Here is a 121896-nt window from a genome sequence, read left to right on the forward strand (position 1 = left end):
CATTGGGGAGAGATTTCAAAGTGCTGGAAGGCTTCCAATGAAGGGAGAAAGGAAAAAAAAGTGTCAGTGAAAACTTGTTGATCCAATCGGGCTTCCCTGGCAGAGGGACAGGGCTGGGCAGGTCCCCTCTCTGCCATGGTCCTTCCCCTGTGCCAGGCTGGCAGGCACAGGCAGGGCATGGAGCTGGCAGCAGCAGAGCTGTGGGATCAGTGTTCCAAGCTGCTGGAACAGGGAGGGATCCAGGGCTCTGCCTGGCTCTGCTGCAGGCTGCAAGGGCTTTCCAGACCTCAGCATCCTCCCAGCAGCAAAGGAGCAAGGAGCCTGCATCCCTGCATCCCTGCATCCCTGCATCCCTGCATCCCCAGTCCATCCTCCCTGCACTGCCTGCCATGGGGCTGCCATGCCTGTCCCCTGCTCAGCCCAAGGGACACCACACACCACAGACCCAGCTGGATGCCCAGCACCACACACCATCACACCATGCCCTGACCCTGGCTGCAGGACTGACCCTTCCCTCGGGACAAGGTTCTGCACCCAGGGGTGACACCGCAGAGCAAGAGCCCCAAGGATGCCTCCAGCTCCCTCTGTGCTTCTCCGTGGGGCTGCTGGGACCTGGATTGAAATCCTTCCCTCAACCACCACGGGATGGGAATGACAGGAGCTGCTGGGGCTTCTTCCATGCGGGACCCACCAGGATTTTCCTTTTTTGGTGGAGAATCTCCCGAGTGTCACCACGTGGAGGATGGACACCACATCCCAGCAGTGCTCCTACAGAAGGTGCTCAGAAGCATTCTGAGGTCTGGAAAAGCACCAGTGCTTTTGTAGCCCAACACACAGCTCAGGTTTTGTTCTGATAACTTCAAGCCACGCTTCCTTCCCAAATGTTTCACCCAGCAGGTCCCCCCTGCTAAAAAATGCCACCACCTTTGCTGGTAAAAGCACCAGCAGCTCTCCTGGAGTCCCCACTCCCTGCTCCCAGCAGCTTTCCTGCTTTGCTCCAGGATTCCCTCAGCATGTGAAACTGTCAGCAAGGAGACCTTTCCTGCAGAGGAGCACAGAGCAGCCCCAGCCCGGGCACTGGTCCAGGCAGACCCCAAACCAACCCGACAGATGGGCTGGGATGAAGGCAGCCAAGAGGCCATGTACATCCATGTCGTGTTTGGAGGACAGGGCTCCCAGCAGTGAGGATCTGGCAGGGTGGCTGCACGGGGTTTGGAGGCAGGGGAACCCTGGGCTGCTAATCCCTGTAATCCTGCTCTAGGCTGGATTCGTTTAAAAAAATAAATAAGTGGCTGAGAGCAGCTTTTGGTCCATCTGACTCAAGTGCTGGGCTCTGACAGGGAGAGGCAGAACCACAGGAGTCTTATTTACATTGATTTTCACTAAATATGCTGCTTGGATCAAGGAATTAAAGGACTACAAGGAAAGAGAAACCTGCAAATCAGGCGAGGACATCCCAGCTGGCACAGAGGGTGTAAAGATCTGATTAGCCACTTGCCTGTACCTTAACCCCCATTTAATGCACCATTTTCATATTCAAACCCAGTGTCCAGACATGCATACAAATGAAACAGGCTGCTGGAAAAATTCTGGTCAGAGAGTGAAGCACCAGTGGCATCAACCATCAGCCCCTCTGCCAGGGAGCAGAAGGAAAAACCCTCCCTTGGGTTCTCTGCCCTGTGATTATGGGGGTGCAGCCCTGGGGGCTCTGGAGGGTGTTGGGGGGGGTTCCCCTCAGCCCAGCAGCTGCAGGACAGGCAGGGCAGTGACCTGGGTATCAGCTCAGAGGCATCAGCTGGGGCAGAACCTGCTTTTGTGTCACAGGGACCACAGGCTGGATGGTGACACAGCTCTGGCCAACCTTCCCCCCACCCCAGGAAAGCCTCAGGGAGGGCAGCAGCTGCTCTGGCATTAAAGGAACCAAAGCACTGGCTCCTAAGCAGCTTTGGCTCTGCTCCTGGGACAGGGGCAGCCACGACCTTCAGAGGAGCTCCAGGAGGAGCCAGGACCTGAAGAAACTTGCACCCACTCTTCACCAGGCACCTTCAGCTCAGAGCCAAGTTTCTGTGATGATCTCAGGGCCAGGTTCTCAACTGGGGCTGCTCAGACACACACCCCAGCCTGCTCCAGCTCCCAGGAACCAGCAGCCAAAGGGCCCTCTGCAGAAATCCACCCGTGGTTGTCCCTGCCAGAGACAATCTGGTTGCTGTGCCTCCTGGCTCTGGGTTCCCTGGTTAGGGTGCTGGTGCCTACGTCCACCCATCCGCAGTGTGGGAAATGCCTGACCCAGATTCCGGGCTCATTAGCAAGTCAAGTTCCTCATGAAAAGCAGGTTCCCAATGCTGCATCTGACCATGAGTAACACACAGCACATGGTTGCACAACACCTGCTTGTGCCATCTCGCTTCCCTTTCCATCCTGATGAAACCTGGAGCTCAGACATCACCCCTGCTGGGTGCTGGTGGGTGCTGGTGGGTCCCCATGGCACCTGGGTAGTGCTGCACTCAGGACACCTGCAGGACTGTGGCCATCAGGCCAGGAAAACTTGTTTTCCAGGTGAAAAATCCTTAGCTTGGAAGGCAGGAGGACCTAACCCTAAATATTTTCAGGCTCCAGCTAGGAACAAACTTAGCAGCCCTTGCTTGGTGTTTGCTCACAGGGTGACTTCTCGGAGCTGCTTTGCTGCAGGATGGTCCTGAGCCCCCCTGATGAAGGACAAGGGGGTGTCAGGATGCACAGGGGTGTCTGGCACATGGAAAAAAGGCACTAGGGATGGGGGAGAAGGGGTGAAAAAGGATGGAGAATCTGCTGCTTTGGGAGTTTCCCCTGAATCCCGGCCAAATCAAAGCCCACAGGAATCAGCCACAGCTGTGCCAGAGGTGAGAACATCTGTGCTAGCTCAGGACTGTCCTGCAAAGCTAAGACCCAGCAGGAACAAGCTGTCCTGAGCCTGGGCACACCCTGGGGGGGCTGGAAGCAGGGACAGGGATATGCAGAAGGACAGGGAGGTGCAGGGGGACAGGGAGGTGTTTGCTCTCCTCCTCCCTGCTGGGGTGTGGGGACATCTACATGTCCCAGGCTGTCGATCCAATGCCTCCTGTTTGTCAGGCTGGCACCAGCTGCTGGGTTCCCCTCCCCTCACTCACGAAGCCTTCCCTGTCACACCCCCAGGTCACTCATTTGCATCTTTACCCCCAGTCACTCTGATGACACAAGGAAGCTGTGCCCTGAGCCAGCAACCTGCACCCACCCCACTGACAGCCCTGGGTGCACCCACAGGTGTGGCTGCCACCCACCCACCCACACTGGGACCTGGGTGCCCCAGTTGTGGCTGTGCTCCTGGGAGCATCCTGCAGATCTCTTTGGGCTCCTGGGGTTCAGGTCTCCTGAAGGCAATGGAAAACTCTGAGTATGTTCCCAGGGCCTTGGGTCACCTCTAAATGTGTAATGAACAACCAGGGTGATGGTTGTGCTGGGACACAGGGTTTGGAACTACCATGAGCATCCCACCTAAGTCCTCACTGGATGCTGGGAAGTGAGGAGAGTTTGCAGGAGACCCCAGGAAAAAGCTTTGAGTTCCATCTCCCAGGAGAAGCTTCACAGAAGTGTTTTGCTTCAGGTCTTGCAGCAGATGAGCAGCCAAGCACAGCATCTTCCTTCACCTTGTCTGTGCTGGCAGTGGAGCTGAGTCCTCCCTGTCCCTGGTGGGGTCAGACCCTGCACCCATGGGAGCACAAGGCAATATTCCCAGCTCAGGCAGAACCACCTCACCACACACTCCTGGAAAACACCCAGCACCCAGCCTGGGGATGCTGGAGCAGTCTCAGAGCAGTTCTCACTCCAGGGCCCCCAAAGGGCTGCAGGAGGTGGTTCCTCCCCACTCAACCCCATCACCAGGGGAAGGAACCCCAGAATCACCAACAGGCAGAAATCTGTTCTCCTGCAAAGCTTTCCCTGCCTCCTGACTTCACTTCCCTTCTGCTGGGAATTAAGGAAGGGAAAGCAAAAGTTGGAATGCAATGGAAGTCAGAGCACTGGCCTTGCAAGCTGTTAAAATTTAAAAAGGCAACAATAAATCTGCTGAGCTGAGAAGAGCTCCAACCGAAAAAAAAGTGATAGATTTGTTTTCTCTTTATTCACTTCCAGGTGATTTTCAAGGCTCACTGGTATTTTATCTCCTGTCACCTCCCAGAGCCTGAGCCAGGCAGGAGCCCCTGGCAGGGCAAGGGAAGGGTTAATGCCAGCACTGCCTTCCCAGGGGATGCTCACCCTGCTGCAGGTTCAGGTGCTTTTCCTTGCCTCTTCCTTTCCCCAGATGAAATCAAAATGTTCAAGGTCATGTGTCCTTTAGCAGGCAGATCCTCCTCTCCCAGGAATGCAGATTTCCAGGTGGTTACCAGCAGCTGACCTGAGCCCTGACCTTTGCTGCTGCTGTGGAGCCCTGGAGGATGGCACAGCTCAGCTCTGCCTTTCCAGGAGGCTCCGTGGAGCTGAGCACATCTGGACAGAGCTGGGCACATCTGGACAGAGCTGGGCACCTCAGACCCTGCAGGCAGTGGGTGCTGCTGCCAGGCTCAGCCTGGATGGGAGCTGGGAAGCTGTGAGCAGGTGCCCTGCTGTGGATGAGGTTTCCCTGGATCCTGCCTCCCATCTCCCCACCCCACTGCTTCCTCTTCTGCCTCCCCGTGTGGTGGTTTCCCAGGAACCAGGGAAGGGGAGAGAGGGGACTTTCATGTCCTTTATTCCAACTGGTTTTGGGTACAGCAGTGGTTTTCACAACTCTGCCCAGAGCCATCAGCTCCCACTGGAGTGGACTGAGGGAAAACCTTCATCCTCCTGGGGTCACTCCTGTGCACCCCTGACAAGCACTTAAATAACATCACAAAGAATGGATGACAACCCCCAGGGATTCACAAGTGGAGCTTTAAGAAAAACAGCGAATGTTGCAAGAAAATGAGAAGGTTTTATCCATGCTTTGTTCTCTGGGAATGCAGGAGGCCACAGGACACAGGGGGGTGACAGGTACCAGGGGCTGGCTAGCTGTGGCCCCCAGCATGTGCAGAATGGAGTGGCACAAAGGCAAGAGAGCTAAAAATTAAACCCTGGCAGCTCAAGCCAGGAAAGCCTTGGAGGAGCAGCTTGCTAATGGTGTAAAAGCTGGTAATAAAAGCTTTTTCAAATACATCAGAAGCAAAGAGCCTGCCAAAAAGTCTGCAGGGCCAAGAGATGGTGAAGATGTAAGAGAAACACTCTGTGAGGAAAAGGTCACCCAGATGAATTCTCTGCATCATGAGGTCCCTGTGCCAGAGCCAGTCTGTGGGGAGGGGGGATCTGGGAGGCATTTCAAACTGAACCATCCATCAGAAAGAAGAGTAAAGCACCAGGAGCAGGTGGATTTCACTTGGGAGATCTGAGGAACCTGGAGGTGAAACCTCTGAACCATGGAGCTCCCATTCCCCTTGGTACCAAAGGAGCAGAGGGGCAGGGAAGGGCTCAGGGGTGATGGAGGAGGAGAGACCAGGGGGGGTGCAAGGTTTTTGGGGAGGTACAAGCTCAGGTCTTTGGACTGAAGGGTAAAACCAAATGAGATTTCAGCACAAGAAACTGAAAATCTTCTCTCAGCCACTGCTCCCATCACTTTCTCTGCTTTTCACACCTTGCTCACAGACCCCTGCGACTCTGCTCCCAGCCCAGCTCTCAGCCAGAACACTTCTCCCCAAGCTGGGAATCACCCTCCAGATTTCTGCCCCTTGCCAGGGATGAGCTGTGCCAGAGGTGCTGCTCCCACTCCCCTGGCAGTGTTAGGTTTAAGGTTGGACCCTAAAATCATAGAATGCTAGAACTGGCTGGGTTGGAAGGGACCTCAGAGATCATCAAGTCCAACCCTTGATCCACTCCCCCCGTGGTTCCCAGCCCATGGCACTCAGTGCCACATCCAGGCTCTTTGGAAAGATCTCCAGACACGGAGAATCCACTACTTCCCTGGGCAGCCCATTCCAATGCCTGATCACCCTCTCCAGAAAGAAATTCTAATTCTAAAGCTCTTTTATTCCAACATAAATGGTTCTGTGAGTCCCTCTTAGGGAACACGGGGTGTCCAGGTGTCACAGAGGCAGCAACACTTTGGACAGATGAATCCAAAAATGAGTAGTGGGAAATAAAACTCCATGGGCAAGAAGCAGGCTGCAGACACGTGTACAGGGATGGACTGCAAATGAACTCATGTTGCCAAGGGGAGGAGGCAGAGAAATGCTTCAGAGTGGAACAAAAACCTCACTTCACCAAGCTGGGATGGTCCAAAAGGAAACCTGAAGAAGGAGAGATCAAAATGCACACCACCTCATTTTGTAACTGGCACAGACAATGCAACCCTGGCATCAAAAGGGAAAATGCAAAGCTGGGGGTCCCATCCCTCCCTTCTCCTGGCCACCTGAACCCCACACCTACAGTCACAGGAAAATGATGGAACTTGCAATAAAATCAAACCCTGTGTCCTGTGCTTGAGCCAGCATTGCTGCAGCCACCAGGCTGAGGATGGCTTCACAGCAGCCAGGAGCACACAGACAGCAGAAAAGTAAAACTGGGGGCAGGAGAGGGCCTTGAGTATGGCTGAATCTCTGCAGAGCCAGGTGGAAGGGTGAGAAAGAGGTGAAAAGGGTGAGAAAGGGGTGAGAAGGGTGAGAAGAGCAGCAGGGCTGTTGCTCTGGGCAGCCCAGGGAGATCCCAGCAGGCTGGGAGCAGAGCCCAGAGCTGAGCCCAGGGCTGCAGTGGGGTCACCCCCAACCTGAGCTCTCTGCCAGGAGCTGAGCTGAAGGACAGCAAGAGCCTGAGCTGAGGCGCCAGCACAAACCACAAGAAAGCCAGGCTGGGAGCTGGGTAGCACTCCAAGCTTGACAATTAATGCATGCAAGCCACTGAATTATAGGCTGGAGACACTGGGAGCCCAAATGGCAGCTAAGGAGTGCTGTTGATTGGCTTTCCGGAGGCCGTGGAGACACAGGCACTTATTCTTAGAGACATGGGTCCCAGAGGGACCCCCGTGGTCACAGTCTCTCCTTGCAGCACTCACATCCTCCCTGTCCCCCCTCTCATGTCTCTCTCCATCAGATGGGGTGCAGGGAAAAGGTGGCACTCAGCCCTCAGCCCAGCAGTCTGCTCATCCCCAAACCTCCCAGCTAACCTTACCTCCTCTTTTGAGCCATTTCCCATCACTCTGCAGGGCCCAGCTTGCCCCTCTGAGGTCCCAGTCCCCAAGAGCTGGGATAGAGCTGAGAGGAAGCTCTGGAAGCTCAGGTGGAGGAGGCACAGTGGGACAGCTGGGGGGTCCTTAAGAGTGAAAAAACAACCACAGCAGCAAGAAATCATCTGCAAGCAACAGCTCAGCAGTGCCAGGCAGATGCTCGTGCAGAGATTTGACTCAACATGGGGACACTTCTACATGATCCCTGTCACACCACCAAGGCATTGCTGGAAGTGTGGGAATCATAGAATCAGTCACAGAACAATCATAGAATAATCATGTCAGGTTGGAAGGGACCTCAAGGATCACCTGCTCCAACCCTTCTCATCTTATTGTTGACCCGAGATGTCCCAGCACCCATTGAGCTGAGACTCCAAACCTTCCCAAGTGGGGGAATCCAGCCCTGCCCCTGGGAGACCATTCCAAGGTCTGACTGTCCTCAGAGTGAAAAGTTTTCCTCTGGTGTCCAATGGGAATCTCCCCATGAGCACCTTGTGCCCATTGCCCCTTGTCTTGTCCATGGGACTCCTTGGAAATCAGGAGAGGTAGAAATCAGAGGAAATCAGATCCTCTCCTGCTGGAGAGGCTGAGTCCTGGTGTAGCAGGAGGAGCCATTCTTGCTCCTGAAGCTTGATGAGCTGCTGGTCTCTTCCAGGACTCCAGCCACCACACAGCGCTTCCAGGGTAGAAGTGTAGCAGGAAGAGCCTTTCTTGCTCCAGAGGCTCGATGAGCTGCTGGCCTCTCCATGCCTCGCACCAGAGTGAGCTGAGGTGCCTTCTGTGGGTGTCAGTTCCACCTTTATTGGCCCCCTGGTCTTGCTCATGCCCAATAGGGGCCTGTCCTAATCAGGCACAGGTGGACTCACACCCACTCATTGGCAACTCGAGGCACCTGGTTGACAATGTCTCTCTACATCCTGGGGCTGCCACCAGCTCTGTGGACAAGGAGGATGTCTGTGCCATCCAGGAGGACAATCTGTCCCTGTGCCCTTTGTCCCCATGTCCCTTGTTACCCTCAGCCCCCTGTCCTTTGTGCCCCTCACCCCTGCTCAGGCTCTGGTGGAACTTTGGGGGCTCAGACCCAGGCTCTGTGTGACACTGATGTCCCTGCCTGGTTCTGGCCCACTGTTTTTGGGTGGCCAAATTTTTGCAGTTGGCATTAAAAAACACTTGGAAACATGGGAAAGGGCAGTGAGATTTTTTTTTTTTAATTACCATTATTATTTTTAAGTTTCCTGGAAATTCACGGAATTTTCCATGGAAGGGACCTTAAAGCTCCCCCAGTGCCAGGGACACCTCCCCCAGCCCAGGGTGCTCCAAGCCCCATCCAACCTTGGACACTGCCAGGGATGGGGCAGCCACAGCTTCTGGGGGAACCTGGGGCTCAGCACCCTCACCCCAAAGAATTTCTTCCTGATTTTCCAACCTCCATCTCCCTTTCTCCAGTTTAAATCCATCCCCCCTCATCCCATCCCTCCAGGCCCTTGTCCCAAGTCCCTCCCCAGCTTTCCTGGAGCCCCTTCAGGCACTGGAAGGTGCTCTAAGGTCTCCTTGGCTCCTTCTCTTCTCCAGGCTGAACACCCCCAACTCTCAGCCTGACTCCAGAGCTGCTCCAGCCCTCCCAGCATCTCCGGGACCTCTGGACTCACTCCAAGAGCAATTCACACCCATGCACTTTGCTGTGCTGGAAATCAGCTGGTGGAAACTCCAAAGGAGGATTTGCAGCTCACACACACACACGTGTTTGTGCTCTCTTGCATCAGCAGAGACCCAGGAGAGCTGTAGCTTCCAAAGCAAGAAGTTTATTTGCTATCAAATGATTAGCTTCCTGAGGGGTGAGTGATGGCCCTGCTGCCTCCATGGTCCCAGTGGGAAGTTGCCTCCCTGGTTTTTGCTGCCAGCTCCATGCGGTGCCACCAGCAAGAAACTGTGCATCAGTTGTGCTCTCTCCAACTCCCTGAAAGGAGGTTGGAGCCAGGGGGGCGTTGGGCTCTTTTCCCAGGCAACTCTCAGCAAGACAAGAGGGCAGGGTCTCAAGTTGTGCCAGGGGAGGTTTAGGTTGGAGATGAGAAAGAATTTCTTTCTGGAGAGGGTGATCAGGCATTGGAATGGGCTGCCCAGGGAAGTAGTGGATTCTCCGTGTCTGGAGATCTTTCCAAAGAGCCTGGATGTGGCACTGAGTGCCATGGGCTGGGAACTGCAGCAGGAGTGGATCAAGGGTTGGACTTGATGAGCTCTGAGGTCCCTTCCAACCCAGCCCATTCTAGGATTCTCTGATTCTAAGGTAGAGGTGAGAGCCAGGGATGTCCTGGGGGGGGATCCCTGGGGCTCCAAAGGTAAAAGCTGGGGCTGCTGACAGGGAAGGAGCTCTGGGAAGCCCATTTGGACAAATCCAAGGATTCTCTTGGGGATGCTCATCACCACTCCTCTGGGAAGGTGCAGCCTGGAAAAGGTGCAAACTTCACCCAAGGGAAGAGAGGAATACCTGGAGTATCTGAGCTGGGAAAGTGATTTAAGGTCCCCTCCAACCCAAACCCATCCGAGGTTCTGTGATCTCTGCCCCTGTGCAGTGATTCCCTGCAGGGCAAGGAGGGCACAAACCCATCCCACAGCCCTGGGGGACAAAGGGAAAAGCACAACCCATGGAGGGCAGGTTTGAATCCTTCCCAGTGAGTGCTGCAGAGCCCTGGTTGGTGTCAGCCCAGGCACACACTGAGCTCTGAATGAGGAGCAGCAGTGGCCATGGACACACAGAGCCCAGGGAATCCCATCCTCTCCAGAGGGAGATGCCCTGGGATGAGCCTCACCTGGATGGCAAGGGGTCCTGAGGACAAGGATCCCTTTTTCTAAGTGTGGTCAGATCCATGGAATAAAGAACTTCATCCTCGTTTTCATAATGAGAGAGAGGTTGTTCCCCACCTCCTCCTGGGAACATCCCAGGACAAACAGCATCTTGGATATTCAGGGATTAGAAACCTCTTTTTGTCAGAAGCAATCACCTCAAAAGCAGAGTTCCCAAAGACTCTGAGGTAACAATTACATTATCTTGGCAGGACAGTTCCAGGGAGAGTTCACTGGCACTTGGTCAAAGCTAAAAAGCAGTGGGTTCAGCAACAGGGATGAAGGAGAAGGATCCCAGCTAGGATGTATAAATCAGCCAGGACATTTATTTCTAAGAAGGTGTAATTCAGACAGCCTGACATTACAGTATTTCTTGGGATAGGCTGACTGAAAGGAGTTCAGGAATCTGAGGTATGGGTGATGAGAAATTATCCTGGAAGCAGCATATTCACTTTATTGAGAATACTGGTAAGGTGCCCATAAATCTTTCTAAGAGCATTTCAGGTACTTTTATGACTCTTGCATGGGATTTATTGCATATTTTCAGAAAAAAAAAAATAATTTAAAAAGACATTGTCAAGCACTTTTTATAGCTTTTATTTATTTTTTAATCTCCATTGTTTGCAAAGCCCTCCTCAGAGCTGGAAAATGCAATTGTGCCCTGTTACATCTAGCAGGGAATGGAAGTGTCTTTGTCTCTGTATGGTGAGCAGAGCCTCAGGTGCTCACCCAGTGTTCCCAACCCTGGGCCATGAGGGGCTGGATTGGAGCTCCAGCACTGGGGGTGCTGGGTTCCTGGGGGAAGAGGCAGAGAGATTTCCAGCTGGATTTCAAAGCTCCTTTTTTCAGCAGTGCTGAAAGCCCCTGTGCAGCCCTTGCAGGGCTTTTTACAAGGGCAGGGAGTTATAGGTTGAAGGGGGGTGGTTTAATCTGTAAGAAGGAAGATTGAGGTTGGACATAAAGAAGGATGCTGAGCCCCAGGTTGCCCCCAGAAGCTGTGGCTGCCCCATCCCTGGCAGTGTTGAAGGTTGGATGGGGCTTGGAGCACCCTGGGCTGGTGGGAGGTGTTCTGAGTGATCTTTAAGGTCCCTTCCAACCCAAACCATTCAATGATTCTATAGCCCAAAGGCCACCTTGGAAAAGTGAGCAGATAAGGATTGGTGCTGCCAGGGGGTGTCCTCAGTTCTGGGCACAGCACTTTGGGAGGGGAGGGTATGATTTTTCTGGGATTCCACCAGGACCACCTCTCACCCATGCTGAAACCAGACCCAAATCACACCCGGGATGGATGTTCCCCAGCTCCAAAGGAGATGTTTTCCAAACCTGCAGCACCTCTGGCCAGAAACACAACCCTGGAGTTTTGGCTCCCGCAGTCCTGGTTGGAAAGCCTGAGTTTATTTATCCTTCCCTGGCCTTCCTGTTATTAATTGAGATGCTGCTCTTGAGGTTGGTCACGTTGTGCTGGTTTCTCCTCTGCCTGCCACAGGCTGAGCCCAGCCCCAGGGTTCCAGTGCCCCATTCCTGGCAGGGAAGGGATGGGGAAGGAGCTCCCAGCCAGGGCTCGGTGCTCCAGGCAAGGAGGAGATGCTGGGGCTGGGGGATGGAGGGGGTTTGGAGCTTTTGCAGCACTTTTTAGTGCTTTTTAACAGCACTTTTTAGTGCTCTTTAGCAGCACTTGAGCCTGGCTCCTTCCCTGACCTGGCCAGCCCCTTCCAGCAACCCCGTCCCAGGAACACTCCCTGGAGACTCTGAAAGGAGGAACAAGTTAAACACATTAATCAGGAGAGTCTGGCTCTCTTCCCCTTTCTGTGTCATCATCACTGACCCTCCAGTTCTGTGGGTTTTTTTTTTCCCTCCTTCTCTCTCCCATAAAATGCTTTTCAGGCAGTGGCTGCTGTTCCTTTAAATACTTCAAGAAAACTCATAAAACTGTGTAGGAAAATAGCAGCAGTTTTCTTCTTAGAGAGAAGCTTATGCCAGCAAAGCAGAAAAAAAAATCTTGCTTGAGTGATGGAGAGAAAAGAGAGGAATAAAGGAAGCAAGAGAGCGAGCAGGGAAGCAAGCAAAGGAGGTTGATTTTCCTCTGTGCAGAACATTTGCTTTGCCAGGCACAGTGTGACCGTGACCATCAGCATTTTCCAGGCCTGTTCCAGAGGGCCCGTGAAATCTAAAGGACAAAAAATGGGCTCCTCCATCTCCAGCCACCGATTCCCAAAGCTGCTGAGTGCTCTGAGCAGAAGAGTGAAGCACGGAGCACATCCTGCTGGGGCTGGGATGCTTTTCCAGAGGGATGGGGATGGAGGAGGAAGAGGGGGGGAAGCTGTAGGGGCAGCTCCCCTCCTGCTGCCAGACTTCTGCCCCTGGTTTGAATGCCCCAGCTTTGCCTCCAGCCCCTCTGGAAAGGAGGATGCTTTGGGCAGGGAGTTTATTTTCAGCTCCACAGACATTTATTGGGCCACTTTATCTTCTTGCTGGAGGGAGGGCTTGACCACCCCACAGCCCCTGAGGACTCTGTATCAAAGAAAGAAATTGCACTAAGGAAATATTCAGATTTACCCCTCGGGTTCCTCTCTCCCAGGGTCCCAGCAGCTCCTCGGAGGGGGCACCCTGATGGGTTCTGGGCTGCTCTGGTGGTCAGGCCCTGGTGCTGGGCTGCAGATCTGGCACTGATGCATTTTTTCACATGAAATGGGAGTTCCTCAGCTTGCTCTTGCCCAAACCCTCCTGACAGATGAGCCCAGGAGCTCTTAGCATAAGTTTCCCAAGCAAGGGAAGTCTCTCCTTGGAGTAAAATCACAGCAGCTAAAAAGCTTCCTCTGCAGGTTCATGAGTTTGTTTATTTCTGTTGCCTTTTATCTGGTAACTGATCTATTTTCTTGCTGTTTCTACAGTGTCATTGGAAGCTGAAGCTCACAGTGGGCTCAGCAATTAGTGGTAGCACAGAAATATAAGGCAAAAACAAGTATTGCTAATGAGCTGACACATTAAACAATGAGTCACACTTCCATAAGGAGCCCAAATCGAGTTATAACCCTAAATAAACAAGCTGTGAGAAACAGTTTACAAAATATGAATGTGTTACTTACTTAACTGCTGTTGAGAAGCTGTGATCTGAACCCTGAGATGTATTTAAATATGGGAAACAGACACTCAGAGTGCTTTATCAGAGGGATGTGGTGGAGGCTGAATGCACCCTGCAGCCAGGTATGGACAGCACCGGGAGCTTTGGGTCCCTGTCCTCCCCCATGTCTCCATCCCCACCTCCTCTGGACAAGGAGAGGTCTGTGCTGCACCTGGGGAGGGGGGGACAAGGCCAAGAGCCAGGAGATGCTGAGAAGGGAGAGGAATTTCCCTCCCTACAGAGGCAACACCAGAACCCAGGGGATCTCAGGGTTCTGCAGACACTCATGCAGAGCCCCAGGATGGTACATCTGGGGACCAAAAGGCAGAATGAAAGTTTATTAATAGAATTATTGACTGGTTTGGGTTGGAAGAGACTGTGATGTTCCCCCAGTGCCCCCCCTGCCATGGTCAGGGACACCTCCCCCAACCCAGGGTGCTCCAAGCCCCATCCAACCTTGGACACTGCCAGGGATGGGGCAGCCACAGCTTCTGGGGGAACCTGGGGCTCAGCACCCTCACCCCAAAGAATTTCTTCCTAATATCCAACTTCCATCTCCCTTTTTCCAGTTTAAATCCCTCCTCCCCTCATCCCATCCTCCCTGCCCTTGTTCCAGGTCCCTCCCCAGCTTTCCTGGAGCCCCTTCAGGCACTGGAAGGTGCTCTAAGGTCTCCCTGGATCCTTCTCTTCTCCAGGTTGAACACCCCCAACTCTCCCAGCCTGGCTCCAGTCTTCACCTCATCTTTGTGGCCTCCTCTGGACTCTCTCTAGCACCAATGGTTACTCCTAAATAAAACGAGACCTTTCCTGTTGTTTTCCCTAGTGATGCCACAATAAGACCTTCTGAGTTCACCTGAAACAACTTTTTCCACCCATCCCACCCCTCTTTCCAGCCTCTCACACCTCTCCACTCTTGCTCCCCTGGCCAGAGAGTGACAATCCTCAGCTCACAGGTGGCAAAAGGATTGGCACAATCTCCTGGGCTGAAGAGATTTTAGAAACACGTTAGGAATAAAAGAAATCCCAGTGATGGCAAAGGGTGCTGCTACATGGAGATGGTAAAATTGCTCCTAACAGAGAGAAGAGGCAGACATCACCAATGAGCAGCCCTGTTCTGTGTGTTTGGAGGGAAGCACTTGCAGCACACAAGGACAATGAAGTGCTCTTCAGCCTCTTTGTAGCTACAGGGAATGTAAAACAACATCTACATGGGACAAACATTTCCAAATCACCCTAAAAATAATAGTAATCCCAATATGCAGTCGGAGTTCACATATCAGGAGTCTGTAAGGGGCTTCTGCTGATCAGGAATGATTTGGTGACCGGAGAAGGGAGGAACCTCAGCTTGGGCAGGTCCAGAGCTCAGCTCCCTCCTGTCCCCCAAATGCATCAGAGGGGCACAGAGAGGGCTCAGCAGCTGTGGTGAGTGACTGGAACTCACACCTGCAAGGATGAACTTCCCTTTGTGGATCTCTGCCTCCCCGGGAGGTCTGTGATGCCTCCACAGGTACCTTCAGATGGGGGGTGATGCTGGCTAGAGGCAGTGGCTCAAGACCAAGAAACAACCCCAAAGGCTCTCTGGGGAAGAGCCAGACCATGGGGGGCTGGAGGAGCTCAGCAGCCCCAGTCTGGGTCTGGCAGGGCTGACCATGGCCCCTGTGGGGGGGGCAGCCACCCCCCCAGGCTGTGCTGGGACCAACCCTTCCCCATCCCTGAGCAAACAGCACAAAACTCTCCCCCCTGGACATCCCCTGACTGAGAACTGCTCCAGCAAACACCTTGGGTCCTCAGGTTGTCCTGAGACATCTCCTGAGCATCCCCTGGGAATCACTGCTACCCAGGGGTCCTGCTTTCCCAGGCAAAGATGATTTACTCTGATCTGCACTATTGATTTTATTGTGGGAAATGTGGTGATACCTAGAGAGAGACAGAGAGACAGAGATCTGAGTTATGGGAGCGTGCAAGGAAGACTCCAGTGCCCAGCCCTGTGCCTGCCTCCTCTGCATCTGCACCAGAATTATTGGTGGTGTTTTATGCACCCATCTGCTCCCTGCGTGCTCTCCATAAATCTCCCTGGCTCTCTCACACACACACATGTTTGCTTTCCATGTAGATTACTTATGATGAGAGTCTAATTAGACCCGGGGAAGCCTGCCTACAGAGTGAGCCTGGGGAGAGCTTAATTAAAGTCAATGGAGAAAATTATAGGTGAAAAAAAAAATAAAATAAAATAAAAAAAATTAGGGCATCAAGGAAAAATGATCAAGAAAGAAACTGTGGGGGAAAAAAAAAAAGAGCAGAGAAGTCACAGCATCAGTGAGGGATCTGCCAGGCTCCCCAGAGCAGCTGCCCCAAGGACCCAGCTCTGGATGTCTTTCTTCTCCTTGTGTGCCTGAAACTCTCCTGGTGTCATCACCCCAGGCAGGCAGGAGCTGGGCAAACAGGGATGCAGAGGGATGCAGGTCTGGCTCCTCACTCTCCCAGTTCAGGGTGGGAAGGAGGGACCCTCTCTCATCTGGGAATCTGTGGTCCCTCTGCACATGGGGATCTGTCCAGTGGGGACTTTGGAGGTCACCAAGGATACCCCCATGTCCCCAGCACTGCAGGACCCTGTTCTTTGCCCCAGCAATGCCATGATTGGACCCGGTGCCTTCTGGCTGAGGGGAGCATCACTTTTAGAAAGCTTTGATTTAAAGACCCCAGATGATGAAGAACCCGCCACATCTCTTGGCAAATTGCTCCAATGGTTAATTATACTCCCTGTTTAAAAGATGCATCTTATTTCCAATTTAGGTTTTTCTAGCTTCAGCTTCCAGCCATTGAATCTCATTACATTTTTTATCTGCTAGATTAAAAACCCCTCCATTATCAGAAATCTCCTCCCTCCGTAAGTATTTATAGACCATGATCAAGTTGCCTTTTAACCTTCTTTTGATAAACTCAAGGGGCTGAGTGTCAGTCTCCCTGAGGCTGCCAGCTCTGGTACAGATCCCCCCCTTCTTTCTGCTCCTCTCTGAGCCACTCCTGTTCCTGCACCCATGGGGTGGGCAGTCCCAGGGCCAGGACAGAGGAGGAGAGGGTGTCCTGAGGGATGCCACGTCCTGATGCAGCCCCAGGGCTGCTGGCTGTGCCACTGGGATGCTGCAGGGGGTCCTGGAGTGGGCTGGGAGCTCCCTGGGGTGAGGAGGGTGTGAAGGGCAGGACAGTTTGGTTTGGGGAATGGAGAGATTGTGATGGATGTGAGAGCAAAGGGAAGGCAGCAGGAGGGAGGTGTGAGGCAGGGAGAGCACTGCCCGGGCTCAGCAACAAAAACTGGGAGGAAATTCCCAACTGAGAGGGTGCTGAGCCCCAAGTTGCCCCCAGAAGCTGTGGCTGCCCCATCCCTGGCAGTGTCCACGGTTGGATGGGGCTTGGAGCACCCTGGGCTGGGGGAGGTGTCCCTGACCATGGCAGGGGGGGCACTGGGTGAGCTTTAAGGTCCCTTCCAACCCAGACTCTGCTGTGATTCTAGGATTTTGGGTGGCTGGGGTTGTGAGATTCCACTGCAGAGCTGGCCAGGGCGATGCTGCTGTAACAAAACTGCTCAGTGGGGAGAAGCGGGCAAGGGGGGTTGGGGCTGCTGGCAGGGAAGGAGCTCTGGGAAGCCCACTTGGAGAAGTCCAAGGGTTCTCTTGGGGATGGTCATCACCACTCCTCTGGGAAGGTGCAGACTTCACCCAGGGGAAGAGAGGAATACCTGGAGCATCTGAGCTGGGAAAGGGATTTCTGTTCCAGGTCTGTGCTTCTGGCAGGGCTGTGATGAGCTCCCCCAGGACTGTCCTGTCTGGAACAGCTTGGCACCAGCAGTGCAGACATCTGTCCTCAGCCAGCTGACTGTCCTGCAGAGCCCTGCTGATAAATCAGTGTCTGAGTTACTCCAGACCAAAGCAAAGAGAAAGTTCCTTGGGTGGAGCACTCAGTCTCCTGCTGCTTAACCCCTGGCTGGAGCATGATCAGAAGAGGATGGGGCAGGGACTGCTTCTGGCATCCTTACCATGGAGCCCCAGACTGACAGATGCCCCCCACAAGATCATTTTGACAGCGCTATCACTTCTCCCACCCTTGTAGGCATCTGCTTCTGGATCAGCACTGAGCTGTTGGGATGGTCTGCAGGTGGCTGGAGAGGTACCCAAAATGCTGACATCTGATGGGAACATTGCAGCTTCTGTGCAGTGCTGTCCAGAGGCTCTGAACCATCCCCCTCCCATGGCCTGGCAGCCCTTGGTGATTCCCCCCATGAAGTCCCCTGCCCCATATCCCATTAAATCCCCTGTGGATTGGTGTAGGACAGAACCCCCCAGCAAGAGTTTGTGCTACAGGGAATGGAGGGTCCCAGGGGGCTCCTCCCCCTTCTCTGTTACAAACTGTTAAATCCTCTCAATTTGGGCTGAAAAGAGGCTTTCCTGGAAAGCAGTGACACAGATGTGCTTCTGCTCACAGCAGCCAGCTGTGGATTCCTGTCTCACTTTAACCTCCTCCTCCCCACCTTGCAGCTGGAGCATCTTCCCCAAAGCCACCTGGGGAACCTGGGGTCCCACCAGGCTCTGGGATTTGTGCTCTTCAGGGCAGGGAAATCCAAACCCTGGCATCTGCAGAGCCAGCACATGGTGGGGAAGGTGCCTGAGCCCCTGGGAAGCCTCCTGCCCCTCCAGCCCCTGGCTCCTCTTCCCTCCTGTCAGATGCAATCAGGGAGATGAGCTCCCCCAGCACTCACTCTCTGCTCTCCTCCTGGCTTTAGCCTCCCAGAATTTCTTCTTCTCTCTGAGCCATGTCAGGCTTAATAAAACTAAATAGATCCTGATGGAGGAAAACTGCAGTTAAGTGGGTTGGCTGACTGCTTGCCTTCTTTTTATTTTGCTTTCTGACTTGTCACAGACAGAAAAGCACCAGGGAAATGTCCTGGCAGGCCCTGGGTTGTGGTCTCTGGCTCTTCCAGGTGGTTTTCCCTGGAGCACAGAGATCTCTCCCTGCTCCCCACTCCAGGCCCATGGGGAGGCTCAGCACCTGACAGCTGTGAAATGAAACCTGTGTCACCTTGTGGCTGGAAGATGAGGGATGGGTCACCCATCACCCATCATCATTCTTATCCCTTTTGCCTGCCTCTTTTCCAGGACATGGTTTTGGCACCATTTTTTGCTGATCCAATGTGTGATTTTTCACCCATCTTTAATCAAAGCAAATTTCAGACCCAGCTTCTCAGATATCTGAAGGAGTCCAGATCCGAGCCTGGGATTTTCTGGGGTCACATCACTGATCCCACCATGGGCATGGGTATGAACAGGGCAAATGATGGCCCCTGGGATGTGTCCTCAGCAGGGGGACAGAAAGCTCAGTTTGCTTTTCCTTTACCACCGAGGGACAGGGGTTGGTGGTGAGCTTGGCACTGCTGGGATAACAGGTAGGACCTGAGGATTTTAAATGTTTTTTTCCAACCAAACCTCTTGGATGATTCCATGACCCGGGATGTGGCTTAACAAGCTCAGTTTGGTTTCTGCTGTCACAAGGGCATTAGAAAACTTCAGGCTGGGGACTCACTTTGTGTCTGACATCTCCCCAGGAGGAACACTCTGCCCATTGCTCATGGTCTGGGGCTCTCCTTACCCACCCCTTTGTAACCTGGTCCCACCAGGAGGGCTCTGCTGCTGCTCTTTGGTCCTGATTTTTGCATGAGAAATGAACCGTGGAGATAAGTGGGACATCTCTGAGCAGCTTGAGAATCAGAGTGAGTGCTGGAAATCAAGCCCTGGGTGTCTGCAGGGCTGTGGGCAGCTCGGGCAGCAGGGGCTCATCAGTGCTGATTAAACCAAAGCTGGATTTTTCCTAGAGAGGTTTTAAAAACCTAAATGTCAAGTTGCAGCCCCCATCATCCCCCCTCAACCTAAACCTCCACAGGCTCCAGACCTCTCCAGGGCTGAGCTGCTCTTCCCTCCCACCCTTCAGACACCTCTGGAACATTTTGTCCCAGTGAGAGGGGGCTGGAGATGCCTTCTCCAGAGTGGGGAAGGGGCCTCAGCCCCTGTGGAAAGAGGGGAGGACCCTGCAGATGCTGGGGCTTTGCTGGTAGAGAGCCCCAGAGATGTGCTGGGCTTGGTCTCTGATTTATCAGCAGGGCTGGGAGGTGTTGCATGAGGTTAAGTATTAACAGATCTCAGGAGCCTCATTAGCTGTCCCTTTTCCACTCTCCAGCTGAAGAGTTACTGCTCCAAAATCCATAGCTCCTTGGCAGCTGCCTGGCTGCTTCCCAGCTTAACTCTCCCTGCACACACCAATGGCCAAACCCATCCCTGCTCAGCACCCAGCCAGGAGGCCTCTTGCACCCTCTTCATGTGCCTCTGTCCCTGCCCTCCACCAAAGTGCCATCCTGCCAACCAGCCCCAGCTCTCCCAGTTCAGCAGAGGCTCCCGGGCACTGGGAATCACCCTGCTCTCTGCTGGGAACAGCCCACAGGACCCTTCCTTGGGCTCCCCAGGTGCCTCAGGGTGGGATTTCCGCCCCCAGCCCCTCCAGGGACCTCCAAGAGGACCAGGAGGGAGCTGCTGGGAAATCATTCATCTGGGAAAGTCTGCTGGTTGGAAGTATCCAACCTGGCATCTCCCAGGCAGCTGCTGAGGCTCTGGCAGTAAATAGGTCAAGCACCAACACTTGGCAAGAGGAGGAATGGGTGCTGGTGGGGTCAGCTGCTCTGCACCCATGGGTGTGGAGGGGGAAGGTGCCTCAGACCCAGCTCCACTTTCCCTGCTCCCCAAATCTGCTCCTCCCTTGGAGCTGCCTCTTTCTGGCAGGGCAGGATGGAGCTGGACTGCCCGTGCCAGGAGGATTTTGCAGGCATGGGATGAGGATCTCCATCCACCCTGGGTGATGGAGGCAGCACCCAGCTCCACAGGGCTGCTCTGGGTGGTTACAAGATGAGTCAGAGTGATGGGGAGGTGTCTGGAAACTGGGCTACCAAAGGCCAATGACCTGACCCCCAAACCCTGCTCCTTCCCATGCTGTAGGCAAAGCAACCCTTCTGTAAACCCCATGGAGCCCCAAATGCTCTGCCCTTTGGTGAGGTCAGCAAGGAGGGCACAGACACAGAGGGCTTAAACACCCATCCCAGAGCCCCAGAGGACACTGAGGTCCCTAAGCCCCCATGCTGGAACCCACTGTCCCTGCTGTCCCCAGGGTCTCTCACAGCCCAGGGTCAGCCCTGCTCAGCATCACCTCCAACAGCCCAGGAAATGTGGGTTTGCTTTTAGAAAAGAAATTCCAGAGCATGCTCCTGGACCAAGGGAGAAGTTTCAGTGCCAGGACCTGGCAGAGCTCCCTTCCCATCACCAGATCCCCCCCTGCTCCCAGTAGGTCCTCTTCTCTTTCCCTCACTGGTTGCAGTTTCCTGAGATCTTTGGTCATAGAACCACTGAGTGGTTTGGGTTGGAAGGGACCTTTAAAGCTCCTCTGGTGTCATACCCTGCAGTGAGCAGGGACACCTTCAACTGGATCCAGGTGCTCTGAGCCCCATCCAACCCATCCTTGGATGTTACCAGGGATGGGGCATCTCCCACCTCTCTGGGCCAGGGTCTCACCACCCTCACTGTATCAGATTTCTTCCTTATCCCTATCTAATGTCAATATCCTCTTTCAGTTTGCAGCCATCACTGTCACTACAGTCCCAGCTAGAAATCTCTGTCCCCATCTTCCTCACAGTTCAAGTACTGAAAGGCCACGACGAGGTCTCCCCAGAGTCTTCTCCAGGCTGAACACCCCCAACCCTCCCAGTCTGTCCCACAGCAGAGCTGCTCAGCCCTTGGGTCACCTTTGTGGCTTCCTCTGGCCTCTCTCCAACAGCTCTGTGTCCTTCTTGTGTTGGGGAACCCAAAACTGGACCCAGCACTACAGGAAAATCCCCCCAGAGCAGGGGGGGACAATCCCCTCCCTCACTCCCTCCCCCTGATGGTCCCAGGGGTGCTGGGGATGCAGCCCAGGACACAGGGGGGTTCTGCCCAGATGTGACTGGTTTGCCTCCCAGGACTCTCCCATCCTGTATCCACATCCCAGAGGGGTTTTGCCCTCTGAAATCCCAGGAGTGCTGGATATGGACACAAATTTTTAGGGGGAGGAACCTCAGGTTAGGAGGGAAGGTGAAGAAGAAGAAAAGCAAAGGAGGAGGAGGAGGAGCTCCAGGGATCCACTGCCCTGCAGTAAATGGCACAGGTGGCTCAGGTGCAGATGCCACCACTGCTGTTCCCACTCTGTCACCACCAGCTCCTCCTGTGTCACCAGGGGAAGTTTGAATCCCTGCTCTTCCTCGAGAAAGCTCCTGGCAGGGATCCCCAGAGCCTGGCTGCCAGGAGGAGATGTGCCCAGATCCAGGAATGCTGAATCCAGCAGGACCAGAGCCCTCCTGCCCTCTGCCCCTGGGGGGGGTCTGACATCCCTCTGAAAATAATTATGGGAGGAAAAAACCTGTCGGGATGAACAGGAGCCTCTGGTTCAAGATGAACCACAACAAATGTGCTGCATGCAGGAAGTTTATTTAACAATGCTCCCATTGTAGCAGCCGGGCCCCTGTTTGTCTTCATTAGTGCAGTAATTCATTATATGGCCTCTCTAACATTCAAATCAGAAGGAAGAATATTAAAAAAGTAATTATACTTTTCAAAGTAAAGCTTTATGGGTAAATTGTATGCAAATGGCTGTCTAAATCAGGGCAGCATATCTTAAGCAGATCTCGGAGCTGCAAAGGCTTCCACAGCATCATTGATATGTAATCAGCCCAGATGTAGGATTCTGCTCCTTACTTAGGCAAATGGGAATGGCAATACTCAAGTAGGTAATTGGTATTTATCACAATGGCTGATGTGGAGAAGCTATAATCTTGTTACGGGTGGGACCAGCCTGTCATAAATCAAGCTGCTCGGAGGTTACTGCAAGACTCTGTCACATTTTGGTTTCCAGATGCTTTTAATCACCTTTTTTAACCTTCACCTCATTTGTAAGATGGGCAAATAACCTTCAGGTCTTGGAAGGCCTCTTCTGCAGGTGTCTGTGTGTTCAGGGAAATAGCTGAGTGCCCTCACACCATTTGTCCACCCAACGATGACAGCTCCTTTTCTCTAATCAAGATAGTTTAATGAGATTTTTTTTTTTTTTCTTTTCTAAAATAGCGCTAGGAATAAAACATGAAATTGATCATTTATGTGCACCGGGGAAATCATGTCATTCGGAAAATAATTTAACAGGATTGGATGGTTCAGATGTACAGCCCAAACTGCAATCACCAGCCCTGGGGAACAAGGAGGGGAGAGAAGAGGGGATCCCATGGGTGCTGTGGAAGTGTGGGTGGGTGGGTGGGGGCCACCCATTCACAGGTCCCTGGGGGACAAATGCTAACCCTCAGTGTCCTTTACAGACCCAGGCTGCTGTCCTCAGGCATGAGGGATCTGTCATGTGTGATGTGGGTGCTCAGATCCCTGGGGTGCCAGACCCCAGACCCCAGATCCTGGGGGTGCAGCTGGGGCTGGGTCCCTGCACTGCAGAGCCACAGGGAGCAGGGATGGAGTGATGGGATGAGCAGGATTATACAGCTCCCTTTCCCCAGCTTCATCCCCCCAGGTGTCCCCAGGGTCACACCAGGGGCATCACCACCTCTGGGGTGTCAGGGATTCCCAAATATGCAGCAGTCTTGGGCTGAGAGGTCAGAGCACCCCCAAACACCCCCTACACCCCCCAGGGCAGTCAGATGCTCTTGGAATAAGTGGAGCTGCATCTTCCAGGCAAACGTGTTCTGTGCCATGAGCATCTGCAGCCAGAATGCACCAAAAGACAGAGAAGCAACCTGGGAGCATTCGAGAAGGCTGAGGGGGAATGGTGGGAGGAAAACATTAAAAAAAAAAAAAAAAAAAAAAGATTCAAAACGTCCAAAGTGACTTGAAGAGGATTCACAGCTGGAAACAGGGGTGAAATGATCTCTGGTGGTTATTAATGCCATGCTATTTGTTCCATGGTATTAGCAAGTGATAATGTGCTGTGCAGAGGTGAAAAGCAGATACAGAAAAGCAGGGTGGAAATTCATCTCCTCCTGCAAAAGGCAGTTGTGGAGCTGAAGCAGGGCACCACTGAGCAGTGCAGACTGCAGGAGAGACCTGAGTTTTAGGCACTGGAAAAATGAACTTTTTTTCCTCCCCTTTCTTTTATTTTTTTTTCTTTCTTTTTTTGTTTTGGAAGGGGGGGAGAGAGGCTCCATTTTTCTGTGTCAGAAACACGCCGTGACAAGAGAGAATCCATCAAATGCCACTGCGTGTCAGGTCGTGTCACAACATCATTAAAACATTATAATCTTGTTGATGAGGCTCTTGCCATCAATTCAGAGAGTGACTGATTTGATCTGAAAAAAAAAAAAAAAAAGAGTAGAAGTTTCTCTGCCCTGTTTGCAAGGCAGCTGGCAGATCTGTGAGGGGAAGCACTATTTCCTACTCTCTCTTTAGGGCATTAAGCCTTAATCCCATTAGCACAACCAGGCTCAGATAGAGAGATGCTCCTAGGGTTGGATGGGTTTCTCCTGTGACACCTGCACTGCATGCTGCATGAAGTCATTTGGAAAGAAAGAAAACAAGCCTCCTGTCTTCCCAGCCCCTCTCTGAGAGCTTCTCCCTCTTCCTAACACAGTTTAGTGCCAGGTTTTATGGACTGCTCGTGCTGTGGGGAATGTTTGCTGGTATTCTGTTAACTTGATGCTTGGCTGTTGCAGCACTATTCATTTAAGGGAAGCATCTGGCATGTAGCAACAAGATGGCTGATGGAATAGAATTAGGCAAGTTTATGTGATTAACCATAGCTAGGAGCCAGCATCAGCCTCAGTTTATAAAAGGTTGTAAGATGTCCTGGAGGTTATTTATTGAATGGAGTAAAGCTGCATTCACAGGTTGGCAGCACCTGGGGAAACACCTTTGGGTGCTCCTGGGAGGGCACTGGCAGCCCCGAGGCTGGAGAAGGGAAATGTGAGGATGTTTCAGAGCAGGGGGGGTCACAAGGCAGCTCCCCCCAACCCTGAGGATGGGGAAGGGGCTGCCCCATCCCTGGCAGTGTCTCAGCCCAGGTTGGATGGGGTTGGAGCACCCTGGGCTGCGGGACGGGTCCCTGATGTCCCATGGCAGGAGGGTGGGCATGGATGGTCAAACCCAAACCATTCCATGATTCTGTGATTCTATGATCCTGGCAACCAAACACAGGCTCTATGTCAGCTCAGGTTGCCTCCTCCCCTCCTTCCCTTCTCACTCCTTGGTGCCAGGACTAACCCCAGCCATCCTTCTCCCCTGCCCAGCAGGAGAGACTGAGGTTGCCCTGATTTTCTTTAGATCAGAGGATGCTAAATCTGGGGTACCCTAAGCCTTCTCTGCATGAAAGCTCCCCGGGGCTCACAGGGCAGGACACAGCCCCAGCCTGAGGAGAGACAAACCCTGGGCTGTAGGGACACTCTCTACAACTCTCTCAATCTCTACAACTCCCTGAAAGGAGGTTGGAGCCAGGGGGGGGTTGGGCTCTTTTCCCAGGCAACTCTCAGCAAGACAAGAGGGCAGGGTCTCAAGTTGTGCCAGGGGAGGTTTAGGTTGGAGATGAGAAAGAATTTCTTTCTGGAGAGGGTGATCAGGCATTGGAATGGGCTGCCCAGGGAAGTAGTGGATTCTCCGTGTCTGGAGATCTTTCCAAAGAGCCTGGATGTGGCACTGAGTGCCATGGGCTGGGAACTGCAGCAGGAGTGGATCAAGGGTTGGACTTGATGAGCTCTGAGGTCCCTTCCAACCCAGCCCATTCTATGATTCTATGATTCTATGACATGATGCAGGGTTTGCTCCTGGTATCTCCTAGCAGCACCATAGTGGGGTCCCTGCTCATCCCCCCCATCCCTCTGGGGCCACCACAGTCCCTGGTCAGAGGGTCCTGAGCTGTGGGAAGCTCTGGGCAGCTGAGGATCTGATCTGGTCCCTGCCTGCTCAGCACCCTCGGTACCCTGGTGTCCCTGGATGCTTTGCTGAGGAGGGGTCAATGTGGCCATACCCCCCAGGCAGCCCCCCTGTATCTTGGGGATCATTCAGGGGGGGGGTGGGGAAGATGCTCTCTGCAGGCACACAGCAGGGAAATGGGTTTCCAAAATGTTAGAAATTGAGAAAGAAGGAAAATGCCCACTTGCAGCTGAACTGCTCAGTTCTGCCAGTGTCAGGCTGCTTAATTTTGCTTTCATGCCATTGCATTTCTTACCACAGTTCAACAAAATCTGAAATAAAAAGTCCTCCTGAGCTGAGGAAAAAAAGCACTTGCACTGTTATTAAACTATAATTCCAATTTATTCCTTTCTTGGAAAAAAAAAAAAGAAAAAAGTTTTCGTTTTGAGGCAGAGTCATTTACTGGAGAGAAAAAAAAGGAAGAAAAATCTCACTGCCTGATCTCAGCTCTGGGTCTTTCCTGGGCCTGTCTCAGTATTGCACTCCTCAAGGATTCCAGCCCTGCTCTGTCATGCAGCAGAGCACTGATTGATAACTCTGTAATAACCCCGACCCAGAAAACCACACCTGGAATCCTCCCCTGCTGAGCTCTGCCTCCAGGAGTCCCAGCCCAGTGTTCAGCTGCCTCCCTGCTCCTTACAACTGACCCACAGCTGAAATGGTGCTGCTGGGGATGCTCAGGAGGGCTCTGGTCCATGCTGTGGTCACAGAATCATGGAATTATTTTGATTGGAAAAAACCTTCAGGATCATTGATTCCAACCATGAACCCAACTCTACTGAGTCCACCCCATGTCCCTCATCCCCACATCTCCAGGGCTCTGAAACCCCTCCAGGGATGATGGGGACTCCAGCCCTGCCCTGGGCAGCCTGGGCCAGGCCCTGACAACCCTTTCCAGGCAGAAATTCTTCCCCAGCTCCAACCTAAACCTCCCCTCTTGTCCCAAAAGTTCCTCTTGTCCCATCCCTTGTTCCTTGGGAGCAGAGCCCGACCCCCCCTGGCTCCAACCTCCTCTCAGGGGGTTGCAGAGAGCCACAAGGTCTCCCCTCAGCCTCCTCTGCTCCAGGACCAGCACCCCCAGTCACCCCAGTTGCTGTCACCTCAGGTCCTGTGGGTTTTGCTGAGGTTTCCAGCTCAGCTCCCAGCTCCACACGTGCAGTTCCTCATCTCCCTGTCCCACTCCTCTCCCCTTCCCTGTCCCCCCATGGTGACCCCACTCCTGGGCCACAGAAACCTTTCCCCATCTCCAGTGTGTGGCCCACCCATCAGCCTGGAGGTGGGAGGCTGGGGACCAGGAAACAAGGGTTTTCCAAGTGAGACCAAATGGTGGCCAAGAACATTGAAGTAAAGGCTGAGAGCAGCTCTGTCCTCATCTATTATAGAGGAGGTAACTCTGTGCTGAGCTCTCTGCCAGGGTCTCTCTGTCTGTCTCCATCTCCTGCAGCCCTCCAACTAAGTTATCTATTTACCTATCTATTTACATGTATTTCTTTTCCCAGTGAATTATGTCAGGGAGGCAGTAAAGTGTTATGTATTTGCAAGCCCCATAATCTTTAAAAGCACAGTGATGCATGCTCCAGATGAGAAAAGAGCCTCCATCCAGTATGTTAATAGATAGCATTAGGGCAATAATGAAAAGCACTTGAGACAAGTAAGCCCCTATCAAAAGCTGAGTAATAGAGATGTACAGAATGAATCACAAGGCACCTCCTCTGCAAAAGATATTAAGACGTCTGCTTTAGTGCAGGGTCTATTCACTCCAACAGCTGCTTCATTTCTCTGATTAAAGTGGGAGTGGGGAGAGCGTTTCCAGCCATTGCCACTCACACCCTGCACACTGCACACCCCTCCCAGCCCCACAGACACAGAGCAGCACACGGGTGGGTGCCCCCAGGCAGGGTGGGTGCTCCTTGCACACCAGGACATGAGCAGAATGGGCACCTTCTTACACACACACAGACACAGACAGACACATACACACAGGTACACACATAACACACAGACACACAGACACACACAGACACACACAGACACACACAGACACACAGACACACACACACAGACACACACACAGACACACACACACACAGATACACACATAACACACACAGACACAGATACACAGACACACAGACACACAGACACAGACACACACAGACACACACACACAGACACAAACACACACACACACAGATACACACATAACACACACACACACAGATACACAGACACACAGACACACAGACACAGACACACACAGACACACACACACACAGACACAAACACACACACACACAGATACACACATAACACACACACACAGATACACACACAGATACACACACACACAGACACACAGACACAGACACAGACACAGACACACACAGACACACACAGACACACACACACAGACAGACACACACACACACAGACACATGCACACACAGACACACAGACACACACACAGACACACAGACACACACACACACAGACACATGCACACACAGACACACAGACACACACAGACACACACACACACACACACAGACACACACACACACACAGACACAGACACACACACACACACACACACACACACCTTCAGACCTTCTTCTGGCTGTGGGTCCAGCCCCCCAGGAGCAGCCCTGGGCACATGTCCCATGCTGTATGGGTTCTGTGACTGTCCCCCCCCTCCCATGTGTCCTGTATGACCACCACAGCCCCTCTGAGACTGCTCAGAGCTCCCCTGGCTCCCTGCTGCCTCCAGCCCAGGTCTGGGGGCCAACCCATAAAGGTCTTCTCCAACCCAAAAGTTTGGGTGATTTCTCCCTTCTCTGCTGGGGGGCAAGGGCTGTTGACACAGAAAAGGGTTTTCCCCTCTTGTCAGCTTTTGCAGTGCTCAGGACAACCAATGTTCACTGTGTGGCTGCACAAAAGCTCACAGGGACTTTTCCTGGGAAGTCCCCTGGGCAGGGAGAAGGGGGACACATGCCCCATGTGGGATGGGCACCCTCAGACCCCCTGCTTCACCAACACTGAAGGCTGCAAAGCAGCATCCTGGGGACACCGCTGAGGCCCATGGCTCAGCTCCAGAGGATGGTGCTCCAGGACCAGTTTAGTTGCTGAGTTCAGTTTTGGGAGCTGGACAAGCCTCATAGAAGCTTAATTTTGGGTACAAGCCTGTACCAAAGCTCTTTATCAAGAAGTCCTCTTCAAAGCTGAGAGCCCTGCCAGAGGCAAAGTGGTGAGGGACACCAAGGAGATGGGCATGGAGCAGACATGGAGCAGAACTCTCCAGTTCCAGGTACCAACCTCTGCCCCAAAGCTGTGCCTGCTGATCTTCACCTTGCACAGGGAGATCGTCCCCATGGTCCCTGCTGAGCAGCACTCTGTATTAGGGGGAATCTGGAATCATCTGAGGTCAGAGGGGAGCCAGAGAAGGGAGGACCCCAAAGAGGAGGAGGCAGCAGATCACTGAGGAGAACCCAGCAGAGGAAGCAGCTGTGGGGATCGTGCAGCTCCTGAAGAGTTCTGGGGGTCATGGAGGGTCCCCCCGAGGTGCTGAGCAGCTGCAGTGACATTGAATCTCTGGTCACTTGGTAGCCCAGTGGCTGCAGCCCACGAGCATCCCAGCATCAGCCATGGCACAAGGCAGGAAAATCCTGAGCAGGGGAGAAAAGATCTGGCAGGTCCTGAAAGGGCTGCAGCTGGAGAGCAAAACGTGAGCAGAGGGGTTGGGAGTTTGGTACAGCCTGGTGCAGGGCATCAAACCTTGTGCCTTCCTCCTGTGTGCACAACCAGCACCCAGCACACACACTGCCAGGCCCTGTGCCAGTTTCAGAAGTCACCACTGTGCAGAAAAGCCCCAAGAAGCAGAGGAGGGGACTGCCACGTCCACTGTCACCTCTGAGCACGTGTCCAGGTGCCCAGGACAAGGACTCAGTGGGGAGCTTCAGCACCAGGGCTGCTGCTGGCTGCCAACATTAACATCACTGACAAAAGGCATCATCCTGCAATTGCTCCACCAAGCAGATGGATTGCTGGAGCATGGGAGGCCTCGTAATGGAAAAGATGAGTAATTCAAGGAGAGAGCCCAGTGCCAGCTATCCGAGTGCTTGGCTGCTGCAGCAGGCTGGGAACCTGGAGTTCTGCCTGGCGCAGGGCTGGATTCCTCCAGCTCTCCAGCAAAAACCTTCTGGGATGGTGGGAGTGGGTTCCTGTGGGCTGCTGGTGGGGCTGAGGATCAGCAGGCACCGTCTGGAGTGTGGTGCAGTGCCCATGCAGGAGGGGTCTGCCCTGGCTGCCCCCCACAGCCCTGCCCTCCCTGACCTGTGCATCCTGGAGTGGTGAACATGGCCTTGGAGCTGTGACCATGTCCCTGGATTGGTGACCACGTCCTTGAAGCCATAACCATGTCCTTGAAGCCATAACCATGTCCTTGGGGTGGTGACCACGTCCTTGGAGCTGCTCTGCTGCAAGGACACCGTGCTTGTGCTCACTCTCAGCCATTTCCTTCTGCAGAAAACCAGGAATATTCAGAATATCCATCCATTTTCTGTCCCACAGGGGAAAGGGGGGGGGTCACAGGGGGAACAGGGATGCCTTCGTGTTGCTGCACTTCAAACACCCCAATGGAATGCCCCCCAAAAACAACCATCAGCCACCGACTGCCTCTTTGAACACCTTTTTCTCAGCAAAACCCTCAGCCAGAGACCCGTGGGAGCTGGTTCAGCCCTTTGTTCTGAAGTTCCTGAGGAGCAGATCAGAGCCGTGGGTCTGTCCCCTGGCACTGCCCAGTGAGGGACCAGGAGGATGCCAGGAGGGACCTGTGACCACCCCTGTCCTTGTGGTCCAGGAGCATCCTCATTGCATCCCGGGGGCTTCTGCATGAGGAGAAGGGGCTGGGGTCCAGCACAGGGTCCAGCACCAATCCTGCCAGCACAGCTACACTGATTTTACAGTCAGAGCAGAAAGACAGAAGCGTGGAATATGCTGAGTTGGACAGCCACAACCCTGTGTCCCCTCTAAAGCAAGCAGGACTTAACCCCTACGCCCACCCCCAGCTCACCCTGCCTTGCCTTTAAACCTGGCATAATATATTTTTTCTCTTTTAAAGCACAAGTGAACTGAAATAATCAATTTTTTAGCTCTGTGACTGTAGGTACATGAGTGTCACGTGGCATGTTTATATATGATGGGGAAAAAACGTGTTTTCTGGGGTTTTGGCAGAACATTTGGACTGTTCTGTCAGTCAGTCCTGGAGGTCCCTGAGGTCAGAATCTCCTCCGGGAGAAACCTGCTGTTCTCTAGTGTCCTGAGGCCACATTGTGGTGCATGGGGATGTCAGGACCAGAGCACAATTCTGCTCTTCTGAGGCCAGCAAGGTGGGCACAGAATCACCTGGCAGCAAATGCTGCTGGGGCCCTGCCCTGCTCAGCTCCCCCTGAGAGCCTCAGTGAGATGCTGGAGGAGGTCAGAAGGTTTGACATTCAGGCTTGGACACTCCACCCTTTTAAAACTCATAGGGGAAAAAAAAAAAGCCAAAAGAAAAAAGGCAGGGAAGAAAGGGAGGTACAAATCAGGCACTAGCATATGGCCCCTTATCTCAGAAGGAGTAATGGACAACACATCCTTGGGCACCCATCCCACTGCACACACCACACCTCCTGATGGGATGTCTGGGGGGGTCCAGGCAGCCCTGGGCTTTTGGGTGGCTGTCTGGGGACACGGGGACCTGCCTGCTCCTTCCTCCTGTGTGTGAGCAGACACTGAGCTGAGGAAAAGCCATCTCACAGGGGACAGCAAGTGGGTGCTGCGGGAGGCTGAGCCCAGCAGCACGGGGGAGCTGCAGCCCCTCACCTGCCAGAGCATCCTCAGGGCTGGGGGAGCCCCTGGGGGAGGCAAAAAGCTTCAGGGTTGGCATCAGCTGGCTCTGGGCTGCACTCAAGGACTGCCATGCCATCAGTAATGTGACATTTAATGTGGTTATTTACTGTAATTGCTTGGTTTGGGTAAGGCTGTGAAGGTGCTGGGGCTCTGCTGGGGTCCCCTGCACCCTTTGGGCTCTGGCCAATGAACCCCCAGCAGGTGGGGAGCAGGAGTTGGGGTCCCTGGGGGGTCCCAGGGGGTAAGAAGAGAGTGGAGGTGAGCAGGAGCTGAGTGTGAACACGTGTGGGAGCTGAGCACCCCGGGGCTGCCAGCACCCCAGGGTGTCCCTGCCAGGGGACAGGGACCACAGCTGCCCTACCCCCCAGCTCTGTGACAGAAAGGTGAGTGAGGTGCTGGACCAGTGAGCAAAAACGAGACCTGTGTGTTTGAACTGGCAAGTTCTCTGTTTGTCATCGAGCTGCAAGATGATATCCTAACAGATGAGGACAGGAACTTCTTGGAATGCTTGAGCACAGACAGCAGGAGTGGGGGAATAGCATTTTCTTGATTTCTTTACATGCAATCCAAGGTTTTGGGGTTTTTTTTTGTTTTGTTTTTTTCTTTGTTGGGTTTTTTTTTTTCCTTTTTTTTTTCTTGCAGTGTGGTATTTTTCTATCCAAAAATGGTTATGAGGCTGCCAGCTCTCAGAGGCCAGAGCTGCCATTCCATCTGAGGGTTTGTACAGTGCCTGACACAACAGGGCTGGGGTCTCTGGCTGGGATACAGGAATAATAAACCCTGAGCTTGAAGGGCAATGCAGATCACAATGGGAACTGGAAGTGGTGTGAATGTGTGTGTCAGTGTGTGCAGGGCCATCAGCAAAGAGCTCACATCCCAGATGAGCAGGGAGCACCAGCTCCTTCCAGCTGAGACATTGCAGCCCTGCAGCTGGAGCTGAGCAGCAGCCTTGGTTTGTGCTGCACTGGAGAAGAAGAGGAGCTTAAACTACCAAAGCAGCTCCTGTTTATCACTAGGATATAGCACCTCTTTTAGTGGGTGGATAATTTTAGGTGAATGAGAAAATGCTGCTTTTCTTTGGGTTAATGCTGCAGCAGTGGCTTCCATCAGGTGCTGCGTGGTAGGGAGGCAGCTGCTTCACTGCCTGAGTCCTCCCCAGTTATTTCTCACTCTGAGGTGGTCCCTGAGCTGGGTGGGTACAGATCTTGTGTCAGGTTATTGATGTGTTTGGGGGGTGGCAGAAAGCAAATGTCGACTTTGTGCCTGCAGTGCTGTGAGTGTCAGGGGATGGAGTGTGGGGAGGGCTGAGATGTGTGTGAGCTACCTCTGGTATTAAGGATGTTCTTTTTTTAGCTGAAATTAAGGGAAAATCCTTAACAAAATCCTTAACAAAACCCAGAAGATTTGTTCTCCAGTCCACCTGTGAGACCCCAGCCAGAACCAGAGGTTGGGCCAGGCGAGTTGGTTTCCATGCAGGACAGAGCTGCTGGGACAGAGGGGATGGGGACACCAGCCCCCCCAGACCTCTCCATCCCACTTCTCACCCTCCCTTCACAACCCATCAGAGGGGCTGGGAGGAGCAGAACAGCAGCAGCCAGTTCAGGACATCCCTGCCTGAGCATCACCTGCAGTGGGCACTGCTTAGGGGCAGGGGGTTAAGTTAGAGGAGAGTTAGACTGGATGTTGGAAAAAAGGTTTTTCCCATGAGGGGAGGGGAAATATGGAGTGGGCTGCCCAGGGAGGGGGTTGAGGCCTCATCCCTGAAGATGTTCAAGGTGATGCTTGAGGAGGTTGGACCTTTAGAGCTCCCTTCCAACCCAGATGATGCTGTGACTCTCTGAGTCCATAAAACCCACATCCTGCCCTCACCTGACCCAGGGAGCTGCAGGGGTCACCCACCCGTGTCCAGGGCCTGGCACTCAAGCACCAGCAGCTGAATTCAGATCCTGATGTAAAACTTCAAATCCCAGGGTTTAAAAAGCCCCCGGGCAGCTGAAGGGCACAATTAAAAACGTGTCCCTGAGAGCAGCACAAAGCACAGGGCAGGGACAGGAGAACTCAGCTCCTGTCACCTCACTGCCCAGAGCTCCCTGCCAGGACTGGGAGGGACCCCTGGGGGTGGCTGGGACCCCCCCATGTGTGTGAGGGGAGATGTCTGGAGTGGAGGTGTCCCTGTCCCTGTGTCTCTGTGTCCCGTGCCAAGGTGAGGGACATCTGAGGATATTGCTCTGGTTCAGCACAGAGCCCTGTGTGCTAACCAAAAACAGATGCATAAAAATAAACAGAAATACTCGAGATGTGATTACCAAGGAAACGCATTTACATACAGGGAAACGTCCAAAATGACTGTCACTGACTTCCTTTATTTGTTCTCATTTATAGAAATGCTCCCACCCCAGGCTCTGGGCTTGTTCATGCTTCAATCACAAGACACAGACCCTCGAGACCCCTGCCCCATCACCCACCACCCACCCACAGCTCACTCTGCCCCACAGACCCCCCCATCCACTCCCCCTCTGCTGGTGCTCAGTGTGGGCAGGGATGGAAATTGGGTCCCTTCCCACCTATGGACAAAGGGATCAAAGGAATCCCCCCCCCCCAGCTTCCCTGGGACCCCCTGGAAGGGTTTTCTGGGCTCCTGGGGGGGCAGACCCTGCCTGCACCCATCCCGGGGGCTGCCAGGGGAATGGGGCACTGGGAGCTGTCAGGGTGGAGCAATGGGGACGTTCCTGGGGCAGGGAAATGGGGGAATTTCTCAGTCCATCTCCCAGCAGAGAACCTGCAGGGGAGGGATCTGGGCTGAGGCAAAGGGAATGAGAAGCGTTTTAACTTGCAAGAAATGGAAATCAGAAGAGTGAATTTAGGTCATGCCAAAACATTTGTTCTACAGGAAATGAAATGGTTTACAAGCCTTTCCTTTTGTCCTTTTCTTTCTCCTTTGATTCCTTTTTCTTTTCTTTTCTTTTCTTTTCTTTTCTTTTCTTTTCTTTTTTTTCTTTTCTTTTTTTTTTTTTATTTTATTTTTTTGAGGGGGGGGACTTCTCCAGTAAAAAAAGCTTCTTTATTATTCTTTATTCTTTATTATAAAATGCACAAAGAAAATAAGAAAACATTTTAGCTGTCCTTTTTCCTTTTTTCCCCTGCAATTGTGCACTGAATGCAGCCCTCACATCCAGCTCCAGCCCAATCCAAATGGCTTTTGGGGCTCATTTACCAACCACTGCCAACAAAGCCCTGTGTTATTTTGGCTGGAATTGGCTCGTGCTGTAATTGTCACCCAAACCATCCCTGACAGCCACAAGGACCCAGGAGCTGAGCAGTGACCCAAGGGGCTGCCATGAGGATCAGACCCCTCTGGAGCTCCACAGAACCCCCAGGAGATGTTGGGGTGCAGGGAGATGAGGGAAACTCCGGGTTCAGGATGCTCTGGGGATGGCTGCAGGGGGATGTTTGGTGAGCAGCTCTCTGCAGGGTTTAATTTGGGGAGAAAACTGAGGAGCAGCTTTGCCTGATGCAGGAATATCAGGTCAGGAGATGCTCTGCCTGGGGGGCAGCAAGGACGGGGGAAGCTCTGGGGGGACGGGGACCTGCAGAGCATCCCCAGTGAGCATGGCCAAGAGGAGAGAGACAGAGGCACTGGGACCACTCTGCCAGTGCTAAAGGGAAATTCAAGGTTTCACGTTGAATCCTGGGGTCATTTGGGGACCCTCCATGTCCAGAGGGACATTGAGGGGCTGGAGGGTGTCCAGAGAAGGGGAATGGAGCTGGGGAAGGGTCTGGAGCCCAAGGAGGAGCTGGGGGTGCTGATCCTGGAGCAGAGGAGGCTGAGGGGAGACCTTGTGGCTCTCTGCAACCCCCTGAGAGGAGGTTGGAGCCAGGGGGGTCGGGCTCTGCTCCCAAGGAACAAGGGATGGGACAAGAGGAACTTTGGGCACAACTCAAGTGGTGCCAGGGGAGGTTTAGGTTGGAGCTGGGGAAGAATTTCTCCCTGGAAAGGGTTGTCAGGGCCTGGCCCAGGCTGCCCAGGGCAGGGCTGGAGTCCCCATCATCCCTGGAGGGGTTTCAGAGAAACCCCTGGAGATGTGGGGATGAGGGACATGGGGTGGGGGTGGCCCGGGCAGTGCTGGGGGAAGGGTTGGACTGGGTGATCCTCAAGGTCTTTTCCAACCAAAACAAGTCTGTGATTCCATGATCTGGTGCTGTGAACTCATCCATGCTGGGTCCATCAAACCTCCTGTGTGAAGACCCTGCAGGGCTGGGATGGTGGCAGGGATGGTGCCAGGGATGGTGCCATGGTCCCCAGGTGCAGATGATGGAGATGCCCAGCAGTGCCCACTGCCTGGCACACTGCTGAAAGGTGACACAGTTTGCAGCTCTGCTCCTGCATTGCCTCTGCCTGGTAATTAGAGCTCTCAGGGTGTGTGTGGAGTCACCAGGTAATTGCCCACACCTTGGGTGTGGTGGAAGCTGGGAGGTGAAGCACAATCTGGGGGCTGATCTGGATGCTGAGGTGGTGCCCAGCAGCAGGAGGGGGAGGCTCTGGACAGAGCTGGAGTTTTGTCCCTGCTCACCCTGGGCTCCAGCCCTACTCATGTCCACACACCAGACCAAGGCCCAGCAGGTCAAGCTGAGCTTACCCTCAGGACTGAATTATCTTTCTCTGCTTGTTAGCAAAACAAACTCCAAACTCACCTCCCCTGTCTCTATCTAGCAGAGTGCTCTGAGTGTGATCAAGGATATCTGAAGCATTTGTTCTCCCATCTCAGGAGACAAGTTCTCCCGTATCCACAGTTCCCAGGATTACTCATTCCTCCTGGATGAGGCCTTCTAATTCTTCCATTTTATTGCTCATGTTCCTGGCAGCAGCACAGAGATACTTGAGCTGTTTCTGCCTGGTCTTATCTGAGCTCTCAAGCCGAGGAGGTGCCGTCCCTTTGCTGGCTGCAAGTCCTGCCTGACGTGGGGTTCTGGCAAGGGAAGAGCTCTCCTGTTCCTCCCTGCTCTTTGCTCTTCCTTTCTTGGTTTCCCTGCTCCTTCTGACATGGTTTTCCTCCAGCTCCCTGTGTTCCAGGCAGGGTGCAGCCAAGGCCAGGAAAGGAAACACTGGGAGAGCCCCAGGAGCCGTCCACAGGGAACATCATTACTTGTTTTTCTTCCTCCTGATAACCTCCTTTTCACATTACCCACTGCAGGATCAACCTTCACAAGTTCCTTCCCCACTTGAACTCTGTGATCCCATCTCCTCTAGGTTAGCCAATGATTTCCCATGGGATTTCCCCATCCAACAGCTCTCCAGGCAGACGTGGGCAATGCCTTCCTGCTGCTCGGGCTCTGCTTCCTTTGGAGAACCCACTTTGCATTTTGTTCTGCTTTTTCCATTCATCTCAATGACTTGAACTGTCCTCCCATTTCACATAAGCTCAAAAATGCTAGACACACAGGAGAGCTGATTATCTACCCTCCATTTCCAGTTCAGATCTCTGGGTTACAGTCTCCAGTCTGGGGGCAGTGCCTTGGAATGACTCCTTGGAATGACTCTACCACCTCTACTCCTGAACCATTTCTTCCAGGATTCTGAGGCAGAGGTAGACTGGTTGCCCATAATTTCAGTGCATTAACTGTGCATTCCACTCACTGGAGCTCTCTTCCCAAGAAGGCAGTGGTCACTTCCATTTCCATCCCCTCATCCCTATGTTCAACAAGGGCTCACTCACTGCAGCACAGTGCTCAGGAGATGTGGCAGCATCTTCCCCTCTCCCATACTCCTTCCAGAGTTCTCTTGTCTCAAAGCCCACTGACTGGCTGTGCCAGATTCAGCCCCAGAAGACCAGCTCCCAAAGTCCTCAGGGAAATATCCCATGTGTAAGAACAACCCTTTTCCCCTGAAGAATTCCAGTGGCAAAGCCTTCTTCACAAACTCAGATCACTTACCCACCTCCGTTGCCTTCACTCCTTCCCCTTCTCCAAAGGGCAAGCACAGAAGTTCTATGAAGTCTTTCTTCTCTTTTTTTATCTTCTCCACATTGCCCTGGACACTCTGGATGTGTGAAAGCAGCAACCTGGACACCACTTCTCCCTCCTCTCAGCCTTCTCTCCATGCCCCTTCATCCTCACCTCTGCTTCCTGACAACACTGGCACTTCCATCTTTCAGTGTTAGGGCTAGCTGCTCTTTTATCTTTCATGACCCACCTTCTGGCATTCCTCCTTGACCTCTGGTGCACCAAATCTACATCTCCACCACACTTTGTGTTGCAATCCATGCCCTGGCTTTCTAACCCTCTTTCTGAAGGTGTCAGTCCTTGTTCACACTGCCCTTTCAGGTCTTTCCACCCAGCAGGTGTTTGCAGTTCTTCAGCTTTCTTATAGTTCATCTTTTTCTGCATTATTTTAGATTTCCATTTCACTCCACTGCAGGATTCAGCCATTTCTCTACTTTTGGGTCTCCCTCCCACGATGCTCTCTGGCCACAGCCCCACTCCACTTGCAAGCATCAGAAGGATGAGGAGCAGAATAAGGGTGACCTCTTCCAGCTTATTTCAGCCTCATTCCCTCTGCCTCCTCACCTCTGCTCATCCTTTTCTGTGTGGCTGCAAGTGAGAGGGCACCTCCCAGCCAGGGCTACAGCACCCTGACCCTCTGCCCCAAGGAGCCCACTTAGGAGAGAAAGAAACCACAGAACACATTCAGCCCCCAGCAGCTGGGACAGTGAAGGACAAGAGAATCCATCCCATTAAAAAGCTCAGAGATAAAAACCCTCCTCCAGCGCCTTTGTTGTTTTCAGGAACACCTCAACAACACTTGGATTTTTCATTCTGTGTGTCCTTGTGACACAAAAGCAGCACAACAGCTCTCCACACAAGCACCATTAGCTACTTCACACATCAGGGTCGAAAGAAATAAAACCTGGGTTTGTGGCTTTTCCTTGGGCCCCACTCAGACACCCAAAACCAGGTGATGCAGCCCCATAACAGTGCCCACAGAGGGGCCTTATCAGCCAGAAGCACCACGATCACTGATCTGATTCCATCCTTCTCCTGGGCAATCCAGAGCACCCCAAGTGCAGCTCCCAGCTCCTCACAGACAGGGATCAGCAAGGCCAGGACACCACACAGGGATTTGCTCTCTCCTGTGGGAAACATCCACAAGGAGCCCCTTCCAGAGCAGATCAGATGAAGGGATTGGTCACCTATAGACAAACCCATCAAACCCGGGGGGAGCCAAACCCAAACATTGGACCCAAACATACAGCACAAGGCATTATTTCCAAAGAGCCTGGATGTGGCACTCAGTGCCATGGTCTAGCAACCACAACGGTGGTTCAAGGGTTGGACTTGATGATCTATGAGGTCCCTTCCAACCCAGCCCATTCTATGATTCTATGATTCTATGATTCTACTTCCCATTGGTCTCTCATGTTCCCATTTTCCCATTCCTTGTCTCCTCGGGCTGCTTTGTAAAGAAGTTCCCTGGTGGAAGCAGCCAGAGTTGAGAATTTCCAAGAGATGTGAAAATAGCAGGATGCAAATTTTGTGGAGGTTTGAAATTTCGAGTGATTTACTGGTGTCAGACCCGGAAAATCAATTTTGCAGGTGCTCAGTGGGTAAAATTAGTTTTACCTGCAGGCTGGAGGCATTGCTGGGGGTGTCTCTGGGCATTGTTTGGGATGCAGGAGGCAGGGATGTGGGGTGTGCAGGGTAACCCCGCTCTGCCTGCTCAGCTCGGGGTGCAGCAGGGTCAGAGCTCAGGTGCTGAGGGGTCCCTCAGGTGGTGACTGTCACCCTGTCCCCCTGTCCCCCTGTCACCCTGCATGTCCAGGGCTTGCTGGAATTCCAAAATCCCTGCCTGGCTCTGCTCCTTGGATGATGGGCTCAGGTCCTGCTGCCTCTGGGTTTGCTCCTGAGATGACCTCAGTGAGGGTGAGAGATTCCTGGTGAACTTGTGGCACATCAAGGCAAAACAGGTTCTGTTCCCCTGGCCCAGGCAGTGCCAGGTTCTGCTGTGCCCAGCCCTGGGTCACTGGAGGAGGGAATGATTCCCTCTTCTCCTGCCTCACATCCTGATGGTTCCCCTCCTGCCCCTGCCTTTCCCAGGCACTTTGCTTGCAAGGTTCACACTGCACTGAACGTTTTGGGCATCTCTGGAGGGGTGGAGGATTTTTTGTGAGAGGATGGAGAGGGGCACTCTGCCTGATGCAGCAGCAGCATCTCACCCCGAGCCTCCTCACTCACCCCTTGGCTTACACTTGGAAAGAAATCTCTTCCCAGCTCTCCCCATGCTGAGCCATGGGGCTGGAGCTGCAGGACACCCTGAACTCTGTCCACACACCATTCCCTCAGGCAAGCTGGTTTCTGGGACTCCTTTTGGGGGTTTCCAGGGTCTTTTGCTCAGCCAGGCCACTTTCATGCTGGCTTAGGCTCCCCAAGTCCCTGAGCAGCCTGTACTCCTCCAGATGGACATCCAGTCTCCTCCAGTCCTCTCCAAACACAACATCCCTGCCCAGCTTCCCATCCTGCTGGGGCTCCTCTTCTGCCATCACCCAGCTTCCAGGCAGGACCCATTCCTAAATGCTTCCCAGGGATCAGGAGCTGCTCCAGGACACGTGGGAGAGGAGTGTGCAGAGCAATTTATGCCCAGGCCTGGGCTGGCTCTTCAGCAAGCAGGGCTGGACCAGCATCATCCTCATCCTCATCCTTGCTCTGGGGTCAGCATCAAGCCCAGAGGGCACGGCAGGGAGCCCTTTATCTCCCACTTGGAAATTAAAAAAGGAAGCAGAATGAGTTTTATTTTCATTAATATTTTTCTTCAGAAGTTTTCTGGCTTCCCTTCCCCATCTCCTGCCAATATTTCTCCGAGGAGGCGGGTGAGTGAGGAGCAGGGAACGTCTGGCAGGTTTTTGTTTTCAATTCGCACAAACCGATTTTTTCTGTGTGTGCTTTTTCTCTTTCTGGAAATTCACTGCAGACAGGCACTTCCTGCAGAAATCCTCATTTTCAAGGGAAAAATATCTCACAAACACGTTTGGTTCCTTTCAGTTTGCCCTGGGTCCACAAAACCCCGGGCTGGGCTGCTCCATGGCCCTGCTGGTACCACCCCCCCTGCCCAGCACCCCCTTTGAATGGCTCCTGTGAAATTCAAAATATGGAAGGAAGCTCCAAGCTGAGCGATGGTTGGGACGTGGTTTGCCCAGGAGAAGTCACTGTGGTACTGCTGCACCAATGGGTCCTGTCCTGATGGGTCAGGGACTGTCCTGGTGGATCAGGGAGGGCTCTGGTGGATCAGGGATGGTCCTGATGGATCAGGGAGAGTCCTGCTGGAGCAGGGATGATCCTGATGGATCAGGGAGGGTCCTGGTGGAGCAGGGAGGGTCCTGATGGAGCAAGGATGGTCCTGGTGGATCAGGGAGGGTCCTGATGGAGCAGGGATGATCCTGGTGGATCAGGGATGTCCTGCCCTAACAGAGGCCACCCCAGATGTTTTCCAGTTGTTCACCCCTGGTTTTCTTCTTGCCTGCTTTGGCCCCACCTGCCTCCACAGTGCTTTCCAGGGATCTGCTGCTCATAGCCCTGGCACCAGCTTTGCCCTCTCCCCTCTGGGTCCCCAGGGAGCCCCATGCCACATGCCAGGGTAGCATCCAGCACCCCCTGGCCCATTTGGACCTGGGCTTCCTTAGGCAAAGTTCTGCAGTCCTGGAGTCTCTGCTGGCAAGCAGGCAGAGGGGCAGCCAGGAGTGTGAGGTTAAATAATTCATTCCTCATAAATCTTTCCTAGAAACAATTTTTTTCATCCCAAGGAGACACATTACAACCTGGCACATACAAACCTGACCAGGAATTATAAGAGTGGGTTTCTGCAGTGGCAAACAGGGCAGGGAGAAGGGAGAGGAAGGAAGGAATAAAATATAGATTCTTGAACTCAGACCTGGGAAGCAGCAAAGCATCAATCTTGTTAAAGGACTGGTGTGGACTCTCCAGCCAGCCCACTTCATCCTGACTCCTGACAGGCCCTGATGATTTGTGCCTGCTCAGCAGAGGAGAAGTCCCATAACTCACTGGCGTGGGATGGACATGGGACCAGGAGAGCAGGGAATGACTCAGAGCATCCTGCAGCACCACAGCTCCCCACACCCACTGCCCCCAGGACACCCCTGGGGTCCCTCCCCACCCCACACCTCCAGCCTGGCACCTCCTTGCAGAGCACCACAGGATTTCCTCCAGGATTTATGAGGCTTCTGGAGTTTTCAGCCATTGCACGGTCCAGGCCTGAGGTGTGGGGAGGCTGAAATTCCTGGGTTTGTCCCAGTGTAATGTGAAGCTCTATGGTGCTCACCAGGAAAACAGCGTTCTGGTGAGACCCCCCTGTAGGGCCCAGTTCTGGGGTCCTCAACATAAGAGGGACAGGGACCTGTTGGGGTGAGTCCAGAGGAGGCCACGGGGATGATGCTGGAGCAGCTCTGGAGCCAGACTGGGAGATCTGGGGGTGTTCAGCCTGGAGAAGAGAAGGATCCAGGGAGACCTTAGAGCACCTTCCAGTGCCTGAAGGGGCTCCAGGAAAGCTGGGGAGGGACTTGGGACAAGGGCCTGGAGGGATGGGATGAGGGGAGAACCATTTTCAAACTGAAAGACTGGAGATTTAGACCAGGTGTTAGGAGGAAATTCTTTGCTGTGATGGTGGTGGGACCCTGGCCCAGGTTGCCCAGAGAGGTGGGAGATGCCCCATCCCTGGAAACAGCCAAGGTCAGGTTGGGTGGAGCTCAGAGCATCCTGACCCAGCTGAAGATGTTCCTGCTCACTGCCAGAGGCTTTAAAGGTCCCTTCCATCCTGAAGCATCCAGTGATTCTGGGGGCTGTGCCCCATCTTGTAAGCCAGAAGGGTTTTCTCTTTACACCCTGATCCTGCTGAGCTGGAGGAATCCTGCCAAGGCTTCTGGCAGTGGCTGGCCAAGCCCCCAGGGCTCTGAGGGGCTGTGCTGAGCATGGTGATCATTTCTGAGCTGGACACTACCTCTGCTCTGAGCCACCAGGACTGAATTCTTGATGAGTGCAGAATCCTCAGCAAGGAGAAGAAGTTCTCCCTGGAGCCCTGCCAGGCCAAGTCCACATCCAGAAATCCATCCTGCTTGGAGCCCAAAGGTTTTTGGAAGGGAGGCTGCAGCTTCTTTCCCTATAAAAAACAACAGCAGCCCCGAGACCCCTGCATCCTTATGAGCAGCACTGGAGTCACTTTCAAACCCCAGCACTTGTTCCAAAAGAGAGATGGGAAGAAGAAAAAGAGAAAGCCACACAGGCACTGCCAGGGATCTGGCAGGCAAACACAGCTCCAGGGCTTCTGTTTGCCCATCACAGGAAGATTTACTGGGGGAAAATATAGGCTGATTAATTATGCAGCCAGTTTGGTCCATTATATCATAAAACCCAGCTGTGTAGGACAACCTTGGAGATGTTACCTCTCCGGCATTATCTCAGCCCGGAACCAGGCGCCTGGAGCCGTCTCGGCACCGCCTCCCGCCCCGCAGGATAACATCTCCCGATCCCACCTTTCCCACCGGGAATGAGGAGTGCGGCGAACTTTGATATGGTACCAGTGCTGATTTCAGCTGGCAGAGCCCTCATCGGTGTCACCGGAGGCCTCGGGTTCATCCAGAGAGCTGCGGCAGCTCGGGAGGGGAGGAGGGAAACCAGCCCAAGACTCCCCTTGAATATTAATGAAGCATCAAAGCTTTTAGCTGCATGGCCGTGTCTGAGCGCGACTGCTCTCCAGGGCTCTGCTATGCTTGGCACAATAAAGCCTGGGTAATTATTTCCAATAACTAATTTAGATTATCATTAGCCCCACATTGGAGGCACAGAGAATGCTGCCCTTTCAAACACTTGAACCGCCGAGCCTCAAAAATAAAACGCTCGCTCTCTGCGCAGAGATCTTTGCCAGCTCTAATAAATTAGAATATATTTGTGTGTGTTAGCGCCTGTGGTGGCTCCGGATAATGAGAGCAGGTTGTGTCTGGGAAGGGAGGAGGAGGAGGCGGCACTTCCTCTGCCCTCCCCCCTCCCCCGGCTCCCTTCCCTGCACATTCCTTCGGGCCCCAATTTGTCCCCATTACCCTCCCGTGCCCCTCGACCCCAAACTGCCCGGGCCTGGCAGCCCAGCCCCTCACAGCTGGTAATAAACCCTAAATCATTCCATTGCCCTAAAAAAAATATTTCCATGTGGTGTTGATAGGTCCTGCACCCCAGCCCCGTGCCCAGCTGGGCTCTGCACCCCACAGCAGATGCCCTGCACCCACAGCAGATGCCCTGAACCCCACAGCAGATGCTCTGAACCCCACAGCAGATGCTCTGCCCTGACCCTGCTGCCCTCATAGCTGGGGGGGCTTTGGCAGCTCTGTCCCCACCTCCCCCGTGCTGGTCCCCTCCCTGTGCTGCCCTCACATCCAGCCCTGGGCACCCCCAGGATTGTCCCCTCCTGTGGTCCCCATCACTGTAGGGTTCCTGCAGCTGCCACCCATCCCACCTCCGTGGGGTGATCCCCAGGGAGGAGGCAGGGGTGCAGCACACCTCCCACCCAGCACACCTCCAGCATCTCCGGAGGGAAGGTGAAGCTCTGGGTGCCCCCCCTGCACCCAGCCTGTATCTCCTGCCTCCTGCAGAGGGGCCTGGGGACCTTGGGTGAATCACTCCAGCTTTCACAGCCTCTGTTTCATCAACCGTGTCATTAGGCTAATGATAATTAATGCCTGCAAAGGGCTTTATGCTCTTCAGCTGGAAGGTGATAGTGAAGGGTAAATTATTGTTATTACCATAAACACAGGGTACCTACCACTTAGGTGGGGTGGGACCTGCTTTCTGACTTGCCTCAGCTCCTCTGGGATTAGAACCAGGGTCAGGTGAGAGCTTTGCTTCCTCCAGCATTTCCCAGTGAATCTGAGGCAGGCACAGCTGGGGACTGATCCCTGCTCATCCAGAGGCTCAGAAGTCAGGGTTGAGCTCCCATCCCAGGAGTGTGTGTGCTGCAGAGCTCCTCCAACCCTCTCCATGCCCCTTCTCCCAGGGGGTGGTCACCTTCCTCTCCTGGGATTTGATACCCACCCCTCCAGTGGTAAAACCAGCTGGGCCACCCTCTCTGGGCTCCATCAGCATCTGTTTGTGCATGGATTGCACCAGGGGTGCTGGGGATGCCTCCTGCCACCTGTGTTTTGGGCGAGGATGCAGCTGGCAGGGGGCAGGAAACCCAAGCTGAGACCCAACACGGGCACTGTCCCCAAGCTGTCACCATCCAGCATCCCAGGTGCCACTCGCAGCCAGTGATGGATGTCAGCAAATCCTTCATCCCACAGGAGCATCCTGTGTGATCCCCATCTTTCTGACTGCCCTTTCCCCGTCGTGGCCACACGTCCCAAGATCATTGTCACACCACTTCTTTCCACTTCCTTGCTAAACTTTTTTGTGGCTCAGATTTGGCTTGGTGGTTGTCTGACTTTATGAGCCTTTAGCCTTTTTTTTCTTCTTCTTTTTAAGCTTCTATTCCCTGTGGACAGTTTCAGTTTTCATTAAAAATATTTCAAAAAATATTATTCAATTCTGGGTTTATTTTTTGATTAAAAGCTGAAATCCACAGAGGAAAAAAAAAATCTTAAATATTTCCCTCCACCTCCACTTCCCACACCTCATCTCCATTTTTATTGAGACCCTCCCTACAGAAAATTCCCATTGCTGATCCACAGGATTGTGGGACACATGGAATTGAGCAGGGGCTGATTTCTCCCAGGCACAGAGACCAAGAGCATCCTTCACCAGCTCCTCACCAACCCCACAAGTGCTGCTGAAGGCCAAGGGCAGCCCAAGGACACAGTTCCTGCTGCCACCCTTGTCTGGAGTCACCCAGAGGGGACAGGGCAGGAGCAGGGTGATGGCAGCTGGGTGTCCCCACTCCTGGAGGCTCCCCAGGGCTATGTCCAGCTGCTCCATCCATCCATCCATCCATCCACCCATCCATCCATCCATCCAACCACTCCTGGGTACATCAGGGGGTCCCAATCCCTCCCCTCAGCCAGAGCAGGAGTGGTGGCAGCTCAAGGGGAGCTGTGGCTTTGCTCAGCCAGGTGTCACCAAGGCAGGAGATGCCCAGGTCCCTGTGAACCTTCCCAGGGCTGCACCACCCTTCTGGGGAAAAGGATTTCCCTCATCTCCAACCTGAACCAACCAAGATGCAATCTTGGTATTGGAGTGAGTCCAGAGGAGGCCATGGAGATGATCCAAAGGCTGGAGCCAGGCTGGGAGAGTTGGGGGTGTTCAGCCTGGAGAAGAGAAGGATCCAGGGAGACCTTAGAGCACCTTCCAGTGCCTGAAGGGGCTCCAGGAAAGCTGGGGAGGGACTTGGAACAAGGGATGGGATGAGAGGGGATGGTTTCAAGCTGAAAGAGGGGAGATTTCGATAAGAGAGTAAGAAATTCTGTTCTCTGAAGGTGATGAGAGGAGTTTGGCTTCATCACCTCCACGTCCACAGTTCAGGTAGCTGCAGGCTGTCACCAGCTCCTGCCTCCCAGGACTGACCCAGCCCAGCTCCCTCCTGCTCTCTCTCGAGGTCCTGTGCCCCAGACCCACCACCATCTCTTCTCTCCAGTTTTCCCACATCCCCTTTGAACTGGGGGCCTGGCAGCAGACACAGCACTGCAGACAGAGCCTCAGCCATGGGGGAGAGGAGAGGAAAACTGCCCCTGATCTGCTGGCTGAGTTGTGCCCCTGTAGCAGTCGCAGAACTCTCCATCAGCTCTGACACTTGGTCCCATAACCTCTCAGCCCCCCACAACCTGCTGCTCAGCCACTCACATCCCAGTCTGAACCAGTGCTAAATGGCCCTGGGTGCCCAGCTCTGGACTCCTCATTGCCCTCAGGAGAAATCAAACAGCTCCAGTGGAACTGCTCTTCACCAGCAGCTGGAGCTGCCAGCTGGTGTGCACCAGAGCCTGCAGCTCTTCATTTCCTCCTGCACTTGACCTGGAGCTGCCCCTCAGAATAACCAAATGCACCACTCCCATCTCTGCTGCAAATGCTCCTGTGGCACCATAAGGTGGGACCTTCAAAGACCTTCATAACCCCACCATTCCCAGGCTTGCCCTCCTGTGCAGCTCAGAGAGATGCCCTGCAACCCCCTGCTGCCCCCAACCACAGCACCAGGGCTGATGATCTTGGTTTATGACACCTAAACTGTTATCTATAAAATGTACTTACCACCCCTCCCACCCCAGTTCCTCTCTCTCAGTCCCAAAGTGCTTTCTTCTCGTCCATGTAAATGTTCTTGGAGGAAATGGGTTCTCTTCCCTCTCTTTCCATATGTGCAAATTGCAGCTCCTACCCCCCTGGCTCAGCACTGCATATTAATAGGGAGGAGGCTGAGATTGAAATGTATCAAAACCCAGCTTTGCTTTTTTGCATCCTCAGAAGCCTTATTTTGCTTTTTGGGCCAAACATATTGTGTGTCTTCTGTAACAATGAACCTATCACACTTATTATGATAAACTGAGAACTGCTTTCCACAGTAGACTAAAACCCTACAGATTGACTTCAACTCTAAAATATTTTTTGGATACACGTACGTTTTTCCAGGGCCCTTCTGAGGAGGGGAGTCTCCTGCCTGCAGCCAGGCTGTGGCTGAGCACAGAACCCAAGCCCTGGGACCTCTCACACTCCTCTGTGCCCTGGCAGTGGGCAGTGATGCTGTGTCCTTGCTCCCTGGGCAGTGCCAGGGCATTTGCTGTCCTGCTTAGGGCTCATCCAGAAGTACTGGGAAATGGTTATTTTGCCACTCTTGGATAAGTCCAGTCCCAACACCTTGACCACCTGAAGCAGAGGGGTTTGCAGCCCCTCACCTGCCAGCACATCCCCCTCACTGAACTGCCCAGCAGGAACCATTCCCCAGCTCCCCACAGCAGGAGGCATGGGACAGCCTTTGGAAAACTGAGCCTGGCAGATCTCTGCTCTCTTGCTGAGCAAGATGAGACAAAATTCCCATCCACCTGATGACCCCTCATAGCTAAGCCACCACTCCAAAACCCCAAGCTAAGAAAACATCTGGCAATGGCTGGAGCATTTCCCTGGGTGACAGTCAATGGGGACAGCAAACACACAAACACATCCCCTGCTATCCCCCCCCTGGGCAGCTGCATCCCAAGGCCTCTCCATCTCCTTGTGCCCTTCCAGAGCCACCTCAGCCTTTCACAGACACTTGGTTGCACAGAGGTCCCCCATCACCTGAACCCATCATATCCCCACCAACCACCTGTCTCCAGGCTCCAGGAGCACAGATTATGCTTCAAGACAGACCAGGTATCTTGAAAAGGTGTTTTCCTTCTTCCCACTGGATGACCAAAGCCAAGAGGATGCTGCGTGGGGATAAATCCCCAGGATGTGGCACCTCGTGGTGCAGAGAATCCCACAGCCAGCCTGCCAGACGGTGCCTTTAAGCACATTTGGTGATCTGGGGAAATAACCACCCTGCAAGGCTCTCTGGAGTTAATTCCTGGGAAACGAGAGTGCCACTCCGTGGCCAGCAGGCAGCTGGCACCCAGCTCACCCCACGCAGCCCCAGGGCTGGGGTAGAGCTGGGCCAGGGGCAAAGTGCCTTTTGGCACATCCCCTCCAGCCTTCACCTTCAGAAATGAGGCATGCAGGAAATGAGAGCAGAGATGCTTTTGCTGACAGGTTTGAATTAAGAGATTCCAGCTTTTTATAAAGAGTCTTTGGATTTCCTGAAAGTTCCAGTGCCGGGCATCATTGGTATGCAGGATGTATCCTGGCTCAAAGGTACCAGAACTAATGCTGTCCTGTTAATGAACTGAGTGAGTAATAGCCATGGGTATAGAAAGCTTATGTCTGAAACTAATCCTAGTTAATGAATCTATTGTTACAGGTATTAAATGGTGACAGGGGGTTTCATCCATCAGCCCTCCATTAATCACAGCGTCCCCGCCTCTGCTTATTATTTAGAAGCCAGCAAAGGGATCTTAATGATATTAGTAATAGCCCAGTTGTGGTACGTGACCTGGGACAAGCTGGGGATTTCAGGTGATAAGTGTCTGATCACATAAGGCATTTTAGAGGTGATCCAAGCAGCTTTGCTCCCCGTGGCACGTTCCCTGCCTGCTTGCTCTGCTCAGGCAACAGCAGCTCCCGTGCTGCCAGGAGCCTCAGCACCTCTGGGAGGGGGACACTGCCCATATTCCTCAGAACCCCTCCCTGCAGACAAGCACCAGGTGTCCAAGCACCTGGGGACACAATGTAGGGGCCTGGGTATGCCCAGAGTGTGCACAGAGAGGCACGGAATGAGTTTTTCTGCACAAGCAGCCAGGTGCAAGCCCACGTGTGTGAGCACAAATACCCACACACCCACGCAGCCTCCCAGCAAATGACTCAAAGATTTCTCTGGAAAGAAGTGAGGAGCATCTGATGTTCTACGTGAGTTCTCCATCTGGATGCTTTTGGCATGGATGTTGGGACAGGATTCATCTCACCTACTCTGGTCATCTCAGAGAGATTCCAGCCCAGCAAAGGGACCACAGCATCTCTGGGGCAAGGCAGGTTCTGGGGGGCGGTCTGGGTGAGGGTCTGAGGCAAAACAAGGGTCTCCTCCTGCAGGGATGGCCCTTTGCTCCCTGCCTGCATGCTTGGCTTCAGCAGCACCCATCTTTTGGGCTGGCTGATGGCAAGGATGAGTCCTGGCTCTTGGCCCCAAGCTGGTGAGGTCGTGAGCTGGGAGGGCTGCCAGGGGGGCACAGACAGGGAGGTTTGAGAGAGGTCTTGGGCTGGTTAGGTGGGTGCCATAACTGCAGAAATCCTGGTGATCTGCTCCAGCTGATGGAAGCAGGGGGATGCCCAGACACCACATGGACACCCCCAGTGCTGGAGGAGCAGTGGTCCCAGAGCCCAATGCTCGGGTCCTCAGTTACTCCATGGAGCTCACAGGGGGCATCTCCCTGCTGGACAAAGCTGTAGGGGACAGGATGAGTTGAGTCAATCACCAAGTGCAATGACTTCAGAGGTGACCTCTGAGCCATCTACTCAGGGAAGGCCATGGACCACTGAAGAGTGTTCCAGGTCTGGAAGAGAGCTGGGGATGGGCCCATTCTTCCCTCCCAGCAGATGGAAAAGAATAGGTGGAAGCTCATCACCTGCACCATGGAAAGCTCTTGGAGTGCTGTGCTCTCAAACATCTTGGGGCCATTAAGGTCATTGGAGGTCAAAATAAATGTTCCAGCAGCCCTGGAAATCAGTGACCATCCCCTCTTTTGTGGGAAGCCAGAAACCCAGAGGGTCTGCACAACAGAAGGGGCTGGGAACCCCCCAGGGCTCCTTCTGTCTGCAGAGGGGAACCTGCTGTGGCAGCTGGTGTGGGAGACCTGTGTGACACCCAGCACCCTGTTCTGGGCTGTGATGAACACTCCTCATGGCATCCTCAGGGTTTCTTCCCCCCACACTGGGTCACCCCGTGCTGCACTGGCACAGAGAGGCTGGGCACAGGTCAGCTCTGGAGACCTGCAGGGTTGATCAGCCCTTTCTATTCTCTTCAAGGACTCAGAACCCTGGATTTCCATTAAGAAACAAGGCAGGTAATCTGCCACTTGGTTATATTTTTAGGTTATTAACAGACGTGTAAACATACGTGTGCCTCATCTTCACAGGTATTCAGAGCCAGCAGCTCACCACTTGCCAGTGCTTAGAACAAGCCCAGCTCTGACCAGAGCAGCTCAGTGTAAACCCAGCTCTAACCTGACCCAGCTCTAACCCTGCCAGCCCCAGAACCAGCACCCTAGGGTGCTGCCATGTGCACAACACAGGGAGCCCTGGAACCTCTGCTCCCCCCAACCAGCCCTGCCAGCTCCTCTGCTGCCCAGCCCAAGGCTGCAGAGCTTTCCCAACACCCAAATGTCCCACGAACAGGAGTGTGACCCCCAGCTGCACACCCACCACAGGAATGATGTGGTTTGGGGGTTGTGTTTTCTCACAGGGTTAAGAAACCATCCTCACATCCCTGCCTGCTCCAGAGGAGGATGAGTGATGGGTCTGAGGGATGTATTACCATGGTCAGGCCCCCCCAAAAAAACCAGAGGGCTGCCTGGAAATCCTGTAAAAGCATAAGCAGCATTCATGCCTTTGCTTTGTCAATCTGTACTCACAGGTTCCTTTCCCATCAAGAAGGGAACTGCCTTTATCCAGCACAAAAAGCTGAGACTCTCCCATTACCTGCCCCAAGAGCTGGGGGTTTTAGCAAAATGCCCAGGACTGCAGGGTCTGGCAAGCAAGACTGAGCCCTGGCCAGGAAAAAGGAGCAGGGTTGGGTGTCCCCATGCTGCTGAGCCCTGGCACTGAGCAGGTGAATACCTGGTCTCCTGCAGTGCCATGAAGGACTAGGACAGCAGCCAGCAGAGGAGGCAAAAGGAAGAGGAGAGATAATTATTAGTGATTGAAACTGATTGCATGAAAGAAGGACAGATGTTTCTTGTTGTGCTTGTGTGCCTGAGGCTACAGAGCCATGCAAGGGACTGGGGAAAACTCCTTCTCAGCCTGGGAATGCTGTGGTGCTGAGCTGTGTTCAAACAAGGACTGAAATCTGCACACACTTTCCCTCTGACTCTGGCAAATTCTGGCTGAAATGCCAAACTCTCCTGGTTTCTCCCATGCAGGTGGGTGATGCCCATAAAGCCCCTCCCTGCCATGGGCCACAGGGTGCTGCAGAGTTCTCCCAGCTTCCCTCCACAGCCCCAGACACACAACCATCCCAGTGGAGCCAAGGCACTGGGAGGTGATGGGACTGGAGACAGCTCAGCCAGGTCTGGCAAGGCAGGCAGGGAGTGGAAGTTTTGAGCACAGCATCCCATAAAGCCAGAGGACATCTCCCAAGGAAACCTCCTGGTCATCCTGCTGCTACACCAACCCAAACTGGCCTTTCTCTGAGAGCAGGAGGGTTAACAGGCCCTCGCCCTCCCTTGTGGCACCTGGGATGGGGGATCCTGATGGTGCTTTCCTTTGGGAAGGATGGGTCACCCAGGGGGAGAGCCAGCTGGGATCCTCACCAAGCAGACTTGTTCTGAGGGGGCACAAGGCCCCTGTGGGGTGGTGGTGGGGCTGCAGTGAACGTTTAATGGTAGAGAAAATGTAAATAGAGGGCTTGTCCCCAAGGTGTTACTGGTGGTGGTGGTGATGTCCTTTTGGCACCACTTCAGGTGGCTTCAGGCAGGATGGAGCTGCAGGTGGGTTAAGGGAGCAGAGAAGAGGTCTCACCCCACCACAAGAATCATGGCCTGGCTCCAGGGGGATGGTCTGAGCCTGTTGGAGGGACCCTCCAGACAAGGATCTGCAGCCAGCCCTGTCACCTGCAGTCACTGCTCGGGTCCCTCGGTGTAACCAGGAGAGTCCCCAGCAGGGCTGGGGCAGCGTGGGTCTGAGCTCAGCAGGAGAAAAAGGCAGATTAAATGAGGGGCCGGTACAGTGACCCGGGGGGAAGGTGTCGGCTCAGCCCTGGAGGTGCCAACGGGACCCAGACCCGGCAGGATGGGGCCCTTCCAGGAGCAGATCCATGGCCCCGCGCTGTTCGCTGCGGTGGGAACCCCCGGGATGAGGGGTGCCGGATCCCAGCTCTGCAGCCCCTTCCCCAAAGGTCCAAAGGGCTGACGCCCGGCGTTGCCCCCGGCATGGTCCCGGTCCTGGTCCCGCTGCCCCCCTCCCATCCCCCGGCCCGGCCATGGGCGGGCGGGCACTGCCCTCTGCTGGGCACCGGTTCCGGTGGGTGCCATGGGAACGGGCCGGGCTGGGCTGCTCTGGGGCTGGTGCCGGTCCCGTGCGGAGGGATGGGGACCCGGAGGGGGCCGGGAAGGGCAGGGGGGTGGGCAGGGGGTGCGGGAAAGGCAGAGAGAGGGGACGGTGCTGCCCATCACTGATCCCACCGGGAGCCCCCCAACACCGGGACCCCCCCAACAAACACCGCGACCCCCCAACAAACACCGGGACCCCCCAACAAACACCGGGCCCCCCCCCAACAAACACCGGGACCCCCCCAACAGCGCCGTCTGGGGCTCTTCCCACTCAGGACATCGGTCCTGGGTGTCCCAGTTTCTCTCCAGCCCTTCCCTGAACTGGCACTGGTCTGAGGGTTTCAGTCTCTGCTCAGCTCGGGAACAGCCCCCTACGCGTGGCCCTCGGACAGACCCCTGGTCCCCCGATGGCAGACAGGGACCAAATCACCTTCTTCCAGGCACGGAGGAATGGTTTGTTCCCTCCACACTGCAGTTATCCCTCGGGTATCCCATGTCAGACTCCCAGGCTGGGCTGGTGGCTCCATGCACTAAGGTGCAAACCCCCAAAGTCTCCCCAGCTCTCCCCTGCCCTGCAGGAAGATTTCCCCAGGACAACTTCCCAGGACAAACTCCCCAGGGCTCCTCTCCATCCCCTCCGAGCAGGTCGGGCTTGGGAGGACCAGAGCAGCCCGACTGGAGCCAGCAGCTACTGAGTTCTCCTGGAGCTTGGACAGCACCAGGGAAGGCCCTGGAGAAAGAGGAATTCTGTTTCCATTACCTTCCCTGCGTCTTAATGTGAAGAGTAAATTGATAAATTGATACAAGGTAGAAATTCTTTGGGGTGAGGGTGCTGAGGCCCAGGTTCCCCCCAGAAGCACCCAGCAGACAGTGCACCCAGTGCTGGGGAGGGATGGGTGTGGGGGTCCCCTGTGCTGGGCTGGAAGGGGAAGCACTGCAGTCCCCCACCTGCCTTCTCTCCTCTCACCCCCGACTTGTTGTGCTGCTCCAGGTAGCTGGTTGGGCTGCTCCTGCCTCTGCAGCTCATCCTATCCCATCCCATCCCATCCCATCCCATCCCATCCCATCCCATCCCATCCCATCCCATCCCATCCCATCCCATCTCCCTGCAGCCAGAGGGAGGGAGCTGGGGCTGTGTGTGGTTCGTCGTCTCTCCACATTTTCTGCAAAGGATAAAAAAATTCCCAAAGACTGAGGCTGGAAGGGACCCCCCCGAGAGGCTCTGCCCCGAGCCCCTGCACATTTGTGTGTCACCAAGTGCACCCCTGACCACACGTGTGTAACACGGTGTGCGTGTCTGTGGGAGCATCTCTCCCCCTGCAGCTCCCTGCCTGGGATTGCAGCTCTCAGCACAACGCAGAGAAGTTCTGTGATCAGACTCCTAGAACTGGCTGGGTTGGAAATGACCTCAGAGCTCATCAAGTCCAACCCTTGATCCACTCCTGCTGCAGTTCCCAGCCCATGGCACTCAGTGCCACATCCAGGCTCTTTGGAAAGCTCTCCAGACACGGAGAATCCACTCCTTCCCTGGGCAGCCCATTCCAATGCCTGAGCACCCTCTCCAGAAAGAAGCGAGGGTCGGGTCGGGTCGGGTCGGGTCCGGTCCGGTCCCCGCTGCCCCGGTGCCGGTTCTGTCCCTGCGGGTCTGCCCAGCTCTCGGCACTGCCCTACCCGGGGGGTTCCCGCTGATGGACCCGCCCGGCAGGCAGCGGCCCCGCCCCCCCCGCGCCTGCTGCCCATGGATCAGTCCGAGGCGGTTGGAAGGAGGCGCCCCCTGGCGGCTCGGAGGGCTCCGTGCGGCGGAGGTTGGGTCCGGGCAGGAGATGGGGACCGGGATCGGGATCGGGATCGGGACCGGGATCGGGGATCTGATGGAAAAGATGAAGAAGCACCAGCCGGGAAACTGCTCCCGCTGTTACCTCAATACTGCTCCAAAATTCCACACAAACGGGGCTGGCAAACAGCGGACCGCTGGCAACTCCCTGGCCCTCACCCTCCCGTGGAACCCAGAGCATCAGCAACCAGCGGGCTGCGGTTTGCGTTAGTACCAAACCCCTCGAATAAACCCTCCCCTCGGGTTTTTTTATGATTTATCTCGACTTCCCCAGGTATCAGTTTGGATTGCACTCGGTGGTGAGAGCTGCAGACGCTGTGCTTGTCCCTGGGCAGATCATAGAATCACAGAATGGGCTGGGTTGGAAGGGACCTCAGAGCTCATCAAGTCCAACCCTTGATCCACTCCCCCCGTGGTTCCCAGCCCATGGCACTCAGTGCCACATCCAGGCTCTTTGGAAAGATCTCCAGACACGGAGAATCCACTACTTCCCTGGGCAGCCCATTCCAATGCCTGAGCACCCTCTCCAGAAAGAAATGCTTTCTCATCTCCAACCTAAACCTCCCCTGGCACAACTTGAGACCCTTTGTGCCCTCTTGTCTTGCTGAGAGTTGCCTGGGAAAAGAGCCCAACCCCCCCCTGGCTCCAACCTCCTTTCAGGGAGTTGCAGAGAGTGATGAGGTCTCCCCTGAGCCTCCTCTTCTCCAGCCTCAACACCCCCAGCTCCCTCAGCCCTTCCTCACAGCAATTCTGCTGGATCCCTTCACAGCCTCCTTGCTCTTCTCTGGACCTGCTCCAGCACCTCAATCTCCTTCCTGAGCTGAGGGGCCCAGAACTGGACACAGGACTCAAGCTGTGGCCTCCCCAGGGCTGAGCACAGGGGCAGAATCCCTTCCCTGGACCTGCTGGCCACGCTGTTCCTGAGCCAGCCCAGGATGCCATTGGACTTCTTGGCTACCTGGGCACACTGCTGGCTCCTGTTCAGCTTCCTGGCAATCCAGACTCCCAGGTCCCTCTCTGTCTGGCTGCTCTCCAACCACTCTGTCCCCAGCCTGTAGTGCTGCATGGGGTGACAAGTGCTGCATCCCCAGTTGTCCCAGGGGGGCAGGTGGCAGCTGTAACCCTAGAGCTCAGCATTGCCCTCTGTCCTCAGCCAAATCTGGGAGCTGACACTTGCCCACTGCCCGTGCCAGCAGCCCCGCTGCTCCTCTCCCAGGATCCTTGCATAGGATGAATATATTAATATATTGCTGCAGACCAAGGCTCACATTCTCCCTCCTTATTTGCTCTTTATTTGTTTTGGCATTGACAGGTGCCCTGCTTGAAGACTGCAATAAATCACTGGTGATTTTTAACAAGCCAAGATTTATTTTTTTTTTTCCTTTGAGGAAAATCTTACTCGAGGGCAAATTAAAAGCTCTGAATGCTGGAGACAGAATGAATCCGAACTGAGGGATCTGAAGGAATGAGGGATCTGATAAAAGTGCACTTTATATCTGAGTGGTGTGACAGTGCTGCTGTCAGTGGTGCAGCAGAACTGCAGCTGCATCCCAGTGCTGAGCAGTGGCCCTGCATCTGCTGGTTCTGAGGATTTAACATGTCCATGTCAATATTCTTTCTTCTCAGACTGAGATGAGCGCTGTGAGACACGATTCTAAGATACTTCTGTAAGAAAAAGGTGATAAAAGTGATCAGCATCCAGTGTAAGTTAATGACAAAGCTGAATTCTCCTTGTGGCTCTAGAGCTGATCCTGCTGGAGTTCAGCTTGGTTTTATCCTGATGGTGAAGCTCACAAGAATTCTTAGACATGGATCCCCCTGATATGGGCATGGGGACTCAGACTGTGCCCCGTCTGCTGGTGGAGTTCATTTCCACAAGGCCCTGAGGAGGCCAAAATCTGAGAGTTCAAACAGAAAACAAGTGATTTAACAAGGATGGGATTATTATTATCGACACTAAAGACTGGTGTTCAGCTCAGGATAAGCTCCAGAGCACTCTGAAGAGACAGGGCATGGGCTGGAAGAGATCTTCAGTTTATTTTATGTCCTTACATACCCTCTACATAGACTTCTGGTAGCTCTGAGGAGCTTACTGCAGATGTGCTGCCTCCTCAGCTAATAAAGTCTTAAAGTCATAGAATTATCAAGGCTGGAAAAGACCTCCAAGATCACCCAGTCCAACCATCCACCCGACAGCCTTTTCCTCATCTTTTGTCACCACGCATCTCCCTGCATCTGGTTAGGTGATGGAGGAGCTCCATGGTCTTTCTTTTGTTGTGAATATATTCATAAAACTTCCACATATCCTAAAAACATGCAGGCCAGATTCATTTCTAGTTGGGCATTGGACTTCCTAATTCCCTCCTTACATCACCTCACAGCATTTTGGTTGTCTTCATGAGTGGCCTGCCCCTTCCTCCAAAGGAATTCTCCTTTTTTCCTTGTGAGCAGAACAGAGCTGCTCACCCAGGCTGCTCTCCTGTCCTGCTGGCTGGCGGGGAAAATGTAGCTGGGAAACCTCTGGCTCCCAAACTGGGACTGCAGCCTCAGAGCTTCAGTGCTTCTTTCAAACCTTCCTTTTCCTCCTGGCACCACAGGAAACATCTCCCACTTCTCTCGTTGCTGGGAGGGCTTTATCCTGAACACTGAAGCTGCAAACCTGCCCCAAATGGGTGGCAAACCAGCAGCCTGTGCTTTTACCCCACCTCAGACCCCCCCAGGGGCTGCTGGGTTTATAAACTCACCCTCAGCATTTGCCTGTAACGAGGAAAGTGTCCTGGTGCAGCCAAACAAAACCCAAGAGCTGCTGTTAGCTCCTGATCTAATTATACACTGCCAGAATCTGGCGTTCATTACGGAGATGTCAGAGGAAATGGTTTCCCTCTGTAGTGCAGCAATGGCAACGCTGGCCCCGGGGAAATTCCTGGAGGAGATGAAAATATTCATCATTCATTTCAGATGCTTTGTGAAGCTTCTGTCCTGAGGAGCAGAGGATAATCCATCGATATTCTGATGCCTGCAGTTTGGAGGCACCTGTCTCTCTCCCTGTATCATTTGGCCAAGGCAATAATTTGTCTCTGGGGCAGGGTTTGGGTCTGGGTGTTGGTGTAATAAACAGCTCCAAGTGTGCAAGCCCTGCTTGGGTCTCCCCATTGTCCCTGGGCTGGCAGGGCAGGCTGCTATATTCTATATTTAAGGCTCCAGGATGGGCACTGAAACATGGGGAACATTCTTTTGGGGAGAGTCATTCCCAGTGTCATCACCAGGGAGAGGGAAAGGCTCCTTTGTCCTTTCTCTTGCATGAGGACTGGCACCACGGGGTGAGTTTGGTTTATCTGTGAATAAACTCCTGTTTCTAGCAAGATTTGTTTAAGTTCCTCCTAGCAGCATCAGTTATTTTGTGTGATTGCTTTTATTTGAATTGCTCTTCATTATTCTGTCTGCTTTGAAGTGTCATGACTCATTTTACAGTGTTGTTCTAAGGAAAATACTGGTTTGCTTTGTGTTTTCTCCCAGGAATCTATTCTGCTTTACTGGTCTGTTTAGAAAAAAATATATATTTGTATTTAAAAGTCTAGGTTTCTGCAGATCAGAGCTCTCAGGCTTTAAAAATAAAACCAATGGGTTATAAAGCACTGAAACTTTTCCCGGGAAAAATCAAAATTATTGCATAGCAAAGATTAATCTGGGTTGATAACTAGTCATGAAAATGGAAACAAAGTGCCCAGTTGTCAGTCTGCAGCTGAAACAGTGCTGGAGAGAGCATTATTCCATGAAATTACAAGGATATTTTCTCCATAAAAGCCTGGTTTATTTACTCTTTCTTGTACCTGCCAACATTTCTTTGTTTCTTCCCAAATGAAACGTCTTCTGAGGAAATAATATCATGATAATCCTGTAGTTTGGGATAGTTTGCCTTTATCACAACACCTCTGCTTTTCCATATAACTCTGCTTTTCCATGGATCATTCCTTAAGGAATTTGCCAGAAAGCTGTGCTATTAGTAAAAGCTGAGGAATTGGTATTTTTTGTATCAGTTTAGGATTAGAAAGCAGTAAAACTCAAATCCAGCTGCAAAAGCTGCCAAGGGAAAATTGCAGTAATGGAACATGAGCCGGGGAAAGATTTACAAGTATGTTTGAACAAGAACCATTCAGCAACAATCCCATTTTCCAAGCTGCTTTTTTAAAGTAACCTGAGCTCTTTGAACTTGAAAACCTGAACAGTTTAAGGGTTGTCCTGTGAGGTTCTGACCCGACTGCAGCACAGCGTGGGGTGCAGAGGGATAAACCTCTAAAACTTGCTTTTGTTTAATGCCCTCTCGTTAGTCAGTCCCCAAAGCAGTGACACTGCTAATAAACACTGCTCATTCCCAGAGAGTTCCCAGATTTTCAGCAGCTAACGCAGGAGCTGGAAGGGAGCCAGGAGCACTCCATGGGTTTTCCCTGGAGGAGAGGGATTTCCCTGGGAAAACTCCTCTGGCCACTCTGAGGAAAATCCTGCTGTTTTCTGAGCAGCTCCTTTAAGGTAACATGGTGAAGGATGCTGTGTTTTCTCCATGATTTATCAACCTTTTTTTCTTAAAACCTAAGAAGAAACCCCTGGTCTCTCAGGATGTCCTCAAGGGACAGGAAAAGCATTATCCAGGTACTGAACTGGAACTGTTCTTGTCAGGAGCCTGGCTATGCTGATGGGAATTGATGGTGGTTTGGCAACAGCAACTGGAATTGGTTTAGTTCCAGAAAATCCAATTGGGTTTTCCAACAACCACAGACACCAGGTGATTTCTGCACAGCAGCTATTTGGCATCACAGCTACCCCTGAAATTAATTAAAAAAAAAATCAGCTTATTTTCTAAGCATTTCTTCCCTACCTCACTAGCTGATATTCCCTATTTTATCCCTTGATCTCCCTTTTCATGCTGCTCCTCACTTGGCTGCATCCTGGGGCTCTGATCTAAAGGAGCTCCCTGGAAGAATATCCACCAGATTTAGAGCAGTTCCAGGAAAACAAATCTACCCACAAAACCACTGCCTTCCTTCAGCTCTGTTACAGCTTCAGAGGCTTTTGAAGAATTACTCATTTCTTCATCAGATTCCATTTTTCACAGGAGCATCACAAACCAAACCCCTTCCTCAGTCTGAATGCCCAAGGTGGTGCTGTATGAACTTCCATTCACAGCCCTTGAGCAGCAAAGCAAAAATTTAATTTAATAAAGAGATTTTGTACAGATGTTTCATTTGAAAGCCACTTTATGTTTTATTCTGTACCAGCAAGAAAGCAGAATCTTGACTTCCCAGCATGGGAACCCGAACCTTCTTCCAGCACAGAGAAGAGGAGCAAAAGGAGGAGAGGAAACAGAGTTTGCAAATGAGCTCCACAACCAGAAAGAGAAAGTTCAAAACCAGGTAAACCACAAAGTCAGGGACAGACAGGACTTTGTTGAACTTTGAGTTTTTGAAATTATGGAACTTTGTCTGGATTCTTTTTCATGTGTTTGCTCCTGGAAGTGAGGAAGAAGAGACTTTCAGCCCTTCAGACCTCTCCATAGCAGCTGCCCTTGCCTTGACCTCTGAAACAACACAGTAAGTCAGAAATCCCTGGAAGTCCAACACAGCCACGGTGTGAAACATCCAGGAGTCACAACTCAGTTTGTTGGAAGCAGGTTCAGTCAAGAGGTTTTTTTCCTTCAAAACAAAAAGTGCCACAGGAAACCAAATGACATCCCCTTGGTGCCTGTGACAGTAACATTGTCCTGCTGACAAACAAGGGCTTCAGCAGCCAGGTTTCCTGGGGATAAATGGAAAATACAGGCAGATGCATAAATTGATGTTAACCTAGAAAAAAGGTCAAACAGGGGGTCCCCTTCTAGTGCCTCTCATGGCAGTACTACCTGACATTCATACCCCAGCTGCATGCAAGCTGATGTTCCAGTCCTGAACACTTCTTCTGGTGTAACAAAAAATATGTCCTGTAAAACAAGAACAGAAAAAGACCAAAACAAAATGCATCCTGGGCTGGCTCAGGAACAGCGTGGCCAGCAGGTCCAGGGAAGGGATTCTGCCCCTGTGCTCAGCCCTGGGGAGGCCACAGCTTGAGTCCTGTGTCCAGTTCTGGGCCCCTCAGCTCAGGAAGGAGATTGAGGTGCTGGAGCAGGTCCAGAGAAGAGCAAGGAGGCTGTGAAGGGATCCAGCAGAATTGCTGTGAGGAAGGGCTGAGGGAGCTGGGGGTGTTGAGGCTGGAGAAGAGGAGGCTCAGGGGAGACCTCATCACTCTCTGCAACTCCCTGAAAGGAGGTTGGAGCCAGGGGGGGGTTGGGCTCTTTTCCCAGGCAACTCTCAGCAAGACAAGAGGGCAGGGTCTCAAGTTGTGCCAGGGGAGGTTTAGGTTGGAGATGAGAAAGAATTTCTTTCTGGAGAGGGTGATCAGGCATTGGAATGGGCTGCCCAGGGAAGTAGTGGATTCTCCGTGTCTGGAGATCTTTCCAAAGAGCCTGGATGTGGCACTGAGTGCCATGGGCTGGGAACTGCAGCAGGAGTGGATCAAGGGTTGGACTTGATGATCTCTGAGGTCCCTTCCAACCCAGCCAGTTCTAGGATTCTATGAAAATCAAATCATTGTCCTAAATTCTGTTGGCTTTTATGATTCCTGTGTTGCAGGGATTACAAGCTAAGAAGAGAAGCTGCCGACCTAGAGCTAGAACAGAGGGGGCAAAAAAGAATTTTGTTTGGGAATGACCTGGAGAAGTTGGAACTGGAGATTATTCAGAACTGCAGACTGCTGCGAGTCAGAGCTGACCGGGAGGCCCTCCGGAGGAAGGTCAGCTCAGACACCTCCATTGGCACCAGAAATACAAAGAGCATAAACTCCCCACGAGCATTCTGAGGAGGATACTAAATCGCATCGGGCATTAGGGCAACTTCAAAGTCACTAGAAATAAGGACAAGGCCTTATATTCCTGCCACTGGAGCATTATCATGTCCCTTTTGTCAAAAAACAAACAAAAAAAAATGTCATTAGAAGCTAATCCCTTTCTCTTGCCTTCATTTCTCTCTCCCTGTCTCAGGCTGTCCTAAAGGCACGTCAGGAGCAGGAGTGCATTGAGCTGTGCTCGGGGCGCCCACCCATGTTCTGGATCCCCCTCAGAGCCCACACGGTCTGGGAGAGGATGGAAGTGACTCTGGAATGCACAGTCCTGGCTTCCCCACCACCACAGGTCACTTGGTAGGTCCATGGGGCTGGGAGGTATCCAGGGGAAGAACCAGGGCTGTGTCCTCCTGGAGAGGGAAGGGAGAGCTGCAGAAATCCCAGGGAACACTTCCAGTTAGTTCTCTGGTTCCACTGCTGGGACCAGTAAAGACATCAAGTGTCCAGTGGGCCATGGAGGCAGAGGGCAGTCCCACGGGGCTCATTCCAGGGCAATGCTGACTTCCATGGAGCTTTCCCTGCTTCCCTTGCTGCTGTGCTCTGTCCTGAAGGCAAATCTGGGATTTTAGGCTCAGAAACCAGGATCTCCTGCCAGCACTAAATCACTGCACACACACACACCCCCATCAGGGTTTGGCTCCCTTGGTACTGTGCAAGTTTTAGCATTAAACTGCTATGGATTCTGTGCTTTGGGAAGTACAAAGCTGCCCTTTCATTTGCTCAGCTCTGTGTATTCACCAGCCCACAGGAGAGGAGGTGCTGTACACCACACCTGACTGCAGCATCTGCTGTTAATCAAAGAGGGGTGAAAGATCACCTTAAAAAAAATAAATAAATAAAGTGTCCTTCAGTCAGTTTGTCAGTGATGGAGCATCCCTCCCATGGAAGGTCTGAAGTATGCAAAAATCTAGATTACTAATGACTTTGTGGACTGCTCACTCCACTAATGCCAGAGCTCCTGGTGCCTGAAAGGAGCACAGAAAACATGAACCCCCTACAGATTCCCAGGGAGCAGAAAGAAGTGAGGGACATCTGCTCAGACTCCTTCACAGGACCTGTGTAGTGAAATGAGGCAACCAGGTGCCACTCATTGCCAGGGAGTGAGCATGAGCTTGTGTCAAGCCCACCTGTGCCTAATTAGGGTGGGCCCCCACTGTGCATGAGCAGGACCAGGGGGCCAATAACCCTAATTAGGCACAGGTGGGCTTGACACAAGCTCATGCTCACTCCCTGGCAATTAGTGGCACCTGGTTGCCTCATTTCACTACAGACCTGTGAAATAGGGAGGGTAAACTGAGGCAGAAGCATCACTCAGCTGGCTGCAGGCAGCCTGCAAGCACTGCAGGGAAAAAGCAAACACAGGACTATAGGAGGGGATCTTGGATCAATGTGGGAGATCTGTGAAAGGGTAAAATGCCTGCTCAAATGTTGTGGTTGGCATAGTTAAAAGAAAGTGTTCATTTCAGCAGTTTCTCCATCCTTTCCTCAGCAGCACATTTCCTGTGTTCATCCAGGTATAAAAATGGGATCCGTATTGATCCTCTCCGGGCCCCAGCAGGAAAATACAGGATAAAAAACAAGTTTGGGATGCTGACCCTGCACATCAGCAGGTAATGGCTGTGCTCTTGTCTGTGTTGTTTCTTCAGTTCAATAGACCAGCTCTCTTCATTCTCCCACTTTGTGTATGCTAAACAAAAAATGTTTTACTTCTGAGTATCAAGAGAAATAATGGACCACTAAGTCTAAGAAATCCTTGTCATGGAAAGGAAAAACAGCTTCTTGATGAAAAGCAAATATCTGCTTCTAACACCTGGGTTGAAAAGGAAATCCCTTTCAATTTGTCCTGTCAAGTATGAACAATAACTGACAGATGAAAAGGAGGGGAAATGCTTTTTCTTCCCAGATGCTCCATGGAAGATTCTGCTGAATACAGTGTTGAAGTTCGGAATCAATACGGAGAGGCTTATTCATTTGCTACAGTGCTTGTCAGGAGTAAGTACAAATGTTCCTTTGCTCCAAAGTGTTCAGACTCTTCAGCCAGTAAGCACTTCAGTGGGACCTGGAGGGTAACAGATGAAAAAGAAGGGAACAAGTTGGCTCTGGACATCTTAGTGGTCAGGAAGAGATGAGTTTCTTTGCCTGAATTGCAAAGGCAGCTTGAAGTATTTTTGCAGACAGAAAGAGTCTTCCATGGTTTGGACAGAATATTTATTGCCAGTGCTTTCTATATTCTTGGCTCTGCCAGGGGTTGTGTTATTCTCATCCTTATTCTCTGCATGCCATAATGTGATCACAGCTGAATATCATCTGGGGATACAAATGCTTACAGAAGAATGTGACTCCAGAATAGAAGTGTATTATTTATGATATCTTTCAGATCCTTTAATTAAATGGTGTTAAAATTCAGCATATCTGGAAATATGCAGCCCACATTTACCAGTTCTAAAGGGACAATATAATAACCCAGAACACCTTAGCTTGCAACCCTTCCCCTATCCCTAAATCTTCCCTACCCTACTGCAGAAATACAGAAAAAGTTACCAGGTGTGCAGTGCTTCTCTTCTATAAAGGTTCACATAGCATGTCCAGAACTCAGGAACTGGCCATTTGCCATAAAGCAGGGGCAGCTGCCTGAAAAAAAATTCCCTGGCAATAATCCCATGCTCCTCCCATCAGAATCCTTAGGATCAGAGCAGGTGTGATGATAGAAAGGGGCTGTGGTTTATCTCAGCAAACCTGGGATGATGAGGCTGCTCCCTTCCCCTCTCAGTGCCTGGTTAAATCCTTCCTCAGCTCTGACCACCAGCACCCTGCAAATATTGTTCCTCCTGATTGTGTGTGAGAGGCTCAGACTCTTCCTTCTCCCTTGGCTCTGCCTAATGCCATCCCAGTAACATGATTCTTCCTTTTGCTATTTGCTTTTAACATTCTGAAAATAGAGACTCCATGGAGGCCTTAATCCTGCCTCCACTGGAAACATTCCTGACCCCCAGGCAGGCTGATGGCATCTCCCCTCCTGGCCCCAGGCTGTCTGGGATGCCCTTGATGCCAGGGCAGGGGCTCTGGGGTCTGTGGTTCATGGAGCAGAAGTTCCCTTTCCCTAAAGACATTTAGGATCTCACAGGATCTGGGGCCAGGCTCTGCTTCTCCTCCTATGCTTTCTATTTCTTCTCTCTGCAGATGCAGTATCTCAGTTTCATCCTGTGTGAAGTGCATCAGTTCTTAGATTTCAGCTCCAAATAATTTAATTCTGTGCTGTGATGCCAGCACCTCTCTCAGGCCAGGTCAGGTTCACCCATGATGAGCCCCTGGCTGCTGACACAAGTGATGGGGTAGGAGACACTTCCCTCAGCTCCAGAACTAACCCAGTGTCTCAGGACAGAGATCCTTGCAGGAAAACTTGAAGTCCCAGTCACTGGTAATCTTCCAGAATCCCTTCTCATCCCCTGGGGATGCTGTTTACGTTTTTATTTCCTTCTCCATGCTGGATGAGGCAGTGAGGAGCTGGCATGCTCTGACTCCAGAGAGTTTTCAAGGGGAAAATAAACACTGGCATGAGATTAGCTAAATGTCTCCTCCTCTTCTCTTTTAGAGTATTATGGAAAGGAGTCAGGATTTGATTCAGAAATATACAAAAGTGAGTAAAATATTTTTATTATTATTAATTTTATTTTTATAGCCTGAAACTATTTGATTTCTTCTTTTCTCTGAGCTAAAGCTTTTCCTACTAGCCTGACCACTCATGAGATGTCCAAGGCTCAGGTACCACTCTAAATATATGAGAATTAAAGCACTGCAAGGAGGAAGGCTCCAGGAAGTCTCTTTATCATGCTGACTTTTATTTCATAGGATCCCTTCTGGCCAGAGAGGCAGATTTTGCTTTTCCACTGAAACCTTTATTTTCAAGAGAAAAGGAACCTTTTACCCTCTCCTGTTACTTCTCTTCTGATTTGCTTGAACACCAACGAGACATTTCCTGGTTCAGAGATGGTTTGTATGCAACAGCCAGCTTTAGATTCATACACCTGCATGACCATATCCCATGAACTCAGAGCTGTGATCAAATGTTCACAGAAGGGAACTAAAATTCAGGATTTTTGAGCTGCTCTTCCCCCTCCCCCTGCTCCCCAGGTGAGCTGCTGCAGAGCTCAGACCATCAGGAACTCCAGTACCAAAACCAGGAGGCTGCTCTGAGGGTCTGGTGTGCTTACAAAGAAGATGAGGGATTCTACACCATCCGTGTCCCCTCCCTGGATGGACATAAAGAGCAGACCACATATGTGTTTGTTAAAGGTATAACAGGGCTGTATCCTTAGATCAAAAGCTCCTTTCCTCATCCTTTGCCATAAAGGAATTCACAGCCTCAGCCTCCCAGTTCTGTGTGTGGATACAATAACCAAAACTTCCAAATTCCATTCCCAGTAGTGACTCAGGCATTACCACTTATGACTTGTGTTGCCTTTAGAGTCTTAAAATGAAACTTCTGAATGCAAATTGTAGTACAGAGAAGAAAACCACCTGACCACCCTCACCTGGTGTGTCTGTAGATGCTGCAGCAGGAACTCCTGGTGCACCAGGATCTCCCCTCAGTGTGAAATGCCACGATGTAAATAAAGACTGCTTGAGCCTCTCTTGGGTGGCACCCAGTGACCATGGAGGGAGCCCAATCCTGGGATACTATATTGAAAGGTCTGTATGTTACTCACCTGAGCACAGAAAAAGCTCATGACCAGGTTGTGGAGGAGCCACAGAACAACTCCATGGGCTGTGCTTCCTTTCAGGTGTGTTGCTGGGTCAGAGGATTGGATCCCATGCAACGAGAAGCCTGTGAGAAGCTGCAGGTTCCCAGTGCTGGGCCTTGCAGAAGGACAGACGTACCAGTTCCGTGTCAAGGCTGTCAATAAAAATGGGATCAGTCACCCTTCCAAAACCAGTGACCCAGTTACAACCTATGACCCCAGCAAGGACAAGAGAGTGACAGGTCTGTACCCACCTTTGCTCCTGCAGCTACAGCTGAATGAGTTTGTCCAGGTTGTTCCCATTTCCCAGATATCACTACAGCATAGTGCCAGGCTGTGACTCTGCTGAGCTCACCTCAGTGCTATTCTGAAGGGAAAAAAACCATCAAAATACCACCCAGACATCTCCTCTTAGTGGGTAACATTCCCCTGTTTGACATTACAGTTATTCCATACGATGATGGAAGGATGATAGAAATTTTCAAGGATGACCTGGAAGGTAAGTTCAACTTTACACTGAGCCATTCTTCAAAGAGGAATTATTATTCTGTAACAATGACATCTGCAGTAACAATGGCATCTGTAATAACAATGACATCTGCAGTAACAATGCTCTGGAGAACACACACTTAAGAAAATATAATGTGAAACATAGTTCTAAGCTGCACAAGAATCAGAAACTATCCTAAACAACCTGTTATAATGATCTTGATTTGCCTCTATGTCCCTAAAAAGATTAAGTCTCCTCCTTCATAGAGAAGAATCTTACTTTATAGTGGGGAAATATAATTTTTGTAAAAGAATTCTTTTCCCTTGCCATGTTATAACTAAAGCATAGCCCATTCTACCTTCCCATAGGACATATTAAAATTCCCTTGCCACCCACCAATGTTCATGCAAGTGAAGTCAGAGAAGATTACGTGGCTTTGGCCTGGGATGAACCAGATCCAAGAGGCAGAGACCCACTGCATTATTATGTGGAAAAGGTAAGAAAAAGAACAAGAAACTGCAGAACATAATCATTTATTTCTCACAGGGTTTAGAGCACAGGCCAGGTCAGTCACTGTGTAGGTAACTGGAACACTACAGCCCCAAAAATGGCTCTCCTGCTCCACAGATTCCTGGAGCTGTGATCCTGACTCTTGACACCAACCCAGGTAGTAATGATTAACAAAGAATAAATAAACAGTTTTCACACCAGAGAAGAATAGCAGGATTTTAACACTTACTCTACCACTTCTGCTGCAAAGGAAGAAAACATTTGGGTACAGCAACAATCTATCATGTAGGATTTTTATTTGGGTTTTTGGTGGTTTGTTTGTTTTTTTTTAAACTACTTTCCTGTAAAGATCAGCTTTGTTATTGCTGGGGATTGTTTTAAGCTTGAGTCACAACATGAGTTGTACTCTTTTTCTTTTCAGTCAGTTGTAGGCAGCAACTCCTGGCAAATGGTTAACCTGGATACACCAGCTAATTCCCCAAGATTTGCACTCTTTGATCTAGCTAAAGGAAAATCATACTGCTTCCGTGTGAGGTCTGCTAACAAGTATGGGATCAGTGAGCCATCCCTGCCCAGTGAGCCTGTAACTGCTGGAGCAAAACTGGGTAATTATTTCTTTAATTTACAATAAATGGAGATGTCCCAGGAAAGCAACGTGGGTTCCCTGCCTCCCCTTTCCTCTCAGCACCATGGTCACACAGCAGTTGCTTTGATATCAGGAAATCTCTTAAAGCTGTAAATTCATGTTTAATTACTTTGCAGTTGGCCAGGGCAGTGAAAACCTAAGCAAGCACTGAGGGAGGAATTACAGTTAATAAAATAAGAAACAGTGGAAGGCTGTGTTTAATCCAAGTGGCTTCCAGCACAGAGTAAGAGAGAAGTTACACAGAGCAGGGCTGGAAGGAATGATACAGCTGCTGATGGAACCTGAGCCTGGGGCTTCAGCCAGAGCTTCCCAGGGCTGATCTCTTTTGTTTTCTCCCCAAGCTGCCCCAGTGTTCATTCCTAATGTTCTTTTTCCTCAAGAGTAAAGCAGGTTCCATTTCATAGTGAAGTTACACTGTAGGAGTCTTGCTTCTCCCCTGCTACAGAGAAGGTTACAGAGGTGTTACCCTGCACACATCAATAAGAGAGAGGAGGATGAGACAGGGCAAACCCAACCCTAATGATAGAGGCTGCAGACTGGGACAATGCCCTGGTGTTTGCTCTAATGTGAAAATGATGCTCTTTAAAAGGTGAATAAATCAAATAAGACAACTAACATACTTTTTTTTAATTTATAAATACTAAAGCCCTCTATTTTCTTCTTTTTTTTCTTTTTTTTTCTTTTTTTAGCTCCTCTGCCTCCACCATCTCAGGTTTTAGCTTTTAGAGACACCAAGACATCTGTTGCCTTGCAGTGGGATAAGTTAGAGGATGGTCTGGAACCACTTGGTTATTACATCTACTGTCGGGAAAGTGGGACAGAGGAATGGCAGAGTGTCAACAACAAGCCTGTGACATGCACTGAGTGAGTTCAGCTCCTAAACTCCACTGAGAGAACACAGGGTGCCAGCCTGGATTGTCATTTGTAGCTGGAGTCATATTTCAGATTAAAAAAAGAACTTCTGAAAGAAGTGCACACACACAGCCTTGCACACACACACCACTACATCCTCATCTAGATTTAGGAATCTCACTTGTACCCCCAAAACCAGACTGACAGCAAAGTCTGAGGTTGTCTCCACTGACTTTGGACCTGCAGAAAATGGACAGACCTTGAGGTACCAGTAGAAACACATTCCATTTTGTTGCTTGCTTTCCAGTAAAGCTGGTGCCACTCACACGTAGGACTTAGAAAACCTCTCCAGGTCTGAGGGCTGCATGTCAAGCAGAAAAAGTCCATTAAAAAATCCTGTTTGTTCTACCAGCAGTGTGATACCTCTCTTTCTGATCTATACTTGCTGTCTGATTTATTGGCAGCCATTTCGTGTGCCACAGTGCACTTAAACTTGCAATGGCAAAAAATGGTTTTCTCAGTAACAATGCCTTATTAAATGTATTGCAGTCTGTTCAAAAGACTGTTTACCTGTACTTTGAACAGCCAGACACAAACTTATTAATTTCCTCTCCCAGATTTACTGTTCCTGGGCTGCAGCCTGGGAAAGAATATGTCTTTTGTGTGAAATCTGTCAGTGAGGCAGGACTAAGTGAAAGCTCCCCAGAAACAGATCCTATCGTTGTAAGGCCAGCTATTGGTAAGTAACACAGACACACAGATTAAATCCCTCAAAAAATTATCTATCTATGGATATCTATTATTATTATGACATGTAGCAGTAATAATGTCAAGCAGATGAGCACAGCAAAGCCACAGGGAACTGATTTTCTTGTACTCTGCAACTTCTGTCATCAATTTTACCTGTCAAGGGTGGACAGAGTTAATTAGCATTTTGACTCAGCAGTGTGTTACATTTTCAGTATTAATTTGTGACCACTTGAAGTGCTCAATTATGCTGGTATCTTGAAATCAGCTTTGTGAATTTCTCCAGGGCAATTACAAACTCCTACCCATCACATTAGCCAGTGCCTAACCCTCCATCTTCTCCATGTTATTGGCCCACAGCTTCCATCTCTTCTACCTGACAAACCATAAAGCAACATGCAAGAAACACCCAAGACACATCTATAACTTTTGCTGTGACTTCCAAATAAGAATCTGATCATTTCCCAATATTTCTGCACTGCAAAAGTGGCAGTGGGGGGGCTTTACCACAAACAGAATCCCTTCTGGTAGAAGCAGACAGAGATTTCCTCAGCTCAGCTCATCCCATACCTACACCTCCATTCCTGATCCCCAGATCCCAAACCTGCACTCAACAAAACTGTGGTTTTTTTCTCTCTTTCCTGCCCAGCTTGTCCATCAGCACCCCATGGCTTTGCTCTGCTGAACTGTGGGAAGCAGAACATGACCATCAGCTGGAAACCCCCAAAACGCAGGGGAGGAACAAAGATACTGGGATATTTCCTGGATCAGCATGATCCATCCGAGCCAGACTGGCATGAAGTCAACATCCAGCCAATCCCTCAGCGAGTTTACACGGTATTCATTTCAGATCTAAGTGTCCTTAGCAGCAGAGTGGCAACCCCAACAAGTTGAGCTGCTTTACCTCTTCCTAAACCTCTCTCCCAACCCTCACAAGACTACAACCCTAATCCATAATAATTTAGGCAAAGACTACAACCCTAATAATTAAGAAGTGTACTAATCATCTCTATGCACCTCTGAACCCCAAGGTCAGTGACCTGGAGGAAGGGCACCTGTATGAATTCCGAGCCTGTGCAGTGAACGTGGCTGGTGTTGGGGAACTGTCTGAGCCCAGTGACTTGTTCAGATGTCAGGAATGGACAATGCCAGAGCCAGGTATCTCTCATGGAAAAACAACAGCCAGAAAAACATTATCAGGTTATATTCATCATCTCCTCACTCTTCTGTGAATCCAAGGGACTTCTGAAAATCACAGGTCTGTAAAGGGTGCACAGAAAAACACACAAACACTTCTAGAGAAGTTTTGATTTGGATGCAAGCTTCTGTTTCTGCATTACACAGATGTAGCACCCATGTGGTTTAAATAATGTTTCCAGAGAATGAAGGATCTGGATCTAATAACCTTTGTGCATTACATCACAGCAAATAACATTAAACCAGCAAGTGCAGGCTTTTTTCTAGAGCCTATGCCTACAGTTATCAGGACAGAAAGCATCTCCCATGAACTCACTATTCACACGTTGCCCTAAACCCCTCTGTTTAATGATCTCAGACTCAAACAAAGTGCCCCCAGCTGCATTTTCTTAATTTAATGTTAGTGTTTGACAGCCTGCCCTTCTTTGAACAGGCCCTCCTTATGATGTGAAGTGCACTGAAGTAAGAGACTCCTCCCTGATGCTGCACTGGGAAGCACCACTGTACACTGGAGCAGGTCCAGTCACAGGGTATTACATAGAGATGGCTGAAGAAGGGTCAGAGGAATGGAAACAAACTCACAAGCAGCCCATAGCCACCAGCCACATGAAGGTCTGCATCTGTACTTAGGATCCAGGTGTTGCTTCTCATTTAGCCTCACATTAATTCCTGTCTTTGCTTCCTGCAGGTTTCAGATCTGGAGGCAGGGAAATGCTATGTTTTCCGAGTGAGAGCACGGAACAAAGCTGGGACTGGACCCCCTTCACCTCCCTCAGATCCTGTGGTGGCAAAAGCCAAAGCTGGTACAAAACTAAAAGTGATGGGATTGTGCCAGTCTGAAAATACTGTGGTGATCCCAGTAAAAAACTGCTTGATGAAACATCAGCTACATGGAGGAGAGAACCTCCATTAAAACAAAGATCAGCAAACCAAGCTGCCCAAATGAATTACTCCAGCTGTACACTCTTTTTTTCTGAGGGAAATGGCCATAAGCCCTGATCATTTTTGTAAGGGATGTTCTGTGGTATTTTTTCTCATCCAGGCACAAATGAAATTGAACTTGGGGTCGATGAAGAGGGTTTCATCTATATGGCTTTTGAAGCTCCTGAAAGGAATGACTCCTCTGAATTTATCTGGTCAAAGGACTATGAGGGACCACCAGATGCTGACAGAGTTCAGACTGAAGAGAAAGGCAATAAGTGAGTACCTAATGAGGGAATTAATTGTGGACTGTCAAATCAAGAACTGATGAGAAAACTGTGAAGCTAAACGTTCCCCTCTCTTTCCAATATTCAACTAAAATACATGGACAGAATTATGTGTAAATCTCTGTTCCTGCTTCTCAGCCCTGGTGCCCATGAAATGGGGCATTCAGTGCAACCCGCAGGTGCCAAAAGGAATGATATTTGATGTTCTGGGTGTATCAAATGTTACAAATGTTAGCATTCTGTTACAGGGGGCAATTTTGAGGGGAGGAATATGATTTTTGTTACTATTATTTTTATTTCAAAGATCTAAGCTTATACTGAAAGACCCCTCAGAAAAGGATCTGGGCACATATTCAGTGGAGGTCACGGATGTAGATGATGATATCTCTGCCAGCTGCATTTTAACCAAAGAAGGTAAAAACTAATACTTGACAAGAAGAAAAATCTAGTGTGCTATAATGTTCTAACATTAGATGTTTTGAGGAAAGTTTCTCACAGAGGAATGGAAAGTGATAATGATAGCAACATCATTAGTGAAATGTTTCCCATTCCTTGAAGTCTCAAGGGCAGTTTCTTTTACAGCCCCTAAGAAAAGATTCTGTGCTCCTGGAAGATCATTTTTCCATTATGGTTCAGCTTTCACATGATGAAATCTGTGATTTCATCTCCATGATGAAACCTGTACATGATGTTACTACATGATCACAGTGATTTAAAATTTAACATGTTGCTTGAATTTCTACAACCATTTTATTCAGACATAACTGAGAGTTGTCTTCAAGACCTTTTCTAGCTCTCCTGCTGCCAAATGTTTTGTACTTCTTCTTGACATAAAGACAATGAACAAAATAAATTAAATTAAGACAGTTAATTAATTTTAGCCTAGTTGTACTACTCTAAATGCCCTGTAACTCTTTGCATTGCAGATCTGGATAAGTTACTGAAACGTAGCCATGAAATCAGGAACCCATGTAAGTTGATCCAGCCAGGAGCCAGTGCCATGTGAGCAGACACTGAAAGGGGAACCCTGCACAACCCAGGCAGAGCCAGAGGTTGTGGTTTGCCTCTGAATTCCCCTCCCAAGCTCTTTGTTTTCCAGTGATCAAGCTGATTTCTGGGTGGAACATTGATGTTCTGGAGAAAGGAGAAGTCAGGCTGTGGCTGGAGGTCGAGAAGCTGTCACCAAATGCAAAGCTGAATTTAATCTTCAATGAAAAGGAGCTCACAAGTACTCCAGTATGTCTTTAATTTGTTTTAATTCTGACTTTCCCCCTGCTGAACAGAGAGAAAGAGCAAACTGCTACATTCCCATTTCTAAATTCCCATCAGGTATTTCCATGTGTGTTTTTGGAAGGCTCTAAGGCTTGCTTGGCATACTTTTTAATAGTGACTGTTGTAGAAGGTGCTGTGCCAGGATCTGACCTTGGAACAGTTCCACTGAGGAAAAACCACTCAGTTTATCCTATTTTCTTTGTTTTAAACAGACACATAAAATAAACTTTGTTAAAGGAAAAGGTCTGGTGGAACTGATAATTGAGAATTTCTCTGAGAAGGACAAGGGGACATACACAGCCCAGCTGCAAGATGGAAAAGCTAAAAATCACTTCACCCTGGTTCTTGTGGATGAATGTAAGTGGAAATTCAGGATCAAATATAGACTGCCATGCTCAGTGGAAAGTTTTCCAGGCACTTAAGGCCTCAAAGTATTTATGACAGTTAAGATAGCACACTGGGAATGGGGAGAATGAATATTTATTTCAGCACACATTTAATGTCCAGTGTAATAAATTATCTGCATTTGTCTTCAACATAAATTGAAGGTCTTATAAATAGGGTCCTTGATGATAAAAATGGTTTGGTAAAACAAAATACCATTGCTGTTCTCATAGGTTTTGCTAAAGTTATAGCAGAAGCTGATGCAAAAAGGAGAGAATGGAAGAAGAAGCAAGGTAAGAGAAGCTGCAGGTTAATGATTGTGATCCCCTTCTCGTGGGGATAAAACCATGCACATTAATCTCTAGGTCCAGTCTCCTCTCTTCAGAGATGCTCAGTGCAAGATAGAAATGTACCTGCAGTAATCTGTCCCTCAGTTTACCTCCCAGAATCGGGAAGAAAACCAGAAACTATGGATTTTCTGTTCCCTTGCAATTCACCTGGGAAATACCCACCAGCTCCCACACTGCCACGAAGCAGAGTCGAGTCCTAAAGGCCTGGTTAGGCAGCAGCACTAACTGCATTTTGAGATAGGGTTCCTCAGCCAAGGTAGGTGACCAGAGGACATTCCAAACCCAGCAGTAATGATGTGCTCTGAACTTTGGGAATTACCCCATGGGAAAACTCGGCAGCGTGCAGCGTTCCCTCCAGCCCGCACTGCTGGGACTGACCAGGAGATGGAGGCATTTCTGCAGGCAACACTTGGAGAGGCTGAAATGCATCAGGAAAGACGTTTCCTTTCTTTTACAGGTCCACATTTTATTGAGAATTTGAAATGGAAAGTTACCGAGGACTGTGAAGTGCTCCTCACATGCAAGGTATTAAAGCTCTGTGATAGAATCATAGAATCATAGAATTGGCTGGGTTGGAAGGGACCTCAGAGATCATCAAGTCCAACCCTTGATCCACTCCCCCCGTGGTTCCCAGCCCATGGCACTCAGTGCCACATCCAGGCTCTTTGGAAAGATCTCCAGACACGGAGAATCCACTACTTCCCTGGGCAGCCCATTCCAATGCCTGATCACCCTCTCCAGAAAGAAATTCTTTCTCATCTCCAACCTAAACCTCCCCTGGCACAACTTGAGACCCTGCCCTCTTGTCTTGCTGAGAGTTGCCTGGGAAAAGAGCCCAACCCCCCCTGGCTCCAACCTCCTTTCAGGGAGTTGGAGAGAGTGATGAGGTCTCCCCTGAGCCTCCTCTTCTCCAGCCTCAACACCCCCAGCTCCCTCAGCCTCTTCTCATAGGAATTCTGCTGGATCCCTTCACCAGCCCAGTTGCCTCCTTTGGACCTGCTCCAGCACCTCAATCTCTTTCCTGAGCCGAGGGGCCCAGAACTGGACACAGGACTCAAGCTGTGGCCTCCCCAGAGCTGAGCACAGGGGCAGAATCCCTTCCCTGGACCTGCTGGCCACGCTGTTCCTGAGCCAGCCCAGGATGCCATTGGCTTTCTTGGCCACCTGGGCACACTGCTGGCTCATGTTCAGCTTCCTGGCAATCCAGACTCCCAGGTCCCTTTCTGCCTGGCTGCTCTCAGCCACTCTGTCCCCATGATGAGACTGAGTGGTTTTAATATGAAATTTTAGATGTGAGCTGTAAGGGAAGGGCACAAACAGCACTCCCCAAACTTGAAGATGGATGAAAATGGATAGTTTAACTTGGACAGAAATGTTAATAAAGAAGGAGGTTCCTCAGATTCCTCTGCAAGCCCTTGATGCAAGTGATGTTTTGTATCAGAAAGGCATCAAGGAATTCAGAAATAAATAAAATGCATCTTAGGAAGACTCTGACTTGTGAATGTTGACTTCAAACAGGCAACAAACCTGAGGAAGGACACCAGCTTCCAGTGGTTCTTCAACAAGAAAACCCAAGCAGGTGGCACATTTGATCCACAGACTGGAATAGGAACTCTGCTTCTTAAAAAGGTGAAAAAAACCAGAATGCAACTGGAAGGTTTCTATGATCACAGGAAACTGCAAAAAATATGGATTGATTTTATTCAGTGTGTGTTTTGGGTAGTTCCCTCTCAGTGAGAAAGATGAACAAACACTGAAAAGAGCACAAGAGAAGGAATTATTTAACATGAGGGCCAGATAGATCTGAATTGGAAATAGGATGTTTCTAACAGCCAGTGGCCAAAAAGCAATGGGTGGGCTTTTTAGGTTTTCTGATCAGGACTGGTTGCCTCTTCTGGAGAAAAACACCAAAAAAAAATAAATTACTGAGCTCATTACAGAAGTAAGTGAATGAAAAGTTCTGGCTTGACCTTTAAAGAAGGCCAGAGAAGCTGACAGAATGCCCCAGGTAATCTCCAGTCTGCCTCAGATACTGATGGTGCAGTCAGAGTTTTAGTGCTCACTCTGGGTGCTTAATTTGAATCTTTTTGGGGTTTGATTTTTCATTTTAATTTCAAACAGCCAAATCACCTCCAGAAAACAAGCAGATAAATGCATGTGAGCTGGGATTTGAACCAGAATTCTAGGGAAAACTGCCTTTTTTTGCCCTCCTTTCTGATCTTCCCAGTTCCCAAGTTCATTGGGAGGGAAGAAAAAAATCTCAGCTATTCCCATTTTTCAAACCCTGCTCTATGTCAGTGATACAATAAATTGCTGCTGGGTGTGTGTGTGTGTTTGGTTTGAGTTTTGTTTGGTTTAAGACATTTAAAAATATTTATTTTAAATAAATATTACATGTGTATTTCCTAGATAACCAAAGCAGATGAGGGCCAATACAAAGCAGCTGTTTCAGATGACAGAGGAGAGGATGACACCCAACTGGATCTCACAAAAGGAGGTAAGGGAACCTTGTATGACAAGGCCTGCAATTCACTTTGGATTTAAAAATAAACTGCATAACTTTCTATCTATCTGTTAATAATTATAGTAGCTATGTGATTTTATAAAGATTAATACCTGCATTAAAAGTTGTTGGCCAAACTGAGAGTTTCCTAATCTACTATAGCATGAATATATATGCTGATTAATTGAAAAATCACAAGTATTTCATGTGAGGTTGGAGCCATAAAATGCAGATTCCTGCTTCACTTTTTAGTATTCTGAATATTTGTCTGGAAATTGAAAGGCAAATATGCAGTTCTGACAGCCTAATGTTGTTAACATGTACAGTCATTCTCAGGCTGTGACTGCATTATAGATTCTGTCAAGCTTCCCAGTGAAAAGCTCAGGAATGTTTCAGCCACTTCAAGTCAGCATCAGTCAGAAGATTCTTCCTCCCAAGATTCAATCCTACCCGAACATCTGGAATCTATCACTGAAACCTGATATGTAAATCTGCTTTCTGTGAGGCAGCCTGTCACACATCCTGAGTGCTAAAGAAGATAGAAGCAGCTAAATTTAGTAAGAAATGCCCAGCACCTAAAAATAAATGAGTCAGTGGCAAAAACCTCCATTCCCAGTAAGCTTTGCAGTAGAGGACAGTGAGCAACCAGTGGGTATAAAGCATTCTAAACATAATGAAACTGAGCTGGTAGATCAGATGTGATTTGCTAAATGCTGTATTTATAGACATTGAAATCCTTATTTCTTTGCAGCCTTTGAAGACCTTCTGAAGGAGCTGTGCAGGATCAGTGGTGTGCCATGTTCCCATCAGCTAACACAGTAACATGAAGGGGAGAGGGTTGGGGTGCCATGTCCAGAGCAAACTGCTGGGGAGCTGGGGACCCCAGCACCATTTCTGGTGCACTTGCAAACTGTCAGGAGGGGTGGTCAGTAAGAAAAGCCAGGGACATCAAACCTCTCTGCTGACAAATTAATTCTGTGACCTTTATCTGCCAGCAGCCTGCTCCTCATCACACCACTTGAGATGTGAATTTGGCCAAATTGTACTATTTCTGTCTGTGAGATGTGTATCCCAGTCCCAAATCTCTAGAAATAACACATTATTCCACCAGCTTCTAAAAGATCCAGAGGAGTATCATCCTATTTCCAGCTAGCCACATTCTCCAGAGAAAAATGTCACTGAATTGCTTGGGGTTTTGTTTGTGTGACAAGAAACGTTGTGCATTCTTGAACTTCCTCCTCAATTTCAGTCTCTCTGTTACACTTCAGCTCTTTCTGCTTCACCTCTGAAAATTCAGCCTACTGAAGAAGGCATCAAAATCTGCACAGATGTGAAGTACTTCACAGACTACATGAAAACAACTTGGTATCACAAGTAAGTCCCCAAAAGATTTGCAAGGCTCCTGGAGTAATGCTGCTTGTAACTTTTACCATCAAAACTGAACATGTTGGGCCCCAGCCTGTGACTTTTTAAAGTAATGGTGGATTTGTCTGAGTAGGAAATCAAAAAGACAATTCATCTGAGACATGTCTGGAAATTCCAAAATAAACAGTTGTGTTACTTTTATCTTAACACTGGATAAATATTTACAAGAATAATAATGCTGCATTTAAGGTACTGCTCTTTGACAGCCACCTTGGTTACCAACAGGAAAAGAAGTTATTGGGTTTTTCAGATTCTTTATTTCTACTACTTTGTAACTCCCTAAACCATCCTGTTCCCCTAATCTGAAAACCAAACATTATCAGATTCTTTCCAAACAGCAGCTCATTTAACCTCATAATGTCTTCACAGAGAACTGCTGTTTTATTAGATACCACCTCTACAGGTATATAATGAGGCCAATTTTTAATAATGTTGAAGGGCTAGACACAAATATTCAACCTCTAAATCCTATTTAATCTCATAAGTAAGAACTAAGAGGTCTTTTGTAGAGTTAGCAGGGCTTTGGCAAACTGCCTGGAAGCACAGCTAGAGGCCTCCTGAGATTTTCAGAAGTGACTGAGTATGTAACTCTCCATGAAATTAACAGGGAGGTCCTGACTCCCACTCTCTTAGTCTAACTAATTTAGATTTTTAAAAAGGTAGCACTCTAATTTACACAGCTCTGCCAAATCCCATGGAAATGATATAATTTATTTATTTAGGGAGAAACAGCTGGAAAGCCGTGACAGACTGAAAGCTGGGAGCACCATGAATCAGATCTGGCTTCACATTCTTAACCCAACAGATGCAGATAAGGGAAAATACACCCTGGAGTTATTTGATGGGAACAGCTCACACAAACTGTCAACAGACTTGTCTGGACAAGGTAAACTGAGTCAAACAATACTGTCACAGGGGTGAGAGAGACCTGAGTGCTTTCCAAGATTCCTCCAAACCATGGGCAATGATTTCTCTCTCCTTTATTTGTGCTGGAGCCACAGTTCCAGGGCAGCACACTTTGAAATTGGGTTGGCAGACAGTGAGGTGCCCAGAGACATCAGAGGAGGGATGGGGAGAGGGGAAATGCAGCAGAAAATACTGAAGCCTTAAGGCCCCTCACTGTTATTCCACCAGTGATGAATTATGTGAAATCTACTCAATCAATGAAGTAAACAGCAGCTTTCCCTAAAATCTTGTCATTCCTTGCAGCCTTTGAAGATGCCCTGGCTGAGCACAGAAGGCTGAAGTAAGTTCCTGCCTGAACATTTTCAGGGCTAAATCTATTTTGAGTGTCATATCCCCTATCAAGAACACACCACCTAATAAATAAAACCACTGTCATTTTCTCTCTCACGCTTTCAGGGAGAGAGCAATAGCAGAAAAGTGTAAGTAAATTAATTCCCTTCCTTCTGTGAGCCAAAGCCAAGTGGTGTGCTGATAAGGAAAACTAAAAGGTTGTGTTTGTTCACCCCCAGGTCGTGCCAGGGTTGTTCAAGGTCTGCCAGATGTTGCCACCATCATGGAGGACAAGGTAATATTGAGTAACTGCTCCTATAATTGGCCCTTGCACTTTGAAGAACAACTGATGGGAAGAAAACCACTTGTTTGCCCCTCCTGTGTCCTCCTGGGAGCTTTCCTGAGCTGCTGCAGTTGCCAGGGGTGGGAAGGGGTCCCCTGCACAGCTCCTGCATCACCCCTGCTCCTGGTGCTGCCCCCAAACACAGATGTAGAGCTGTGCTCTTTGTGGCACTGCAAGGTTTTGTTTCCCAGCCAGACCCTTCCTCTTGTCTTCCCCTTCCACAGGAGCAGACTGAGGCTTTTCATTGCTTTTCATTGCATTTTCCCATTCTATCAACTTGCTGCCTGTATTTCTGAGTCACAGTCCTGTGCTGGTACCCAGGCAGAATAAAAATCCTGTAAAGTAATTGCAGCTTCACTACGTGTGAATCTGTCACTTTACAGTGTAGGAAAGCTATAAAAAGACAGTCTCCCAAATATGAGTCAGTGAATTCAATCTGGTTGATCCTGATTATACTGGAAGATATCAGGAAAAAGAGTGGAATGTTCTGGAATTCCACCTATTGAAAATCTAGGAATATTTATTGTTCTTAACCTCTCACCAACTGAATTTCCTGGCTCATTTCTATCTTCACAATCTCTTTCTGCTATCTGTTTTACACAGACCCTCTGTCTAACTTGCTGTGTCTCTGGAGAACCTTACCCAGAAATCACTTGGTTCAAAAATGAGAAGGTGATTGTCTTTAAAGATCGTTACAAAATGGAAGTGAAGGGCTCATTTGTCACAATTACCATAGAGAAAGTCTGCAACGAAGACACAGGAAAATACAGCATCTATGTCAAGAACAAGTATGGTTCTGAAACTGGGCAGGTGACCATCAGTGTCTACAAGCATGGAGAAATACCAATAGGACTGGAAGAAAAGGAAGCCCCAGGTGGGATTAGAATGAAAAAGTATAAATGAATTGGTCAGTTTTGTCTCATTGAATTTCAAAGGAATTTAAAACCTTTGGGTTCATTTCAGTGTCTCTGCCCTAAAACTCAGGCTCAGGTATCTACTTTTGTTTTAGTGATATTTTAGTGTTTTTGTTTTGGTAGTTGTTAGAAAACAATCCTAATTCAGCTGTGCACAGGTGTGTACCCATCCATGTTCATCTCCCAGAGAAACTCCTTCCTAGGAAATCTGTGTGGGAAATGCAAGAGGATTCAGAAATGAGAACCAGGCTCCCAGTGAGGTTCTTTTGTGTGAAATCCCCAGGTGTTACTGATTGTCCTGCAGCTGAGCAATGCTTTAGTGTGTCAAGTATTAAAGTTGTGCCCTTGGTGAGACCTCAGCACCGTTGTCATGTTCATCCATGTAGAAATCAGGCTGTGTGTGGGGAGGTGGGAATATGGACCTCTGAAGTATGGAGCTTTACATACCTAAGCCATATGGGGAGAGGAGCAGGCAGGGATATGTGCAAGGCTTGGTGCTTTCCAGAGGAAATACATTCAGCTTCCTTATCTGCTGATAAAGAATATTTACACAAAGGGATTGAGTAAAAACTACAGAGGTGGACCCAGATCCTTCCATCCTACTGATCACCTATATTCTATATATTCTATATATATAGCTCACAAAAAAGTGACTGCAGCCACCCCTGCTCCTTAAACAAGTACCAGCTGCATTGATCCAGGAGCAGTGGTTTTCCCAGCTATTTTAGGGACAGTGCTCTTCCAGTGCCAACAGAAATGAGCACAGCAGCCCAGTGCAGGGTTGCCAATCACTTGGCCAAAGGCAGTTACATTTCAGGAATAACCTAAAACTGAATTTATATAATTCATATTATTAAAATTAATGACATTAAAAAGTGAAAGTTTAGCTAACTGCCTAGATTTGCCTTCCAGTGAATGAAGAGAAGGAGGTCCTTTTGATGTGGTAAAGCAGATGGCATCATGTCCTAGAATAACTCCAATTAAACCTCTGCCTTTTAGAACCATGTATACCTCTCCCACACTTCATCCATTATCAGTATCTCATCCTTGCTACTCAGGTAAATGGAATTACAAAATTGGCTCTTTCAGAATTTTCTTTAAAACTATGTACTAAAAAAAAATATTTTATTTAATTTGTAAGACTAAGCATTTGGTGTTCTATATTGAAATAGAATTATTGGACAGTATGGAGTAAGAGAAGTTAACTTAGGAAGGTCACCTACCCCTGGGATACAGGCTCTGTTTGAATTAAGCAATATAATAATTGCAGCACACACAATCCAGTGAATGTCTTCCAAAATCAACAGCCATGCTTGCACAGACACAAGGAATATCACTCTGGCTATAATGAATGAGGAATATTTGGTGCAAGAAAACCAATACAACCCACTCCCTTCTCTCACTTTGGTCTCCAAGCAATGTTACAGCTTTTATTTTACCTTTAATGTTCTATGTATGTGATGATTTTAAAAATAAACAAATAAATAAATAGAGTTGAATACAGCTTTAGGTGCAGAGTACTGACACCTTCTGGATAGAATCATAACTGATTCTCCCACTCCAATATCCCTGTCCTCAAGCCATTGGAGCCCCACAAGTTTGGAATTTTATTCCCACCATTCAAGGTCAAAGTCTAAATAGTAGAAAATATGGTGCTAATCAGGAGGTTCTTGCTGTAAGACAGTAATTACCTGGCATCAATTGTAACCTATGGCATTTCATCTGAAGAATTCCATCCAAAACACAGAAAACATCTTAAACATAGAAGCTGTGAACAAAAAGAAAACAAATTAAACCATGCAAGACTTTACATCAATGATGAATAATCACTGAAGTTCAGTAATTCACAATAAACCCAACACCAAACCATCCCAGGTGGTCAAGGTTAAGACTTTCTTCAAAGCAGAATGAACTAGAGGTTATGATCATTAAGAACAAATAAATGATTAATAATTGTTAATACACAGTTAATATTTAGCCAGCCATCTCACAACTTGGGCTGGCCTTTCCCTTGCCATAAATATCATCTGAGTGACCAGGGAGAGCCCTCACTTCCCTGCCAGGACCACTGCCCTAAAAACTGCATTAGAACACCCCAAAATGGCCTTCAATGGAACCTGGCAGGTCTATGCTCAGGAGAACTATGAAGAGTTTCTGAAAGCCCTTGGTAAGTGTCCAGCTGCTTTTGAAATAATTTCCCTGAAATGCAATGCACACTTTGCATGACTTCTCTTATTCCTGTATTTCTCTGTGGGGTTGTTTTTCTTTTGCTTGTATAGCAAAGTACCCTGTGCCAGGTAAGTCTGTTAAGTCTAATTTGGAACTGAGAAGAAGCTGAAAATCACATAAATTGATGTAGAAAGGCTGCAGATAACCCTCAGATCCCTATCTTAACATTAAATGAGTCCCTCATGAAAGAAAAGCTGATCAGAAATCGCCTTGTTTTGGTTAACACAGAGCTTTAGAAATACATTTAACTAGAAACAGGTTTTCCAGGGCACACCCAATTGTCACTGTGCTGTTAGCAGTGCAGGCACTTTCTCTCCCAGCAGTGATTAATGTATGTAGGAGCTGCTAAGTCATCTATAAGGAACAGACTTGGTGATTATCACTTAGGAGGTGCCTGCATCAAGAAAAACCCAGGTACCCTCTTGACAACCTTGGCAACAAACTCCTATCTGGGATTTTAGAGGTATCTGGGAGAATAAAACTCAGCTACAGTTGAAAAGCCTTGTCCAGCAGCCTGAAACAAGCCCTCAGCTGTGAGAGGTGATGCTCTGAGATCATGCTGCAGACATCCTGAGCAGGTAGTTTGAGGTTAATTTCCCTGTTACAGTTCTGACTGGACAGATAAAACCCACCTCCCATCAGTCTGGGAAGAGGTGAGAGAAACAAACTAACACACCCATGGTTTTCTTCCTGGAGAAATGTCCTCACTTGGCAAGCCCTTACGGAAGGAAACAGTACATACACACTGTGGGAAGAGATTAGCAAATAGAGCATCAGAATCCATACAGCCCAGCTGGGAGGGAAAGATAGAAGCAAGGAATCCAAAACAGGATTGGTCTTTTAACTTGGACATCACTTTCTATTATTGGTTGTATCTTTTGCACTTCTATCATAGAATCATAGAACTGGCTGGGTTGGAAGGGACCTCAGAGATCATCAAGTCCAACCCTTGATCCACTCCTGCTGCAGTTCCCAGCCCATGGCACTCAGTGCCACATCCAGGCTCTTTGGAAAGATCTCCAGACACGGAGAATCCACTACTTCCCTGGGCAGCCCATTCCAATGCCTGATCACCCTCTCCAGAAAGAAATTCTTTCTCATCTCCAACCTAAACCTCCCCTGGCACAACTTGAGACCCTGCCCTCTTGTCTTGCTGAGAGTTGCCTGGGAAAAGAGCCCAACCCCCCCCTGGCTCCAACCTCCTTTCAGGGAGTTGCAGAGAGTGATGAGGTCTCCCCTGAGCCTCCTCTTCTCCAGCCTCAACACCCCCAGCTCTCTCAGCCTCTCCTCACAGGATCTGTGCTGGATCCCTTCCCCAGCCCAGTTGCCTCCTTTGGACCCGGAATAGAATGGATCATAGAAAAGAATTTGCTATTTCATACCAACACACTACTTCATAACAAAGTCCTTTTCTTTGCCTTGCTTACAGCATTGCCAGATGAGCTTATCAAAGCTGCCAGAGACATTAAACCTATTGTTGAAATACAACAAAAAGGAGATAACTTTGTTGTGACATCAAAAACACCCAAGCAATCTGTAACCAACTCATTCACACTTGGAAAAGAGGCTGACATCACTACAATGGATGGCAGGAAGCTAAAGGTAACAGCTTGCAGGAAGGGGTGCACCTCCAGTCATCCTTACACTTCAGTCTCTGTGTACAAGGAAAACTCTTTTGTACCATTTCCAGTAGGACACATTTCTATCACCTCAACTGACAGAAACGTTGCTTCTAAAACTCTTATTCCAATGCTGCTGCCTCCAGTGTAAAACAGCAGCTGTCATTATGAGGAATGGCTTTAATTTATTTCCTATTTATGTGGTCCCCTCCTTCATCTAACTGAATCCCCAAATCTGGCTTTTTTTTATGTAATTTTTAACTCTGCTTCAACAGTGCACAGTGAACATGGTAGGCGGGAAGCTTGTGTGCAAATCAGACAAATTCTCTCACGAGCAAGAAGTGAAAGGAAATGAAATGGTGGAGGTAAGTGCTTGGACATAGGGGCATTTAAAAAAAAATGCTAAGGGAAAAATGTTCTGTGCTGATTGGCTGAGTGTAGGGTCAGTACTTCAACAACTCCTGGTCTCTAAATCACCACATTACTTGCAGAAGTCTTCACAGGTGCTAAAATCTACCCTCACTGAATTATAGTATTTCATACTAACCACAGTCAGTGGAAAATCCTGCTCTTTTCCCTTATTCTTCCTGCTTCTTATTAAAGCCATATTATTTCTGATGCATCTGAACTGCATTAGATGACTCCTTTGAACACTCATCCTGCTCGACAAATCTTTTTATTAATTACTACCCTGAGGCCAAGCCTGGGCACTGAAGTGTGAAGGGCTTTAGCTGCTGAGCATGTTGCAGAACAGCTCCTTACAAATTCCCCTAGAATACAACACCAGTGTCTCCACCCTTAGATATATCCACAGGCTCTGAGAATTTACAACATGCTTCCTCCACCTACAGCTCTTTGAAGGCTTTTAGTTGGTTCAGAGTTACCTGGTAGTGACAAAGAGCTTTTCTCTACAGAGCTGAGGTCATCAGGCTTCTAAAGAGTGCCCACTTGGGCAAAGACTGCTACAAGAATGAGCTACCTACATTAGAATGATATGTTCTGGACATACAGTTCCTTCAGATCATTTTGAATATCTCAAACTACTTCACTAGTAGTAAAAAAGAACTCATTACCACTTGAGACAGTGAATTTCTGTTAACAAGAAGCAGATTTTCTGGTAGGATCTATGATACTTCCTAAAGCAGAGTAATAAAATGTACTTCATGATGGCATTTAAATTTAAATTTTTTCAGCTTCAGAGGTGTTCCTGTAAAAGAGAAGTCTCTAGTATGAATGTTATATATTTATAAGTAGGTACTGTAAATATATTTTAATGTGGAATAAGATGGATTTCTACAAGATTTACAGAAACTTCTGGCCACGTCACCATAAACAGATTTCCTAAAGTCTAGATGAAAACCAAGTTATGCATATTTGTCTCCCACAGACTATGACTTATGGTGGAGTCACACTTGTCAGAAGAAGCAAGAAAGTTTAAAGCCAGACCACCTTCTTTGTGACATCTTTACACACCCAAAATAAAGTGCAGTTTCCACAAGGCCTGATCTTTGTATTCTGATAAAATAGGATAGATCTCTAACTCTCCTTTCACATAGACATCACTTCCCATGATTACAAGTCTGTGCTTCCCCTGAGTACACTTACAGGTCCTTTCCATACTCCAAGGTGGTAGATGTCTGTCTCTCAAGCAGCCAGACCTGGAATTGCCTGGAACATGATGATCTGGCACCACAATCCCTGGGAATGGACAAAAGATGATATAAATACCTCTTAGTTTCTTACATGCTCAGCTTTAGTTCCTGTGCCTAACAGCCTTCTCCCAAAACTCCTCAATAATCTAACCAGCAATGAGGCATTTGTTGAAGTGCTCTGCACAACCAGTCTGTATCATTAATACACACAGTAACGTTTTAAGGGCTATGAAGCATTTAACAGTCATAAACAATTACAAAGTAATAACAGAAATGACTGCTCTGAAGGTGGAGTCCAATTAAACAAAACTGAGGCACTACAAGAGCAAGGGGAAGTAAACACTCTTCCAGTTTGCAACTTGCTCCCAGTATCTGCTTGTCACAGTGAAGCTCAAGTAAATTAGATGGCTTATGTTAACTGTGTGTCTCTACTGAAACACACATTTTTCTGTACACTGCTGATTACATCCTACTACTCCATTAGCAGTCCTATTTCATGCTGATTTAAGTCACTGCAGGTTTGTTAGAATTGGTCTTGGGTGTAAGACCTTCATTTAAAAAGCTGCTGGACTGATTATGCCATTTAAAATCCTCCTGGGGATGTTTTATTCCAGTGAAGAGTGCTGAGTCTACACCTGCCTGTGCTCGGAGAAGAGCAGCTTGTGAGAGGGGAGAGATGGTGTTTTAGTTAATAACAACTTAAAAATGGTGTGAGCAATCTGGGAAGTGGATCCTTATTCTGGGGTAAGGCTGTCCTCATGGGGAGCTTTACTGGCATAACCATGCAAGTATCATTGTGTTCATTTTGCTCCCCAGGTAGTTCTGGTGATAAGTACACTTTTAGAGGCTAAATTAAATTCTGTGGGAGTTACACACAAAGAAGATCAGCAGAACAGAAATCCAGGCACTGGTAAAACCAAGGGAGAAAGCTCCCTCAAAGCATCTGTACTGCAAAAAGCCATATAAGAGCTTGAAACAACTCTGTTTGGAAGTTGCTGGGTAACTGCTGCTAACTACACAGAGCAACACCACAAAACAGGGCACAGCTTTTCAACACTACTTCTGCAGGACACTGCAAGGGTTCAGTGACCAAATGCTCTATCAGCTCCCTGGTAGGATACAAAATATAATTATTTCTAAACTCAGACAGAGATCATTCATTGCTCCAAGCCCTACACCTTTAAAGCATGCTACAACGCAACAATTACAGGCTTTGATACGCTGATATAAAGCGTTGTTAAAGCAAAATGTGTGTGCTTGCTTTTAAAACAACCACAGCCTTATTTTGGTTCAGTAACTAAATATTCCCAGCTCACTTGGGAGCTGCCTTGCAAACTCTCTTCTTCCATATTCAACACCTTATCAAAGTTCAACCCCAATATAGAACAGCTGGGATGAAAACACAGGTTAAGCTACAGGCTGTAAATACAACATACTAAACCTACATTAATCCTATAGATTCCCGTAGGATTTTTGTGTGCGTGTCACACATTCCCACCACAATTTCAGTCTCTAATGTACCTTATTAATTTGATTTTAGTATTCTTCTCATAACTCATGTATGTGGCTCTGTATATAAACTGCACAAGGTAACAAATAGCATGCTTAGCCCAGAATAATGTTAACTGTTAAGCATCAAATGCAGAAAATCCTCTCACAGACCCCCACCTCTTTGTGTCCTGAACACAAAGCAAACTGTCCTGAACACAACCACCACTGCTTTTTTTGCTTGTTTGTTTTTTTTTTGTTGTTGTTTTTTCTTGGAAGAGCAGTATTTGCATTTGACATACACCTCCTGTATCACTGCTCAAACTTCCTCTGTTGTTCAAAACCTGTAGATGTGTCAGGCAATCCCGAGCAAGTGACTGTCAGGATAGGAACAGCAGTGTCCACCCACCACTCCTCATACCCAGGCATTAAAAAGTGAAGTTCTGCTGGTGACAGACACCAGGGCTGCTTCACTCCCCAGGCTTTTGTCTCCCATCTGCACTTCTCTGAATATTCCTCTCACCAGCAAAGATGCAGACACGGTTCCACCGAACCTTTCACCAGTCACACACCTGCCATTTATCTGCCCATCCGCGGGTCGCACATCCAGGCGTTAATAACCCCCCGACTTTATAGTTCCCATCACACAAACTGCTTTAATAATAATAAAAAAAATAGTAAAAAAGGCTCCCCCTGCAAGGACGCGATGAAAACCCCTGAGGCTCAACAACAGGGCCATAGAAGAGGGGTGGCTGGAACCAGGGCTTAAGCCTTCACACAGCGAGTCCTCCCGGACCGGACCGGCCCAGCACCCGGGAGCAGCGCGTTGTTCCACACAGCGCCGAGAGGTGACACCGTGATGAGGGGACCCAAACAGCCCCGAGGTGACACCGTGATGAGGGAACTCAAACAGCGCCGAGAGGTGACACCGGGAGGAGGGGACTCAAACAGCACCGAGGTGACACTGTGACCAGCGGAGCCAAACAGCCCCGAGGTGACACCGTGATGAGGGGACCCCAACAGCCCCGAGAGGTGACACCGTGATGAGGGGACTCAAACAGCCCCGAGGTGACACCATGAGCCGGGGATCCCCCCGTCCCCCCCCGTCCCCTCACGCCCCGCTCCCGCTCCCGCTCTCCCCGCTCTCCCCGCTCTCCCCTCACAGCCGCCTCGCGCCGCCATCTCGCGGCCGTTTCGGCGGGAACGCCGCGCGCCGGGCAGGGCAGGGCGGGGCGCAGGCGCGGGGAGGCGGAGGGAAGGGTGGGAGGGGGAGGAGGAGGCGTTAGGGCGCATGCGCAGTGTGAGCGGGTCCGGTTTTGGCGCCGGTGGCCGCCCCTCCGCCCTCCCCCCGTGCTTCCCTCCTCGCGCCGGAAGCCCCGCGGGAAGTCTCGCGAGAGGCGTCGGGCGGGCGGGCGGGTGGCGGTGTCGCTGCGTGCAGCTCCGCAGGGGTCTCCTCAGGCTGCAGCCCCGCAGCGCCTCGGCCCGGCCGCTCCCTCCCTGCTCTTTGCTTCCCCCCTTCCCCTCCCCTCTTCGCGGCTTCCCCCTCCCCGACCCTTTCCTCCTCCCGCATCCGCCGCCATGTCCCGCTACCTGCGTCCCCCCAACACCTCGCTCTTCGTGAGGAACGTGGCCGATGACACCCGGTGAGTGGGGGCGGGCGCCAGCGGGGCGCGGGGGCTGCGCAGGCTTTGGCGGGCTCGCTAGGCCGCTGGGGCGGCTGCGGGCGGAGGGGCTCGGGGGGCCCTCCCGGAGCGAGGGGAGGGGACGGGGAGAGCCCGGCCTACCCCCTTCTTGCTTTCTTTCTTTTTTCCTTTTTATTTTATCCTTTTTTTTTTTTCCTTTTTTTTTTTTCTTTTTTTTTTTTTTAACCTTTCTCCCTGCTTCGCCTCCCGCGCCCTTCTCCATTTTCCTCTCTGTCTCTCCCTCCTCGCGGTGCTTCTTTCCTTCCACGAGGATCGGTTTGGAAGCAATGTCCAGAAAGAAAGAAAGGAAGAAAGAACAAAGCTGGGCTGGAAGAAAGTCAAAAAGTCTCAGCCCCGCGTTTTGAGTTTGTCCAGCGGGGATTCCAGGCGGGATTTCCATTCCCGTTTCAGGGATTGCCGCTTGTGGCCCTGCGCGATGCTCAGCACCCGCGGGAGGTTCGGGTGTTTGGTTCCCATACAGCGATTGTCACTTCAGGGGTGAAAACCCCGCGTTTGTTACGGGTGTCCCCAAACCCCTTGGCGTAGTCCGTCCCGTTAGGATGCTAATTAGTGCCAGTTCGGGTGGAATGGCATTGCATTAATTGTTCTATACCGTGGCCTCGTGTGACTGTCACTGTAGAGGCAGCGGGGGGGAAGCAATGCTTTTTTCTTTCTTTTTTTTCTTTTTTTTCGGAATTATTGTATTGTAACCAAACGCCGTTGGGACCAGCTGTGTGCAGCAGCTTAGTGAAAGGGCTTTGCATAGCGAGTTGGAATAATTAACAACTTGGGAGGTTCTTCTTTTTTGCTTGGGTATTTTTAGCAAGCTGCCAGATTTCTCCACTTGTGTTTTGCAGGGGTTTTTTTGTGGTCCTTTGGTTTTTTTATCAGCCACGAGATATTTATAGATCCTGTTAGTATGGAATGTGTATGTGTGTTACAGCATTCTTCTGGTGTTCATTATTGCAGCGTTTGGAGGGAAGGCCCTGCAGGTCTGGCTGAATAAAATACAACTTGCTGCCTGGACAGCTTGGAGCAAGATTCCTCAGTGAATAACAATTCCATGGGCTCAGTGGAATTAATTAGGAACCTTATTGTGCTCAAAAGCATAAATCTCTTCAAAGTTAAAGTTGAGGGGGCAGTTTAGTGAATTTTCTTCCTCCTTTTAGCTAGTTTATTTTACTGCAGGAACAGTCAAGGCTGCTCCCTCCAAACTCCTTCAGCCAATGTGTGTCCCGTGGAGGTTTTCACCATGAGGTTGTGATCTGGAGGTGCATTCTCCTCAGTGATGGTTTCACTGTGAGGTGGTGATGTTGGTGACTCCCTGATTCCCTGCACCTCAGGTTCTTTCCTAGCTGCTGAGAAAAAAAAAAAAAAAAAAAAGACTAGTAGCAAGCCTTTCACTCCACAGGGTATTGCAGGAATCTGTCTCATACAGCTTCTTGTTCTCAGTGACACAAAAATTCCTGTAAAGCAGCTGAGGTGGTTGGGGAACCTCACTGGGAGGAGGAGGTGGTGGTTGCTCCAGGTGTGGTTATGGATCTGCTGGACAGTTTTGTGCTCAGCTCCCTAAAGCCACCTCTGGAGAAGCTGTCCTAAGGGTGTGAATGGTGCTCACTGGAGTTCTGGTGTTTGATGTGGTTGTAAGTATTGATTATTGTATGGTAATGAGTGTGTGTGACTGGTTCATTATGGGTTCTCTGAGTCATGGCCTCCATGCTTGCATGTGGCAAGAGCTTTGTCAAGAGTTCCATGAAGAACTTGAGTAACAATAGTTCCTAGATCCTTCTTTTCACTTTCTGCCCACCTCTGCTCATCCATCCTGCCTTCAGTCGACTTAATTTGCATCACATCTCAGTTTACACTTCCACTTAAGCATCCTGAGCTTTTTTTTTTTTTCAGAAAAGCTTCGTGTGCTGCTTAACAATGAGCTGCTCCAGCACCATTCTCCCCAAAACCATTCTGCCACCTGCATCTTCTATCAACTGCCCCCCAAAAAAGGGTGGTGGTGTTAGTTCCGGATTTAAATATTGATTATTTGGGTTTGATTTGATATTCTGTAACACCTCCAGCCTGAAATCTGAGCTGTTTGTGATGTTGTAGGTCTGAAGACTTGCGCCGGGAGTTTGGTCGCTACGGACCTATAGTTGATGTTTATGTTCCACTTGACTTCTACACCCGGCGTCCCAGAGGATTTGCATACGTTCAATATCCTTTCTTCAGATGGCTGATTAGTGAGGGGTGTTGGAGTTTGAAATTCAAGTTTGTGTAAGAGGTAACCAATCTAAATGAAAAAGCAGTTTACTTCTGTGTTGTATCTAATCCGTGTCTGACATATCGTGGTGTTTCCTTGTTTTTGATGATTAACTTCTCTCAATTGTTCTTTGCTTTTTTTTTTTTTTTTTTTTTTTCTTTGCAAAATTTAATTCAAGTCCAGTAATATAAAAGCTTGCTTATGTTGCTGAAATTGATATTTTATTATTTAAATGAAAATTTATCAAAATTGTCTAGCACGTTTTTATTATTGCTGGTGTGTAAGTAAACTTGTGCTTAGCAAACTGTGGCTGGTATTCATTGTTAATTTAACAAATGGAAACTAGAATCACTTGATCAAAGTCAGATTGTGTAAAAAAAAAAAAATGAGGTGAAGTTCTTTCTTTAATATTGTCCCCTAATTTGCTGTCCTCTGTTGTTGCCTCAGAATGTAAAGCTGTACAGTAATGGCGACCCCAAAGAGAAAGCATGAAAGAACCTTTAGAGTAGAGTTCAAGAATTAAGGCAAGTAGACAAGCCAAAGACCTCTTAAGGATCAGGCTTGAAGAGAAGGGAGAGTTTGGGAAAAGAAAAAATAAAGAAAAGCTGGAAGAAGGACAAGCCATAATGGGAGACAAAGCTTCGCTTTATCTACAAAAGGGGGAAAAGGTTGTTTTTCAAAGTAAAAGATAAAGCCATCTGTCATTTTTGGCCAAGCATCTCATGACAAGTCCTTCTGACAAGCACTTAAAGAGTTAAAGGTCAAGATGAAGTTGAATGGTGGCCAAGATTAAAGGAGTCATACCTGATGTATCCTACAGAATAACAGTTTTTCTTCTGTTTGTCACGTAAGCAGTAATTTGATGAATGATTCTGGCTTAGTCCACTGACAAAACCTCTGCTCTTTCTCTCCTGAGTGCTATTGTGACTGTGGTCTTGAATGCAAGTGTTTTATCAAGATGATGTAGTTGAGTTTCTGCACAGATTATGCTGCTGGTGAACTGAGTGGCTACGAGGAGAAAGGCAATTCCTTCTTTCAGGTCACCCAGCTGGAAGAAGGTGTGGGAATTACAGGAGTGGTCAGTCTTGCAGATTAAAATTAGCACTGATTGTGTGACTGAACATCTGACCTGACAGACAGCTCAGGGGGGGGTCAGTGTCTGCTTTTACTGCAGAAGGTCTGTCTGCATGTCCTTTACATCATTTTAACAGTTGGTATAAGAAGGAAAAGCTTTATCCCAATTCTCAAATGAATAGCCATGTTAACTTTTGCTGTTGGTATGCCTAACATAATTTAAGAAGTGGGATTTAATTTTGGTAAATTAATGTAATAGAAAGAACTGAGTGATCAGTAGCAGATGTATTTTGGAAAGGATACTGGTTTTCTTTTTTTGCATAAGTACAAGTGGGAGAAGAAGAAAGTTGAGTATTGCATAGCAACTGCTTGCTGATAAGTTCATGGCCCTATTATCAGAGTTTAATTTATTGTAGGAGTTCTCAGATAGCTGGTGGTTAATTAAAATAAATTTACCAGTGCTTACTGTAGCAAAAAGAACTTAAAAATAAAAACAATGCACCTGTAAAATTAGAAAACAACTTTTTTTTCTTTATTTTTAAATACCAAACCTGTAAACTATTTGAATTCCCAAGTACCTTAACACTCACCACATTTGAAGATGTCCGGGATGCAGAGGATGCTCTCCACAACCTGGATCGGAAGTGGATTTGTGGCCGGCAAATAGAAATCCAGTTTGCACAGGGGGATCGGAAGAGTAAGTGCTGGCCTGGGCTGCATCAGGCTGGGCTCTCAGCCTGGCTGCTTCCTGCCTCACAGAGTGCTGTGCTGCTGATTGCTGTGATACGTTCTTACTTGTGTCTTGATAGTTTGTGGATGTTTTGCTTTTTAGCCAGTAACTATTAATGACTTGTGATAATTGTGTGTCCAGTTCTGGGCCCCTCAGCTCAGGAAGGAGATTGAGGTCCTGGAGCAGGTCCAGAGAAGAGCAAGGAGGCTGTGAAGGGATCCAGCAGAATTCCTGTGAGGAAGGGCTGAGGGAGCTGGGGGTGTTGAGGCTGGAGAAGAGGAGGCTCAGGGGAGACCTCATCACTCTCTCCAACTCCCTGAAAGGAGGTTGGAGCCAGGGGGGGGTTGGGCTCTTTTCCCAGGCAACTCTCAGCAAGACAAGAGGGCAGGGTCTCAAGTTGTGCCAGGGGAGGTTTAGGTTGGAGATGAGAAAGAATTTCTTTCTGGAGAGGGTGATCAGGCATTGGAATGGGCTGCCCAGGGAAGTAGTGGATTCTCCGTGTCTGGAGATCTTTCCAAAGAGCCTGGATGTGGCACTGAGTGCCATGGGCTGGGAACTGCAGCGGGAGTGGATCAAGGGTTGGACTTGATGATCTCTGAGGTCCCTTCCAACCCAGCCCATTCTAGGATTCTATGAATTAAAGCCAGATAACTAAGTACAATGGTCATTTACCACAATCTGATTTTTGCTGCTGGCTGAAAATTCTTCAAAGCTTTCTGTGCAGCTCTGTGTTTCCCTTTCCAAGTGATTAGCCCAGTTTTAATGTATTGCAGTGTTAATATCATGTTGAAGCATGTTAATGAGTCCATGCTGACATTTCCCAGTGTGGCCCAATTTCCAGGACTGAGGTAATGTCTTATTTCTCACCTGGCTTCAGGATGGAAGTATATTTCAGAATATCCCAATTCAGCACCAAACAGCAGTCTCATTTGCTGAGATGATAATTGGAAAGGGAACTGAAATCTTTTCCATCTTAGTATACATAGTATTAGATGGATAAATACCTGTAGAATCAAACTTCTTTTTGTGGCATCCATTGCTGCTTCTGTAAGAGCTGTCTTTTAATCACCAAAGGCTGTGGATCAGGTGTTACCTAGTCATGGAAACGTATGTTTAATTTATTCCCTGTTAGCTTTCACTTTTTGGGTAAATTCAGGAGTATTGGAATGCTTCAGCTGTGTGTTTGGCCACGAATTGCCTTAGCCAGTTCTGGTTGTATGGAGGGTTAGTCCTTCCTTGTTGCTTTTGTGGTTTTGCTTTGTTTAAGGGTTTTGGTTGTTTTTTTTTCCCCTAGATTTATGATCCCACAAGGCTGCATTAATTTTTATCCATTGCTTGAGGCAGCAAAAAGCCAGAGGCACACAGCAGCCTCTCAGCTGCCCTTCCCACCACCATCTCTGCTAGAAACACGAATTCATCTTTCTGCAAAATAACAGATATGTGGATTAGTTGTGTCACTGCTAAGCAGGGCATCTCATCTAACTTTAAAATGTTAAATATTGCTCTTTTTTACAGCACCAAATCAGATGAAGGCCAAGGAAGGGAGAAACCTGTACAGTTCCTCTCGTTATGATGATTATGACAGGTACAGGAGGTCCAGGAGTCGCAGTTACGAGAGGAGGCGGTCTAGAAGTCGTTCCTTTGATTACAGCTACAGAAGATCATACAGTCCCAGAAAGTAAGTGGCTGGGTGTTTGGCTTCAGCTGCAGGGCAGGCTGCTGGAGGAGAAACCATGTTGCCTGTTTAATTGTTAAAAATGTCAATAGTCTTCTTCCCTGCTACTTCCCTGCGGGACATGTGTATCCTGCATGCTGCGGCAGGTCAGAAATGTTGCATGAAATGGTTCTGTGCTTCGTTGAGGAGTAACTGACAGCAAAAGCACAGCTTGAAAAGTAACTTACTAAGCATCTTGCATGCACACCTGGGTATTTGTCACCATTTCCTTTTTCTGATGTACCTTTTTAGCAGTAGACCTACTGGAAGACCCCGTCGTAGCAGAAGCCATTCGGACAATGATAGGTAAACCACTTTTTACACCCTTTAAGTTGAACATTAGATCACTGTATTCCTTTAACTTTAGGTTTCTAAAAAAAAAAAAAGTTTCTCCTGCAAAAAACGGTAAACAATTTTTAATGTACTAGATGTCTAAGAATAGTGTTTTTACATTCAAATCTCCTCTCTCCCCTTTATTCTGATAGGTTCAAACACCGCAATCGATCTTTTTCAAGATCTAAGTCCAATTCAAGATCACGATCCAAGTCACAGCCCAAGAAAGAAATGAAGGCTAAATCACGGTCTAGGTCTGCATCTCACACCAAATCTAGAGGCACCTCTAAAACAGATTCTAAAACACACTATAAGTCCAGCTCAAGATATGAAAAGGAGTCGAGAAAAAAAGAACCAGCTAGATCCAAATCACAGTCAAGATCACATTCTAGATCTAGGTCAAAATCCAGATCAAGGTCATGGACTAGTCCCAAGTCCAGTGGCCACTAACAGTGTATCCATGTTGTTTTAGGCATGTAAGATTCATTTACACACAGTTCAGTTTACTTAAATTATCAGGAATATGATGTTGCAACAGTGCTAAAAAATATTTTCTTTGTCAGTTTTCCCTGTAGCCAACAATGGTTAAAATTAAAACAGTGTTGAGAAGCCACTAAGAGAGAGAGAGAGAAAGAGAGAGAGAGAGAATATCCACTTGGTTAAATGTCATGGGCAGCTACTGACCTGGTTGTGGTGTCTCTATGTATATTTTTGTAAAGATTTGCATTTTTAATGCTTAGGTATTGGTGATGATTTGACTGATCGTAACTTGCAACATGGTCCTATTAAAAATGTCATCCCCATAGAGAGATTGGTTTGTGCTGAACAGTTAAACCAAGTGTTTAACTTGTTCTTTACTGCTAAACTTTGTGATAGGAAAGCAGAAAACTGGACAGCTGTAGTGCAACCCTGACTGACTGCTGTGAAATGCAGACTGGCAGCTGTGTTCCCACTGTTGAAAGGCAGGTTTCTGTGTCCTCCATGCCCTCTGACACCTCTGGTCAGCAAATGGAGCTCTGTGGAGAGAGATTTTTGAGATTTCTCTTTTTCAGCCTGCCATCTGGAGAGATGGTACTAACACTGCATGTCCTGCAGGGGGAGAGAGTTGGTCCTGGAAGCTGGTTCAGAGACAATGCAGTGTCAGGACAGAGCCCTCCCTGCTTCTGACCTGGCTGCTAGTACTAAATGTGTGAGGAAAAACCACACTTTGAGATGGAAAACTAAATTGAGATTTCAGCAAATGGCAGAGCAACTAAATATTAGGTTGTGTGTACATTTTATGCAGTTTTTGTATCTATTCCAAATTTTAGTGAGCAGTTAACCATAAAGTTGCTTAGTTTTCCTGCTGTTAGATACAAGTAGATTGTTTCCAGTTGTGTGTGTACAGTATATAAGAACTAAACTTTTCTGCCAATGACTTCTGTGGTTAGTTGGTGTATTCATAGGTATAAACCTGTAGCCATCTCCTCGAGTAACAAAGGCTTGCTTTACACATCAAAAAGTATTTGGTCAAGCAAGTCTGAATCACTTCTTCCTCCAAATGGATAGTGGTTTGGTTACAAGATTTCATTTTCCTGAAGAACAAATATTTGAAGTTGGGTATGAACAAGAGCTGCATCACTAGCTATCTAGTTTGTCACTAAAATACAGTGTATTTAGTAAACTGAATGTGAAAAAAGCAACAAAACCAGTGTGTGATCTTGCCAGTATTTCTCTAGAAGGCAAGAGACTTTGTTATGAAAATGGCTTTTGGCCTTGTTTTGTTTTCTCTTTACCTTCAAAAGCCAGCAGCAAACACCTGGTGTTCCTCGCTGTCTTATGTAGTAGCATATAAAGACATTGAGTCAAAAAAAAGTTCCTTTTTAGAGAAATGTTTTAGGTTTGGGTTTTAGTGTTTTCAGCAGGGCCTTTGAAGAAATGCAGATGGCTTTTAAATCTTGGCAGTGGAACGTGCTTAGGGGGCTGATTCTAGAGTCTTTGTACAGTTGATAGTATTTCTGACTTTTTCTTTACTGTTTGCAGTTAATGTTCATGTTCTGCTATGCAATCATTTATATGCACGTTCCTTTAATTTTGTAGACTTTCCTGGATGTATAGTTTAAAAAACAGCAAAAATTCTATTTAAAACTGTAGCAGTAGTGTGCAGCTCTAGCAGAGGAAAGTTGTGGGATTAAACTTTGTATTTCCTTTCTTATAGAGGCTTCTAAAAAGGTATTTTTATATGTTCTTTTTAACAAATATTGTGTACTACCTTTAAAACATCAATGTTTTGATCAAAATAACTAAAGACCCAGCTTATTTTCTGCTTGCTGTAAATTTAGCAAACATGCTGTAATAAAAAACATGAAGGAAATACTGATCCACTGGAATTATTGTAGCTTTAGAATTTGACTCCAGAGCATTGTTAGGAGCAGAGCTCTGCATCCCTTATGGAGTAAAATCCTTACTATGGTATTTCAATAGGTCAGGAATGTATCATTTAATGGCTGAATAAATAGAATTTCTCGTTTTTAAAGTGGTACCAGACAAAATAAGAACATTAAGCATATGTTTTAGTCTAATATATTGAAATTTCTTTTCCATTACTGCTGGATGGAGTTCCCCAGGGTAATAATTTGGGTATTATTAGCCAAGTTATCCACTTAAAATTGGTTGTGAGGATTCACATGGACCCAGATTTCTAACATCACCTCTTGGGTTTATGTTTGTCATATCAAAAGCTGTACCAGCAGCACAGGTTCTCTGGGAGGTGTAAAACTTTCCTGGTGACAGTTAGATCTCAACCTGCCTCTTGGCACTTGTGGTGTAGGCAACCAGCAGTTCTTGGGCCACTGAAGGAAAAAAAGCACTTAATTGCTTTGACAAACTCATTTGCACACTTCCTAAGCTGAGCTGGGATGGTCTGGCAGCTTTCTGCTTGTACCAGCAGCAAACCTCACCCTTTTTCAGTTTTCCTAATGGAATAAGAGTCTTCATGACTAAAATCTTACTAAAAAGTGCTCCTGTGTGAGTGTGTCACAGGAAAGTGGGGTTGTTTCTGTCAGCAGCCTGCAAGTGATTGCTCTAATTAACGCTCACCTTAGTCCAAGTGTAATTAATGTTCCCGTTAAGTCCAGCCAGAATTACAGCTGGATCAGTGAGGAGCAGGAGGAGGGAGGAGAAGAGAAAATCTTTGTGTCCAGGCTGAGTTCTGATCTGAGACTGCAGAGTAATAGGAACAGTACCTTAACTGTTGTGTCAGCATGTCCTTGTGTTATGTGCCTCAACATTTATGTATAGCAGAGTTAATTTTTGTATTGCAAATCCAATTCATTGCAAGTATAATGTAGTATCTGACAGTTCTGATGGTTCTTTCTTTCTCTCCCAGAGGTAGGACTAAACTTTGACTTGACTTGTGTATATGAACAAGCCAGAAAAGCCGAACACAAACCCACGATGTTTCAAGAGTGCATGAATAAAGATGTTGTCCTAGTTCTTGCTCCCATGGAAAAAATTGTGAAGAAGCTGTTCTGTGGGCCTTTCAGTTGGGGACGAGTTAGCAGGATGTGGCCAAAAGGGCAGGGAATGTTTTACATGCAAGTCCAGCCACAGCCCATCTAGATAACATCTCCCTTCCTTGGTGCAGGTGTCCCAGCCCTGCCCTATAAACAGCAGTAGCCTGTCTTGTGCAAGCTACCTGCAGGTTATGCACAGCTGGAATGCAAGAACATACACAGGCTGCAAAAGATCCTGAATAGGCATCTTTCTTTTGGAGTCTCAAGAAGGGTGGGGGTTATGTTTTCTCTGTGGTAAAACTATAGAGTTTTGTCATTCCTGCAAAAGTAGTGTGTTGAGAACAAGAGATTCTGCTGGAAGTAATGGCTGTGCTCCCAAACATCTGCAGTGGGTTGGGTTATCTCAGCAGTGACAGAAGGCTCTATGGGAACTTCTTTTTCACCTAAAGTCCATGCACCCAACTGGTAATTAAGAATTTAGTGGTTAAGTAGCTGGGTGTTTAAATTAGGGACTGCAATAGAGTGGTCTCTGAAAGCTCGATGTTACCCTTTCTATGTCTTTTAAAGATGTTTCAATGTACAGTATAATGGCTTTATGCAACGTTTAAGTTTTCAATTTCATTGTTATTTTGAGCTCTAAGAAAGAGCTTCATTTTTTTTTTTCCTTTTTCTGACTGTTTGAGTCTGGGTGACAGCTTGCAAGATGCTCAGAGAAGGGCATTTGGATTGAGCCACATCTCAGCACTGCTACTTGATTTTTTGGCAGGGATGTTGCAGATTAACATTTTGAAGCCTAAAGGGATAAATTTACACATCTTTAGGACATAATCACCCATTAATAATTGCTGGGGTTTTTTTTTTTCCATTTATCTTGTAAATTGCTTAAAAAGTCTGTAGTCCATTGCTATACTACTTGTCTAAAGATGCTCTTGCTCATGAGACTATGATAGGAAGGGAAGACTATATGTACCCTGTAGTGTGTTTGATCAAAAGATGCTGATGTTTTATTCATACCCATCCTTTCTTCTTGAGTTTTGTGTTCCATCTGTGCAAATAACCCTGTGAATTGGGAATAAAATGTACAAGTTTTGACTATAACTCGAGAGCACCTTCTGACTCAATTAATAACAGCTCCAGCCTGCTGCAGATTGACCACCCAGCCCTGAAATCCCCAGGGAAGTTCACTCTAGGAGCAATCAGCCCCTCAAAGGTAGCAGGGAGCCTGGAGCCAAGGTGTAAAACAAGATTAAGCTGCATCTGCCCAGCCCAGCAGCCCCTGAGGAGGCTTTGGTTTGGCTTTCAAGCCCTGTGTTCACAGAGCACTTGAGGAGACACAGATGAGGCTGAGGAAATGGCAGTTCCAGCTTGGTCTGACACCCAGAGGCACACAGACCATGGGGGGCTCAGCCTGCTGGTCCCCACCAGGTGAAGGCAATTGGAGTTTCTTGACAGTTAATATATTTTAAATGCCCCTTTTGTATCCTTAACTGGAGTTCCCAAGTGTCAGTGTATCGTATATTATTTGCCCAGGTGGCCAAGAAGGCCAATGGCATCCTGGGCTGGCTCAGGAGCAGCATGGCCAGGTCCAGGGAAGGGATTCTGCCCCTGTGCTCAGCTCTGGTGAGGCCACAGCTTGAGTCCTGTGTCCAGTTCTGGGCCCCTCAGCTCAGGAAGGAGATTGAGGTGCTGGAGCAGGTCCAGAGAAGAGCAAGGAGGCTGTGAAGGGATCCAGCAGAATTCCTGTGAGGAAGGGCTGAGGGAGCTGGGGGTGTTGAGGCTGGAGAAGAGGAGGCTCAGGGGAGACCTCATCACTCTCTGCAACTCCCTGAAAGGAGGTTGGAGCCAGGGGGGGGTTGGGCTCTTTTCCCAGGCAACTCTCAGCAAGACAAGAGGGCAGGATCTCAAGTTGTGCCAGGGGAGGTTTAGGTTGGAGATGAGAAAGAATTTCTTTCTGGAGAGGGTGATCAGACATTGGAATGGGCTGCCCAGGGAAGTAGTGGATTCTCCGTGTCTGGAGATCTTTCCAAAGAGCCTGGATGTGGCACTGAGTGCCATGGGCTGGGAACTGCAGCAGGAGTGTATCAAGGGTTGGACTTGATGAGCTCTGAGGTCCCTTCCAACCCAGCCCATTCCATGGTTCTGTGATAACTCCTTGGCCTGCCAAATATCATCGGATTTTGTTACCATCTCAAAAGAAACAGAAGCTTTCTAGGGGGTGAAAAGTTTTAGTTTATTTAAAATTTTGTTTCCAATTAGTACTTGACAATTTGTAGCCGAGGACAGAGCTGTAACTGGGACACATCTCACACACGGGTGAGGGGCCTGGGGACAAAGACAAGTTATGGAAGTTTAAAAAAGAAAAAACCCTCAATTCCATCTGATTTACAGTAATAGATTTGTAAACATCCAACCAGCTGCCAATGCATCTTGAATGTACAGAGAGACATCTCCAAAACATTTCCCCATCTGCACAACTCTCACATTAAAGCACAATTTTAGTGATTTCTGTATTTTGTAATTGCCTCTTGTCACAGTTCAGCTGTTTCTGCCATGGAACCAACTGAACTGGGAGCACTGGGAGCTGCCCTGTCCCCACGCTGACATCAGAGCAGGTGTTGGGACAAAATGATGAATTTAATTCATTTTAGAAACAGAAACACTTCAAATACTTGTTTCATCCAGCACCCCAACCTCAGTCATTTGCTTGTGAAGCATTAATTTTGAACAGTTTGGTGTTTTTTCATCATTTAAAACACCCTTTCCTCTAAGTTGAGAACATGGATATCTTCAACTTCAGCAGCCTTTTCTGGGGTTGGTTTTGTGTTGGGTTTTTTTGTTTGGTTTTTTTTTTGTTGTTTTTTTTTTTTTAATTTTATAAAAAAAATCTAAATAAGCCTCTTTTGCACTAATTTTACTTTAAACTCAGCTCACAACCAAGTAAAATGTGCATATTCACTGTATGTGAAGTGCAAGGGCACAGCCACAAACTTTTTTTTTTTTTTAACAAAATATCCTTTTTTAAACTGGGCCATGTCCTCAGCACAGCCTCCTTACATTCAGCAGTTTTGTACTAAAAATACGTCTGTGCGGGGAAGCCCAGCACCAATTTACATATGCTACAAAGTTTTACATGTATTTACATGGCTCTTCTTCCCTAGGAAACACTGAGTACCTGCCACGAGCTACTGAACTTCAAACGATTATCACAGGGTAACCAATTCCAGACCAGCCTAACTACACCTAGTCCACGATTTGAAACACTTGATACAAAAACGCATTTCAGAATTCATGAGTGCAATGGGAAAGCTTTTTTTTTTCTTTTTCTTATTTTTTTTTAAGGTTTTGGCAGTCATCTGGCAACAGTGTCACTAGTTGTTGGCACAGCCTGACCTGTCACAATTCCCAGGAAGCTCTGCTAGAGCTGGAGGCAGTTCTGGGTTTGGTGGTTTCTTCCAGAAAGAAGAAATGTTTTTATTTTCTACTTTGAAGGATATGCACTGATTTGTCTCCTAGATCTCAGTTTTAGTCACAGGCTTGAGATGCTTGTCCAGAGTGCCAAATAAAGCTCAGAGGTGTAAAGAGAACCTGGTTAACCTGGTGCTGAGGGGGAGGTCTCTGCGTGGCAGATCTGCAGAGTCACCCCACTGGCAGATGTCTAAGAAGCAACTTCTGAGAGCAGCAAAGCTCCTGGCTCAAGCTCTCTGAACAGGTTTGTTTCTTTCCAGCCAATCTGTGTTGTTAGGTAAAAGCTGATTTTCTAAAGCCAAGCTAAGAAGTAGCCACAATGCCAATTTTGGGAAGCAGTGCCACTGACAATAAATACACTCATGGTGACTGCTCTGGGTTTGATTAGAGGAGGATACAAAACATTTCACAGTGAACACAGCACACAATTTTTGAGGTAAAACGTGAGGGGAATGTAAACTTCCACCCCATTCTCATCCAAGTGACTAACTACATGAGGCAAGCACATCTGGTCAGTACATCTGCACTTCTGAAGTCAGGAATAACAAGTCTTAAATTTGAAACCCTTGAAATTTAACTAACTTTAAACATATGAAAAGTTACATCTCAAGCCTGGACTTTCAGTAATGTTTTAAGCTGAAATGTCATCATTTCTTTATCAGAAGGTTTAAAAGAAACAGGTACCCAGTGGCTTGGTGGCTTAGGAAGAACACTTGGTGAGGGTGGCTCACTGAATTTTGCTCCAGCATAGTTCTGGTTGGGTTGAGGTGTGAAAAAGAGACTTTTGGGTAAAGCAGGACTCCAATTCTGATTATTGGGGAAATGAACTTTGTTCTTTCCCCCTTTTTGCATGGCCTGCCATGCACCAGGTGATGAGTTGCATCCATGGCCTCTTTCTTTCTTCATATAGGTCTTCATCTGTGAGTTCTGGTCTTTATTCTTCTGCCTGGTTTTAAGTTGCTGATGGTTCTTGGTGGTATTTCTGGCCTGGGGAACTGGAATGTCAAATCTTTCTCCACCACCCATCTTCAACTTAAATGTCACCTGTAGCAGGGACACAAGTCAGTGGAGTTTGCATTATTACTTTTCTTTCTGAACAGAAAATATTTGAGAATTTTCAGATTCTAAGCAAGGGGACTGAAATCAATCTAACAAACTTTTATACACTGGAAGATGTTTCTCCTTTACTGCACTTCAGCAGTAACTAAGAAATAAACTGATGGGTTTACAGTGCAGCATAAATCCTCAGTGGGAGATCAGTGACTCTGAGATGGTTTATCCCTCAGGACTGGACCCCAGCCACACTCAGAGCTTTGTGAAAACACCAGTCCTCTAGGCACTGTAACTTATAAATACATCACTTATCTCCTCATTAATTGATGTTAGTGGAACAAGGTGGATGATGTGCTGCTTGCAGACTGCAGTGCCAAATTTAGGGGATTAGGATTTAATCAGGAAAGAGCCAATCTTGTCACACCTAACGATCTGGGCAGCTATCACTGAAAAGGCCACTTCCCAGTCTTTCTGGTAAGTCCAAGAATTACTCAGATAAACCCAAAGTGAAGTGAAAACAGCTTCAAATAAAACGTAGCCATTTACAGCTGAACTCCAAAGCAGGCTGCATGATACTATCACGCAGTACTTCATGCTGACTCACCCTACAGAATACAATTCTTCTCCCACCCCATTTACCTTTCAGTTGTCTTCTCAGATTCTACACTCTCCAACTCGTGCCCCCTTTCTTGCTTCCAAGCCTGAAAGAGTAGGTGCTGCCTTTTGCTGGACTCCTTCCTTTGGCTGGGAATAGAAGTTTTCATGGGCTGATCTGCTGTATTCAGCCAGGCAGCCGAGCCCAACATCAGATTCTCGGCACAGAAGCTCCAAGGGAGAAGTCCCACTGCATAAATGAGAATGAAGTTTGAATTCAGCTTAGAATAGCAACTGTTTCCCTTTCAAATAATAAAAAACAAGCCCTGAATTCATAGAATTAATAAAGTGTATTTGTTAATGGTAACAATATACTTCAAGTTTGGGAAAAAAAAAATCAAACAGAAGACAGTTTCACGGTTTCTCTGTTTATATAAATGTTATCATACTTCGTATTTCATAAGCACAGCGCTTTTACCATTCCCTATATAAATCTTAAATATATTAATAGGCAAGCAAGACCCTTACATTTTTTTAATAGGGATAAAAAGTCAAACACTATGGAATATACTTGGGAATTAACTCTCGGGGAAGGAGCGCTTCAGCGTATCACTTCTTAGCACAAAGAACCCCTCCCTTCACACCACCCCGAGCACCGCCTCGCTCTGTGCCAACGGGACAGAAAAGCGACAGAAAAGGGACAAAAAGGCACCGCCCCGAACTGCTGCGCACAAAGTGACTCCGAGTGTCCCAACTCGAAACCAATCGCACCCCCAAACCCTCCTCCAGTCCCTCCAAAAGGGCTCCAGTTCTCATCTGTCAGCTGGCGTGTTTTGGTGGGGTTTTTTCCACCTTCGTTAGCTAAGTAATAAGTCTCGCAATAATTTCCTGTTTAACCCACGGCTCATCCTCTGTTTCAATCTTTTTAAAAGACTTTAATCTTAAAGCACTACAATCTGTTCACCTCCCCCTAATCCCAGTGAATGAAATCACCACCACCCCCAAGTCCATCTCTCCCCAAAGTTCCTGGCAGATCCGCCCCATCTCCATTTCCTGCCCTCGCCCCGTTCGCCTCCAAATCCCAGGGCCGAGGTAACGCCATTAGCACCACCCCAGCTGCTCTTGATCCTCACAGGCTCGGCATTTTCCAGCGCTCCGTCTTTCCGCCCCCAAACTTTCTTTTTTCTCTTAACTACACCCCTCGGTCCTTCACTCCTCAGGGAACCGGGAACCCTCCCGTCCGCACTCCCCCAACAATGAAGCCGCCCGGCGAGCACAACATGGCGGCGGCAGCGCCCGGCCCCTCCCGCACCGCTCCTCCCTTACCGACTTCTGTCCGTCCCGTTCGCTGGCAAGCACGGAGACACTCACAGGCAGACACGGGGCCTTAAGGCACCGACCCCCGCTGCTCCTCCGCCGTCACTCTCCGACACCCCCCCCCGGAACAGCACAGCCCAAACCGCTCCACCAACTCCTGCCTCTCCCTCTCTCTCCCTCACACAAAATGGCGGCCGCTCCCCTACGCCGCACAACAACCTCACCCTCCTCCCCCCCGCCCCGCCCTGCCTCAGCCAATAGGAGCGCGTCGGCCGCTCTCTCCGCCAATCAGAGCTCAGGGGGGCAGGGTGGGCGGAGCCTCCGTTTGAATCTCCTCAGCGCAGGGCAGCTCGGGAGCGGTTCGGGGCCTTTGTCCAGGGGTGGCTGTGCCGGGCACCCCCTCAGCACAGCCCGGGGCTCCGCTCCACAGCCCCCCGGTCAGACAGGCAGGTTCCTGCCCCCGCCTTCACTCGGAAATTAGCACAACAAAAAGGTGGGGGGTGACCGCGCCAGCTGCTGCTTGGGCCCTTCAAAGAGGGGAAAATAATGAACGGCAGCGAGAAAAAGAAAAAGCGAGACAAGGCCTCTCCGGCTCCCAGAGGCTCTCCGGGAGCTGGGGTTCACTGAACAGCTAACAAAGAGGAAAATCCACTAACAAAGAGGAAAATAACAGCCTCGCAGAGATCTCCCCGCAGCTTTCAGATCGCCAAATGGAGTTTGTCCTGCTCAAACCCAGCACAGGCATTTGTTTCATATTTCTTGTTATTTTAAATGATTATAAATCATTTAGAGGTATTTTCAATGTCAACAGGAAGGGAAAGGCTGCCACAGGTTTAAAGTACGATAGTGGGAAGGGATTGAAAGCTGCAGAGCCCCTGGTGTTTGTGTTCACGTTTTCCTGTTTTGCCTTAAGGGATCATTTACACCGAAATCCACGAAATTTGGCCTTGGCCATGGACATTCTGAGGGAAAATTACACACACAAGAAACCTGCACACTTTGAAGAAAGCTCCTGTTCCATGACCAGCACTGAAGGGTCAGTTCAGCACCAGCACTACATTCAGGGAAATGAAGAGAGGGAAAAAAAAAAAAAAAAAGAGAAATTCAAATGAAAATGCAGAGCATCCAATTCAGTTTGATCACCACCAGGCTGGGTAAGTCCTTGAAAACAACACGTCAGCATCCAGAGATTTTGAGATACAGACTGACACCTTGAGTTCACTGAAGTACCCTGCATATTTAGCTACGAAAAGGAAAAAAATATTCCTTCTTTCCTCCTTTATCTGTAAACCATTTACAACAGAGATGACTTCTGACTGTACAGCACCTAGAATTGCAGAGCTCTGCCCCTCAGCAGGGTCTTCAGGCTCTATGACAAAATAAACACCCCAAAGAGAAGGAGCATTTTTAAGGAGTGTGTCCTTCATCATGCAGTGTTGCTGAAAAGGACACAGAATGTTTTAGAATACAAGATGTGTTGACATAACCAAGCCCAGACCTTTGTTCATGTTCTTTATTGTACCTCTGCACAAACCAAGCCTAGATTAATTTGTTTTCCTGCCTTTGCTGTGTGTTTGTTGGCACAATGTTATGAGTAAGATCTTTTTAGATGCTTTCATTTAGACAGAAGACAACCTTGTCTCTTAAAACCAAAACTAAAGCCTTGACATTCCACTAATTATCTCAGACAGCTCTCCTATAATGCATATCAGCAGATGTTTGCTTTGGTTCTATCTTTAGTGTGCTCATGTCTGCTAAAACAGCATCTCCTCTCAGTGAGTGTAGATGTTTTTAGGTCAGGACATGTCACTGAGATTTTACTGGCTGCAAATGTGCTCTCTTGTCTGGGGAGCAGAACAGCCATGTACTTTTCAGGTCAGATCAAGGATGACACAAGCTCTGACAGTTTTTCCTCACTATCTTTTAGATATTTCAAAAAACATCTTGTCTTTTAGATTTGGTTTGGGGGTCAGTTTTTTTCTTTTTTTTTCCAATGGCCCCCACACAAATCTTGTTCCAAAGCCTCAAGCACTCCACTCAGTCCCTCTCTGTGCTGCAGAGGATGTGACTTTGCTGTTCACTGGTAACAGACTCACTGATCTCAGCTCCCTTACACCTTTCCTATGTGCCCTTTAAGTCACTGTACATGGGGTTTTTTTCCTATTGTGTCTGCTCAGTCTGGATTACTCTGCTTCCTCCAGGTAATGCAAGACTGATTGCAACAACAACCAAGTTTCCTCCTGTTCCCAGCAAACCAATTTCTTCAGCAGGTTCCACACTGCTCAGATCCTCCTCTCAACCCTCCACCATACTTTTGCTGCCACGTTGGCAACAAGGCAAGGTTTTCCCTGGCCACTGTTATTTTCTGTTTAACATCTCCATTCCCTCCCTAAGCAATTGTTAATACCAGCCCAGGGAAACAGCTCCATCTGTGCTGGCATTGCAATTTGCACAGAACTTCCAGCAAAGTCCCCAGAGCTTCATTAGCCTCAAACAGAAGTGCTTCCAGCTGGGAGTGAGATGGATCAACCCATCCACACATTGGGTCATGGCAGAGGATTTCAGTGGAGCCACCCAGTGAGGGTGCAGCAGGGAGTCAGGCAGCACAGATGAATCATTTAAGTCAAGAGTGAGCCATGGCCCCAGTTTTATTCCACAGGTGATGAGTTTCTGGGGCTGCGTGATACTGAGATCCATAAAAAGTAAACACCTTGGGGTTACTAAGAATCCCATGACCCACTTGAAACTTAAGTGTTTCCACTGAGCCAAACATTAACCAGGGTAACAATCTGTGGAAGTTTTCCTTGTCTCAGAAATGTATTGAATTTGTATTTTCTTAAAAGTATGCACAATACAGTAACATTTAGAATATGTTTTGTTCTGTTTGACAGCAGACCCCAGCTTCTCAATCAAAAAAGATTCATCAAGAAAACCACAACAGTGATCTACAGGACCCAGGTGGGTATTTGAGTCTCTCCAGAGTAAATAGAGGTACAAGATAAGCACCCCAACAGCTCAGTAACACCATGTATTATTGACATAATAACACCATGTAACACCATGTATGTAATTGCTTAAAGCTCATTATAAGTTTGTCGTTAAATAAAGGAGAGGCAGGATAAAGATACTTTCTGTATAAATTGTAGAAATTCAGTGTCCAGCAATACCTTGGGCTGCATCAGCTCCAGGTTAACATTTGCCTTTTCTGCACTGCACAACAAGCTCAGCACCAAGAGTGAAAACCCCCCAGACACACAGAGCTCACTGAAGAGTAGTTATCCCAGGCCTGAACATTATGGCCCGAGGGGATTGCAGGCTTTGTGCTGAAGCAGCTTCATTGCAGCTGACGTCTGAACTTGGTAAATAAAGGCACATCCAGGCATGACTCCCAAGTCACACCCTGAAGGTTTCTGTCTCAGCCACTCCCTGTTCAGTTCCACACCAGAACCGCGTCACACAAACCTGCAGGAGCCTTCCAGCCCATTTCAGTAAATACACCTGGCTTGGATCCCATCAGCAGGAAAAAACATTTCCACCCTCTACCCACCAGAACAAGCAGAGGTGATTATCCAGCAGGACAGCTCACCCCTGGCACAGGCCCTGCCTCACAGGGACAAAGGCAAACTCCTCTGCCAGGCCCTGTTTTGCTCACACAAGCTGTGCTACACAACAGAGTAAGCAGGGTTTTTTCTGAGCATTTCCTCCAAGAGCACATTGCAAAGCCAGAGGGGCTCTCTGGCTCACACCTGATCAACACAAGCAGTGCCTCCACCCCCAGCCCACTCTGGGCTGATTGTTTTACCAATTCAGCGCCAGTAAACCCCAAACCACAAGCTCTTTACAGTCTCATATTTGTTCTTGCAAAGAAAAACTTGTCAGTCTCCTTTGAGCCAGTGCTGACAATCTGCCTCTTTACCTACCCCACAGTCCCTGATGCCTTTCACCTTTGTTGTGTTTTCCACACATGAGATCCAGAGAGGGGCTGTCAGAACCCCCCAGCCTTAGCAGCATCGAGCCTGCCCAGGTCCCAGCCGTTCCCCAGCACCCCAACAAGCAGAGGAACCCCCCTTTTCCCAGCCAGGGGCCAAGGGGAAGCACTGGGGTCCCAGTTCTGCCCTTTCCTGACGCTTCTGCAGGGCGATGGCCCCAGAGTTTCCCTGGAGAGGGCAGTCGAGCATTGCCCGAGGCAGGTGCAGAGCTGAGCTCCTGCACAGCCACAAGAAAAGGCAGAGGGGAAACGTGTGAAGCAAAGATTTGGAGAGCAGGAGATGTCAGCGCTGTTCTAACCCATCACGAATCCGCCGAATGGGGGGAAGAGGGATTTAAGCAGGAGGGAAGATTGAGATCCTGCTTGGGAGAAGCTGGGTGGTGGTGTTGGGATGGGGCTGGGGAGGAGGCTGCAGCTGCTCTGTGGGATGGCAGAGCCCTGAGGCAGAGCTCGCTGCTTCTGGAGGCGAAGGAGCATGACCACTACAGCTTGTGTGGTCTTATCCAACCACAATTCCTTCGGGATTTTGAGCCTTGAGTAACAGGCAATGTCTTGCCTGGTGCTCTGGTGTCCCCTGCCAGCTCTCCCTGCTTTCCCACACCAGCACAACCTGCCCAGCTCCGGGCTGCTGGAGATGTGATTCCCTGCCAGGAGAACAGAGCAGAGACCTCAGCCCTGCTGCCCTGGCTCCTTCATGACCACAGGGGCAGGGTTCTGTAACTCAAGACATTAAGCCATTTCCTTTCCCTTCCACTTGCAAAGAGAAAATCACCTTACACTTCTGGAATCAGCAGAGCACGTTTGTCTACAGAGAAGTGGTTTGCTCACTTCCAGGGGCACAGAGAGGTGGGGTTCTTGCTGTCAGTGAGCAGCAAACAGACAGAGGGCAGATTTCTGGGCTTGCACACAGCCAGGTATCTCCAGAGTTTTCCACTTCTGCCTCCTAACTCTTTTCTTCCTTCTCTTCTTCCACTTCCCCAGAGAAATCAGGAAAAGACCCTAAACGTATCTTGCCTCAGACACCACGGGGAGAGGAAGGAATGGAAGGGACTGAGAAAATAATTTCAGCAAGAGGGTGGCTGTGAGATGTTGCAGAAGCAGAACACGAGCCCCAAAGGGGAAGTGGGGAAGGAAAGAAAACCTGACTCATGTTCAGCAAATGAGTTCAAAAGAGAGCAAGCAAGAAACCAGAAGGAAAGATTTGCACTGCTGGATTTCCAGCCTGGAGGAGTAAAACGGAATGTAGGAGAAGTCCAGGTGAAACCAGAAGTGATGGGAAAGAGAGGGAAGCAGGAGCCCAGCTGCATGAAGTGGGAGCTGGAGGGATGGGAACCCCCCAGGCACCATCCCAGCCCATGAGAGGAACAGGATGAGGTGAGTGGTTTGTATGTGCTAGCCCCTGGGGATGTCCTGCAGCCAAGGATCCTTTTTCTGACAGTCAGACACATCATCCCTCCCAGCCCACAGACACAGGGGAGCTGAGCTGTGCAGGGTTTGCCATGGGGAGATTCCAGGTGTTCCTCTGGATAAACTGTGATGAAATGGATCACAAAGGGTGGGGAAATTGTTTTGCAGGATGAACGTTTCCTAAGGAGAAGATGAGGGGTAAGTGAGCAAATAGCAGACTGCAGACTTAACCTTTGCAGCTGGTTTTTGGGAATATGACCATGGGATGTGTCAGAGGGATTTCCAAATGCCTCCCAAGCATGGGGATGGGATGATGCTGAGCTCTCAGGCTGCAGAGTCAGTGTTTGTTACAAACCCACATGTGGTGCTTCCAGTGGAATGGAAGAAGCTCTGCTTTGCCCTGCTTTGTACCCAGGTTCAGCAGTTGTTTCTAAAATACTGTCAAACCTTCTGCAAGTAAAACATGAAACCACAGACAAACTAAAGTATTTCTAAAGCAAAAAGTGTTTTTATTGTTCAGCAAGTCAATTGTGCAAGCCTTAATGAAAAGTTTTGCATAACTCACTTCCCATGTTCATATCAGTTGATCACTTAAGACATTTTATTTTATTGTAAAGATCAAATCTCTTCAAAATTTGGGCAATTAAATATTCAAGGCCAGCACTTTCAGAGCACTGCAGGCATGTTGCACTGGCTGATTTACATTATCTAAGCAACTGCTATGTCAAGTTAGCAACCACAAGGTTTCTGTGTAAATGAAGAAATCATCCCAAGCAATATCAGAAATGGGGCTGCTGAGTGAAGGCAGTGTAAGTCTGACAGCTGAAACCAATCCAGCAGTGCACTGGAAAGGGAAAGGACTTTTTCACCTGTAGATTAAATTTGCCATGGAAGCAGGAAGAGGTATGAGGCTGGAGTAAGTGGGCTCAGAAGCAGCTCTTACAGGGGGAAGGTTTTTCTGCTGCTCTTGGGCAAACTTTGCAGCCAGTGAGGCTGCATCAGAAATATGCTGCATTCCCAAATGTCTTATCTGCATTTTGTTCCTAACTGCTGGACTTCTTGTTCACTCAGCACATTGCCTCCATTTGCTGCCTCCTGGGGCCCTGCTATTGTTATTGGTGCTGTCTGGGGGTTTCTCCCTTGCAAGGGGTGAGGTTTCCATCACTCTATTTTGGCAGAATATTCCCCACCCTAGGAGATTCTGCTTGCAGGAGACATTTTGCTGTGTTAAGAGGAGAATCAGTCCTGTGCAGAGCCCCAGAAAATCCCCATTTGGCTCCTGCAGCTTCCAGGGACCCAGTCTGTGCCTCCTGGCTCCAGAAGAGAGCCAGAAGCCCCTTCTCTCTTTCTTGCTGAGCTGAAACAGCAGCCAAGTGGGCATGGAACCTGGGCTGGTTGTGCTGGGGGGATCCACAGCCATGCCTGGGGCTGTAATTCTCAGGGAGGTGGAGATGCTGCCCCTCCAAAGGGGGTTTCCATCCTGGAAGTGGGATTTGCCCCCTGGAGGATGCTGCAGATCAGCTCTCCCCCAGGGTCCAGGCAGGGGCTGGCTTGTTTCCCAGGAGCTGAAGCATGCAGGAGGCAGTGGGCATGAACAAAGGGTTGAAGGAGCCCATCTGACAAGAGTAAAATGTCCCCTGGGCAGGAGAAACCCTGCCAAAAAAAAAAAAAAAAAAGAAGAGGGACAGACAAGGAGAGTGGCTTTTGGCACTGCCTGTGTTTTGACACCCTGGAGCCTTTGCAGAAGAAATGTTGTGCAAAGCTTTCCCTCACAGACACAGGAGATGGAATTTGAGGGAGCTCAGTCCAAACTGCAAAGAGATTTGTCCTTGTCATTCTGCCTGAGACACAACAGATGTGGGAACAGAGCCTGGGCTGTCTGACTGACTCCTGGGAGTCCAGAGCAGCATTTTGGACCTGAGGTTTATCTGAATGATCTCAGCTGAATGGAGAGAGCTGTACCACAACACTCAGTGCAGGGTTTCTTTGCCATTGCAATCCAGTTCTCTCCCCAAACAACACAACTTGAGGGACAGCATTTTTCTGGGCTCCACTCTCTTCTTGTCCAGTGCTCAGAACACTTTCCAAGCTCCTAAATGTGCTCCTTGGATATTGCACAACTGCATACATTGAGAACTTCAGATGTTCCTGGGAGTTAATAGATAGAAAGGAGATTCTGGAGTCTGCTTTATTAAGAAATGTCTTAGTTTGGATGCTAGAGTTTTGGCTGGAAGTTTTGGATACTCGAGGAGGCATTTACTGTCCAGGTGGCCCCTGCTGAGCCCTGAGATATATCCAAGTCCATCTGTCTGCTAAATCCATCTCTCTCTGGGGACAGAGATGTTGTTAGGTTTAATAACAGTAGTTAGAAATGACTGCTGCCCTTGGAGTGTTTGTGTGATGAGCTGGAGGAAGCAAGAGTGCAGAGATTAGAGTGCAGCATCTCCAGTCCTGTGTGATTACCTCATGCCAGAGCCTGATGTAAGAGGAGGGAGCCTTGCTGCAATGCTGGCCCACATTTCAGCCCAAAGTCCAGGACTCCTCCAGGCAGACATGTCAAGAAATTCAAATCTGGCTGTGATGTGCACCGTGTCCTGCAACTGCTGATGTTCAAATCCTGACAGGCAGGAACAAAGTGTGGGGCTTGTGCCCTTCCCCCTGACCTCCTGGGCAACATCTCCAGTGCTCAGGGGTATTTTGCAACTCCTGCAAAACAGTGATGGGTGCCAGGGGATGGGGGAATCAGAGGGGAAGGAAGTACTCAACTGGGCTGGTGAAGGGACTCGAGCACAGATGCTATGAGGAGAGGCTGAGGGAGCTGGGGGTTTCAGGCTGGAGAAGAGGAGGCTCAGGGGAGACCTCATCACTCTCTCCAACTCCCTGAAAGGAGGTTGGAGCCAGGGGGGGGTTGGGCTCTTTTCCCAGGCAACTCTCAGCAAGACAAGAGGGCAGGGTCTCAAGTTGTGCCAGGGGAGGTTTAGGTTGGAGATGAGAAAGAATTTCTTTCTGGAGAGGGTGATCAGGCATTGGAATGGGCTGCCCAGGGAAGTAGTGGATTCTCTGTGTCTGGAGATCTTTCCAAAGAGCCTGGATGTGGCACTGAGTGCCATGGGCTGGGAACCACGGGGGGAGTGGATCAAGGGTTGGACTTGATGAGCTCTGAGGTCCCTTCCAACCCAGCCAATTCTAGGATTCTATGACTCTAATGCAGACAGGGTTCTTAGGCTCAAGTGGTCAAACTCCTGCATGTCCCTGTTTTTATAAACAACCTGCCTCTAATATTTATGTTAAACAAAGGTTTTCATCATTCACAGCATTTGGGCTGTGGAGCTGAAAGTAGCTCTCCCTGGGCTATTTTCCTCTTGCTTGCCTCCCTCCAAATGGAGGGATGTGCCCAAGTGTGTTAAATTTATTGCTTCTGTAAGTCCCCTTCTCCTTGGTCTTTTTCAGAGCATCCTAAGAAGTGCAGAAGCAGCAGAAGGGCTCTCTGCAAGCTCCTGGCTCCAGTTAATCACAATGGATATTTGCAAGGTACAGGAAAACACCTCCAAATGCAGCATGAACATGACAGAGTGCTTCATGGTCCTCAGCACAGGAGCACAGAAGATAAGCATTGCCACCCTGTGTGGCCTCTTGGGGACACTTTGCATTTTTGAGAACTCTCTGGTGCTTTACTTGATCTTCTCCTCCCCCAGGACCAGAAGAAAACCTTCCTACCTCTTCATCAGCAGCCTGGCCCTGGCTGACATCCTGGCCAGCATCATCTTTGTCTGCAGTTTTGTTAACTTCCACGTTTTTAATAAAACTGATTTCTCTAAGGAAATATTCCTGCTGCAGCTGGGGGGGGTCACCACCTCCTTCTCTGCTTCCCTGAGCAGCTTGCTGCTGACAGCCCTGGACCGCTACATCTCCATCAGCCAACCCTCCAAGTACAAACTCCTCATGACAAGGAAGAGAGCGTGGACAGCCCTGGGGGTGCTCTGGGTGACATGTGCCACCACTGCTTCCCTGCCCCTCCTGGGCTGGAACTGCTGCACGCTGTATTCCACCTGCTCTGAGCTCTTCCCCTTTGTGGATGACAGTTACCTCTCCAGCTGGATCTGCTCCATCGTGGTGCTGCTGGGCTGCATTGTCTGTGCCTACACACACGTGCTCTGGAGGGCTCACCAGCACGTGGCCTACATGGAGAAGAACCAAGCACAGGCAGGGAAACAAAACACCAGGATGAGGATGGATGTCATGCTGGCCAAGACCCTGGTCATGGTGCTGAGTGTCCTGGTGCTCTGCTGGTCTCCAGTCCTCATTCTCATGATCTACAGCATCTTTGCCAGGCTGAGCAATCACCTGCGGAAGGTGTTTGCCTTCTGCAGCACCCTCTGCCTGCTCAATTCTGTGGTGAACCCCATGATTTATGCCCTGAGAAGCAAGGAGCTCTCTTCCTCCCTGAGGATGTTTGTTTCTGGGTTCAGGAGGAAGCTGAAGACCTCTGAGGAAAGCCCAGGAGCAGAGAGCACCCACAGGTCCTCAGTCATAGAGACTGTATGTGAGGACATGCAGGTAACTTAGGGAGTCAGACTGCCAGGAACAGCCTGGATCACTTGACTTTTCCTTTTCTCTTCTTATGGAGGTTCTTTTCTCTTCTTATGGGAGGTGAAGGACCAGATGCTTGTCATGGACTCAGCTCCTGCTGAGGTTATTTTTAGGTGCTAGGACATAAAGTTCCCAGGCAACTGGTCCCCAAGCTGCAGGGATACTGGTGCCATGCCAGTGTGCCAGCCACGAGCCAGCAGACAACACCCTGCCCTGGAACAGCAGATCCTGAGATTTTATGACAATGATTCCTCCTGCCTGGCCTCCCACCTGTCCACCAGTCACCTCCCAACCTATTTTCCTTATATTCAGTGTTGTCTTACTTAAAATCATTGAAAATATCACTAACCTGAAGGAATAACACTCCGTAGAACTTCAGTTTCTTCAGACATCCCCAGGCATCATGAAACTCTCTCTGAACACCTGAAGCTGCTGCAGGTACCTGGGGGTTGTTGGTGTCCCTGGGCAGTCCTGGCTGACTGTGCCTCACAGCACTGAGGGTTGTGTTCATCTTAGCAACTGATTGTTTCTGCAAAATGGAAATGCTCTCACTCTGGCTAAGGGACTCTGCCACAGATGAGGATTTTGGGGTGGAGCAGACCCCGCAGGCAGCGTTTTTCTGTCAGCACACATGAGGAAAGCTGTGTTGTGCCAGGCAGGTGCTTTTTGGATGTTATACATTTAAATATTAAAGCCATTTCTCATCCTTTTCTTCCATTAATCTCTGAGGCAAGAAAAAAATCTCTCCAGGCAACAAGTTGAAGCCCAAGCTGAGGTAAATACTTTGAGCACGAGAAACTTGATAAGATTTTCTCTTTTTTTGGCCAGTGACACAAACCCAGCACCTTTGGCTGCTTGCAAAACCTTCCTGGAGAGCAAAGTGGCCCTTCAGCCCCAGAAAGCTGTGTCAGGCTCCTGAAATGGTGATGATCCCATCCCAGGGCACAGCCCCAGCTTCCCAGGGACCGGACCGAACCCTCCGGAGCGGTTATGGAGCCAGAGCCTGGGGGCTGAGAGGGAGAAAGGGCTGACGGAGGCTGAGCTGCTTTGAGGCCGACCCAAGCCCTGGCCCCTCATGGGGGCTCAGACGGCAGGCAGCGGTTACAGACGGGCAGGAGTTGCTAAAAGGAGAAGACAAGGAAGGGGAAGGAGCGCTCCAGCCTGGCTGCCCGGCGCACTGCAGCCTCGAACCCGCGGCCCCCGGGGCGGCAATGGCGGCTGCGGCTGCCGCCTCCTGCGGCGCTGACGTCAGTCGGGAAGATGGCGGCCGGCGCTTTGCTCTGCCTGGCGACAGCGCTGGGACCCGTTTGGGCCGTGCAACGGTACCGCCCCGACTGGGCCAGTCTGGACTCCAGACCCCTGCCCGCCTGGTTCGATCAGGCCAAGGTGGGCGTGTTCGTGCACTGGGGGGTCTTCTCCGTCCCGGCCTGGGGCTCTGAGTGGTTCTGGTGGCACTGGCAGGGCGAGCGCCGCGCTGATTACCAGAGCTTTGTGCGGAACCGGTACCCGCCCGGCACCACCTACGCGGACTTTGCGCCCCACTTCACCGCCCACGACTTCCAGCCCCGCCAGTGGGCACAGCTCTTCCAGCGGGCTGGTGCTAGGTCGGTGCTGGGCACTGACAGGGGTGGTCGAGGTCCTTGAGGGGATGGGGTGTGGGTGCGGGGGTCCCTGAGGGGGATGAGGGGTCCCTGAGGAGGATGAGGGGTCCCTGAGGGGATGAGGGGGCCCTGAGGAGGATGAGGGGGCCCTAAGGGGGATGAGGGGGCCCTGAGGGGGATGAGGGAGCCCTGAAGGGGATGAGGGGGCCCTGAGGGGATGGGGGAGCTCTTTCTGGGGATCTCTGTGAGGTCTCTGGTCAGCGAGTGGATGGAAGAGCCGTGTCTGGGGGTTCCTGAGGGGATGGAGGGGCCTGGAGAGGATGGGGGCCATGTCTGGGGTCCTCAGAAGGATGCAGGGGAGTGAGGGGCTGAGTCTGGGGATCCGGGAGGGTCTGGGGTCCCCGAGCAATGCTGGAGATCCCTGAGGGGTGATGCCCAGCATGCTGAACTGATGGGTCTTCCTACTCCTAAGCCTCAGTTGTTTATTCTTCTCCAGCATTAAAAGCCCATCAAAAACCTGTTATTCTTGTAGTTGTTTCTGATTTTTAAGGGTAATGAAACAGAGCTCCTCACAGCATCATGGCTCAGGCCCTTGCTTTTTAGTGACAGGGTTTGTTAGTGAAGCTGGGCAATATCTGAGGTAATTCTTTCACCATCCTGACTGAGTGCTTTTTTTCCCCCTCAGGTACGTGGTGCTGACCACGAAGCATCATGAAGGCTTCACCAACTGGGGGTCACCCGTGTCCTGGAACTGGAATTCTGTGGATACAGGGCCCCACCGGGATCTTGTAGGAGAGCTGGGAGAAGCCCTCAGGGAGAGGTATGGCAATGTTCCTTTAATCTGTGTGCACTGAATGCTCCTGGATGTTCTTGACAAACAGCAGAAAACAAGTTTGATATGGAAAAAAGAGTGCTAGCAAAGTGGTAGTGGGAAATAAGAATGCCAGATAATTAATCTGCCATTCTTAATCCTGCCTGCCAGCCTCACCCTTTCCTCTGTTTTCTGTCCTTCAGGAACTTACACTATGGGCTGTATCACTCCCTGATGGAGTGGTTCAATCCACTCTATCTCGCTGACAAGGAGAGTGGCTTCAAGACCCAGAACTTTGTTTTAAAGAAGACCATGCCAGAACTTTACGATCTTGTCTTAAAGTAAGAGTTGCAAACAGAAATCAGGAGCATTTCCTGGTTTCAGTACTGTAGAGAAAGTTGCAAAGTGGTTGCAGAGGAGAGAGGGGACACATGTTAGTTTGTGCCTAGGCAATCTGTTTGCTTGTCAGTCATGATTTGTGGGAATTAGAAAGGAGGTTCATGTGTGCTCTTGGGACAGTCTACCTTGTAGAATAAAGTAAGGACAAGTTTTTCATGCAGAGTGGAGCCAGCTGCTTAGAGCAGAGCAACTTCCTGTGAATTTACATCCTTGCTTCCCCTTTCTGACAAAAATATGAGGCTTGGACACATATTGCTCAGAATGGCTGCACTCCCAGGTCAAGAACGTGCCTAATAACTGCCTCTGAGATGCAGCCTTGTGGTTTCTTTTAAGAATTGCATCCTCTCTTGAGCTGTAACCAACACTTTTCTTTGCTTGCTGCAAGAACCTCCCTTAAAGCTTTGTCTGAAGCAGAATGTGATAGCAGAAACCTCCTGGGGTAACGCCAGGCAGGAGGAAGAGGAAGCAAAGCCCTAGACTCGAGCTCTTCCATTGTGCTAGGAGAAAATCAGCCATTTGAAATAACATTCATCTCTCTGCTAGGTATAAACCAGACTTGATCTGGTCGGATGGAGACTGGGAAGCTCCGGAATCGTACTGGAATTCCACCTCCTTCCTTGCCTGGCTTTATAACGAAAGCCCCGTCAAGGTATCGCTTCCTGCAGGTGCTGCTGTGTGATGGGGATGGTCTGGCAGCTCCTGCTGCTGCTTGATGGGGATGGAAAGTCTGGCAGCAGTGAGAGGTGAACGTGATCAAAGCACAGACCCTTGTGGCAGGTGCCAGATGGGCTTTATTCCTGCACCAAATCAACCAGAAGGTCCCACTGTGCTCCTGGGAGAAGGCTGAGGTGTGCTTTGCAGCAAGCATGTGAGAGGATCAGAGGCCAGGGGCCTTGTCTCAACTTCTGCCTGAGAGAATGATTCTCTCAGAGAGGAGTTCTGCCTTCTCTGGAGGATCATCTCTCTGTCCACTGACTGCACAGGGGGGGTTTAAGGCCTTTCTTTCTCACACAGATGGCTCTGCTAATTTAGAAGGGATGAATGCAAGCTGTAGAGTCTGAGACAAACCATCCTCCTTTCTGAACTGAGTTTCTTCTCTCAGGACACTGTGGTTGTTAATGATCGTTGGTGCAATAACTGCTCCTGCCATCATGGAGGTTTCTACAACTGTGCTGACAAGTACAAACCAGCAACCCTGATGGCCCACAAGTGGGAGATGTGCTCCTCCATTGACAAACTTTCTTGGGGCTACCGAAGCAACATGAACCTCACTGAGATAATGAATGAAGCAATTATCATTAAGGTAAGAGACCTGATATCAAAATAACAGCTGTGGTGGAATTCCTGGGAGTTAGAGATTCCCTTCATCCTCCTGCTTGCAAAAAGAGTTATTGTGTCTATCATACCATCAGGCTGGAGTGGAAGGAGCAGCTGATGAGAACAAAGCCTTCCTCATGTTTCTGTGTTGTCAGAAGATAATACAGGTTGATACCTTGGTTTATCTATCACAGGAGCTAGTGCAGACTGTGAGTTTTGGAGGCAACTACCTTCTCAATGTGGGACCTACAAAAGAAGGGGTGATTGTTCCCATCTTCCAAGAGAGACTCCTGGCCCTTGGGAGGTGGCTGGACACCAATGGGGAGGCCATTTATGGATCCAAGCCATGGAGAGTGCAGATGGAGAGCAGCACAGACACGGTTTGGTAAGGACTCTTTTGCTCCTTACCATCTGGGCTGGCACTTCCTGAGTTGTTTCTTTCTTATTTGTTCTGAAATTTGGTACACTCTGAAGTGTCACCATCAGGTGCAGGTGGTGCTTAGGTAATATCCTACAACTGGAGTACTCAGTGAGTGCCCCAGGGGGTTATCTAAGGAATATTCTGCTTGAAAAAGCAGAATGAAAATCATGGCTTTGTTCATATTGCTTGATTTGGAAAAAAAATACAACTCTTAAAAAATCATTTCGTGCTGCTGCTGTCAGAAGTGTGTAAGTAGTGATCCAGTTGGTTTGAACTGCACAAACATGGTTCTTCTAAACACACACAGTTCATAAATATATTGCTATAAGCTGTTATAAAATAGTACCAATCACTGCTGCCCAACTGTTAGATTTATACTGACTGGGAGGGAATAGCCAGTCCAGAGACAGAAATGCTACAAAATGGAGCTGAGTTTTCCTCTTCCCCACGTGTGTGCAGCCACAGTCAGGGGCAGGCAGTGTGTCTGCTCTGCTGACCACAACCTGAAGCCAGGGCAGAGCAGCAAATGACATGAGCTTTTAGAAGGCACTCTTGGACTTTGTTTGGGTTTCATCAACCAGTGCTGCCTGGCTCAACAGTGAGTCCAAAGTGGCAGGTTTTGGAATGAGGGGAAAGTAGGTGATCCCTGTGCAGTGCCAGCAGGCAAACTGGGGTTGTCCTGCTGGCTGGGAAGGGTCAGGCTCAGGTTTGGTTCTCTCTTTTATGGAGCTCTTCACCTTGCTGAACTCTTGCTCTCACAGGTACACTTCTAAGGGCCCAGCTGTCTATGCCATCTTTCTGATCTGGCCTCGGGACAACATTTTGGAGCTGCCCTCACCTGTTCCATCCCCAGACACACAAGTAAGAAACTTGGGGAAAAAAAAAAAAAAGACAACACACCCTGAGAGCCCACCTTGGGCTGGGAAGGCCTGACCCAACTTCATTTGGAAACTAGGGAGAATGTGGGGGTTTTCATCCCATCCTTCTTGTTCTGGGGTGCTCTGGTCTCCCTCCAGATGCTGGCAGCACCCCAGGTTATTCTCCAGGCTTTTGCTCTCTGCTCAGCACTGGAAATGGGGTTGGATTGGTCAGGACAGGCTCAGTGTTTGCCACAGAACAGGCAGAGATGGTTCTCCCCCAGAGTCTCTCAGTCCTGTTGTGTTGACACGTGGAGGTGAAGTAAATAAGGTGAAATAAATAAGGTGAATTAAATCCCAAGTAAATCCCAGCACCCTTCCCTGGTGTTGCAGCTCCAGTTCAGCTCAGGTACACTGACCCAGGAGTGACGCAAATGCCAGAGTGCCCTTTGCTCTGGGCAAACAGAGAGAGAGCTTTCTCAGCAAAGAACAAAACAAAACAACAAACTACAGTCAAATGTGTGTCCCCAAAACATCCTCCTTACCTTTTGTGCAGTGTGGGTGATGGGTAGAGATGTGCAGGGCTGCTTGGGGGGGTGGGAGGTGCTGGGCAGAGGTGGCAAACAGAGGAGTGGGAATGTTGGAAGGGAAAGTGCCCATGTGAGCTGCACCTGAGTGTGTCCCCTGCCCTCCTCCCCAGGTGACAATGTTGGGTTTTGGTGGGACTCTGGAGTGGCAGATGTCCCCAGGGAAAGGACTGCTGATAACTCTGCCCTACATGCTCCCATCTCCTCAGCCTCCCCAGCCTGGATGGACTCTCAAACTTGAGGGTGTGAAGTGATGGCTGCAGGGTGAAAGCAGCAAACCCCCCCTCTGCCTTTCTTTTGGATTGGGTCTAAAATGATTTTTCATTTATTGTTGAATAAATTGTTTTTCTCTGAAGAGAATCTCTCTTCTAAGCCCTTCTGTCCATGAGCAATCTGTGTGTCTGTGGCCCTCGTTTGGAATATTCCCCACCAGGAAGCTGGGACTTTGCAATGTCCTTTGCAGCATTCTGCCAGGATGGGACAGCCCAAGAGCCAGACATTGGCACTGGGAAGGTTTTTTGATGTAAAGCTGAGCTCCTGGGCAGATGTCACTTGTGTAGGCTGCAGGAGCAGGTCCTGCCACTTCCCTGGCTTAATTACTCACTGAAATTAATTTGATACTCTGATGTGTGGAACCCATGAGACCTTGCACGTGGTGTCATGTTCTCACAAGGACCAACCACCGTGCACTTGCATACAAACAGGTGCTGGGCAAGATGTGGTGGGGTGACTTTGGTATTGATTGACATAATTGTGATCAGGTATTTCCTTTGTGTTCATCTCTGATGGAAGCTTGTTGTTTGTTCTGAAGACAGCAGCTACAGAAAGTGATGATCTGATCCAAATCCCTTCCCAAGCTTTTATTTCCATTCTGGTGGAGACAGCTGTGAGCAGAAGGTTTTGTTCTGACATGAATTTAAGTGGGAAGCTGCCCCTCTGAGCTGAACCTCTTGTCCTCTGCTGCCTGGAATTCCCACTTTTCTGAAAAGGGCTGAACAATATGTACATCAGTGATGAAGCTCTTCACAACAGCACGTGTTTAAATCAGAGAATCTTTCAGGTTGGAAAAAAGCCCCTTGGGACCATGGAGTCCAACCATCATCCCTGCTCTACAAAGTTCTCCCTAAACCACATCCCGCAACACCACATCCAAACAACCCTGAAACACACCCAGGGATGGGGACTCCACCACCCCCCTGGGCAGCCTGTTCCAGGGTCTGACCCCTCTGTCTGTGAAAAGCTTGTTCCCAATGTCCCGTCTAAACCTGCCCTGCTGCAGCTTGAGTCCATTCCCTCTTCTGTCACTGATTATCTGTGAGAAGAGCCCAGCACCAACCTCCTCCAGGTGCTTCCAGAGAGATGAAGTCTCAGCCTCCTCTTCCTCAAACCAAACATTCCCAGCTCCCTCAATCCTCCTCCAGATGATTTATTCTCCAGGCCCTACCCCGTCACCTTCACATCTCCCTGATATTGAGGTGCCCAAAACTGGACACAATCCTCAAGCTGTGGCCTCACAAGGCGGCACAATCACCTCCCTACTTCTGCTGACCACACCAGTTCTCATACAAGCCCTTGGCTTCCTTATTAGCCACCCGGGCACACTGCTAGCCCACTTCTCCACCAGAACCACCTTCCCCAGGTCCTTTTCTGCCTCACAGCTTTCCAGCCACACTTCCCAAGCCTGGAGCATTGGATGGGGTTGTGCAGGACCTGTCCCTTGTCCTTGTTGAAGGT

At 49.3% G+C, this 121896-nt stretch overlaps 6 protein-coding genes across 11 annotated transcripts; 5 read left to right on the plus strand and 1 right to left on the minus strand.

Moving 5' to 3' along the window:
- The first annotated feature begins 59044 nt into the window (after positions 1 to 59044).
- MYOM3 (myomesin 3) lies at positions 59045 to 79931 on the plus strand. The gene is made up of 36 exons (XM_008496412.2): positions 59045 to 59151; positions 59254 to 59328; positions 60403 to 60562; positions 60810 to 60967; positions 62185 to 62280; positions 62574 to 62662; positions 64263 to 64307; positions 64520 to 64660; positions 64802 to 64963; positions 65218 to 65359; positions 65452 to 65651; positions 65855 to 65908; positions 66268 to 66395; positions 66831 to 67014; positions 67745 to 67919; positions 68525 to 68646; positions 69304 to 69491; positions 69686 to 69812; positions 70285 to 70463; positions 70540 to 70654; positions 70894 to 71050; positions 71364 to 71473; positions 71986 to 72030; positions 72159 to 72295; positions 72544 to 72688; positions 72949 to 73008; positions 73523 to 73590; positions 74584 to 74694; positions 75475 to 75562; positions 76320 to 76358; positions 76837 to 76942; positions 77716 to 77879; positions 78203 to 78239; positions 78356 to 78378; positions 78469 to 78524; positions 79176 to 79931. Exons 1-36 carry the CDS (start codon positions 59045 to 59047, stop codon positions 79473 to 79475), a joined length of 4293 nt encoding a protein of 1430 aa, XP_008494634.2. The 3' UTR covers positions 79476 to 79931.
- Positions 79932 to 81523: 1592 nt separating this feature from the next.
- On the plus strand, positions 81524 to 84834 carry LOC103537750 (fatty acid-binding protein, liver). Its single transcript, XM_030464508.1, has 4 exons — positions 81524 to 81653; positions 83145 to 83317; positions 83610 to 83699; positions 84722 to 84834. The coding sequence occupies exons 1-4, from the start codon at positions 81587 to 81589 to the stop codon at positions 84770 to 84772; spliced, it is 381 nt and encodes a 126-aa protein (XP_030320368.1). The 5' UTR covers positions 81524 to 81586; the 3' UTR covers positions 84773 to 84834.
- Positions 84835 to 87867: 3033 nt separating this feature from the next.
- SRSF10 (serine and arginine rich splicing factor 10) lies at positions 87868 to 98853 on the plus strand. Of its 5 annotated transcripts, XM_030464327.1 has the most exons (7): positions 87874 to 88117; positions 90260 to 90364; positions 92078 to 92181; positions 93730 to 93892; positions 94181 to 94234; positions 94414 to 94515; positions 97629 to 98853. In XM_030464327.1, the coding sequence occupies exons 1-7, from the start codon at positions 88053 to 88055 to the stop codon at positions 97645 to 97647; spliced, it is 612 nt and encodes a 203-aa protein (XP_030320187.1). In that variant the 5' UTR covers positions 87874 to 88052; the 3' UTR covers positions 97648 to 98853. The 5 variants fall into 5 exon arrangements, with proteins under 5 accessions (XP_030320188.1, XP_030320187.1, XP_030320185.1 ...); XM_030464328.1 differs by lacking the exon at positions 94414 to 94515 and having other exon boundaries at positions 87868 to 88117; XM_030464325.1 differs by having other exon boundaries at positions 94414 to 98853.
- A 1409-nt stretch (positions 98854 to 100262) lies between these two features.
- Positions 100263 to 104369, minus strand: PNRC2 (proline rich nuclear receptor coactivator 2). The gene is made up of 3 exons (XM_008496384.2): positions 104194 to 104369; positions 102913 to 103117; positions 100263 to 102264 (listed from the first exon to the last, which is right to left on the minus strand). Exon 3 carries the CDS (start codon positions 102244 to 102246, stop codon positions 101827 to 101829), a length of 420 nt encoding a protein of 139 aa, XP_008494606.1. The 5' UTR covers positions 102247 to 102264; positions 102913 to 103117; positions 104194 to 104369; the 3' UTR covers positions 100263 to 101826.
- A 960-nt stretch (positions 104370 to 105329) lies between these two features.
- CNR2 (cannabinoid receptor 2) lies at positions 105330 to 114870 on the plus strand. Of its 2 annotated transcripts, XM_030464323.1 has the most exons (3): positions 105330 to 105338; positions 107076 to 107142; positions 113030 to 114870. In XM_030464323.1, the coding sequence occupies exon 3, from the start codon at positions 113096 to 113098 to the stop codon at positions 114143 to 114145; it is 1050 nt and encodes a 349-aa protein (XP_030320183.1). In that variant the 5' UTR covers positions 105330 to 105338; positions 107076 to 107142; positions 113030 to 113095; the 3' UTR covers positions 114146 to 114870. The 2 variants fall into 2 exon arrangements, with proteins under 2 accessions (XP_030320183.1, XP_008494607.2); XM_008496385.2 differs by lacking the exons at positions 105330 to 105338; positions 107076 to 107142 and adding an exon at positions 109430 to 109546.
- Positions 114871 to 115224: 354 nt separating this feature from the next.
- FUCA1 (alpha-L-fucosidase 1) lies at positions 115225 to 120525 on the plus strand. Its single transcript, XM_008496416.2, has 8 exons — positions 115225 to 115773; positions 116456 to 116590; positions 116785 to 116922; positions 117524 to 117629; positions 118083 to 118283; positions 118492 to 118682; positions 119480 to 119579; positions 120276 to 120525. The coding sequence occupies exons 1-8, from the start codon at positions 115430 to 115432 to the stop codon at positions 120414 to 120416; spliced, it is 1356 nt and encodes a 451-aa protein (XP_008494638.2). The 5' UTR covers positions 115225 to 115429; the 3' UTR covers positions 120417 to 120525.
- The last annotated feature ends 1371 nt before the right edge of the window (positions 120526 to 121896 follow it).

The sequence above is a fragment of the Calypte anna genome, chromosome 23, assembly GCF_003957555.1.
Source record: "Calypte anna isolate BGI_N300 chromosome 23, bCalAnn1_v1.p, whole genome shotgun sequence".
NCBI lineage: Eukaryota > Metazoa > Chordata > Aves > Apodiformes > Trochilidae > Calypte > Calypte anna.

Excerpts from the sequence above, each read along its gene's own strand:
- CNR2 (XM_030464323.1), top strand. The coding sequence starts at position 113,096 with ATGGATATTTGCAAGGTACAGGAAAACACCTCCAAATGCAGCATGAAC.
- PNRC2 (XM_008496384.2), bottom strand. The coding sequence starts at position 102,246 with ATGGGTGGTGGAGAAAGATTTGACATTCCAGTTCCCCAGGCCAGAAAT.
- LOC103537750 (XM_030464508.1), top strand. The coding sequence starts at position 81,587 with ATGGCCTTCAATGGAACCTGGCAGGTCTATGCTCAGGAGAACTATGAA. Across the intron at positions 81,654-83,144 it reads AGAGTTTCTGAAAGCCCTTG|CATTGCCAGATGAGCTTATC; the intron begins GTAAGTGTCCAG and ends CCTTGCTTACAG. Across the intron at positions 83,700-84,721 it reads AAGGAAATGAAATGGTGGAG|ACTATGACTTATGGTGGAGT; the intron begins GTAAGTGCTTGG and ends TGTCTCCCACAG.
- SRSF10 (XM_030464325.1), top strand. The coding sequence starts at position 88,053 with ATGTCCCGCTACCTGCGTCCCCCCAACACCTCGCTCTTCGTGAGGAAC. Across the intron at positions 92,182-93,729 it reads TGCACAGGGGGATCGGAAGA|CACCAAATCAGATGAAGGCC; the intron begins GTAAGTGCTGGC and ends TCTTTTTTACAG. Across the intron at positions 93,893-94,180 it reads AGATCATACAGTCCCAGAAA|CAGTAGACCTACTGGAAGAC; the intron begins GTAAGTGGCTGG and ends GTACCTTTTTAG.
- FUCA1 (XM_008496416.2), top strand. The coding sequence starts at position 115,430 with ATGGCGGCCGGCGCTTTGCTCTGCCTGGCGACAGCGCTGGGACCCGTT. Across the intron at positions 118,683-119,479 it reads AGCAGCACAGACACGGTTTG|GTACACTTCTAAGGGCCCAG; the intron begins GTAAGGACTCTT and ends TTGCTCTCACAG. Across the intron at positions 119,580-120,275 it reads TTCCATCCCCAGACACACAA|GTGACAATGTTGGGTTTTGG; the intron begins GTAAGAAACTTG and ends CCTCCTCCCCAG.
- MYOM3 (XM_008496412.2), top strand. The coding sequence starts at position 59,045 with ATGGGAACCCGAACCTTCTTCCAGCACAGAGAAGAGGAGCAAAAGGAG. Across the intron at positions 66,396-66,830 it reads TGCATTATTATGTGGAAAAG|TCAGTTGTAGGCAGCAACTC; the intron begins GTAAGAAAAAGA and ends TTTTCTTTTCAG. Across the intron at positions 77,880-78,202 it reads AACAGACTTGTCTGGACAAG|CCTTTGAAGATGCCCTGGCT; the intron begins GTAAACTGAGTC and ends CATTCCTTGCAG.